The 143,106-nt window shown below is 45.6% G+C and overlaps 2 protein-coding genes and 1 long non-coding RNA gene across 4 annotated transcripts; 1 reads left to right on the top strand and 2 right to left on the bottom strand.

The window, feature by feature from the left end:
- Positions 1–80: 80 nt before the first annotated feature.
- Positions 81–48,409, bottom strand: Blm (BLM RecQ like helicase). Its single transcript, XM_048329537.1, has 22 exons — positions 48,321–48,409; positions 42,322–42,423; positions 39,314–39,993; positions 38,719–38,878; positions 35,320–35,426; positions 30,877–31,009; positions 29,726–30,366; positions 27,839–28,030; positions 26,222–26,340; positions 24,872–24,985; positions 22,756–22,854; positions 22,419–22,567; positions 19,980–20,086; positions 19,063–19,223; positions 17,255–17,450; positions 15,244–15,434; positions 13,935–14,073; positions 11,332–11,531; positions 10,570–10,762; positions 5,894–6,016; positions 4,051–4,261; positions 81–432 (listed from the first exon to the last, which is right to left on the bottom strand). The coding sequence occupies exons 2-22, from the start codon at positions 42,417–42,419 to the stop codon at positions 255–257; spliced, it is 4,191 nt and encodes a 1,396-aa protein (XP_048185494.1). The 5' UTR covers positions 42,420–42,423; positions 48,321–48,409; the 3' UTR covers positions 81–254.
- An 18,030-nt stretch (positions 48,410–66,439) lies between these two features.
- Positions 66,440–141,140, bottom strand: Crtc3 (CREB regulated transcription coactivator 3). Of its 2 annotated transcripts, none has more exons than XM_048368917.1 (15): positions 140,866–141,140; positions 133,411–133,509; positions 103,586–103,705; positions 96,779–96,840; positions 95,083–95,145; positions 91,888–91,988; positions 84,370–84,405; positions 80,841–80,926; positions 79,292–79,341; positions 77,987–78,204; positions 77,159–77,457; positions 72,683–72,862; positions 72,515–72,595; positions 70,477–70,576; positions 66,440–68,913 (listed from the first exon to the last, which is right to left on the bottom strand). In XM_048368917.1, the coding sequence occupies exons 1-15, from the start codon at positions 140,995–140,997 to the stop codon at positions 68,705–68,707; spliced, it is 1,836 nt and encodes a 611-aa protein (XP_048224874.1). In that variant the 5' UTR covers positions 140,998–141,140; the 3' UTR covers positions 66,440–68,704. The 2 variants fall into 2 exon arrangements, with proteins under 2 accessions (XP_048224874.1, XP_048224876.1); XM_048368919.1 differs by having other exon boundaries at positions 66,440–68,910.
- On the top strand, positions 108,643–109,074 carry LOC125368069. The gene is made up of 2 exons (XR_007214208.1): positions 108,643–108,916; positions 108,953–109,074. It is a non-coding gene; the product is annotated as an uncharacterized LOC125368069 (long non-coding RNA).
- Positions 141,141–143,106: the final 1,966 nt, after the last annotated feature.

Below are 143,106 nucleotides of genomic sequence, written 5' to 3'. Positions count from 1 at the left end.
GTGCTGAGGAATTGAACCCACGGCTTCCTGTATACGAGGCAAGCACTCTTGCCACTAGGCCATATTCCCGGCCCCAAAACGTGCTATTTAATAGAAAATCTTTATTTTAAACAATAAGAACTGTCACCCCAAGCATTTATTTACATATTAATTGATATGAGTAAAAATTGTGCGTGCTATGAGATGACTTGCCAGCTTTCTAGGCACAGATGGTCACACGTAGACCAGAGGGAAGGGGTGTGGGCGAGGGGCTGTTAGGAAAGCGCATAAGAGGGTTTGAGGAAGGGTCTATTTTTAGGCTTGGGTGGAGCCATGATCCCCAGTTTTCCACTGGCTCCTGATGTCGCTCGAGAGCCAAGCACGGCCGGACCAGATCCTGCTGCACTGGAGGATTTACTTTTGGAAGACGTCTTTCTGCACGTGGTGGACACCCTAAAATGTGACAGAGAAAAGAAAATGCAGATGGTAAATAAAAACAAGGAGTGCTGTGTCCTTCTAACCTGCCCAGAGCTACCGCCATAGTCTTCCTTGGTCTCATCTGTGCATTTTCTGCCCAGAAACCCCAGGGGAAGACAGGATCTCTGCTAACCTGAAGTAAAGGACCACCACTGCCCACCACACAACTTTGTTCTGAATTTGTCCTTCTGGAATGTTAAGGATTGTTTTCCATGGACCCTCACTCCACTGGCCACCCCTTTTGGGCAGCGCTGAGACGCCTCCTCTGGGGTAACAGCTGAGATCCACATACCTAATCTATTCTGAGCAAATCAAGCAAGTAAGAACACCTTGTTCTGGGACCCCAACCCCCTGGCCAGCATACACTCTGGAACAAATGCATTTGTGCAGGCAGCTTGGCGGGTGAGGAGATAGGGCAGTGCTGGATGCCCTGGGCAGCTGGAGGATAAGCAAGCTCTATCCAGACAAGCTCGGCCCAGGGAAGGCTGCAGATGTGGCTCCCTGGGGAGGCCACATTGCCCCATCCACTGGCGTGTGTCTGGATTATGCTGCCAGCAGCAGGGAACTCACCAGCTCTTCCCTCCCACTTGCTGTGCTTCAACCAGAGAGAGGTCCTGGCCAGGCCTATGGGAGTCCACCCTGCATACCACCTCTCCTGATGACCCTAGCACAGCAGCTCCCCCTAGACCCCCACAACACACAACAACTAGCAGTGACAACAGCAAGGCCACCCCTCCGTCTGCTGGGGGGGGGGGGGTGCTGACTACAGGAATCCCAGCACACAGGCAGGAAGAGTGGGTCGAGGGAGCAATGCAGAACTGGAGTGGTTCTGCAAACATGAAAAACTCTTGCCGGAGGGCAATTTCATCGCAGATCTGCTGGAGATCTGCTAAAGCAGCAGAGAAGCAGCCTGAAATTCCCCATGCTGACTTCCTGCTGAGAAATGAAGCCTGGAGTGAAAACCTGCTGTTTATGTTGATTTACAGAGTCACGGCCTCCATCTTCCTCCCACTCAGAGCCTGGAACACAACTGGCTCATTGTGCATTATCCTGGAGAGGCAAGAAAGGGCAAGGTGGAGAGCTGAGGGCCCTGGCAGTGTTCCTTCACTGACAGGGACTCGCCAGGTGAGCAGGCTGGGGGCTGGAGCACCTCTCAGCCCGCAGGGGAAGCAGGAGCATGGAGCCATTACAAAGAGGCTGATGCAAGGTTGAGAAGTTACCAAGTCAACTGGTTGCAGCCAGTAGGGACTAGGAAAGAATCCCTTCTCAAACGCAGGCTAATTACAACCTACGTGCCAACTGCCACTGGCTTTTGGACAATATGAGTTTTTACTACTTCTTATTAAATTAGGCTCTAAGGTGTTACAGCAAAGTGCTTCATTCTTACAAACAAATGCTGTGAAAATTAAGTAAGGGAGCCAACGGCAATAAATGCTTTCTTCTAGCAAGTAAAACTGACATGAGAAAGCAGGCGCAGATGTGCGTATGCACAGACTTGGTTGGTGACAGAATCCAGGCCAGGCCAGAGCTTCCATGCCAGGCCCCGAGGTTGAACCAGAAGCCATTTGAGGTCTCGGCTCTGGGTGAGCAAGGGAGGAAGCGAGTGATCCCCAAGGAGGAAGAGTAAATGAAAGAAATGAGAAACTGTCCTCACTGGAGAATATCTGCTGGTCACTTGCGCACGCAAACCCACAAAATTAAACTAACCTTTAATAATGCCTTTAACTTCTGTACTCTGGCAGAAGGATTAGCACATAGAAAACATTTGTGTACAGATTTAACAAGAAATGACAATTTGGTAATGCCCTGCCTTCCTTTCTTTTTCCCCATTCAATCTTGTTTGCTTTTTTTTTTTTAATTACCCAGAAAGAAAAGAGGTAGAAAGACTGCAAAGGCAAACACAACAGCTTGCAAAACTTGACTGCAAACTTGTTTCCCTATTTCTAGGCAATTCTGTTACAATCTGAAGTTATTTTGGGGCCACATTCTCCACAAGGATGGGCGGCCCAGCACAGAAGTCAGGAAACAATGTAATTACCAGAAGTAGCTGCTGAGATCTGGCCCTGCTATCTCTGTGCTTCCCTCGTGCACCTCGTGCACAGTGCCCGGCCCAGATCCAGGCCAGCAGGGATAGGGAAGACAAGCCATTGTGCACCTCCCAGAGGCCTGGCCTGGGAGTCCGGGCGTGACTCAAATATAGAGCACCTGTAAGGCCCTGAGTTTAAACCCAACCCCAGTCCAGCCTTCTGTTTCCTGGGCTCTCTCCTCAGCTTCCCTGCCGAGGCTGGGGCTGAGGCTCCCAGAAGGCAGGGACTCACATTCTGCAGGTAGCAAAGTATCTTGAGGAAGTTATCCAAATCCAAAAAACAAAACAAAAAAAAAGAGTAAGGTCAAAATTGGAGATGTTTTGGCAAACCAGACAGAATATTGTAGTCATAGTCAACTTAGGTATAGATTGTATTTTTTGGCAGTGGTAAGGCTTGGTCAGGGTCTCATGCTTTCTAGGCTGTGCTCTATCACTTGAATCATGTCTCCATCCCTGCTTTTTGCTGGTTATTTGGAAATGGAGTCTCATTGACTCTTCTGCCCTGGCTGGCTTCAAATCACCATCCTCTAGATCTTAACCTCCTGAGTAGCCAGGATGAAAGACATGAGCCACTGGTGCCTGGCTTGGTGTATAGTATTTAAAAATCAGAAGCAATTTTTTTTTTTTTTGTCAGTCCTGGGGCTTGAACTCAGGGCCAGGCACTGTCCCTGGCTTCTTTTTGCTCGAGGCTAGCACTCTATCACTTGAGCCACAGTGCCACTTCTGGCTTTTTCTCTTTATTTGGTACTGAGGAATAGAACCTAGGGCTTCATGCATGCTAGGCAAGCACTCTACCACTAAGCCACATTCCCAGCCCAGAAACAATTTTTTTTATAACTGAGAGGCAATATTCAATCATGGTTAACTTTTTGTAGGTAATCTTGCTTTAGTCCCTTTAGCTGATTCAGTAGAGACAGCCCTATTTTTCTGTAGGGGATGTGTATGTGTATTGAGTACAGTAAGTGGTTCCCCTTCTCTGCAGGCAATGTCTAAAACCATGGGGTAACATGCCCATCACAAAATTTAACTTACAAATTAGGCACATCCTGGGTACCAGTGGATCTCACCTGTATTCCTGCCTACTCAGGAGACTGGGATCTGAGGATGGTGATTGGAAGCCGGCTGGGACAGGAAACTCTATGAGAGTCTTATCTTAAATTAGCTACCAAAATGCTGGAAGTAGAGCTGTGGCTTATGTGGTAAACTTCCAGCCTTGGGCAAAGGCTGAAGAAGAGCACTTTAGGCCCTGAATGCAAGCCTCAGGATGGGCATACATATATACAATAACAAATAAACAAATAAATAAATAAAATTAGGCATGGTAAGAAGCTATTAGCAATAACAGTCAGTAATGAAACAATAATTTTTAATAATATACTATAATAAAAATTATGAGTATGGAAAAAATGGCTTTTAATAAATGCTTCAGAGCAAGCCAGAGCAGTTATACACACTATTATCTTTGTCTCCTTTGTATTCCAAGTTACAAATGGTTCTGAAGAACATACCCTCTGGTCTTGAGACCACCGTAGCTCGTTCTTCTCCTCTTGGGCCTCTGGGAGGCTGACGTCTTCTTCCTTTTCCTTTCGTTTCTGGTTTTGTTTGCAAAGTAGTGAGAAGATACAGGCGCCTCGTCATAGTCATCATCGTCCAGCTCCTCCGGGGCACTCCTTCCCGTGCCTCTGCTCCCCGGGCCTCGGCCCAGAGAGCTGTCCTCAGCTACAATGGAGAATGTAGACGGTCACAGGAGAAGCAAGCTGGGCCGGGAGTCTGTGGACTCCGAGATTGGGAGGGACTTGACATTTCTTTTCCATTTCAGAGAGGCCTAGTGTGCTTAACAGCAATTTATTATTAGTGAAAGAGAATAAAAATTAATTCCTTAAAAAATATGTGGTAGACTTTAACTTATGAAGAGAAAGAGCTAGCACATGGGACAGACACTGTGCACAGCCTGTGGTCTGAGGGAATCCGAAAAGTAGAAAATGCTAAATAAATATCAGGTAAGTTTGGTTGTCATTTTAACAACCAATAAAGGAAATGTAAACCATGTTCTCTCATCTTCAAACAATAGCTTCTTAGTAAAGGGGCACCAAAATAATTCTAAACCACATTTTACTCTTCATAAACAAAAACCACTTCTTTGCATAATCGTTGTGAACATTTCACAAACCATGCAGGAAACAAGCCTTGGAAAGGGCGCCCCAGCGGTGTGGATTTCCGTAGGGATTTGCATCCCAAGGCATGAAGCCTAAGCTCTACTTCCTTCAGCAGGTGTGGCCTCTCAGCCCAGGCTCCTGCAGGAGAGCACACAGCATGGGGTGCAGGGCTCGGCAGTCCTCACCCCGTGGCTCTCCTCACCCGGAAAGTAGGGGTGAGGATGAGGAGGTATGGTGACAGGCAGAGCTCTTGGCACAGCGTGTATGCCAGGCCCTGGATACACAAGGTGGATGGCAACCAAGAGTGGACAGCCTGCTAGGCTGTTGCCCCAGGACAGCCCTGTCTCAGGTCAGCAAACGCCCCCTCCAAACCAGTTACTAATACACAACACACGTAAACTTCCTATCAAGATGGCCTAATGTATTCAGAGCATGACTTTTAACGGAATAATATCAAATAAAGGAATTTATGAAAATCTTACTCTTTTAGCACCCGGTTAATAGCTAAAAGCATTGTGAAAAGAGTGTAAAGCATGTACTACCCCAGGCCTCGACTGGAGTGGGCGGCCACTTAACTGGCCAGTCTTCTGGGTCTCACCAGTAATGGCAGGGGAGCGGCTCACTTTTGCTCCTCTTCTGTCTCCTACAATGTAATGCTTGGGTCTTGGTTTTTCTCTTGGTCAGTGCTTTCCAGAGTCCAGGATGGGCCTCCAGCAGCACTGGAAGTGCCCTCCTGGGAGCTGATTCTGTCAGTGACTAACACTAGCATTCCAGTGACGTGTTCCCTTTCAACTCATCTAAACTTTCCTCTCAACTACTACCTTAGATGTGCTTGTTAGAGAACACATTTCTAATGCAGGTAAGGATAGGGGGCCACACAGAGGAAGATGGGGACAGAACGTGATGAGACCCAGGACTCTTGATTCTCTGGGCACTAGCCTGACCACTAGCTGGGCCATAGATCTCCACTTGGGACATGCTCAGTGCCTGGCATCTCTAGGAATCCAAACGCCAGCATCCTCTAGGAGGTGCCTGCCGTACACACTCCTAGGGGCTACTCTTGAGGACTTGAACTTCAACGTGACAAGGTGTAGGGATAAAGAATACTACCTGGAAATCACACTACTCTACCTCAGTGAGATCATCACATAACATTAAAATGCTTTTAGAAAAGACATCTGGCTGAATACTGAACCTGGCAATGTCCACTCAGAGTATTTCTGTAATATCGGGATCATTTCTGCACCATATTTTTCCAGCTTGTCTTCAGTAACACCATCAATTTGAAGCAAAACCTCAGGATCAGAAGATAAAGATTCTGTGCAAGAACATAAAATTAAGAATTTAAATGACCACCTATAGAAAACCATTGAGTTCAGTTTCACTGAGTTCAGCCCATGTCTGTTAAGTACCAACTAACTGCTCAGCACTGGGCATATGGGCCACTTCCCTAAAAGGCAAGCAGCACCATGGAGGTGGCAGATAGGCTCAGAGGCCAATGCCTCTTCCAGGCGGGGCCAGGGAGACGGCCATGGGCACGTGAGCAACTGGAGGGAACCATGGGCTAGGTGCGCGCATGTCGCTCACATCCCGCTGCTAAGACTTGTCCAGCTCTATGACTGCGGTCCTTCCTCTATTCGTTGACAAAAACCCACGCTCTCCTCCACCTCTAACTTTCCCCCTCACTCCAGATGCGCACTTCCCACCCAAGGTGGCAGAACCATGTGTGTCTTCCCTCAATGCTCTCCATGTTGGGAGAAACAAGCAGGCTGGCGCCTTTGGGGCGAGAAGACATCCATCTTGCAGCTGAGGAAGCCTGTCACTTAAAGGCTACTTTGACTGCAGTACAGAAAATGGATGGTAAGAAGGGGAAACTGGGAGCCTGGGGGAGCCATTGCAGGATCAAGTGAGAAGGAGACAGGAGGGGCTAGAGTAAGATCTGAGGCTGGCTCTACAGCACTGACTGATACTGTGGCTTTGGGGAAGGAGTCATAACTCCCATATATCTGTCTGGAGCCAAGAGTAGATTTCTAATCTTTCCAATCTGTGATGCTTGCATTGATCCTATATTTAGAGGAAAAGTGACAGATGGTGACTTAGGGGTCTAAGAGAATATGACACGGGAGAGGTAAGTAGAAATGTAGGCACTGGGCAGAATTTGTATTTCATCTGCAGCGCTGTTAGTTTCAGGAGTTTTGAGAAGATGAAAATGTACCTCAGGTTCACATTTGCAAGTAAGGTAGTCAGTGTGAACGGCCAGTGAGCGGGTGCTGGGGCTCATGGCTGTAATCCACGTTACTTAGGAGGCTGAGATCTGAGGACTGAGGTTCAAAGATAGCCTACATAGGGGCTGGGATTATGGCCTAGTGGTAAAGTGCTCGTCTTGTATACATGAAGCCCTGGGTTCGATTCCTCAGCACCACATATATAGAAAAAGCCAGAAGTGGCGCTATGGCTCAAGTCACTGAGTGCTAGCCTTGAGCAAAAGGAAGCCAGGGACAGTGCTCAGGCCCTGAGTCCAAGGTCCAGGACTGGAAAAAAAAAAAAAAAAAAGATAGCCCACATAGACAAATCTGAGAGACTCTTATCTCCAGCTAACCAGTAAAAAGGCAGAAGTGGTCAGGTGCTGGTGGTTCACATCTGTAATCCTAACTACTTGGGAGGATGAGATCTGAGGATCACAGACCGAAACCAGTCTGGGCAGAAAAGCCCGAGACTTTTATCTCCAATTAATTCCAAAAAGCTATAAATGGAGCTATTATGCTTAAGTGCCCAAAGTGCCAGCTTTGTGCAGGAAAGCTTAGCAAGGGAGTACTCTTGAGACCTCAAGTTCAAGCCCCAGGACTGGCACCCCCTGAAAAAAAAAAGGCTACAGAAAAAAGGAAAAACTTTTTTCCCCCCACAACTGCTGATAGCCAAATGGATACTGTCCTGTGGTTGTCAATACCTGTTTGTGTGGCATCTATCTATCTATCTATCTATCTATCTATCTATCTATCTATCTATCTACTACCTATCTGTCTGTTTGCCTATTTTTTGCCAGCTTCTTTGTGCTAAAGGCTAGCACTCTGAAACTTGAGCCACAGCACCACTTCTGGCCTTTTCTATATATGTGGTGCTGGGGAATTGAACCCAGGGCTTCATGTATATGAGGCAAGCACTCTTGCCACTAGGCCATATCCCAAGCCCCTATCTATTTTTGATGATCATGGGGCTTGAAATTTGGGGCTGGGTTCTAGCCCTGAGCTTCTTTTGCTCAAGGCTAGAGCTCTACCACTTGAGCCACAGTGCCATTTCCAGTTTTTTTTTTTAGTAGTTTATTGGAGGTAAGAGTCTAGTCTCACAGACTTTCCTGCCTGACTGGCTTCAAACCTCAATCCTTAGATCTCTGCCTCCTGAGTAGCTAGGATTACAGGCATGAGGTACCGTTGCCAGGCCTTAGTCACCATTGTTAATTTTGGAGGCCAAAAAAGTAACTGCACTGTTGGTACCGTGACTACCACACAAAATGTCTCCAAAAAGCCTATTGGCTCACACCCATAATCCTAGCTACCATTGAGGCTGAGATCAGGACTGAAGTTCCAGGCCACTTTAGATAAAAAAGCTCACAAGGCCCCATCTTTTTTTTTTTTTTTTTTCTCCTTTTTTTTTCGTGGAGCTTGGGCTTGGGCCTGAGCACTGTTCCTGGCTTCTTTTTGCTCAAGGCTAGCACTCTACCACTTGAGCCACAGCACCACTTCTGGCTTTTTCTGTTTATATGGTACTGAGGAATCGAACCCAGGGCTTCATGCATGCTAGGCAAGCATTCTACAGCTAAACCACATTCCCAGCCCACAAGGCCCCATCTTAATAAACAAAAAGCTAGGCACAGTGGTGTGTGTTGATCACCCCAGGTAAATACAGAGATTATGGTCCAGGCCCATCAGGAGAAAAGGGAAATTCTATTTGAAAAATAACTAAAACAAAGAGGGCTTGCGATATGGTTCAAGTTCTTGAGTTCAAATCCCAGTGCTATCAAAAATTTAAAAATCAGCATTAAAAACTGAACTCAGACAAGCTCTCAAATCTCTCAAACAGAACAATGGGGAATAACTCTGGTAGGAATCAAATGTCATCTTTGAGGAAATGACCACCATCTCTTTTTCTTTTTTTTCTTTTTTCTGCTTTGTGGTCATGGGGCTCAAACTCTGGGCCTGGGCGCTGTCTCTGAACTCTTCTGCTCAAGGCTAGTGTTCTACCACTTTAGCCACAGTGCCACTTCTGGTTTTCTGGTGGTTTATTGGAGATAAGAGTCTCATGGACTTTCCTGCCTGGGCTGGCTTTGAACTGCGATCAACAGCTTTCAGCCTCCTGAGTAGTTAGGATGAAAGGCGTGAGCCACGGTGCCATGTCAGCTGCTTGTTTTTATAAGCAACCCTAAGTGCTAAGGAAAAGATGCCTGGAGCAGATGGAGCAATATTACACTTTTGTCACTGGGAGATAGATGTGCAGCCTCCAGATGACATCTGGGTGCCATCCTGAAAGTGCCACCACTGAGACATAACGGCTTCGGCTGTAATCCTGGCTACAAGAGGCCCTGCCATGTCTCCCGAACCTAGTGTCACACAACAACTTGGGGATCTGAGCCAAGTGATTTGATGCTGGGCTGAGAGTGGAAAAAAGATGAGACTTCCCAGAAGAACACAGAGGTATGCACACCAGTCAGTTATGTGAACAGCTTAATATTCCAGAAACTTTACTGCTGAAATCCCAAGCAGAGCTATCTCGATCCATGGAAATGACACAGATCAGCAAATATTTCTTGAACACACAGCAGTATGCTAGATCCAAATTCAAGAAGCATCTATCTCTTTTCACAGGGAGCTTAGTTCCTCATTGCAATGACATTTGTACATAAATAGCTAAACATTATCAGGCAGGCAAGTACTCAATACAAATAATTGACATCTGGCTTTATAGATTGCAGTTATTCATAGCTTAATGTTCAGCTTTAAAGTATAAAACGAAAATTATTCCACACACAGAAACTGCATCTTAAGACATTATATTTTTATCTCAAGAACCAGTTTAAATGGTTTCTCTTTTTTTTTTTTTCAGTCCAGAGATTAAACTAAAATAATTATCACACACTTATCACGTCAAAGGCCCTTAGCAGCTGGGTGTGGTGCTGTGTCTCTGACCCCAGCCCTCTGAAGGTAGAGGGAGGTGGATCATGAGTTTGAGGTCAGCCTGGGCTGCATAATGGGACCTCTCAAAAGCCAGGAAAACAGGCTGGGAATATGGCTTAGTGGCAAAAGCACTTGCCTCATATATATGAAGCCCTAGGTTCGATTCCTCAACACTACATATATAGAAAACGGCCAGAAGTGGCGCTGTGGCTCAGTGGTAGAGTGCTGGCCTTCAGCAAAAAGAAGCCAGGGCCAGGGCCAGTGCTCAAGCCCTGAGTTAAGGCCCAGGACTGGCCAAAAAAAGAAAAAAAAAAAAACCAGGAAAACAAGCCAGGCACACCAGAGGCTCACACCTGTAATCCCTGTAATCCTAGTTACTTGGGAGGCTGGTGATGGGAGGACCACAGCTCCAGGTCTGAAGAGAAAAGCCAGACCCCATCTCAACTCATAGCTGATTACATATGTATGTGCCTGTGGAGGCTTAAAAGTCCATGAGACTTGGTCTCTTGGGGGGAAAAAGCTAGATGAAGTGGGACAGGCTTGTGATTCCAGCAACAAGATGCCGAAAAGTAGGTGGGTTGTGGTTCAGGTGCCTGCCACTGTGAGAAGCAAGAAAAGAACCAGTGAAGGACAAAAATCTAATTGCTAAGAGACCTCTGACTCGTCACCCTGGCCGTGTGGCAGCAAGAGCACATGTACCTACCTGCAAGCTTCTTGAGTGTGGCTGTGTTAAAGATGTTGAAGTAATGGACACCAAAGACCTTCCCCAGGGACTTGCAGACCTCTGTGAGCTCGCCCAGGCATTTCTTAACCACCTCTTCCCGCTGAGACACTTTGGTCACTAAAGCTTTTTGTTTCTTCAAACTGCTGGAATTTTCTGTTTCCATGAAGTTTACCTAGTGAGAGAAATTGCAGTGGGCACATGCACACCTGTACCCTAGCAAGGCTGTGTTCAGGTGGTATCAGGAGCTGTGCATCCATCTCCTTCTCTTATGGACTCCTCACTCTTTCTAATGAGCAGGAGACTTACTGACCCACTAGGTTCACCGAAGGATGTACAGTACTTGCATTTAGTTAGGCTGGTGGTACTGGGTTCTTGGATTCAGTTTTAAGGTATCTTTCTAGCTGGGTGCCAGTGGCTTGTGCCTGTAAGCCTGGTTACTCAGGAGAGTGAGATCTGAGGGTCCTGGTTGGAAGCCAGTCAGGCAGACAAATATGAGAGACTTTTATCTCCAATTAACCAGCAAAAAGCCAGAAATAGAAGCATGGCTCATATGGTACAGTGTCAGCTTTGAGAAGAAAAGTGCAAGGTTCTGAGTTCAAGCAAAAAAAGATGTCTTTCCAGTTAAGATCAGAGTGTACTCCTCTAAGACAGTATATATATGTTCAGCAATTTAACTCTGCAGTGATAAATTCTGGTCCACGCCTGTGAGACAGTATCAGATGAACATGTGAACTAGCATACCTTTAATTGTCCATTTAGTATGGTTTGGGCTTTAGTCCCAAGCATCACATAGGCGATTGCCTGGTCATTGGCATTGATGTACAAGTCTTCATCCAGTATCTTGTCTAGAATCAGCTTTTTAAAAAGTCTTTCAGCATTGTGTCGTGAATAAGCAGATCCCTTTCCAAATATACCAGATTGAATTTTTGCACTCTTGCTTCCTAATAAGGTACAAGAAGTTAGATGAGTGAGAACAGGTGCACCACCATTTGTAGAGGCTAGAGAGTCACCTACAGGCAGCTTTGGACAAATAAGAAATTATTCTCCAGGACACCTACAGACACGCTGACCTCACTTCCACATAATGAGGGTATCCGAACAGAATTCTAGTTCAGTGGTTTCATGTGCTGTTTCTGATGTTTTTTTGGGGGGTAGAAGGTGGGTGGGAGACTAGGAATTGAATTCCATCCCTCATACATGCTGTTTGTGTTCTGCCCTGAATTACATCTCCAGCCCATGCTTGCTTGTATATTTTCCTCATCCTATTTATTTTTGGTAGTACTGGGATTTGAACTTAGGATGTTGAGCTTACTGGGCAGGCACTGTACCACTTGAGCCATATCCCCAGCAATTCTCATCTTCTTATACCATACCTGATTGAAACCACAGCAAATAAGGTATAGCATTTAAAATGTTACATTTTCAGCTCACAAATATTAGACAATAGAACAATTCTAATAGAGTGAAAAAAATAGTTTTCCATACTGTGTTACGGAGTAATAGTCCATTCTGCACAGAATACACACTGGATGCTTAGCTTTATACCCAAGCTGCTACAAATAGATACACTGTCCTTGAAAGCTATTTCATTGTAATAATCTACTTAAACGAGTCTGGGCTGGTTATTATCATCAGAATTAGAAGTTGGCTTGGTAAGCTTTAATTTTTTTTTTCTTTTGTCATCATGGGGCTTGAACTTGAGGTCTGGGTGTCATGTCATCCCTGAGCTCTTTTGCTTAAAGTTAGCATTCTAGCTTTAACTGGAGATAAGAGTATCACAGCCTCAGGGGCTAGGAATATGGCCTAGTGGTACAGTGCTCGCCTGGTGTACATGAAGCCCTGGGTTCAGTTCCTCAGCACCACATATATAGATAAAAAGCCAGAAGTGGCACTGTGGCTCAAGTGGTAGAGTGCTAGCCTTGAGCAAAAAGAAGCCAGGGACAGTGCTCAGGCCCTGAGTCCATGCCCCAGGACTGGCAACAAAAACAAAACAAATAAACAGAGTATCACAGCCTTTCCTGCAGGCTGGCTTTGAACCGCAATCCTCAGATCTCGGCATCCTGAGTAGCTAGAGTTACAGACATGAACCACTGGCACAAAGCTTTTTTTTCTTTTTGAGACAGGGTGTGTATAGCTGGCCTTAATTCTTGATCCTCCAGCCTCAGTCTCCAGAGTGCTTGCTGGCTTTCTGGTAAACTTTTTCCCTGGAGTGTCTAAGTGCTTTCGTCCATGACGTGGTTACATTACGCAGAGCTGGACGGTGGGTCTTCATGGGCTGCAGGCCAGTGCTGCCATCTGTGTGGCTGCTGATAGTAATCTGGTTTTAGTTCCTGTTTTTTTTTGTTTTCTTCTAAAGCTTTCAGATGTCCTCTGAAGGGGTCCAGAATATACCACGGTAGCATAAAAATTATTTTGACAGAAGGCATTTCAGTACCTGAAATATTTTTATTATTGGCCCCAAAAAGCACTCAGAAGAGCTCACTTGTCAGTGCCCTCCCTGGGAAAAGCAGGGAAAGGCGATCTTCTAAGCAGAGGTGCGAGGTCCCCAGGCCACTCATCCCAACACTGACACACAAGACCTTAGCTCTCATCAGGTCTCCTAAGAGCTTATCTTCCCTTCCTAAAAGTCAACTGTTATCCCCTAAGTTCCACTATCCTTTTTCCATGCTTCTCAGGAGGTAGAGGCTGTGAAGATCCTGGTCCAGGCTCACCCAGGAGACCCCATCTCAAAGTAACTAAAGCAAAAAGGTCTGGGGCATGGCTCAAGTAGTAGAGTGCTTGCTGACATGCACAAAACCCAGTTTCCAAATGCTCACACACATGCGCGTACACACACACACAACAGTGTACAAGTTTTACATTCTAAATGCCCCCTTCTGAGTCACCTTTATTTATGTCCGAATTCCTATACACATTTCTTCTTGTGCTACTCTGTCTTTTGTCAGGTTGATTTGTAAACCCCACCACTGAGTCAAAGAGCGTAGAGAAGAGCTTTTCCTCTTTGTTGTGATTTTTCTTTTAGTAATCTAATATCTCCCAGAAATTTTTTTTTGGTGCCAGTACTCAGGGTCTGGGCACTGTCTCTAGTTTTTGTTGTTTTTTTTTTCCACTCAAGGTTAGCACTTCTGCTACTTGAATCACACTTCTGGCTTTTGGTGTCAGATGGAAATGAGAATCTCAAGGAAGGACTGTTTTGGTTGTTTTTTTTTGGCTCTGGCTGCTTTCAAACTGGAACCCTCAGATCTCAGCCTCCTGAGTAGCTAGGATTATAAGTATAAACCACAAGGGCCCAACTCATTTTTTTTTTAAAGGAGTAAATTCAAATAGTAAGAGAGACAACTTACCCAGGAAAATGTCAACCAGCATGTTCATAGTGAATCTTCCAGAAGGACCCATGCTTCTCATTCCCTGTGATGAACTATGATCTTTAACAAATCTCACAATATTTTTCACATCATCAGTCACATCTCTTGTTTTATAATCCTGTAAGTAAAAAGATTATCTTCTCTATAATTGACACAATGATAGTTGGATTGCCAGAGTTTAATATTAACTGTGATAAACTTAAAATTCATCTGCCGCCTTAAAACCACAACTAAAAACCCAGGGGGTTAGACATGTTTGCTCTAGTCTGAGTTCTAGAATAATCTGTAATTCTACTAAACTTCTGTAACAGTAAAGCAATGCAAACATTAAAATGTAAAACTCAATGTAAGAAACAGTAACCCTTCTGTATACACCGCAATAATGACAATATTAAAAAACAACAACACTGGGGCTGGGAATATGGCCTAGTGGCAAGAGAGCTTCGCCTCGTATACATGAAGCCCTGGGTTCGATTCTCCAGCACCACATATCTAGAAAACAGCCAGAAGTGGCGCTGTGGCTCAAGTGGCAGAGTGCTAGCCTTGAGCAAAAAGGAAGCCAGGGACAGTGCTCAGGCCCTGAGCCCAAGCCCCAGGACTGGCCAAAAAAAAAAACAAAAAACCAACAACACAGAAGAGCATGATGGGTACAGCAAGTACTTAATAACTTGACAGCATCCTCAGGTTGCTTGAAGATGAAGACAAATGCCAGTGAACTGGCTCAGTGGCACAGCAGCGCCTCTAATTCACAACGTTCCCGTCTCAGCCTCCCAAGTGCTCGGACGACACCATTATACCAGGCTCATTATTCTTTGTAGTAAAAGCAAATATACCCTTCCTCAATAAAACTCCAAGTAATTCAAATGATTTCATTTGAAACATAGTACAGATTACTATTGCTCCTGTGAAAATAAGATCTCTAAATATAGACTATACTGGAATTCAGAACATTTCCACCTACCCATGTTGCATCTTTTTGATGTAGTAATGATATTTCTGAACTATCAATCTTATCGTCAGCAGTGCACACAGATAAGCTCAATAGTTTGGATAGATAGAGGACCGGTACATTTCCTTACAGGCTTCTAATTCTAAAGAAAAGATATTCCACAAACAACTTCAAAAAACTTTCCATTACAAACTGCAGTAAGGCGGTTCGCCTTGTCGTCTCTCAAAAGTCACATACCAACTTCTAACTTGTACTTAACGGTTGGTTTTCAATAAAGAGAAGAAAAATATGTGGCCAAGTCTCTTAACTACTAATGCATTTTAAATTTTCTTATTTTACCTTTGTCTTACTGCAGTTGTCACAAGAAACATCTGGGAATTTCTTACAAAAATGAGGGTTAAAGCCATTTTCACCAAAGTAAGCCAAAAGTTGTATTCTCCTGCATTCAGTTATATTTTCGCAGTAATGTACCATGCTATACAAATTATTGAAATGAGTTTCTCTTGTATGACGGTTTCCATCTTTTTCCACTGGAAGAGATAAGAGCATAATAAAATGTATGCACTATATAGGAAACTAGAAAAGAACATAAAGGCAATATTAAGTTTATAGAACTTTTCCCTTTTTGAGAGGGAAAAGGTGGAAAGGAGTCATTGCATGAACAGAGTCCACACAGCACACGTGAGGCTCTGCTCTACTGCAGAGTTGAACACAACAGGCAGTACCTCTGTGTCTACTCTAGGACCATGCAATCAGATTGCTTGCTACTGGCTGTCCTCAAGGTCACAAGAAACAAGGTCACAAGAAGGGCAATCCACGGGGAAGCCATGTCTTTCTGCTCTATGGGACAGAATGGAAATCAGAGGACATGTATAGCTCTCTCCTCAACTCTTCTGGAAGCTTTCCTTGTTTCTGACAGGGTCTTACTTCGTTGGCTAGGCTGGCCTCACACCAGCATCTCCTCAACTCGAGCTCAAGTGACCCTCTGGTTTTAGCCTCTCCAATAGCTGGGCCTAAGGCATGTGCAATGCACCTGATTTTTTCTTTCTTTCTTCCTTTTTTTTTTGGGGGGGGGGGGGGCGGTGAGTTGTGGGGCTTGAACCCAGGGCCTGGGTGCTGTCCCTGAGCTCTTTTGCTCAGGGCTAGAGCTCTACCACTTTGAGCCACAGCTCCACTTCGGACTGTTAATTAATTAAGATAAGAGTATAACAGCTTTTCCTGCCCAGGCTGGCTTTGAACTGTAATCCTTCGATCCTCAGCCTCCTGAGTAGCTACAATTACAGGTGTGAGCCACTGGTGTTGTAGCTCCTTGTTTAAAAAATTTTTTTTTTAAATTTATGCGAGTAATGGAAATTAGCCTTTTCTCTCAAGACTGATACTCTACAGGCACATTTCTTCTGGCTCCTTCCTGGTTATTCGAAAATAAGACTCTCAAATTTATCTGTCTGGACTGGCTTTGAACTGTGATCCTAATATCTCAGCCTCCTGAGTGGTTAGGATTACAGGCATGATGGAGCAGCATCTGGCATGTTTTACTTCTTAAGCGGGACTGAATGTTGATATATGAGGATCCATCATTTTCTCCTTTTTATCTTTGTTTTAAGTATGTATTATATGTAAGGATGCATGAGAAAGCTGGGACTTAGAAGGATACAAAGGGCAAGATTACAAGACATGGTTTGGAAATTGCTTTGCACACATCTATACCATTTGAGTTTACATAACAAGCACATACTACTTATATAGCAAAAGTGAAGTAAAATAAAAATTCCACTCTATGTGAAACCTCTATTTTTCTTCCTTTTTTTTGGTTGGTTGTGGGGCTTGAACTCTGGGCCTGGGTGCTGGCCCTAAGCTCTTCAGCTCAAGGCTAGAGCTCTACCACTTGAGCCACAGCACCATTTCCAGCTTTTTTTTTTTTTTGCCAGTCCTGGGCCTTGGACTCAGGGTCTGAGCACTGTCCCTGGCTTCTTTTTGCTCAAGGCTAGCACTCTGCCACTTGAGCCACAGCACCGCTTCTGGCCTTTTCTATATATGTGATGCTGGGGAATTGATCCCAGGGCTTCATGCATACGAGGCAAGCACTCTTGCCAGTAGGCCACATTCCCAGGCCCATTTCCAGCTTTTTTGAGTTTATTGGAGGTAAGAGTCTCACAGATTTTCCTGCCCGGGCTGGCTTTGAACCTCGATTCTTAGATCTCAGCCTCTTGAGTAGGTACGACTACAAGGGTTATCCACCAGTACCTGGTTTATACTTTCCTTTAATTATATAAGGAAACCAGAACCCTAAGTATTACAATAGCAAGAGTGGATTACTCTCCCAGACAGATGACAGTGGGGCCTGGCTTACTCATTATAAGTCTTTTCAGTCTGGTCACGTCATGATAGGTGTAGAAAAGCAGGCAGTGAGATATTTCTCCATCTCTCCCAGCCCTGCCGGACTCTTGGTAGTAGCCCTCCATAGACTTAGGGAGAGATGCATGAATCACAAATCGCACATCAGGTTTGTCAATGCCCATTCCAAATGCAATTGTCGCGCAGATAACCTGGTGTAAAGTCAAAGCCTGTTAGACGTACAATGCATTTAGAGGAACACATTAGCAACAGACACTTCCCAAAGCTCAGCCTTTCTGTTACTGTAAAATGCATTCCACGCACTATCTCATGACTGCACCTCTGTATCTACCATGACTACAACAGGATTCTCCTATTGATAACTTGCAATTCCGTTAAGACCTGAGATGATAAAGGATTGGCAGGCCCTCTCCTGTGTGGTATTACCATGGGTAGTGGCCAGATTAAGTGCAGTTCCTGACTGGGGGCATTGCTGACATCATGTAGTCACGACCTCGGCTCTGAGGCAATGGAGGTGCAGAGGCATAGCACCTGCTCCAGCGCTCCCGGTGTTTCCGGTAGCAATGGCAGATCACACATTGCTCTTGTTTTTTGTTTTTTTTTTTAAACAACTGATTTCACAGTCAAAGCTTATAAAATCCTAGTTGAAACTAGATAAAAGCCCCAGGAGCTGCTCATGCTAAAAAAAGAAAAGGCCAGGGACCATCCACGTGGGCCCAGATGAATTAGGATTTCAGGAGCTTGACCACTTTCTCTGAGTTGCAAATTTAGGATCTATTTAACCAAGACCAAAATGTTATATGTCAGGCAAAATTACATTATACAAATAAAGCTGCAAGTCTTTTTTTAGCACTTAAAAAAAAACGAATTGCTACTGCAAGAACAGTATTTCAAAAGCAACGGAAGTATCTGGCAAGCAGACTGAGGCTAATGACATGATTTCAGCAGCCGGGGCACCAGCAGCACTGCAAGTACTGGGTCTGTTGATCAACTCAGGGCATGGCGGCGGCCTGCACTTGTCTAAATTTATGGCACTTTAGTCCAAAGGAACTGTTCCAGTCTACTGTGGCTACTTTTGAGGCCCGGGTGCCCACCCACAGCTCTGCAAGTGTGACGTGCAGGCCACCAGCCCCCAGGGCTGGGCAGGCGCCTGGCAGCGAGGAGCAGGCTGTAGGCACCCAGAGATGCCACATGGTGCCAGCTCTTTCCAAAGTTCTTATTTCTTCAACTAGGAGAACTGGCTTTGTTGAACTGTAACTTCACTCTCTTCAGGCAACAATCATTCTTTTGGAGGAAAACAACCAAGTTGTGGGGTTTTGTTTTTTTTTTTGTGCTGTACTGGGGCTTGATCTCAGGGTCTCAACACTCTCACTTGCCTTTTTCATACTTAAGGCTGGAGCTCTACCACTTGAGCCACACCTCCATTTCCAGCTTTTTGGTATTTTTCACATCATCAGTCACTGTATTCTCTCCCATGATTCTGAATACTGTCCTACTTTGCCACATACATTACAGATTCATTTACAATATGTATAACCACCTGTTCAACTACCTTGGTGTTTTCCTTGAGTATACTTAGTACTCTTAGGCCAAATCCCTACTTCCTATTGCTAATAAGTAACATTTTCATTTCCCCCTTCAATTTTTGTCTCTTTTCCCTCTAGTTACTCATTCTATCACTGATTCAGTCCCATTCTGATGCTTATTAGCTCAAGGTAAGGACAATCTGCACTCTCCACATGCGATTTGCCTACGCATTCTATAGGCCTGTTTCTTCTACTTGCTCATGTTTGAGCCTGTCACCTGGCAGCCATCCTGGTTGATCCACTTGTGCTGCACCTCGTCCCTGGCAGAGTCGCTGAGGCCAGCATGGTAAGACAGCGCAGCAAGCCCGTCCTTCTGCAGTGTGTCAGCCATGGTGTCGCACTCCCGCCTGGAAAGGCAGTAGATGATCCCTGAGTCATCTGCCAAGAAACAGGAGCAGCACAGAAAAGTCACTGCAAAACGTAGAAACACAGCAGCCATAAGTACAGCCCAGCATGCTCACAGCACAGGACAAGACACAGCAAGGAGTTGCCAGCCCTGGAAAGAAGACTGGCTCTCCTAAGACCTGACAGCCCCGGGCTGTCACTCCAGTGCCAGGCAGGAAGGCACTCTCTACAAGCTGGGAAGGGTGCGTGACTGAGGGCCATGCATATCTAGAACCTAGGAAATTCCTTTGACAGTTTTCTCCCCAGGAACCTAACCTAGGAGATTAAGTGGTAAAAGGACATACACTATGTTTTTGTTTATTATTTTAAAAATTACAAAGAATTTTAATGGAAAATATAAGGCAGATGATTAAGGCAGGATTGTGTAAAATGCTATGGGGAAATGCTCATGACGTAGAAAATGGTTGCATGGAAAACAGCTCTGAACTTGAGGCTCACTTCAGCTAATATAACTCATGAGCAAACACAAGGGCGAAGGCACTAAACAAAGGGCTGCATTATTCAAACTTTGACAAAAGCCAGAGGAAAGACACTGAATTATAATACAGGTGGTAGGGTTTATTGTTATTTAATCTAATGGGATTTGAGAGAATTGAGTTACAATTCTATAAATAGAATTATATATAAATAACTTAGTTATCATATGCAAAAAGAAAAAGTTGAATATGTAATATTTTATATTCTACTGTGGTATTAAATAAACATAGGTCAACACATGGCCCAACTCACATGGGTGATGCTTTCTGATCCATTCCAGGCAATCAAATGCTACTTTTTTAGGCTTTTTCGGTAATACGTAGTATTTCAGATTGTGCCTGTTAAAGCTCATGCTAAACCTAAATGAAGTGGCAAACATAAAATCAAGTTATTACAAGAAAATACAGTCACTGCTACAGCAAAGAAAACCGCAGTCCTGAAAAAATTCCTGAAATTATTTGGGCTAATTTGAGCATAACCAAACAATGCTGGATTCCATTATATCTTGACTAATGTTGTACTGAATGGTGCCATTGAAAGAAAGTGGTAAACATGGGCTGGGAATATGGCCTAATGGTAGCATGCTTGCCTCATATACATGAAGCCCTGGATTTGATTCCTCAGTACCACATATATAGAAAAAGCCAGAAGTGTTGCTGTGGCTCAAGTGGTAGAGTGCTAGCCTTGAACAAAAAGAAGCCAGGGACAGTGCTCAGGCCCTGAGCCCAAAGCCTTAGGACTGGCAAAAAAAGAAAAAAGAGGTAAACATTAGCCTGGTATGGTGGTACTCACCTGTGATCCCAGCACTCTGGGAAGTGGAGGTAGGAAGATCATGAATTGGGATTCCACCTGAGCTATATGGTGGGGATGTGGCATGAAGCCCTAGTGAGCTCCTTATATTTGGGGATGTGAAATGAGTAAGGTTTTCAAGAAAAGGCAAACATTTCCAGTCCAAGCGTGTCAAACCTGTGCTACTGCAAAGTGCTTTCTGTGAGAGTCTGGAGTCAAGCAGTGCTCAGCTTGTTTTCAGAACTAAGATCATTGCTATATAGTTTATGTGAACTGAAAACAAATTAGAATCTTTTAATGTAAGTAAATCGATTTACTTGGTTGATTGATTTGTCAATGAAGGCTGGCTTCACTAATTAGGTTACATAGCAGTCATTTCCCAGTATTGCAATGAGCTAATATGCAGCCACAAAGTTGACATTTAATAACACATCACCCAATAAAAGCATTTTGTCAAAAAAACATTTGAAGCCAGGCGCTAGTGGCTCATGCCTGTAATCCTAGCTACTGAGGAGGCTGAGATCTGAGTATGATGGTTCAAAGTTAGTCAGGGCAGGAAAGCACATGAAATTCTTATTTGATTTCTCTAACTCTTCCAAATACACTGGGCACAGGGTACAGGGTCCTTGTTGAAAAACATAGTAAGAACACTCATAGTCATTAAATAGTTCCAATAAAGCTTTTAAAGTATATATGAATAACTAAAGCTATTGCTTGTTTTGCTAGTCAAATAGTTTCTAAGTCTTTGCCTCCCACAGAATTTGGAGGATCTAATTGAGATGTCACTGATAGATCATTAAAAATAATTTTTGATGACAGATTATGATGTAATTTTGGCATATACTTCAGAGGAATTCAAATAATTGAGTGTTACTGCTATAATAAAATGCCTTTTACTCCCATTCATGTTTATGTAAGTAACATTTCTCAGTGCTGACTTTTTTGTTTTGTTTTGTTTTTTGCCAGTCCTGGGCCTTGGACTCAGGGCCTGAGCACTGTCCCTGGCTTCTTTTTGCTCAAGGCTAGCACTCTACCACTTGAGCCACAGCACCACTTCTGGCCTTTTCTATATAAGTGGTGCTGGGGAATCCAACCCAGGGCTTCATTTGTACGAGGCAAGCACTCTTGCCACTAGGCCATATTCCCAGCCCCGGGTATGGAATCTTTTAAGGGAGACAAAAATGTCCTAAAATGAGCGGTGGTGATGGTCATACAGTCCTGTGAACAAACCAGAAACAGCTCATAAATAGGTGAGATCTATTGCGTCTTAATACAGCTGCCTAAACCTTTTAAAAAACCACCCAGACTGTAGTACCTGCTTTCTTTATAAAACTGACCACTCCTCGCTGTTTGTCTTTTCACTGGGATATAATATTACATTGCCTTCTGAGCTCCTGCAGTCTGCATCTACATCTCCAGTCACTACTTCTGTTTTTGTATTTGGAACAGAAATTAAATGGCTCTGAAGTGTAAGCCATTACCCCAATACTTGCTAACTACATGACCTTCTATAAGTTAATGTCTTGGTGACTCCCTTTCTTTTTTCTTTTTCTTTCTTCTTCTTTTTTCTTTTTTGCCAGTTCTGGGGCTTGAATTTAGGGCCTGGGTACTGTTCCTGAGATTCTTTTGCTCAAGGCTAACACTTGAGTCATAGCCCCACTTCTGGCTTTTTCTGTATATGTGGTACTGAGGAATCAAACCCATGCTTCATGCATGCTAGGCAAGCACTCTACGCTAAGCCATATTCTCAGCCCCCTCCCTTTCTTTATCTCTCAAATAGGTAAACAGGACACACACTTCCTAAGACTTGTGTGGTGTTTGAGTAAATAAAATGCCATAGGAAGTGCCCAGCACTGTGTGGGCTAGGTGTGGGCTTTAAATACACAAGTGCAGACAACTTACACCTGAGGGCTGAGGATCTTCAGCTGAGTGAGGATATCCTTCTGTACCCTGGGGTTTGCAGTGGCTGTGAGCGCCATCACAGGGACTGAGGGGAACTTCTGGCGAAGCATATTCATTCTTTTGTAATCCTGACGAAAATCATGTCCCCACTAGTAGGAGAAAAACATGGCTTTTCAGTTATCTGGATCTTCCTTATGTCCAAGCCAACACATCCCCTGGGTTAAGAACTACATTACTCTTCAGCAGAGTGGGTCACTCCATGGCAGCATTCCCAGCTCTGAACATACAGATGGGACTGCCAGGATGCACTGACATCCCAAGACAGGAGAGGGCTTACCTGACTAACACAATGTGCTTCATCGATAACGAAACGTGCCAAGAGCTTCCTCTCATACAGATTCTCCAAAGTAGAAATCAGCCTGTTACTTGCACAGACCTAGACCGGCAACACAAGAGATATTCAAACACCTGGCCTCAATGTCTTTGCTGTCTTTAATTTCCATTACACTCTACCTGTATTAAAACTGCCATAGGGGGGCTGGGGCTATGGCCTAGTGGCAAGAGAGCTTGCCTCATATACATGAGGCCCTGGGTTCAATTCCCCAGCACTATATATACAGAAAACGGCCAGAAGTGGCGCTGTGGCTCAAGTGGCAGAGTGCTAACCTTGAGCAAAAAAGCCAGGGACAGTGCCCAGGCCCTGAGTCCAGGGCCCAGGACTGGCCAAAAAAAAAAAAAAAAAAAAAAAACTGCCATAGGAAACAGGTTCTTATCTCAATCTATGAAGAGAATAGTAGAAATAACTGCAAATGGCAAGAGACATGTGAGAATGTTGGTCCTCATTCCACAGTGTACTCCTTAGGTAAGTGATACTAGAATGTTCTTCTGCTTTAACAACATTGGTGACAGGATTAGAGGTGTGCTATGTGCATGTACGCTGTTTGGGGAGAAATAGGCGAGTGCACACAGCTTGCATACAGATGTATGTAATGATACACTTTGTAGCATTGTCCCCAACAGAGTCCAGAAGCAATGAGAGCCAGCAGTAACTAGTGCATCTCCCTCCACTTGACTGGAATGCAGAAGCCAGCCTGACGGTGCGCTCCCTGGCCAAATCTAGGGTATCACAATCCATAGTGAGGATTGATTGTAACCCACTGAATAAATTAAGAATCCATGAGCGCCTATCATATAAATAGGTGGGACAAAAGGCAAAACTCTGGGGCTGGGAATGTGGTTTAGCAGTAGAGTGCTTGCCTTGCATGCATGAAGCTCTGGGTTCCATTCCTCAGTGCCACATAAACAGAAAATGCCAGAAGTGGCACTGTGGTTCAAGTGGTAGAGTGCTAGCCTCAAGCAAAAAGAAACCAGGGACAGTGCTTAGGCCCTGAGTCCAAGCCCCAGGACTGACAAAAGAAAAAAAAAAAGGGCAAAGCTCTTCCATATGGTAAAATACCAACTAAATCAGTTAATCCAAAATGTGGCATCCATCAGAGCGGATGCTCAAACTTGTGGTTAAAGTTAATGTCCAACAGGATATTCACACAGTCTCAGATTTCCCTACAGCAGGATAATAACTAACTACGAAGGTGGAAATGAGAGCTAGTGGCAGCGGGGAGCTCTGGCAGGAACTGCCTTAACCAAGCGATCAGCTGACTGACATCATCAGGAACAGATGAGTCAACACCAAGTGCCTCTTACGAGGAGCATGAGGCCTGTCACTTCTGGGGTGTTTCTGCCAGAGTGAAGGGCATGGACAAAATGAGCGGGGAACAGAAGATATGTGCAAACTGAGGGCAGTGCTCAAAACAACTGGACATCATGCTTCAAAATCTCTTGAGACAAAAGTGACGGAAGTGGGATTTTCTTCTGTTACAAGACATTATTGGGGCAGCCACTGAAATCAGAAGACAGTTCACAGATTAAAAAATAGTACTGGCCAGTGTACCATTCCTGACTTTGACATTTATAGTATGATCATATATGACAATGGCTTTTTAGGAAAGGCATATGAAGTATTTAGGATTAAAAGACTACTACAACGTGTTCTCAATCAAATGTTTCAGCAACAACTACAGAAAAGAATACACAATAAAGCAATTATAGTTTCCTGAGTCAAAATTGTACAGAATTTCTTTTCACCATACTGGACATTAAAAATTATGCCAGAGTTTTGTTTTGTTTGCCAGTCCAGGGGCTTGGACTCAGAGCCTGAGCCCTGTCCCCAAGCTTCTTTGTGCTAAAGACTAGCACTCTGCCACTTGAGCCACAGCGCCACTTGTGGCCATTTTCTATATATGTGGTGCTGAGGAATCGAACCCAGGGCTTCCTGTATACGAGGCAAGCACTCTTGCCACTAGGCCATATTCCCAGCCCTATGCCAGAGTTTTAAAAGCATATGTGCCCTAGTGGCCTGTAATATTAAATTTTAAAATAATGGTATCAATACAAACCTTCTCTGGGGTGACATAGAGAAGTTTAATAATTGGGTCCTTTTTTGACAACTGGAGATAAATACTTGCAGCTTCTGAGTCAGTCTTATCACCGGTTAAGTATGTAGCTGGAATCTAAGTTTAAATGCAATAGACAAATGTTAAATATTCTAAAGGCTATAGATCACATTTTTTTTTAAAAGCATGCTTCTCACTACACTAAATCATCAGTACACATATTTTAGAAAGTCTTTATTAAGTATAACTCAAAATATCCTCTTCAGCTAGGTATGGTGATAGATGTCTATAATACCAGTCAGTACCTAGGAGGTCAAGGTAGGAGAATATAGAGTTAAAGGCCAATCTGAGATACATCAAAACCTTTTATAGATACAAAAAAGCTCTTGTAGTTACTCAGGAGGCTGAGGTCTGGAGGACTGCTGTTTGAAGTGAGCCCAGGCAAAAGCCTGCAAGACTCTATCTCAAAACAAGTATCCAGCAAAGAGCTAGAAGTCTGCCGGGGCTTGGGTGGTAGACCATCAGCCAAACAAGCAAGCCAAGGGAGAGTGCAAGGGCCTACCCCCCACTGGGGGCCCCACTGGGGCCTACCCCAGTGAAGTCTCCCACCCCAAATCCCACAACTACTTTCCATTGTTTACTTCCTTTACTCTTTATATTTGTAAATAAGACAAGCATGTTTAGCACCCAAGAGATTCGGACCTAACACAGAGCTACTTTTTTAGGCAAATGCATCTTGGAGATTTTAGTGCAGTGACCACCAAAGGGCCACAGAGAATGGTGCAGTCTGGGTGGTGACTGTCCCTGCACCATCATTCTTGGAAGATCACCAAGCCAGCTGTCTTGTTGAGGTGCGGAGACTCATAGCCCTGTGCCAATTCTGCTGATGGCGAAATGAAGGATTTAGTAGAATGCAGGCATGATATTTCCTTCGGCTCAGATAGGAGGAAGACAGATGTGTGTGGGCATGCACAGGGGAAGAGACTCATGTTGATCTGGCAGTAGTAAAAACCAATTAAAAGTTCTTACATACACTCATGTTGTCTTCTTTTTGGGGTGTCAGTACTGGGGCCCCGAACTAGTGCCTCATGCTCTTCCTTGGCTTATGTGATGCTCTACCACATTTCCAGCCCCACATTTGGATGGTTATTTTTGGAGATGGAGTCTCTCAGACTTTCTTCCCAAGCATGCTGGGAGCAGCTACTCTCCTGTGCAGGCTAGGCTAGTGTGCTACCACTGAGCCATATCCCCCAAATAACTTATAAATGATTCTGCTAACTCATGAACAACTTAATAAAAATACTATCTACAGTAATGAAGCTGTTTCTATGGTACTTTTATGTTAAAACTCACATCCAAGGAAGTCAGCTTTTGGACTTGATCTACTATTAGTGATCTTAAGGGAGAAATGACAATAGTGACTCCAGGAGAAACACAGGCAGGTAGCTGGTAACACAAGCTTTTACCACCTCCTGAAAGAACAAGGATGAAAAAAATCCATTAGCTTCCATCTTTTTGTTTTGCTTTTGTGTGTGTGTGTGTGTGTGTGTGTGTGTGTGTGTGTGTGTGTGTGTGTGTGTGTGTAATTCTGGGGTCCTGGCTTGTCTTTTTTGCTCTGAGCTAACACTCTCCCACTTGAGCCAAACCTCCATTTCTGGCCAGCAAGTTCAAGAGACCTCATCTATCCAATAGCTGGGCATGGTGATAGGGTATGTGTCATGTCAGCTATACAGAAGTCTGAGCTTAGGTTCCAGGCCAGCCTAGGCTAAAAGTCTGGGAACTCCAGCTCAACAGAAAAAGCCTGTCATAGTGGCATACATCTGTCATTCCAGTTATAATGGGAAGGGTAAATGGGATGACAGTGGGTCCGAGGCAGACTGGGCAAAAACCGAAACCTCATCTCAAAACTAACCAGGGAAAAACAGGCTAAAATGCCTGCCTAGTAAACACAAGGTCCTAAGATCAACCCCTAGTACTGCTGAAAAAGTGAAGTGGAGGAAGCTGAAGGAGGGAGAGAAAGAGAGGGAAAGGAGGGAGGGAGGGAGGGAAGAGGGGAGGCAGGCAGGCAAGAAGGAAAACTGATTTCCATAGAAGGATTCTAGATTGGGTCAGCACTTTGGGTTGAGCTGGGTTTTTTTTGTTTTTTTGGTTTGTTGTAGGGCTTGATTGAACTGTGGACCTGGGTGCTGTTCCTGAGCTCTTCAGCTCAAGGCTAGCACTCTACTACTTGGGCCACAGCGCCACTTCCTGTTTTCTGGTGGTTAATTGGAGATAAGAGTCTCATGGACTTTCCTGACCCAGGCTAGCTTTGGACCGCCATCCTCAGATCTCAGCTTCCTGAGTAGCCAGGATTACAGGCATGGGCTGCTGATGCCCAGCTTTTTTTGGACAGTCCTGAGGCTTGAATTCAGGGCCTGGGCACTGTTTCTGAGTTTCTTTTGCTCAAGGATAGTACTCTACCACTTGAGCCATAGCACCACATCTGGCTTTTTTGTTTATGTGGTACTGAGGAATTGAACCCAGGGCTTCAGGCTAGGAACATGGCTTAGTAGTAGAGTGCTTGCCTAGCATGCACAAAGCCCTGGGTTTGATTCTTCAGTACCATCTAAACAGAAAAAGCTACAAGATGCACTGTGGCTCAAGTGGAAGTGCTAGCCTTGTGCAAAAGAAGCTTAGGGACAGTGCCCAGGCCCTGAGTTCAAGCCCCAGGACTGGCATAAATGAATGAATGAACCCAGGGCTTCATGTATGCTAAGCAAGCACTCTACTACTAAGCCACATTGCCAACCCTGAGCTGGAAATCTTTAAGAGCTATAAACCTTATGTCAACAACCAGAAAGCAGGACGTGAGGTGATAAACTTTCTATGCATGAAAGGTTCAAGGGATCCCTAAACGATAACAATCCTGTGTAGGTGTTCCTTTAACATCTGCCAATGGATTCCTGCCAATTCATATCTAAAAATACGTACCAGTGGGCATTAGGATAAAGCAGTCTTCACCAAGCAGTGCAGCGTTGATTGCCTCTAGCTGATTAGTTCTAAAATTATGCAGGCCAAACTTTTTATGAAAAATCATCATCATTTCTTTTGTATGAGGAAAATCAAGACTTTGGAAGCGTTCATGTTTTGCATTTCTGGTGGTAAAATTCTGCTCCATCTTGTCTATGAAAACAATCAGCGTGAAGATAAATCAGTGTGTTAATACAACACAGGTTAGCACTACAGCCTGTCCCTGCAGAATTAGGGATCAGTCCCTCACAGCACTCTCACTGTTCACGAGGTTCCCCTGCTGACTGGTCCCAAGGCCACCAGAGAGTGTAAGGGTTAAAAATCCAGTTTTTTTGTTGACTATATAGTCCTTTCTTCCTTCTTCAAGACAACTGTGGGTTTTCTACTTGCCTTATTTACTGGTACTTTTTAATTTATTTATCTTTGCAGTGCTGGGATCAAATCCAGGGCCTTTGGCATGCTAGGCAAATACTGTGTCAGCCTCCCCTGCTGATTTAAATTCCCTTTGCTAGCCCCATTTCCCCTGTCCTTTAAGTTTGAGTGTTTTTCAGACTCTTGGGACTACGTTCCTCACAATCTTCTTTGGAATCATTCTGGTCCTTTGATCTCACAACCTGTGTGTGAGGATGCCGGGTTCTCTCGCAACATCCCCTCCGCTCCATCCTGCACTGTCTCCTCTGGTCTCTGAGACATTCCTATCTGAATGCTTTAACAACAGTCAGCTCAAGTTTTAAAATAGCCTCCTCAGCTATTCTCTAAATCCAACTCTGCCTCCTGACTCCCCTATTTCTGTGAATGGTGTCACAGGTTTCCCCCCCCACTAGCTCTGAGACCTCAGTCTCCTGCACTTTACCTCTCACCATCCCCCCACCCCCCATCCCTGCCGACTCTGCAGCCTCAGTGTGGTTAACACTGGCTCCGAACACGAGGTACTCACACCCGCTCTGGCAGCTACTCTCACTCTAACACTCAACTGTCTCAAAGATAATTACAGACAGCAAGTATGACACGCACGAACATGACACCAAAATAAATCCATTAATGGCTATTCTAAAGGTCAACAGCATAACTGTAAGAACTATCTCCGAGGTATTAAGTCATCAATGACAAAAATAGGAGTGCTGTCCTTCATAAAAGTTTGTGCATGTACACTGTTTCAGTAAAAAACCACCTACTGTTAACTTTATGGGCTGATGTAAGGTTTTAAAATTAGTTTTGGCTACACTGGAACCTTCTTCTGTAGCTCCTCTCAGAACTCCTCATTACACTGGGAGCTCCAGTGGGATCTTGTAGTGTTACCAGAAGCCACGCAGAGCACGGTCCACAGTGAGCACCCAGAGAGGAAGAGTCTAGGCCCAAAGGAATAATTTGATTGCTTTAAGAAACTTGACTTCACAACCTCAGACTGCCCTACAGTTTAATATTTCAAGACACATGTCTCTATAATCATTTCTCATAAATCCAGAATTAAAAAAATAAGACACACTTTCAGCTCAAACATTCATCTTTCTTTTCATCTTGAAACCATTAAAAACTTGTCTTCGTGAGCTTCATTGTTTTAGGGACTAAAAATGTTCATCTAAAGGCAAAGCACACTTGTAATGATTTTGGCGCTTTACTACAATAGGTTATAATTACACATTTTATAAAACTACAGCTGCTGCAGAGACAAAAGAGCAACTTGCTTTTGAAATTGTGATTTGTAATTCATATTATCAGTACAAATTTGCATAAAACAATGTGGTTTTCAGGCAATGATGACTTGCTGTGCTTTTTCTTATACAATTTCTATTTTGGACAGTTTTGTTTTCCTATAATATTTAAGTATTCAATTTATTTTAAACTTACCAGTGTAATTCTGAACTGACTCTGAGTTTTTCCTCTGAGCAGTGAAGACCGCTGGAAGGCAGTCTGTTTTGGCTGATAGGGATTTAATTGGCCCACCTTCCCTGATAGGAGGGAAGACAGCCGTGGAAGGCTTGCTGGCTGGCAAATTCTGCATGATATTTTCCCAGTCATCATCATCATCAAAGTCATCTATGTCAAAGTTATCAATATCACACGAAGTCTGAGTTTCTCTTGCTAAGTTATCCCCCAAAGCGGAGTGCTTATTCAGATCTTTCACAGCGGTGCTTGTAAGAGCATTTCCCGGGAAGTAAGAGCTTTCATTTCTTCTCTCTCCGCTTGGTGTTTCCGCCCAGTTGCTACTTACAAAGGAGTTCTGTGAAGGGGAACTGAATGATGACCTTTCAAAAAGCTTCTTGGTGGCAGCTGACAGTCCTGTCTTTCCCAGAGTGGTGGACAGTAAACTTTCCCCAGAGCACAGAGAATTCGAGGGAAGATATGGAAACTTTAACTCTGCAGAACTCTTCACAGGGCAGGAATCACCCTCCACAGTGACACCAAGTGAACCAGGCCTACATCTCCACACACAACTGAGGAGACTTACGTCCTTCCCATTAAACTCTACCTTGGCTAGGAGTTTCTTTCTGAAGAGAAAAAAGGAAGAATTTAAGTCTTTTGCTATGAACGATCTTCACTTCTTAAGCCAAATGGAAATTGTAGTGATCTATCTTCTACTTTCCCAGTCTCTAACATCTTTTTTTTTTTTTTTTTTGCCAGTCCTGGGCCTTGGACTCAGGGCCTGAGCACTGTCCCTGGCTTCTTCCCGTTCAAGGCTAGCACTCTGCCACTTGAGCCACAGCGCCGCTTCTGGCCGTTTTCTGTGTATGTGGTGCTGGGGAATCGAACCTAGGGCCTCGTGTATCCGAGGCAGGCACTCTTGCCACTAGGCTATATCCCCAGCCCTCTAACATCTTAATATAAACCTAAAGGAATGGTTTGAAAGGTAAATAAAACGTAAATGTAAAAAAAAAAACTGATGAAATTATCCTTATGCAATTTCTGGTCCAGAAAACCTGGACGTGTTGCCTGCTTATTTCTGGACTCAGTGGTGGAGCTACAATCAGACCTACGATAGAAGGGAAAGATCTTGATACCTCTCATCCCGCAGCTGGAGCAGCTCATCCCCACAATGCAAAGCCGTCAGTTCATCCACACGGATAGCATCCACCACCCTGCAGATGCGCTCCATCACCTGAATAAGCTGCTGCTGGAGATGGTTTTGTCTGGCTGTAAAGCAATAGTAAATAAAAAAGCAAGGGGATCACTCCCAGGGCTTAAAGCATGCACCCTACCACTGAGTTATATTCCCAAACTTTCTTTGCTAAGCTTAAAATAAAAACCCAAACCATGCAACTAAGAAACAGAATTTCAAAGTTGATGTTTTAAAGATGAAGGAAAGGGCTGGGGATATGGCCTAGTGGCAAGAGAGCTTGCCTCATATACATGAGGCCCTGGGTTCAATTCCCCAGCACCACATATACAGAAAACGGCCAGAAGTGGTGCTGTGGCTCAAGTAGCAGAGTGCTAGCCTTGAGCAAAAGGAAGCCAGGGACAGTGCTCAGGCCCTGAGATCAAGGCCCAGGACTGGCCAAAAAACAAACAAACAATAAAGATGAAGGAAAGAAGGCAAATGGTGTAGGGCAGCAATGGAAGTCTGCTCAGGTGGGCTGCGGGGGAACCAGTGTTCTCAGGGGACAAGGAGAGAAAGAAGGGGAAGGAAACATTCAGAGAAGGAACAGCCAGTTGGATGGTTTGAAGGGCAGGAGGGTGTGGGAGAGAGGACAGAGCACTGTGAGCAGGACCACAGAGAACATGGACGGGAGAATGCCCAGGCAAGCTCCCATGGAGAGCACAGGAAGTCGGGATGAGGGACGGGGCACAGGGGCACTGGGCTCCTATCACTTCTGTGTTCTATGAAGGAGATTGAATGTCAGAATGGAAAGGACTGAGCAACAGGGGCCTGAAGGAACTGGATGCCAGGCAGGCAAGGAGGTCTAAGGAGGAGCCAGACAGCCAGAAGAGCTTGGGTTTCCCTGCCAGACGGAGTACACACACCTCAGACTACAAATGAGATCTGATGACACACAAGACATCTAGCAAATGGGAGTGGAAGGAAAGTGAAGTCAAGTACTGTTCTCATTAAAAAAAGAAAACAACAACAAAAAACCCCAAAACTGTAAATTACTGCCCCAAACTACAAGCTAGTCATCTTGATGTCAAATCAAGGCAGAGTTCTAGAACATGTTATCAAATGGCTGCTTTGTGAGCTCTAAAAAGAGGAAACGATTATAAAGTTAGGAGGAGTTCATCAAAACAGAACTGCCTCTGTTAATGTATTTCCTTTCCGGAAATTTTAGTAGCCCCACAGATAACAAGAGCTACCATTTATTGAAGGATTATGGCAAACTTCATAACGTGACAGCTACTCAGAAACGGAGATACTAGTGTCTTCATACAAGACTGAGAGCTGGGTATGATGGTATATGCTTGTGATCCCAGCACTCAGGAGAACACCCAACCAACCCTATGGCCCAAAGAAGTTTAGCATGAGTAGGGAGAGAAGGGCTCTATTCCAGAGCAGGGTCACTCATCCCTTCTTGCTGTTTCTGACCTTGACCTCTTTGGAGTCCTAAACCTGAGTCTTTTTATCTCAGTGGAGAAGTTTCCCATTGGCAGATTGGTAAGTGGGTGAAGATGTAGTGATGAGTGAGGGATATCAGCCTAGAAAAAGGCCTCCAATGACATTCTGCCAGACCCCTGGGTCAGGACCGTCTCCTCAGTAACACATAATGATGTGGGGTGGACAGTGCAGGGTTATCAGGGTGAGCTCCAGAGCCAAGATCAGGGGCCTGGAACCCCAAGTCTGATTGTTACCATCTCAGTCTGTGGCCAGGGGACGTTATTTTGTTTTCCTGTGCCTTCATTTCCTGACTTCTAAGATAGAGCATAGAAGCCTTAGGGGCTGGCATAAGGACTCAGTGACTTTACTGTAGGGCACTTAGAAGAGGGCCAAGAGCCGGGCATTGTGGTGTCATCTATAATTCTGGCCACATAGGAAGCAGAGAGCCAGAGGCTGGAAATCTGAAGCCACCCCAGAAGCCTACCAAATTCCATCTCGTAGACTGGACATGTGGCTGCTAAAGTGGCAGTCAGCTAAGCAAACAAGCCTTAGGAGCATAAGGCCTAGAGTTCAAACCCTAATGCAGGGGGGAAAAAAGAGGGGGAGAGGAGGCCAGACATAAAGTATTTCAGAAACATCTCCAGCTATATATTCAGGGACCAAAATACAGAGGAAATTTGAGACAAACATATAAAGGTCAAAAATTGACCTCTCAGTGGAATACAATAGCTCAAAAACTATGTATGTACGTTCATATAAGACCACTGTCGACATATTGTCTAATATCGACATTACATTGAAAGCCCTAGGCAAATTTTCTTCAGCGTAGGCCACGTGGCTACTGTATATGTTCTTGGTACATTGTGTATTGTATATATGTCTGCCTGACCTAGGGAAGGGAAAGAAAAACAGGGTGTAAGATATCACAAGAAATGTACACACTGCCCTACTATGTAACTGTACCCTTTTTGCACAACGCCTTGTCAAAAAATTTGTGTTTAATTAATAAATAAATTACCAAAAAAAAACCCTCCCCCCAAAAAAAAAGAAATTTGAGGAGACAGAAACAACACGGGCAGTACATGCAGACACATGAGCACATGTGCCATAAGCTCAGCATCTGCTCTGTATAACTAATGTAAGCTAATAAGTTAAAAAAAAAAAAGCATAGCAGCTGTCAAACAGAACAGGAGGACTTACAGAAATATTAATAAATGAGCTCTTGGAAATTGACTTGATAAAAAAGATATATTCTACAGAAGTTAACTCCTCCAAAGAAAGTAGAAAAGTAGAAAAGGCACCAGTGGCTCATGTCTGTAACCCTAGCTACTCAGGAGGCTGAGATCTGAGGATCTTAGTTCAAAGCCAGACTAGGCAGGAAAGTCTGTGAGACTCTTACCTCCAATTAACCTCCAATTAACTTCCAGAAAACTGGAAGTGGTGCCATGGCTCAAGTGGTAGAGTGCTAGCATTGAGGTGAATAGCTCAGGGACAGCACCCAGGCCCCAGAGTTCAAACCCCATGAATGACAAAAGAAAACACCAAAAAAAAAAAAACAAAAACAAGAAATGTACTTATTATCTGATTTATAAAACTGTAGCCATCCTGTACATCATCTTTATAACACTTTTTTTTTTGTTTTGGCAGTCCTGGATCTTATACTCTGGGCCTAAGCACTGTCCCTGGCTTCTTTTTGCTCAAGGCTAGTACTCTGCCACAGCACCACTTCCAGCTTTTTCTGTGTATGTGGTGCTGAGGAATCGATCCCAGGGCTTCATGCATGCTAGGCAAGCACTCTACCACTAGGTCGTATTCCCAGCCCTCAAATTTTATTTTATTTTTTTTAGGTAGAAAAGCAAGAGCTAGAAGATACATAGGTGATTAATAGAGGTCTAATGTCCAAACAATACAATTTCCAGGAAGAAAAATGAAACTATTCCCAGAAAAAATTTCAAACAAAAGCACAAACATTTCTAGACTGATGGTGCTCCAGAAAGTAGGAATCATGGGGTGGAAAAGGGGGACTGCTGTTTGTCAGAGTTGTACAGAATTACTGAATCATTTATACTATATATTTAACAGAAAACAAAGAAAATGATTCTGAAACAAGAGCTGGGGATATGGCTTGGTGTTAGAGCACCTACCTGGCATGCACAAGGCCCTGGGTGTGATTCTAGCACTGGGGGGGGGGGGGGGGGGCGGGGGCGGGAGGGGGAAACGAAGGAAAGAAAGGAACGATAGAAAACAAACAAGCAAAAATTATTAAGCTTTGGGGCTGGGAATATGGCCTAGGGGTAAAGTGCTTGCCTCGTATACATGAAGCCCAGGGTTCAATTCCTCAGCACCACATATATAGAAAAAGCTGGAAGTGGCGCTGTGGCTCAAGTGGTAGAGTGCTAGCCATGAGCAAAAAGAAGCCAGGGACAGTGCTCAGGCCCTGAGTTCAAGCCCCAGGATGGAAAAACAAAAACAAAAATTACTAAGCTTTAAATGGCCATCTACACCTGACCCAGAGTATACACAAAAGAGATCCAGGAGGATGAAAGTATCTAGAAATTAAGAGTTGAAAGGCCTAAAACTATTTAGCCTGAGACTAGGGAGAAAACTAGGAGTTTTGCATTTACCTCACAAGGACTGAATTTACAGAGAGGCCAATTCTGGCTCAACATGTGATGTGCGTTTCCAAAAGCCATACTTCCAAGGCAGAATGAACCTGGTTGGAATCATGGGTTTCTGAGCTGTTCATACAAATGCTGGCCAACCAATGTACAGTGATGGTTTTATACCAGAATGAAAGACACAGTACATTCACCATTTTACACTTCACAGCCATAGGATGAAACTACATAGGCTGGAAATAAGTAGCTGAAACGATGTGGAATGTCTAATACCACAATTATATAGCACATGTCTGTACCGTCACAGTCTGAACTGGTTTCCGGATCAGGCTCCTGCCCAGCAATCTTCTCTGGTTTTGATGAAAGATCTTTTTCCTGGTCAGAGGCATCAAAATCCTTTAATACACTACCCCAAAGGAAAAAAAAGTTAAAATGAATCATGCAGTAGGCTAGACCAAATAAGTACATACTTCCCCCAAACACTACGATTGGTCAGATGATATGTAAGAAGTGCATGTTTTCTTATCTCCTTTTTCATTCTCAGGTGTCCAACTTCTGGTCCCAAGAGACCAAGTGCATCTTTTTTTTTGTTGTTGTTGTTGTTGTTGGTTGTGGGGCTTGAACTCTGGGCCTGGGTGCTGTCCCTGAGCTCTTCAGCTCAAGGATAGCTCTCTACCACTTGAGCCACAGTGCCACTCTGGTTTTCTGGTGATTAATTGGAGATAAGAGTCTCACAGTTTTTTCCTGCTCGGGCTGGCTTTCACCTGTGATCCTCCAATCTTAACCTCCTGAGTAGCTAAGGTTACAGGTGTGAGCCACTAGCACCCGGCTCCAAGTGCATCTTTTAGAAACACAGACTCCCATCACACAGCGCAACTCACAGGCCCTGCACTGTCTAGTTTAGGAGGTTGCCTCTGCTCCCCCCTTAATTTGGAAAGCCTGCCATCCTAGGCTCTTTGCACACAGATGACACCTGTTCTTATAGGCCCAACCCAAATGTAACCCAAGTTGCAACTCAAATTCTCCAGAATGTGGTTACTAGGAGCTCTTTCTGAGGTTCCAAACCACTTTATCTGGACTTTCTGTATTACCTCAGCATATATTTTATTTTTTCTGAACTTAAGAAGGTTGTGCAAGGCGCTTACAATGTAAGTTGTCCAAGTGTTCAGTATTTTGAACTAGTCATTCTTCTCTCATGTTCCGCATCTTGTTTGTTCCCTCTTCACATTTCCCACTCCCTTATCACATATAAACACCAAGCGTTCTGACCACTTCCCTTATCACATGTGCACACTGAGAATTCGATTTCCTTTATCACACATGTAGTACACCAAGTGTTCTGACCACTTCCTTTATCACATGTATACTGAGTGTCCTAACTAGATCCCCTGTTCCCCTTTCCATTCCTCCACCCACCCCACTACATGACCTATCAGTAAGTATTGTGTGTGTAGTTAACTCATAACAGATTATACAAAATTATGCTAGAAACATGGTCAATCTGGGATTGCTGTTGTTAGCTCAAGTGGTAGACAGCCTACTTAGCAAGGGTGAGGCCCTGAGTTCAAACTCTGATACCGCCAAACAAACAAAATGAACAGTCAAATAACTAATCCATGTTAATCTGTTCCAATATTAAAAAGTGCTTAAAAAGTAACAGACGGAGCCAGGCATTGGTAGCTCACATCTATAATTCTAACTACTCAGGAGGCTGAGAGCTCAGAATCATGGTTTGAAGCAAATACGGGCAGGAAAGTCAGTAAGACTCTTCTCTTCCCATCATAACAAAAACAGCCTGGTATTGGTATAAAAACAGACCTGAAGACCAATAGAAAAGAAGACCCAGAAATAAAGCCACACTCTTACAGTCAGCTGATATTCGACAAAAGAGCTAAAGACATACAATGGAAAAAGCATAGCCTCTTCAACTACTGGTGCTGGGAAAACTGGGCAGCCATATGTAGAAAACTCAAAGTACACCCAAGCCTATCACCATGCACCAAGATCAACTCAAAATGGATCAAGGACCTCAACATCAGACCTGAATCCTTGAAACTACTGAAGGACAGAGTAGGAAAGACGCTAGAAAGTATAGGCACAGGAAGGAACTTCCTGAATAAAGTCCCAGGGACACAACAGATAGGAGAGAGTCTCGACAAATGGGACTATTACAAAATAAAAAGTTTCTGCACAGCTAAAGACATAGCCACCAAACTAGAAAGACAGCCAACCATATGGGAAAGGATCTTTACCAGCACAGCAACAGACAAAGGCCTAATATCCGTCATCTACAGAGAACTCAAAAAACTAACCCCCTCCAAGCCCAGTAAACAATTATTAAATGGGCAAAGGAGCTAAAGAGAGACTTCACAAGAGAAGAGATAAAAATGGCAAAGAAACATATGAGGAAATGTTTAACATCCCTGGCAGTAAAGGAAATGCAAATAAAAACAACCCTGAGATACCTCCTCACTCCAGTTAGAATGGCCTATACTCTGAACCCAGGCAACAACAAATGCTGGAGGGGATGCGGGGAAAGAGGAACCCTTCTCCACTGTTGGTGGGAGTGCAATTAGTACAACCACTTTGGAGAACAGTATGGAGGTTTCTCAAAAATCTCAATATAGACCTACCCTATGACCCAGCCATACCACTCCTAGGCATCTATCCTGAACAGCAAAATCCAAGATATCAAAAAGACATCTGCACTCCCATGTTTATCGCTGCACAATTCACAATAGCCAAAATATGTAAACAACCCAGATGCCCCTCTACAGATGAATGGATCCAAAAAATGTGGTACCTATACACAATGGAATACTACATAGTGATTAGAAATGATGAAATATTGGTATTCGCAGGGAAATGGTCAGAACTTGAACAAATAATGTTGAGTGAGACAAGCCTAGAACACAGAAAACAAAGGGGCATGATCTCCTTGATATATGACTGTTAAGGTGAGGGAAGGGGGAGACAGTAGAGACCAGGTCTGCGAAACAAAAAACTTCTTGTCAAATGGTATTTCCCACAGGTTTGGGTCAGTGACCTTGCATTATATAACTAAAACCAAACAACCACTAAACATAAAAAGGTCTAAAATAGACCTCTCAGTGGATCACAATAGCTCAAAAGCTATGTATGTATGATCATATAGGTCAAGGATAAGCAAACTCTATTGTTGACGTTATATTTAAAGTTCTAGGTGAATTTCCTTTGGTGTATGCCACGTGGCTACTGTATATGTTTATGGTACACTGTGTATTGTATATATGCCTACCTGATCTAGGGAAGGGAAAGAAAAATGAGGGTGTAAGATATCACAAGAAATGTACACACTGTCCTATTATGTAACTGTACCCCTTTTGCACAACACCTTGTCAACAAAATTTAACTAATAAAAAAAAAAACTCTTCAATTACAGGCCCTGAGTTCAAGCTCCAGGACACACACACACACACACACACACACACACACACACACACACACACACACACACCTTCCAGAGAAATAATACTGCATAGGTGAGGTCCATTACCTAAGATAACCACACACACACACACACACACACACACACACACACACACACACACACACACACACACACACACACCTTCCAGAGAAATAATACTGCATAGGTGAGGTCCATTACCTAAGATAACCTAGAAACAAACAAGAGGGTTTATGAGGTATTACTTTACCTAAGGCATTTAGAAGAAGAAGCAGCAGAAGAAATACTCTCTTCTTCTGGAGACGGTGGGACAAAATCTATATCATTGTCATCGTCAAGCTCAATACATGGGGCCTGCCGGGCAGAAGGTAGCTCAGCCTCTTCCACAAGCTGCTTCCTGTCCCTGCTACCTAAAGAGACACAGTGGATAGCTTAAGTCACTGTAGTAATTAATGACACAGAAGAGATGTGAACATGTGGGAGAAAGCACTTGGTAAATCACAGCCTCATGCGAGTGCCTTGGGGTGCCTGGGAAGGATGCATGGGGAGTGACAGCCCTCCAAGCCCAGTGGGTTAAGACTGGTGGAAGACTGTGAGGGGGGTTCTGTGTGGCCCCCGTAGGGGGTGGGCCTAAGGTAATAGCTATGGTCATCCCAGGCAGAAAAGTCCATGAGACTCTGTCTCCAATTAACCAGCAAAAAGCAGGGTTGGAGCAATGGCTTAAGTGCTAAAAGGCCAGCCGAGCAAGCAAGTTTAGCAAGCATGAGGCTTTGAATTCAAAAGCTGGTACCAGAAAAAAAATGCTTTCCACATACGAAAATGAAGAGTGATTTTTTTTTTTTTACCTCGTTCATCCTCCAAATGAGTTTCTGAAGAGCAACTCTGTGGAGAGTCTTTATTTAAAAGCACATCAGAAGTAGAGTCTTCATCAATGCAAATCACAGCACTGCAGAAGCATTCGGAGTCGTCCTTCTGTTCCTTAGTTAAATCAACGGAAGAAGTCAAATCAACCTGTACTGTATTTGCTTTAAGAGGTGATGCTTTCACAAAGTTTCGCTTGCCCTGTCTGGGTTTCTGAGCAGTGCTCACTTTGCCGAGGAGACTTCGGGCTGGGGTCGTAAATGCTTTTGAAGTGGAGGATGTATCGAAGTCATCCAGGTCATCCCAGTTTCTAGGGGAGCGGGAAGAGTCCAGGGAGGAACTGAAATCTAACTTCTTGAAAGTAGCGTCTTGGGGGATCTTCACAGCAGGTGTGTTCTGGCTGGTAGAGAGAACGTCCTGCGGTGTCTGCAACAAATCCACTGACAGTGGTTTTGTGCCAGTTCCCTGGGTCTGCTGTACTGCTGGAGCATTTTTAAAGCCACTGATCCCCACCTGCGGCCTGGGAGTACAGGGCAGAGGCTGGCTGAAGGAAAAGACCTTGGACACATTCACATCTTTGTCACTCAACACTGGGGTTTTTGCTACTGACACATTTGTCATAGATGCATCGCTGTCTGATGTCTTCTTCTTGAAAGTAAAGCCTCTGAAGAAGAAGGGGGAGACTGAATTGAGATGAATTCATTTCTTTTCTTCCTTGCTTCCTTTCTTTCTTTTTGCCAGTCATGGAGTTTGAACTCAGGGCCTGAGCACTGACCCTGGCTTCCTTTTGCTCAAGGCCAGCACTCTACCACTTGAGCCACAGCGTCACTTCTGGCTTTTCCTGTTTATGTGGTGCTGAGGAATCGAACCTACAGCTTCATGCATGCAAGGCAAGCACTCTACCACTAAGCCATATACCCAGCCCAAATTCATTTCTTTTTGTTACTAGGGACTGAACCCAGAGCCTAGAGAGTGCTAAACAACCATTCTACCACTAAACTCTAACCTCAGCCCCTCACTGGGCTCATTTTAACAAACCTACTCACTCAACAAAACTCTATTCATTGTTGTTGGGTTTTTTTTCCCCTAGTTGTGGGGCTTGAACTCAAGGCATGGGTACTATCCCTGAGCCTCTTTTGCTCAAGGCTAGTGCTCTACCACTTGAGCCATAGCACCATTTCCAGTTTTTTCTGTGTATGTGGTTCTGTGGAATCAAACCTAGGGCTTCATGCATGTTGGCAAGCACTCTACCACTAAGCCACATTCCCAGCCCTCTGTTCATTTTTGTGGTTTGTTTTTATTACTACAAATGGACCAAGAATCTACCTCCCTCTGTGATTTTAAATTTTTCACGTAACTTAAACTAAGGTTATGTGGTATGCTCTGATCCTTCCCGCTCAGAGGCTAACTTATTCCATTTGGAGAGTTCATGCTCCATCTCAGGCTGGTGGTATTAATTAACGGCACCTCCAGAACAGGAGGCCAGAATACCTCAACAGCGGCTACTTTTTGCGACCCTGATAAAAAAAAATTTAAGGGAAAAGAGTTAAAAACTGTTAGAAGCTCTGGGCCCTGCAGGGCCAATAATGAAGGCAGAGTCCTGGCTTGCTGCTGTTTTAATGGTAGGAAGGTCAGTAAAGACTTCGAAGCCTCACGCCCAAACTGTCTGCAACCCACTAAGGACACAGCATGTAATAGAAATTAGTACTAGGAACTGATGCTCCCTATATACACTATTTCACAAAGGATATAAAATTAAAATGTAATATATAACTAATATATTGTTTGCCTGAACGTGTAAGAAAATTGGTTGCTCATTTATTCAACAAACCCCTTCTTTTTCAAACTGTAGCACCTGTGCTTGAACTCAGATCTTATCTTGGACTATGCCTTAACCCCTTTAGCAGGGTCTCATGTCTTTTGTTTTTGCGCCTGGGGCCAACCTCAAACCACAATCATCCTAGCTTTGCCTCCCCAAGCTTGTGTCACCATACCCAGCTTGTTGGTAGATATGTGGGGGAGGTCCTCACTAACATTTTGGTCAGGCTGGTCTTGAACCTTGATCCTTCAGATCCTAGCTAATTCAACCTTTTTCTTTTTATTTTGGTCATCTGGGACTTGAACTCTGGGCCTGGGTGCCGTCCCTGAGCTCTTCAGCTCAAGACTAGCACTCTTATCACTTGAGCCACAGCCCCACTTCCTGTTTTCTGGTGGTTAATTGGAGATAAAGAGTTTCACAGGGGTTGGGAATATGGCCTACTGGTAAAGTGCTCGTTTCGTATACATGAAGCCCTGGGTTCGATTCCTCAGCACCACATACACAGAAAAAGCTGGAAGTGGCACTGTGGCTCAAGTGGTAGGGTGCTAGCCTTGAGCAAAAAGAAGCCAGGGACAGTCCTCAGGCCCTGAGTTCAAGCCCCAGGACTGGCAAAAAAAAAAAAAAAAAGTTGGCACAGCTTGGTGCTTGTGGTTAGCTACTCAGAAGGCTGACATCCAAGGATTGTGGTTCAAAGCCAGCTTGGGCAGGAGACTCTTTTCTCCAATTAATCACCAGAAAACAAGAAGTGGCACTGTGGCTCAAGTGGTGAGTGCTAGCCTTGAGCACAAAAGCTCAAGGACACTGCCCAGGCCTGAGGTTCAAGCCCCAGGATCAGCACACACACAAAAAGGTTTATTTACTACTTGGAGTAAATACTGTGTGCCAGGAATTATGCAAAGGTCTAAACAATTACCAGATGCTCTAAAATGTGCTCTGTCATTAATTTGCAAAGTGGAAAAAAAAAATCACTGAACCTCTCAGCTTCTTTCTCATCTGTACAATGAAAGAGTTGCTGAGGCAGAGAATTTAGAGTTCCAGGCCAGCCTAGGCTACATGGCAAGTTCAAGGCCATCCTGAACTACATAGCAAGATCCTATCTCAAAATAAACAAGAGAGCTTATCTACATGATGCATTGAGTTTGTGGCTATAAGTGAAGCAACCAATATACTTACGCAGGTTTCGGTTTGAAAAGACTGAATGTATTATTCAGTTTTCTGGCCGAGTGACGCTCCAGCTGTTCCTGTAGATTGTTTAAAGGAACTGCAGCCATGACCCTAAAACACAAGGGGGAAATATCTGGCGTTAGGTACTCTGCATCACAATATTTATCAGGGACGTTGGAAGGCCTTGATTAAAACAGGCAATGTTACAACTGTGCCCAAAATAAGGAGATATTTTCCCCCTCTTTTCTACCAACAGATTGTTTTTGATAGTCACACGTGGTGCTGTTTGAAATAAATAATCTTTAACTGGAAGCTCACATGAATAACACAATAACACAGGCTCCTTCTTCCTCAGCATCTCTCTTGCTCACATGTTCTACCCTCAATCCTTCACCCCTCAGTGTTTAAAAATCAAAAAATGTCTTTTCCACGAGGGGTAAGTATATTAAAAATAGAGGCAAAAGAATTGGCACGAGCCCATTTCAACAACAACAAAAAGAGCTGGGGGCGGGGGTGGTACTCCTGTAATTCCAGCTACCTGGGAACCAAAGGTAGGGAGGACCAAGGTGGGAGGCCAGCACTAGGCAAAGCACAACACCCTACCTGACAAATAAAGCAGGAAAGGGCTGGAGCTGTGCTCTATGGTTGACAACCTGCCTAATTCAAACCTGGTACTGGAAAAAAGACAGAGAAATAAAAAATAAAAAATAAAAAACCAAGGTGTGGGGAAAGCACTACTGCTTTCTTGGGTTTTTTGTTTGTTTGTTTTTGTCAGTCATGGGGCTTGAACCTGGGGCCTGGGAGCTTTCCCTGAGTTCTTTTGCTCAAGGCTAGTGCTCCACCACTTTGAACCACAGCATCACTTCCAGTTTTCTGATGGTTAATTGGAGATAAGAGTCTCACAAGCTTTTTGCCCAGGCTGGCTTTGAATCCCCTGGGTCTCCTGAGTAGCTAGGATTATAGGCATGAGCCACCAGCTCCCGGCTGCTTTCTTGTTTTTACTCTTATACTGGCAATTCTGACCAGTGAAGAAAATAAAAGAATTCTAGAAGAGATGAGATTATCATTACATGCAGACAGCTTGATTACATACCAACACAAGCCAAAGAAAATGAGTCATAACAATAGGGAATTAAAACTTCAGGAAAATGAAACAAAAGATAAACACAGGGCTGGGGATATAGCCTAGTGGCAAGAGTGCCTGCCTCGGATACACGAGGCCCTAGGTTCAATTCCCCAGCACCACATATACAGAAAATGGCCAGAAGTGGCGCTGTGGCTCAAGTGGCAGAGTGCTAGCCTTGAGCGGGAAGAAGCAAGGGACAGTGCTCAGGCCCTGAGTCCAAGGCCCAGGACTGGCAAAAAAAAAAAAAAAAAGATAAACACAGATTCTCAAAAGTGAAACATACTCTCCTGTAGTAGTAATAGCCAACTGGGAAATACAATTTGTGTTTATGTGTGTGACAGTCCTGGGGCTTGAACTCTGAGCCTTGGGTGCTTTCCTTGAGCTTTTGCACTCGAGGCTAGTGCTCCACCACTTGAGCCACAGCTCCACTTCTGGCTTTTTGCTAGTTAACTGGAGATAATAGTCTCATAGACTTCACTGCCTGGGCTGGGTTTAAACCGCCATCCTCGTATCTCAGCTTCCTGAGGAGCTTGGATTACAGGTGTGAGCCATGGGCACCAGGCAGAAATACAATTTTAAAAAGGCATGCATTTAGCAAATGCAACAAAACCTAAGGAAGGACAGACGTAAACTGACCTAAAGAAACCAATGATTACTGGGAGAAATAAAAAAAAAGACTTGGACAATGAACCATTTCATATTCTCCAAGGAAAGGTCTGACATTATAAAGATAACAGCTCTTCAATAATTAATTGAGAAAGTAACAAAATTACAATTAAAACACCATGAGAATATTTGCCAAAACTATTTGGGGAGAGGGGGGCTGGGAATATGGCTTAGTGGCAAGAGTGCTTGCCTCATATACATGAAGCCCTGGGTTCAATTCCTCAGCACCACATATATAGAAAATGGCCGGAAGTGGTGCTGTGGCTCAAGTGGCAGAGTGCTAGCCTTGAGCAAAAAGAAGCCAGGGACAGTGCTCAGGCCCTGAGTCCAAGCCCCAGGACTGGCAAAAAATAAAATAAAATAAAAAACCACAAAACTATTTGGGGTGTGAACTCTGAGTCTTGCACTTGCTAAGCAAGGGCTCTACCACTAAAATTAATTTGACAAAATCTGAGACAAGAGGAGGATACTGCATTCACCCTAGAACATAATCATATTAAATGTAATATTACATGTAATACCTTGCATAATGCACACTGAAGGGAAACCTGAGCACAGGGAAAGGAAGCAGTATCCACACATTCTTGGGCATGAGCAAGGAGTGGACTCGGGGCCAGCGGGACACACTGTGGGCTCTGCCTGTGTGTGAAGGTAAGGTTTTTACCCTTGCCACATTCTGTTCACCACAGCCAATGAGTTACGGTGGAGACTGGCCCACAAAGCCCAAAATATGTACTATCTACTCTTTTCCACAACAGTTTATTCACCATTGTTGCTAGATAAACCACAGAATGCTTAAGTGCATCAATTCTCTGGGAAGGTAAAGATTCTCAGGCCATAATCTCAATGATGCTGGTACCCCAGAGGGGTCACTTCTGTTCTGAGGACATGTTGGATCCTGGAACACCCCTGGTGGTAGACTTGCAAAGTCAAAGTTAGCACCACCTGGGGAGTGGTCCCCTCCAACCAGCAATCCAAAGAACTAGGTCTGTGGGGAAGAGTAAATCAAAACCAGAGCCATCTCCACGCCCCAGATCCAGTATGGAGCACAGGAGATGCTGCAGCCACAAGCCCAGACAACTTCCCGGATCAATCTTCATCACCCGTGTAGTTAAAAGCAAACAAAAACACCTTCAAGCTACAAGTCTATATATAAAAGTGAGCCTGGGTCCAAAGCACTTGGCAGGCATAAAGCCCTCTAGGAAGGAATGCACCTTTGTTCTCGGGCCTTTTATTACAACTGACATCTTTCAGGACCCTGCCTAACAATCCAGTCAGAAGCACATGGAAATGAGGATACTGCCCAGCAAGATTAGATATAGATACACACAAGAGACTCATGCCTATCTCCTAGCTACTCAGGAGGCTGAGATCTGAGGATCATGGTTCAAAAGCCTGCTGGAGCAGGAAAGTCTGTGAGACTTTTATCTCTAATTAACTACCAGAAAACCAGAAGTGGCACCTTGGCTCAAGGTGGCAGAGCACTAGCCTTGAGCAAAAGAACTCAGGGACCAAGACTAGGACCTGACGTTAAGCCCATGACTGACAAAAAAAAGGGGGGGGTGGAATATGGCCTAGTGGTAGAGTGCTTGCTTCACATACTTGAAGCCCTGGGTTCCATTCCTCAGCACCACATATATAGAAAAGGCCAGAGCTGGGGATATGGCCTAGTGGCAAGAGTGCTAGCCTTGAGCAAAAAGAAGCCAGGGACAGTGCTCAGGCCCTGAGTCCAAGCCCCAGGACTGGCCAAAAAAAAAAAAAAAGAAAAAGCCAGTGGTGGCGCTGTGGTTCAAGTGATAGAGTACTAGCCGTGAGCAAAAAGAAGGCCCCATTTCCGGGTTTGAGACGCCGCTGGGCCTCAGCCCAAGACTGGACGGGATGGGACTGACAGACGCTCACAGGAGCCCCACAAGAGCCTGGAACCCAGAAGTGGGCAAGAGGGTGGACGCTCGGATGGACGCTGGCGAAGGACGCTTGTCTAGCATGCTTGAAGCCCTGGTTTCGATTCCTCAGCACCACATACACCGAAAAAGCCGGAAGTGGCGCTGTGGCTCCAGGGGCAGAGTGCTAGCCTTGAGCAAAAAGAAGCCAGGGACAGTGCCTAGACCCTGAGTCAAAGCCCCAGGACTGGCAGAAAACAAAAAAACAAAAAACAAAGAACAATGAACCAGATCTTGGAAGGCAAGTAGAACATCCCAGACAGGGCTGTTTGTGCTCAGGCAGGGGGACAGCATGTGTGTGAGGTCAAAGAACTCCATGTCACACTACACTTAGAGTTTACCCCACAGGCAATGGAAGATCCTTGGAAGGCAAGGGGCAGTAAGTTGCCAGGATTATTTTGCAACTACTTTAGCCCGGTGCTGTGTTGTCCTTTCTTCCTTTGAGATTAAATAAAAGATACATAAAGAATGCCAGTCAACCAAGTGAGAAACCTGAAGGGCAATCTCAGTATTTCTCAAAACAAAACCCCTATACCACACAGAAAACTGAATGACACTCATGTACCTACCAACAAACCCAAAAAGTTACATTCTGTCTATGTCTTTTCTCTTTTTTTGGTACTGGGGTTTGAACTTAGGGCCTCACCCTTGTTTAGCTAACATCCTACTCCTTGAGCCATGCCTCCAGCCCAGCTTTTTGCTAGCTTTTTTAAAGGTGGAGTTTTGATGACTTTTCTGCCTGGGCTGTACTCTGGATCTCATCTTCTTAAATACTATACGCATGAGCCACTGATGCCAACTCTGCCCCTTTTGTGTGCCAGTCCTGCTATGGTCTGTCTTGTTTATTGTATGGGTCCTGGAGCTTGAACTCAGGGCCTGGGTGCTGTCCCTGAGAGTTCTGCTCAAGGCTAGTGCTCTACCACTTGAGCCATAGCTCTACTTCCAGCTTCTTTGGTGGTTCGTGGTTAACTGGAGATTGAGAGTCTCGCTGTCTTTCCTGTTCCAGCTGGCTTTGAACCAAGATCCTCAGATCTCAAACTCCAGAGCAGCTAAGATTATAGGCATGAGCCAGACATCTTTAAGAGTTGGCTTCTTCATGAGAAAACTGAAGGCAACAGCTACCTCTGTGGGTTAGTTACGACTGTAAATTCTGTGTATAAGGTTCTTATCACAGTGACTGGGGAACAATTGAGTGAAGACCTAGAAGCTTCATACTCTTTGTGTATGTATGTGGTGGGTCTTTTGTTCTTTGGCCAGTCCTAGGGCTTGGACTCCGGGCCTGAGCATTGTCCCTGGTTTCTTTTTGCTCAAGGCTAGCAATCTACCACTTGAACCATAGCGCCACTTCTGGCTTTTTCTGTGTATGTGGTGCTGAGGAATGGAACCCAGGGCTTCATGCATGCTAGGCAAGCACCCTAGGGCTAAGCCACATTCACAGCCCCATGTAGTGGGTCATGAAGTCAGGGCTTCAGGCTTTTTTTCCATTCAAGGCTGATGCTCTTAACACTTGAGTCACACCTCCTCTTTGGGCTTTTTACTAGCTATTTGGAGATAGGAGTCTCTAGGACTTCTCTCAGCCTCCTAGGGTAGCTAGGATTGCAGGTATGAGCTACTAGCGCCCGAATTTCATTGCCTCTTAGTAAATGTTGTTACTTCTGACAGAGTAGAACCCCAGCAAAGGAAAGGTTGACCAGCTGACCATTTCCTATGCTCCAGACCTTTGGCCTCTCTTCTCCATCTCGGCGGGGCCGGGACATTTGCGGGCCGGGACACAGTAGCAGCAGGTGCTGCACGGCGGGTGCCTGCTCCAGCTCACCCTTAGGTGAAAGGTGGGCAGGTGAGGAGAAGGGCCTGGCATGTGAGATGCTGAGCTAGGAGGCAGCTCCCGCTTGCAAGTTCCGTTACAGCATTTAAAGCTTCATCTCTACCAAATGCTCATGAGCGCGGTGCAACCTTAGTTTCGGCTGTGGGTTGTCCGCGCGTGCAAAGCGGACAATCGGTGCGCTGGCCGGAGCCTAAGCAGCCCTGTGTGTTAGCCAAGCCCCGGCTGCCAGGCCGCGAGCGCCCGCGACACACCCTTTCGGGGCTGGGCAGGCACCGGGCCAGGCACCGACAACACGGACTGGACTCTTAACGGCGTAGTTCCGCCTCAGTTTCCCCGTCGGAAGCGCAGTGTTTCCACTCTCCGCACACAGAAGGCCTCACAGGCCTAGGCCTACGGGCCGGCTTTTGGAGGAGCCGCTGCGAAGTCAGCGGTTGCGTGCGGCCGCACTCACCTGTCATCTCACGCCTCCCTGCGGGACCCGGAGGACCCAGCACGGCGGAACCAGAATCCAAACTCCCCGCGCCGCCACCGCCTCTCCGGCGCCGCGCGCCAGCTCACTTCGCGCGCACCACAAGTTGGAAGGTCCTGATTGGCTGTGTCCAGAGAGCTCTCACCAATACGGTGTCTCCTATCATTTACTCCCGCCTCCCAAGCGCTGTTGGGGCGGAGCCCCGTACGCGGCTGGGAGGGTCACGTAGCTTCCCAGTGGCCAATCAGAGTGCGGGAGCGGACGTCAGGTGACTGTGGTCCAACCTCCCAGCTTCCGGTAATGGCTGGGGACGTCGTTGTGAGTGTGTTTCTCGCTTTTGGTATAGACTCTGCAGTGAGTCGCTCGCCCGGAACCTGGACCGTGGCGGGACTGAGGACTACTGGCGTTCGGCCGGCCGGGACTCACAGTTCCCACGTTCGGCCCGGGCTTCTGTGCCCTCCCCGCTCCGCCCACCTTAGCGGCACGGCCCCCTTCCCGCCTGGACTGCGCCTGGCGCCCGCCTCGGGAATCGTGGCTGGGAAATGAAGGGAAAGCCACAGGCTACGCGGTCCGCGTGGCGGGGTCTTTCAGCCAGTGCTGCCACCGCAGTGCGGGCCCCGTGATGCCACGTCTTTTCTTCCTCCTTCTTCCCATCCTGTCTTCCTTCCAGCCCGCAAACTGGGTGAATGCTAATTGGTGCAGCTATTCTGGGAAACTCTGGAGGTTTCTAAATAAGTTATAAATAGTACCATATGGCCCAGCAATACCTCTTCTGGCATTTGCCCAAAGGAAATGAAATCACCTTAAAGCCGCCTGCATTACCAGGTTCCTGGTTGTATTCATCAAAGCCAAGATAAGAAATCAGACGAAGGAATGAATAAAAGAAACGGTGGCGTGTGTATATAATAGAATATTAGTCAGTCCTAAAAAAAGAACCACGCTTTTCCATTGCCACAATAGACTTTATGCTTCGTGAAATAAGTCAGACACGGAGAAATACTCCCATGATCTCACGTGTATTTCACATACAGAGACAAAAGGAAGAGCGAGATGTAGGTCAGCTTCAAAGCAGATGTGTTGGATGGAGAAGTCCAGAAATCTCATGTAGAACAGGAGCATTGTAGGAAAGAAAGTTCTGCACATTGTATACACGTAAGAGGAATAGGTTCCAGTTGCTGTTAAAGGAAAAAGGTGTAATTAGAATGGTTACATCGATTTGCTTCCCTTATACTGAATATATCACCAAACATATACCATAAACATAACCAAAAAATATTTTAATGACTTAGCTCAGTGGTTCATATCTATCACCCAGCTACTCAGGAGGTAGATCTGAAGGATGAAAGTTGAAAGCCAGCCTAGGTAAAGGTGGGAAGACTCCATTTCAACAAATAAGGTGACACACTTCTGTCATCCCAAACCTTGTTGCCATTTCCCTGTCCCACCCATCTTTGATTTATTGTAGTTTTTACTCTCACTGACAGATTTGGAAGGAAAGAACCTAATGTGTGTGTTCAATCTGCACTCAGCCCAGAGCTCACTCCTGTACTCCCTAATTGTAAAAAATGATTTAAGTAACATTTCCTGGAAACTGTTCTTATGCAGTCTGTCAGCAGCCTTCCCTCCCCTTGTTAAAAGGCCTCAAAAGAGGCTTCTCTTTTGTTATTTCAGAAGAGGTTTCTTAATTTCCCTTTCTTCTGTGTCCTTAAGGTCCATGAATCTGCTATAATAAATCATCGTTATGCCTGTCTGAAGCCCATTACTTGGACATGATGTATCAGAAAAGAGAGCTTGCTTGCTTGCTTGTGGGGATATAACTGTCCTTGGGGACCTGTCTCCCCAAGATTGCACAAATGCATACCTTCTTGGACATGTCTGGCCTTGGCTGACAGTAAATATTAAGACATGCTCCAAATACAAAACCTCTATTACATCTAACCCAAGATAACAATGTTAAATAATTACCTTGGCCTTAAAACCTAAAAGGCTTGTTTCTTCCCTTAAACAAGTCCTGGCAGCCTCAGCTTGACACATCGACAATGGCAGTGAGTGCTGCCCTTTTTCTTACCGCTAAAACAACTTGCCCATGCTTTAGAAACACAGAGCAACAGAGCAGCCTCCTTCCTGTAACAGTTCTGTGTCAGAGCAGGCCAGCTCTCAAGGTGGACCCTGGCCATCCCAACGGGGCCAGTGCGCTCAGCTCACCAAATATCATTATGGATCTCTCCAAGTAGGAAAATCTAATATTTTCATCATTTCAAGTGCACTTCTAAAGCCATCTTTTTTTCTTTTCTTGTTGGTACTGGGGGTTGGGTCTCTCTGCTGGCCTCAGGCCTGAGGTAGAAGGATGTTCCTCTTTCATGACCGGTGCTCTGCTGTCATCTGCTTTCACACACATTAAAAAAAAAACACACACACACAAAAAAAAACGGACCCAATGAGTCTGTCAGGATTTTCACGGGTCCCAACTGTAATTTTTGATTGTTCACATTTATGGGAAAACAGTGGGCACACATAGATCTAGGAACCCTGTGGGATCATGACCTTTCTGTGCCTAACAGGGGTCTGGCTTCTTAGATATGACCACCAAACGAAAGGTCTGTGAAAGAAAGAACAACATAACTGGGTGCTGGTGGCTCAGACCTGTAATTAGCTGTTAAAGAGGCTGAAATCTAAGGGTCACAGTTTAAAGTCAGCTTAGACAGGAAAGTCTGTGAAATTCCTGTCTTCAATTAACTACCTTAAAAAAAATGGTTGAGAGCTGGGAATATGGCCTAGTGGTAAAGTGCTCACCTTGTATACAAGAAGCCCTGGGTTCGAGTCCTCAGCAGTACACATATAGAAAAAAAGCCAGAAGTGGTGGTGGGGCTTAAGTGGCAGAGTGCTAGCCTTGAGCAAAAAGAAGCCAGGGACAGTGCTCAGGCCCTGAGTCCATGCCCCAGGACTGGCAACAAAAACAAAACAAATAAACAAAAAAAAATGGTGGAATACTAGCCTTGAGCAATAAAAGCTCAGGGAGAGCAGGGTACTGGGGGATCACACCTGTAATCCTAGCTACTCAGGAGGCTGAGATGACAGGATCCCAATTCAAAGCCTTCAAAGCCAGCACAGGCAGGAAAGCCCATGAGACTCTTATCCCCAATTAACCTCCAGAAAATGGGAAGTGGTACTGTGGCTCAAGGTGGTAGAGCACTACTAGCCTTGAGCAAAAAGAGCCCAGGCCCTGAGTTCAAGCCCAAGGACAAAAAAAAAAAGAAGAAAAAGCTCAGAGGTAGTTTTCCAGGCCCTGAGTTCAAGCCTCAGGACCAACATGCACGTGTGCACGTGTGCGCGCACGCGTGCACACACACACACACACACACACCGTTCACCAAAAAATTACATAAATAAAAAGGCAGGTTCACAGATGTATACCAACATCACCATATCCAAAATATACCATCATCCTTGCTAGTGGGTTTTTTGTTTTTGTTTTTGCCAGTCCTGGGCCTTCAACTCAGGGCCTGAGCACTGTTCCTGGCTTCTTTTTTTTTTTGCTCAAGGCTAGCAGTCTGGCACTTGAGCCACAGCGCCACTTCTCGCCGTTTTCTATATATGTGGTGCTGAGGAATAGAACCCAGGACTTCGTGTATATGAGGCAAGCACTCTTGCCACTAAGCCATATTCCCAGCCCCTTGCTAGTGGTTTTACATGATGGCTCATACTTATAATCTCGGTGATTGAGAGAAACATGGTTTGGGCAAAATGTCAACAAGAACCCATCTCAGCAATAAGGCAGGCATAGCAGCATGTATGTGTCAGCTTACTCATACAGGAGGGTATAAGTAGAACTGTGTTCTGGGATCATCCCCAGGGGAAAATTTGTGACCCTATCTGAAAAATACCTAAAGCATAAAGGGCCAGGGCATGGCTCAGGTGGTAGAGTGCATGCCTAGCAAGGGCAAGGCTGTGTGTTTGCACCTGGTATCACAGAAACCAAGCAGTTACATGCTCAGATGAGAAGACTTTCGCATGGCAAGAAAGAAGGATGGTAATTCATTCAGACAGAAGAGGATCACTGTAGACTCAGAAAGAATGGCAGAGAAATCACAAAATGAGGTTTTCCCACGTTTTTCACTGGCTTCAGTTAGTTGTACAGGGGCTTTTATTTTGACATGCCATAGGCACCCAATGTACATCTCTCCCACACCTGCCATTCTCCCTCACCCCCCCCCCCGCCCTCTTCCCACACCAATCTCAGCAAGCTGCATTGTTCCATTTCCACAGGTACTGAGGGAATTCACCCCCCTCCACTCCCTCCGTTCACCTTGCCCTCTCCCCCAAGGACCCATACTCTGCACACATAGGAATGTAAAGCAGGTCCCATCCAGGATATGGATACAAATGGGATTTAGAAAAGGAAACTACACACAAATCAGTCTCATGATGTTTTCAAACTTTTAGTGATGTCAAATGCGGAAAAAGAACAGGGAGAAAAAAAATTACTAAGATATCTATCTACTGATTTATCTACCTACCTACCTACTATGGTTTTTTTGTTTGGTTTTTTTGTTTTGGCCAGATATGGGGCTTGAACTCATGGCTTGGGCACTGCCCCTGAGCCTTTCTGTGCTTGAAACTAGTGCTGTATCACTTGAGCCACAGCACCACTTCCAGCTTTTTCTGTTTATGTGGTACTGAGGAATCAAACCCAGGGCTTCATGCATGCTAGACAAGCACTCTACCACTAGGCCATATTGCCAGCCCCTAAGTAATACAATTTTTAAAACTGAAAAAAAAAATAAAGGAAATTGGCTAAGATGTGTGCAGAGGCCAAATTCACACAGCCTGAGGCTGTCTGTTGGCCTCACTGACCAGTGTAATGGACATCACTGTCAAAAAGAGGGTGTCTTGGAAAATAAATGGCCCCTTGCACAGGAGTCACATATGAAATGACATCTAGCAAATGAGCACTGAGTGTCTTAGTGAGGTTCCGAGTCTTCCTGGAGCCGACACCAGGGGCTGCACTTGGCCCACAGACCCTTCTGCTGTCTCTGCTCTGTGGGCCTCTACCTCCCTCCCTGCTCTATGTTCCTTTCGTTGGTGGTGGTGATGGAAATGGGGCTTGAACTCCAAGCTTGAGAACTGTCCCTGAGCTCCTTTTGCTCAAGGCTAGGGCACCACAGCACCACTTCCAGATTTTTCTGAGTAGTTTATTCAAAAGTCTCAAAGCCTTTTCTGCCTGGGCTGGCTTTGAACCACCATCCTCAGATCTCAGCCTCCTGAGTAGCTCGGATGACAGGTGTGAGCCACTGGTGCCCAGCCCCTATGTTCTTTCTTATTTCTTTACTTTTGGTGCTAAGGACCAAATGCAAGGCCTTCTGTACTACATCCTATTTCTTTTTTGTGTGTGTACAGTGTGCTGGTATTGGACTTAAACTCAGGGACTTGCTCCCTTGCTTAGTGTTTTCACTCAAGGCTGGTATTTTAAGAGTCTCTTAGACTTTTCTGCCCAAGCTGGCTTCCAACCATGATCCTCAGATGTCAGCCTTCTGAGTAGCTAGGATAGCAGGCATGAGCCAGCGGCACCTGGCTGTGACTTTCTTTAGAGATTCACCTTTGGACTACTAGAGCTATTTGGATTTTTTTTTTTTTTTTTTTTTTTTGGCCAGTCCTGGGCCTTGGACTCAGGGCCTGAGCACCGTCCCTGGCTTCTTCCCGCTCAAGGCTAGCACTCTGCCACTTGAGCCACAGCGCCGCTTCTGGCTGTTTTCTGTATATGTGGTGCTGGGGAATCGAACCTAGGGCCTTGTGTATCCGAGGCAGGCACTCTTGCCACTAGGCTATATCCCCAGCCCTACTAGAGCTATTTGCATACCAGCCAACAGGGGAAAGTTCCCAGCCTGGGCATTCGCCTGCCCTCCCTCCCCACGTGCATGGGCACCGGCTGGAGCAGGGGAGATAAGCCCAGCTCCCTTGTTTGAAGTGGGACAAGTGTAATACACCCTTCAGAGTGCCTCTCCACACCAGGCCACGGTTGAGTCTTGGCCAACACCAACCACACCTTTGCTTGGCTTTCCCTCTTCCCTCCCTCCGTCCCCATTCTTCTCATGGTTTCTCCAGGGAGCTCTTCCTTAATGAATCATTTGCACATAGCTCCTGCTTCAATATTTGCTTTCAGGAATCCAGCCTAAGAAACCTACCATTCCAGATAGGCGACGCCTCTGTGCACAGCCTGAAGGTGGGCTACGCATCAGCGCTTACCAGAAACAACGTTGCTGGATCTATGCTCAAATGGTCTTGGCTTTGAGGCCATTACTGCGAAACACTTCTAATTGGGGGAGTGTCAAGGCAATTCTTCCCCTGAGAGAAGAGAATCAAAACCAAGGACAAAATAGGTGCTTCCCTGGGTGCCAATGGCTCACAACTGTCATCCTAGCTACTCAAGTGGCTGAGATCTGAGGATTGTGGTTCAAAGCCAGCCCAGGCAGGAAAGTCCATGAGACTTATCTCAAATTAACCACCAGAAAACTAGAAATGGTGCTGTGGCTCAAGTGGTAGAGCACTAACCTTGAACAAAAGAGCTCAGGGACAGTGCCCAGGCCCTGAGTTCAAGCCCTACCAGAGAGAGAGAGAGAGTGGGGGGGGGAGAGAGAGAGAGAGAGAGAGAGAGAGAGAGAGAGAGAGAGAGAGAGAGAGAGAGAACTCTTGGGTGCTGGTGTCTCATGCCTGTTGTCCTGGTTACTCCAGGAGACTGAGATCTGACAATCATGGTTTAAAGCCAGGCCAGGCAGGAAAGTCCCAGAGATTCTTATCTCTGATGAACCACCAAAAAGTCATAAGCAGAACTGTGGCTTAAGGGATAGACCATAGAGGTGAGTGAAAAGCTAAGGGACAGTGCCCAGGCTCTGAGTTTAAGTTCCAATACTGGCATCAAAGAAAAAGGAAAAAAATGTGATTAATTGAAGACAGCAAAGGAGCACTAAGAACAAAAACTAGGTGGGAAAAAAATAGAAAAGAAATTGCAGGATGACAGATTTAAACCCAGTCATATCAGTCATTGCATTAAATATGAATGGATTAAACACTTTAGTTAAAAGGCAGAGTATAGCAATGGATTAAAATGACCCAAATTGCTTGCTTTTTAAGTGACTCATTTGAAAGTAAGAAATGTTATGCAGAAAATATTTATAATAAGGGGCTGGGAATGTGGCTTAGTGGTAGAGTGCTTGCCTAGCATGCATGAAGCCCTGGGTTAGATTCCTCAGTACCACATGAACAGAAAAGGCCAGAAGTGGGCACTGTGGCTCAAGAGGTAGAGTGCTAGCAAAAAAGCTCAGGGGCAGTGCCCAGGCCCCCAGTTCAAACCCTAGAACTGGCAAAAAAAAAAAAAAAAAAAAAACAGGAGAGAACAAATAGGAAAACTAGTTTGGCTATCTCAGTATCAAATAAAGTCCGTTAGATAAGGCACAGAACCAGATAAAGATAAGTTGGAAATTTCACTCTGCTACAAGAGACAGTTAATCAAAACTTGATGATCTTAAATGTGTACCCCTATTATCTGTATTTGTTTTCTAAGGTTACTGTAACTAAGTGACAAAGTTATTAGGTGGCCTTATGCAAAGAAATTCGGTTCTCACAGTTCTGGAGTTTAGAGATTTCAAGACCATGGAATTTTCAGGGTCAATTCCTTCTGAAAGCTGTCTTCTCTCTGGGTCTTCAGATCATCTTCCCTCTTTTAATGCCTGTCCAAATTTCTTCTTCTTTTATTTCCCCTTCACCCTTTATCCTTCTTCCAAAATAATTTCAACAAGTTTCATTGCTGTTTTCATAGTTGAAAACAATCTACTTCAACCATATTCATCCTCTTTTATCCTCCTTGCTAGCATAAACCCCTCCTGCTTCATACCCCCTCCCAGCCTGTTTCTCTTTCAAAATTTCAAATTTCCTGTGTGTGTGTGTGTGTGCGTGTGTCCTGGGGCATGAACTCAGGGCCTGGGTGCTGTCCCCTGAGCATTGTTGCTCAAGGCTAATACACTACCACTTGAGCCACAGCTCCATTTTTGGCTTTTCTTTTGTTGGTTAATTGGAGATAAGGGTCTCAGGGACTTTCCTGACCTGGCTTCAACCTTTGATCCTCAGATCTCAGCTTCCTGAGTAGCTAGCATTACAGGTATGAGCCATACACACCTAGCCCAAAGTTCCTCTTCTTATAAGGATGCCAAGAACACTGGACAGAGCCTAACCTATTTATTTTAAATCACATACCTCTGTATAGACCCTATCAGCAGACACTGTTACAGAGTTTAGAATATGTGAATTTTGTGAGAGGCCACAATTCAGTCCTTAGCAGTATGGAGCTTCAAAATGCTTAGGGAAAAGAGGCTGTAGGGTGTAGCTCAGTGGCAGAACGCTTGCCTACCCCACAGAATGGCCTGAATCCAATGCCTAGCACTGAAAAAAACACAAAACAAAGCATGAGGCAAAAATGAGCAGAATTAAAGAGAGAACTAGACAAATCTACAGTCATATTTGGAGACTTTGGCATCTGTCAGTAATTGGTAGACCAAGAAAACAAAAATGACTAAGGACAGAGAAGACTTGAATAATATAATGAAGCAAATAAGCCTACCTGGCACTTATATAACTACTCTATGCCCAATAACCGAAGAATGCTTTTTCTTTAAGAATACATGGAACATTCCAATGATAGACTCATATGTTGGATGACAAGAGAAAAAGAAATATTAAGAAGATGACACAGCTTGTGTTCTTTAACCATCATAGTTATATTTAAAATAACACAAGGAAATCTGGAAAAGACCCAAGCATTTGGAAGTGAAGTGACATATTGCTAAATAATTCATGATTCAAAGGGGAAAAAATCCCACTGGGCATGGTGGTGCACACCTGTAATCCAGTCCTCGGGAGGTTTGAGCAGGATAAGGAAGTTCAAGGTCCTGCTTCGTGACAGGATAAATTCCTCTTGCAGATCTACCTTTAACACTAGGTCAAGCCCATTTTTTCCCTTACAGTATGGTGGAGGAAGAGGATGGCATTTTTCAGGTGTTTTCACCCAGACTTTGTGGATGGAAGCGAGACTCTTGTTGCACTGGTGTCAGAAACCAGGTGAAAAGCCGCCCTTTGTTCTAAAAGCCAACAGCTGCTCAGAGACAAGCAGACAGAACCATTACTCACTGTGCAGAAATTCTCAGTGTATACACACACACACATGCACACACAGTTTCTCTCTTCTCTCTCTCTCTCTCACACACACACATATGGTTAGAAGAACAAAGAAAAGGAACAAAAAGAAAAATAATTCATTGATATTATTCACATCAGGGCCCTGCAACTTGCCTCATGTCTCCCGATTTCCTGCAAGATAGCAGTGTCTGAGCAACTCTCTCAAAGCAGCAAGTCAGAAGATGAGACTGTAGAGGAACCCTAACCAATGAATCGTGCTGGGCTGATAACAGGGAGAAAAAGAAACAGAGAGTCTTTCTTCTTCAGATTATTATTATTATGAAGATGATTGAGGCAAGGCCTCACTTCCTCTTCCAGGCTGGACTTGGGGTAATTTTCACCGTGAAGGCGTTTCTTACGCTGCTCTCAGCACGAGGAAGCCCGGCTCATCTGCCCACTCCGCTGGGGTGAACCATGCAGCCTGAGGTGGGAGGGAATTAGGAGGGGAAGCCTGCAGTTTGGGGTGCAGAGCCCGGCCTGCCCAACTCCATTTAGCTTGCCTCAGAGCTTGCTGCAACTTGACTAGCTAGCTCATCAAAGCTCTCTGTTTAATTTCAGTGTCCTTTCAACAAAAACATTTTCTAATGTCTTCTTCTACCATCTGCTGTGTGTGTAGAACATGGGGAACAGGTTATTCCTGGGGAGGCCCTGGCTCAGAACTGACCTCAACTTCCAGCTCCTGAAGAGCGTGGGTCTGCAGAGAGCCCACAAAGATGGAGTGGATTTCTTGCAGGAAGCCTTGTGCTGTGGAGTAGAAGCGTCCTGTGCTCCCCACACCACCTAGTGGGGGCACCTGGAGAACTCCAAGGGCATCCTGGGGGCGGTGCAGGGGTGTCTGACTCACACCTAGATGTCTACCGTGGAGGCAGAGGCTGAGGTTGCCTCCCATCCAGTTTTGTGGGGTGGCTGGGGGCTGCAGGGGTGAGGGAGAGCATTCCCAGGCACCCTTCCTCCGGGGTGTTGGGGTGATGTCTGTGTTTGGAACTGGGAGGCCGAGTAAGTTACAGAGAAAAGAAGGTGACTTCACTCACGGTCCTGGAGCTCCAGGCTTTGAATCAGGATCCTCAGAGCTCAGCCTCCTGAGTAGCTAGGATGTGAGCCACCAGCATACCTGGCCCAAAGCCGCTTCTTTTTTTTTTTTTTGCCAGTCCTGGGCCTTGGACTCAGGGCCTGAGCACTGTCCCTGGCTTCTTCCCGCTCAAGGCTAGCACTCTCTGCCTCTTGAGCCACAGCGCCGCTTCTGGCCGTTTTCTGTATATGTGGTGCTGGGGAATCGAACCTAGGGCCTCGGGTATACCGAGGCAGGCACTCTTGCCACTAGGCTATATCCCCAGCCCCCCAAAGCCGCTTCTTAACCTCGTGAATGTCCTTCTGCAAGGGCAGGCCCCTGTTTGAGTTCCAGTTGTGTAGGAAGGAAAGAATCCTGTTTGTTCTTATGATTCATATTGGTGGCTCAGGGGTGATGCTGAATTGTTCATAACAACTCACTCAGCATCTGGTATGAATCAAAAAGGACTTTCTCTTGGTAACAGTAAAAGGACGGATTTTAAGCAAGGCTACCATTAAAATGAAGCCTGGGGGTTGGGTGGGCACCGGGCTTTGCGAGATCCTGGGGACCCGAGTCGGCCCAGGCAGATGCTGCTCCTCAGCAGTTAGTGCCGAGCCCCGTGGGGCTGCAGGTCAGGGGCCTCGCTCACCACGCGTCCTTGGGGAGCAGCGCGGAGGCCCATGGTGGTCTCTAGAGGCACTTGTGAGCGTGACACCCCCACAGCCAGCCAGAAAGTCCTCCGTGGGGTCCCAGAAGACACTGTGGTTCTTCATGAGTCATGGAGCTATGAAGGGGACATCGGTGGATTGTCATGAAGCATTGGGCAACGACTGGAGACGTTTCCGGTGGCCACAGAGCAAGGGCATGTGCAAGCTGGAGCTGGCTCTCCGCTGTGCTCACGATGCCCCCAGCCAACAACAGTCCGGCTCCCATGTCAACACACTCAAATCCAAACTGACCCCAGCTCCCCAGTGACCTGGTGGTTGTCAGGCCCTTAGATCTGGTGAACATACGAGAAATCACATGATGCTTCTGCTTACAAAGAGAGTGCATGTTGCCGAAATCTAGGTCCCTGGATACCGGGGTTCTTTAGGGGTGGCTGCCCCATGCCTGGCACAGATGAACCTGGAGGGCATAGGGTATGTGGGTTCACATGACAGGACACAGGAGCCAGTAGGAAGTAGCTAGCTGTAGTCCCAGCCACTTGGGAGGGTGAGATCTGAGGAGCAGAGTTGGAAGCCAGCAGGGGCCGAAAAGTCTGGGAAACTTTTGTTATTGTTGGTTGTGGGGCTTGAACTAGGCCTGGGCACTGTCCCTGAGCTCTTCAGCTCAAGTCTACCACTTTGAGACACAGCACCACTTCCGGTTTTCTTGAACTGTAATCCTTAGACCTCAGCCTCCTGAATAGCTAGGATTACAGGGGCAAGCCACCAGCACCCAGCCTCTGTGAAATTCTTATCTCCAATGAAGTAGCAAAAAAAGTCAGAAGTGGAGGCATGACTCAAGTGGTAGAGTGCCAACCTGAGTGGAAAAAAAAGGAAGCAAGAATGTAAGGCCCCGAGTTCAAGCCTGAGTACTGGCACTAACACCACACACACACACACACACACACACACACACACACACACACAACCATAACACTTGCTTTGTTATTTGAGCTACCCCATTTGTGACTCTTGTAATCTCAGTCTGAGGGGGTTACTATACCATGGCACACCACCTGCATCAAGAACAAAGGGAGGAAAAAAAGAACAAGAAAAGGAGGAGACTGTTTTAAGAGAAAGCCACCCGTGGTGGGAGCTCAGCCAGCTGAGCTGCAGTGGGCACTGGCGGCCGGTGCCCAGCAAGGCATGGGAGGACAGTGCTAGTGGACAGTCTGGAGGGCAGGCAGCGACGTCCAGTCCCCCTCCAGGCTGGCTTAGACAGATTGCAAGAAGATATTTGATCAATTTAGAGCTATAGTTAAATGTCAACCAACAGCCTCTCCCCCATCTGTCCCCAAGGAAGTGCTCCAAGATGTCCCAACAATGCCATGGGCTTTCGTTTGATTTTCCCTGTCCAAATGTGCGGCTGGTGGGCAGAGCCCATGTGAGCACTGACTTGTTAGGAAAAACTAGCCCACACTCTGCAACGGAGGGGTGCCGTGGCCCTGCCTCTGGGAGCAGGCCCAGCCCAGCCCAGGCATTAGAGGCAGCCCCTCCTCACCCTGGCCAGGCCTTCCATCTGGGAGTGGGGGCTGTGGCTTGCAAGGTGAGCTCTCGGCATGACATTGTCCCACACAAAGCCAACTTCTTCACTGAGGTCTGAAGCCAACGAAGGGGGAGAGAAAGCAGTCAAAAACCCAATGCATGTCCTACAAAATGAAGAAAAGTGAGGGAAGGGGGAGACTGGGAAGGACGGGTGAGAAGGTTGAAGGGATGACATTGACCAAGATCCCCTGGACTCATGAACTGCTTTGTCGAATGGCAACTCCTTAAAGATTTTGTTTCGTCAGTAATGGGGCTTGAACTGAAGGCCTGAGCTCTTTTGCTTAAGGCTAGCACTCTGCCAGTTTGAGCCACAGCGCCACTTTCAGTTTTTTGGTGGTTCCTTGGAGATAAAAGAGTCCCACAGACTTTCCTGCCGTACTGGCTTCAGATTGTGATCCTCAGATCTCAGTCTCTGAGTAGCAAGGATTACAGGTGTGAGGCATGAGCACGTGGCTTTTCTCCTTCGTCTTCTTCCTCCTCGCCACCCTTCTTTTGAAATGGGATCTTGCTATGTAGGATAGTATAGTCCAGGCTGGCCTGGAACTCACAATCCTCATGCCTCAAGTTGGGATTGCAGCCCTATTATGTGTAATGGTTCTATGAACTATCATTTACTGCCCACCACCCAGCCCCCAGCAGCCCGCTGCCCTCTCACTTCCTTGGTCCCTCAGAGACCAGGAGGGAGTCTCAGAGACAGCCAAGGAAGCGCTCTGCTCCCGGAGCCATCTTGCACACGTGCAAGCTTTTTAATACAAAACCTTGGCCACATCAAATCAAGTAAACTGCATATTTTGATTAGACTCTTCTGGGGCCAAGTTTTTTTCTATATAGTCTCCCAGCAATGTCAGGCATGGTGTGTAATTATAGTATCTGTAAATTAGGAAGAGACTGTGAGGGCGCTAATGCAGCCTGTTGGGCGTGGACAGACACCGTCAGCTTGCATCATGAAGGACAGGGAGATATGGTTTCCATTTAGTTCTGTCTTGTGAGACTGTGAACACAATAGCTGCCTGTTAGGCCTTCCTGGTTGGGGGTTATGAAATCTGCCAGGGGGGCACAAGAGAGCTGTGTGCCCGCTCTGCTCCGGAGACTACCAGGAACATCTCTTTGGGGGAGGGGGGGATTTCTAACAACAACAAAAAAAGAGTCTTTGGCAGTTAAAATAAAAAGCAACTTTATTTTTCAGACTTTGATCAGTTTTAGGTTTTCAGCAAGATAAAGAGGAAGCAAAGCCAGGGCCCTCTGTGCCTAGGCCCCCCTGCCCGCATGCTGACAGCGGCGCACGCCTGAGGCCCCACTGCCCTGCCGAGAGCAGACACCGAGGCTCGTCCTAGGAGGGCAGAGAACTACAGTGTAGTGATGGGACCAAGCCTCATGCGCCAGTGCTGAACAAAGCATGTCTGCACTAGAGTTGGAGAGTGGGGACACAGGGACAGGTGGTAGGTGTGGATACCAGGGAGAGAGACAGAGACAGAGAGGAGAGCCAACGACAGACAAAGGCATAGACTGCGGAGGGCAGAGGGACCTCTCCCCAGGCTGTAAGGAAGAGCCACCTTGACACATCAGACCGTCCCCTCTGCTTCCCCCCCCCCCCCCGGGGAGAATCCTATCTCTGGCATCTGCACACTTGGGGGAAGTCGCCTGCCAGGGCTGGGCCACGGGAGCCAGGCTGTTCTCTGTGTCTGTTAGGGTTACTGAGTTTTTCCCTCCTTGGAGGTCAGGAGGGGCGCTCAAGTGTTTCCCAGAGGGGCTAGGAATGGGGTCATCAGTCAGGATGATCAAATGTGCTAAGTACTTCCCTTTCTGGGACCCTGGGGGTCTCTGTGCCCCCAATCATGAAGTCAGTGCTGCTGTAGGGATGACAAAGAGACTGGGTTTTAATTTTTGTCCTGAAGTTATACAAAGCGCTGCCTGCTTCCTTCCTCAGTGTGGTAACTGGCCAGCAGCCGTGGGGTGAATAAAACCCACTCAGGAAGGGGCAACCCATCCTGAAGGGCCAGGCCAGGCACAGGGAACCCACACAAGACCTGAGAGAAACAATGGTGGGAAGGAGGGTCTCAGGACAGGAAGTAAACAATGCAAATCTTGGTGATGTGAAAACACAAGCTCGCACTAGGGGAGGGGAAGGAGGTGGGAAGCGGCTGTCAGTTCATTTCCTTACCCGGAACCGCAGGTCGTGAGAGATACTGGATGCCAGGTGAGCTGCGAGCACAAACCCACCAGCCACTCCCTAGCTTTCTGTCCTTCAGAGAAGTCAGAAGTCTGAGAAGCAGCCAAACTATTCATGGCATGGAGGTTTCTTTTTGTTCTGTTCAATTTAAATACTTTTTCTAAAGAGCATCTTTTGTACGAGCCCATTTTTGGAAAAATTTCCAGCCGCCTACCTGTCCTCTTCTCCGAGGATGGGCGTAGACACTTGTCTTCATTGACGTCCTTGGGTGTCATGATGGTTTCTGGGGTGCTTGCTTGGTTTTCTAAACCACTTAGAAAATTTTCAAATGAGTACAGGTTATTTTTTGTGTTTTGTTTTTCTTTTTGTGCTGGTCCTGGGGCTTGAACTCCGGGCCAGGGAACTGTTCCTGAGCTTTTCAAGGCTAAGTGCTCTTCCACTTGAACCACAGCTCCACTTCTGGCTTTTTTGGTAGTTCAGTGAAAATAAAGGGTCTCACAGTCTTTTCTGCCTGGGCTGGCTTTGAACCATGATCCTCAGACCTCAGCCTCCTGATTAGCTAGGATGACAGGTAGGAGCCACTGCTACCTTGTTTATTTTTCATAAAAGCAAAACATGTATCTTCCCCCGGCATTGGGGATTGAATTCAGGGACTTGTGAATACTAGGGAGGTGCTTCACCATTGAGTTCCAGCCCCAATCCAGTAAAGCCTTTTTTGTAAAAATTAAAAACTGTTTCTGGGGCCTGGGAATATGGCCTAGCGGTAGAGTGCTTGCCTCGTATACACAAAGCCCTGGGTTCAATTCCTCAGCACCATAGATATAGAAAGGCCAGAAGTGGCGCTGTGGCTCAAGTGGCAGAATACTAGCCTTGAGCACAAAGAATCCAGGGACAGTGCTCAGGCTCTGAGTTCAAGCCCCAGGACTGGCAAAAAAAAAAAATTGTGTTTCTGGCTAGGTGTTAAAGGTTCACCGTAATCCTAGCTACTCAGGAAGCTGAGATCTAAGGATTACAGTTTGAAGGCAGACTGGGAAAAACAAATCCATGAGACTCATCTCCAACGAACTGGCAAAAGTTAGAAATGAAAGTGTGGCTCAAGTAGTAGAGTCCTAGCTTTGAGGGAAAAATAAAAGGCAAGGAAGAGTGCGAGGCTCTAAGTTTAAGCCCCAGTACTAAAAAAGTTCAGGGAAGAGAAAAAACAGGTGCTCCTCTGCCAGCCCCCCCCCCCCCCCCCGCCCAGAGGCGTTGTGGCTGGGTCAGGCCCTTCCTCTGTGGGGCCAGGGGTTCGGTTCATTTCTGTGCTCAGCGGTGGAGGAGCGAGTCTAGCAGATGCCTCCGGATGATGCAGTTTCAAGCCCACAGGGCTCAGGCTGTGTCTCCACTGTCTGGTCTGGTGGACATCCTGGCCCGTTCCCTCATATGCTCCCGCAGGACATCATCCTCGCTCGGCCTCACTTTCCGCTTGCTGGGAGGGGTGTGTGTCATGAAGGGTCTCATGAAGGGTCTGCCAGTCCAAGGTGGCTACTCACAGCCTCTGGGGTAGGATCAGACTAACAACACTGCTGCCAACCAAGCCCAAAGGCTGAGGCCCAGGTGGCTCTGTCTGGCTGATCTCAGGTCCAGAGAGCCACTCTTATAGCAGGGCTCCATCTAGTGCTCACATGGGAACACAGCCACACGCAGCAGCTACTGCAAATCATTGCAAGCAGGATAGGACTCATTAAACAAGCAGGACCAAAACAAGATTTAAAACACTCCTCTTAGTGTATGTTTGATATTTCAATAACACTAAATATTAATGTATACTGCCTTTGAAAGAATAACAGATTCATGCAGCAAGTAACAGTCAAAAACAGGATACTGGGGGTTTACTGCGGGCTTACAATAAATGTACTAATAGGCATGGTCCCAGCCCCAAGTCCCAGATCCCTCAGGAGTGGGGAAGGGCAAGGGCAGCAAAGATGAACACACCACCCAAGGGTCTGTGAAGGCCAGCAAAGGGATGAGGTGGAGTGTGTGATGAGCCTGAGTTGACAGGCAGGCTGGGGCCGTGAAGGGAGGCTCACCAGTGTGCAGGGCTGGGCTGGTGGCCTGGGGCAGGTGATAGAAAGCTAGGCCAGGACACACATGGGAGATGGGGGCTTGTGTGCTGGAAAAGTCTTACTGGAGCCTAGGAGAGGCTTCAAAGAAAGGGGCCAGAGGGCTTCAGTGTAGAGTCAAGCTTGGCAGGCTGAGGACCAGCACTGGATTTGGCAATGCTAGAAGAGGGAGTTGTAAGCTGTGGCTAGTGGCTGTCAACCATCCTCCTTAGAAGGCTGAGACCTGAGGATCCTAGTTCAAAGCCAGCCCGGGCAGGAAAGTCTGTAAGACTCTTATCTCTAATAAACCATCAAAGGGGCTGGGAATATGGCCTAGTGGTAAAGTGCTCGCCTCATATACATGAAGCCCTGGGTTCCTCAGCACCACATATATAGAAAAAGCCAGAAGTAGCGCCGTGGCCCAAGTGGTAGAGTGCTAGCCTTGAGCAAAAAGAAGCTCAGGGACAGTACCCAGGTCCTGGAGTTCAAGCCCCTTCCATGCCCTAGAGCTGACATGCATATCTACGTGTGTGCACGTGCAACACACCCACAGACCAAAGGCAGCCTCCCATTCACTCATTACTTGAGGCAGAAGAAAAACGCCAAAAGCATATACAACCATATTGTGCTGCTTTTAATTACGAAAGATGTAAAATGATGTATTATAAAACTTGGAAGCTACTTTATACAAATTCCAATCTTTAAATATTGTTTAACAAGGGGACCTGGGAGTTAGGACACTGGCAGGAAGTTTATTAGCTGTTGTGACGGTCCCATTTGAGAAGCGACGGAACTGCGCTCAGAACCACCTGTGCATAAATCAGAAGGGCCATCGAGAGTCAGCATGGAAAGCAAGTTCAAATCCAAGGATGGATTCAAACACACCACATTGCAGCTTAGGGAATATACAGTAGATTTGGAGAAATGAAACAGGGCAAAGGAGGGTAAAGGATGTTCCTCTGGATAGGATGAAGATGATTGTCACCTAACACCCTCCGTCCTAAAATCCACGCCCATGTGAAAAGGAAAACGGGACAGGGGTTTTAGCTCTATGCTGTTTGACTGTTAGTAACTGAATGGAGTCTGACGTCTGGTTACAAAAGTACTGGAAAATAGTGTTTTGTTTTTTGTTTTGTTTTGTTTTTGCCAGTCCTGGGGCTTGGACTCAGGGCCTGAGCACTGTCCCTGGCTTCTTTTTGCTCAAGGCTAGCACTCTGCCACTTGAGCCACAGCGCCACTTCTGGCCATTTTCTGTATATGTGGTGCTGGGGAATCGAACCCAGGGCCTCATGTATATGAGGCAGGCACTCTTGCCACTAGGCCATATCCCCAGCCCGGAAAATAGTGTTTTGGAAGCCTAGCTATTTCCAGTGCCAAGGACCAGGAGAGCTTGGTCACGGCAGGGGCTGAATGCAGGTTCACAGGGGCACGTCCTGCGGGGTTGGGTGGCTGTCCACACAAGGTGGGCTGTGTCACGTTCAGATTACTGGACCCAAGGGCACTGTCTTCTGCACTTCCACCTCCACCGGCAGGGGGCCCCCAGCGCAATCATCTCCATATGAAGGCACTATGTAAAGGTGGGTTATGCAGGGACCCCCTTTCTTCAAAAATACAACTCCTATACCAGCACAATTCCCTGAAAGGTGAGATTCAACTTCAGGGGAGCCTTTGAGAAGAGTTGGCTTCCCATGGTACTCTGGGGTGCTGGATGGTATTAAAGCCCTGAAAGGCCCTTTTCCTTTAGAACACCACTCCCTGTGAGCTCTCAAGCATGGAGCTCAGAAGGTCTCATTGGGAATGAGGGCAGCAGGCAAGGGTTCTAGTTTCATTGTCTAACTCCGCAGGAGCCTGGGGCAAACAGAACAGGAATGCTTGGGTTCCCAGGTGATCCCGTAAGAGGAGGGTGGAGAAATGGGGGGCGCTGTGGGGAGGATGAAGCTGTGATAAGCCTCCTCTTGTAAGGCACAGGAGTGGCGGCTTCCTCCCCGTGGCCCAGAACCAGCAGCAATGCTGTGGCATCTCTGGGAAGGACAACGCCATCGAGGCAAAGGTCCAGCTTCTCACCCCTCCTTTAGCATGCTCCCAGCTTTCTCCTCCACCTTTCACACCTGCTCCTCCTCAGTGGTCGTCACTATTTCTCCGGCTTAATCAGTGGTGGAATCGGCTAAGGTCTAACTAGGGCTTACTACTCAATCATTTACCTTCAATTTCTTCCACCTCAAAGCCTGAATCTCTGAAGCTGTTTGGAGCAAGACATGGATCTGGGGAAGACCTTTGAGGTGAAGGCTGTGCTTTGCTCAGCCATTCTGGTTGCCCTCAGAAGACAACTTCCACCACCTGCTACAGCACACAACCCGAATGGGTGCCTAGACAGGTCACCTAATGTTAAAAGCATATCGAAGTGCATACATAAGGTAGCCAAAGGCACAAGTATTAGAGAAAGTAAAACTGAGGTGTGGCAGGAAAGGAGTTTGCTATAGATTAGACTGCCTCCTAACATGGCAGGTTTGTTCACGCATTTGTTCATTCATTCGCTCACACATGCATGAATGCATTGGACAAGCAGTTACACAGCACTTGTTCTGGGCCAGGCACCTGTTAGGTACTAGGGGCTCGGTGAGGAGGAAGGCACAGTCCCTGTAGGCCAGGGGCTTCCAGTCCAATGAGACTGTCAAATGCCTGACCCACAAGGACACTGCCCTGCAGAGGCCAGGGGGGCTCGGCTCGGCGCTTGGGTCTCACAGGACCTTGGGCAGCTCCCTCCAGTTGGTTGGGAGGGAGGGAGGCAGGAAGGAGGAGGCGTGTGCTTCTCCAGAGTTTAAGACACCTTCAGTTGCCTCTTCTTCCTCAGCCTTCAAGGAGCACCGTTCTTTTCAGGCTTGTCTGTTCCTGGGGGGCTTTTTTCAGTGACTGAATAAAGTCTTCCTTTCCTCCTGTACAAAGGACAAGTGTACTGAAGCAGCAGAAGAGAGATTACAAACCAGGAGGAAACAAACGAGCACGCAGCTTGCCTGACTTGAGCCTGTCCTTGGACTCAGGGTCAAACATCTTTGTATTTTACTTAAGGCACGTAAGGGGCCATGGCTGTTGGCTGAGGCTTCGGTATGTCCACCAGCAAAGGTGCCTCGCCTATGGGTGCCATGGTGAAGGCATCATGGTGTCCAGGTACCGTTGCCTGAAAATGAGCCACCTTCGCCAGCCTTCCCCCCCGGCTGCATCTTCAGTGTCGACAGATCAGTGGTTCTGAGCACTACATGCTGCTAAAGAGGCCTCCTCTACCAGTATTTTCTGCATTTACACATCGACCGGCTGGATGACCAACAGAAAGATGGAAAGGTCAGGGGAAGGAGCGTCTGGCTCATCAGAAGCTCATAAGCAGCCTGCCTACCACAGTAGCTTGTGCTGCAGGTCTGAGAGGCAGGATGGAGCTTTGTGTATAGGAAAGGTGATGGTGCCTGAGATGGAACCTGAGCTAAAAGCCTAGTGCCTGGGCTTGGATCCTTCCACGCAGAGATAACTAATGTCCAGGTTTACTGGCTCCATTCTCTTCCCATCTGCTTTGGCTGTTTCAAAACTTCTGTCCTGTTGCATTCTGCTCACAGTCGGTCAGCTCGAAATGTCTCTTCCACAGAGGGGTCAAGCAGGCCCATGCTGGAGTCACTCAACATGTTGAGTCCATCCAGGCTCAGGGGTTCAATTTGGAGCTCCTCTTCCAATGGAAATGAAGTGTCCACATTCAGGCTGACCTCAGGCATGCCTGCCAGGGCACTGCTGAGATCTTTGAACAGGCTGGCATTTGAGTCTTCTGAAAGGACAGAGTGATTAGGAGGGGTGAGTATGGGGGTTCAGGCTACGAAGAGAACAACTAATAGCAATGCCCTAAGGAGCGAACTTCTATGTTCCAGCACAATAGCTCCCGCAGATGGACCATCCCCAGGCTCACAGTTCTTGCCCTGGAATCAATATTGTTTGTTTTTCTTTTCAGTACTGGAGTTTGGACTCAGGGTTTTGTGCTTGCTAGGAAGGCAATCTACCACTTGAGCCACACACCCAGATCTTTTGTGCTTTACTTTAAACAGGGTCTTATGTTTTTCTGAGGATGGCTTTGGACTTTCTCTGCTTTCCTTTCTATGGCTCATGCTGTGGTTTTCCTGCTCTCAGCCTCCTGAGACTGTAGGTATAAGCCATTTTTTATTTTTTATTTTGCCAGTCCTGGGGCTTGAACTCAGGGTCTGGGCTCTGTCCCTGAGCCTCTATGTGCTCAAGGCTAGAATTCTACCACTTGAGCCATAGCACCATTTCCAGATTTTTCTGAGTAGTTTATTTGAGATAAGAGACTCATGGATTTTCTTGCCCAGGATGGATTTGAGCTGTGATCCTTAGATCTCAGCTTCCTGAGTAGCTAGGATTACAAGTATGAGGCACCAGGGGCTGGGAGTATGGCCTAGTGGCAAGAATGCCTGCCTCCTATACATGAGGCCCTGGGTTCAATTCCCCAGCACCACATATACAGAAAATGGCCAGAAATGGCTCAAGTGGCAGAGTGCTAGCCTTGAGCAAAAAGAAGCCAGGGACAGTGCTCAGGCCCTGAGTCCAAGCCCCAGGACTGTCCAAAAAAAAAAAACAAACCAATATGAGGCACCAGTGCCTGGCATGACTAATATTCTTGACAGTCAGTTCCCAAATTCCCAACTTTTGCAGATTTTCTCTCCTGAAATGATGGTTAATCAGGGAATATGGCCTAGTGGTAGAGTGCTTGCCTCATATACATGAAGCCCTGGGTTCAATTCCTCAGCACCACAGATATAGAAAAAAGCCGGAAGTGGTGCTATGGCTCAAGGGGTAGAGTGCTAGCCCTGAGCAAAAAGAAGCCAGGGATAGTGCTCAGGCCCTGAGTTCAAGCCCCAGGACTGGCAAAAAAAAGCCAAAAAACAAAAAACTGAAATGATGGTTAAGAAACCAAGACTAAATATTTCACAAGAGTTTTGACTCCCAGGCCCTTTGCTCTCTGTCTTGTGGTCTCCAGAGCTGAAGTGGCCATGAATAGCTCACATCTGTAATCTAAGCTACTTCAGAGGCTGAGATTAAGAGGCTAGCAGTTTGGGGACAGCCTGAGCATATATGTGAGATCCTTTCTCACCTAAAAGCTGAGTGTGGTAGTGTGCATATACCTGTCATTCCAGCTACAGTGGGAAGAGAAAAATAGGATTGTGGTTTAGGTGTACACTTGAGCAGAAAGGCACTAGTTCAAAAAGGCACTACTTTGTGTGACACCTTGTACAAAGGATAGTCATGGGAAGTGACCTCCTTTCTGTAAAGTCCGGGGAAGATGAAGCCTGTGAGGCAGCAGAGGGGTGGCCGCACTCACCTGTCAGGACTGTGTTCTGGAAGTTCCCACAGTTGGAATACAAGTTTGGTCTCAGATGCAACGAATCCTGTGGTTCTCGGGCGTCTTGCTGCAGGGGTACCTGGGAGCACAGCAATCATATGTAAGAAGCAAGTCTGCTTCTGAGAGAGCAGGCCAGACAAGCAAGCTACCCCCAGAGCCCTTCTGCCAGGACACCAGGTGCGCTGTGGAGGTGATAATGTAGGCAGAATAGTCCTCACAGGAAGGTGGATGGAGGTGAAGGAGGGGATCCTGGGGCCCGCAGAGTGGGTAGGGGGCAGTCACTATGTGACCCCCAGGGACACCAGTGGTCACATGCGCAGTCTCCTCAGCCTCTCCAAGGCCTTTGCCAACCACCACCGGTGGGAACCCTGAGACTCGGGTTGTCACCAAGGGAGGGGTGGGCCCTTTCCTCGATGGTTTCTGGAAAATGCATGAGAGTTCCGTTTCACCCTCCTCAGGCTGGTGCCACACTGTGAGAATGCCTCCAAGGGGACCAGTCAGACCAGGGACTGCTCTAGGTGCCTTTCCTCAAACCCAGTTTCCAATAGCCTTAAAAAAATGTCTCAAAGGGGCTGGGAATATGGCCTAGTGGCAAGAGTGCTTGCCTCGTATACATGAGGCCCTGGGTTCGATTCCTCAGCACCACATATGCAGAAAATGGCCAGAAGTGGTGCTGTGGCTCAAGTGGCAGAGTGCTAGCCTTGAGCCAAAAAGAAGCCAGGGACAGTGCTCAGGCCCTGAGTTCACGGCCTAGGACTAGCCAAAAAAAAAAAGTCTCAAAGCCAGGCACTGGTGGCTCACGCCTGTAATACTAGCTTCTCACGCGGCTGAGAGATCTGAGGATCATGGTTTGAAGCCAGCCTAAGTAAAAAAGTCTGCAAGACTCTTATCTCCAATAAACTACTGAGAAAAAGCCAGAAGTGGAGCTGTGGCTCAAGTGGTAGAGGGCTAGCCTTGGGCAAAAAGAAACTCAGAGACAGTGCTCAGGCCCTGAGTTCAAGCCCCAAGGGGGAAAAAGAAGGTCTCAGAGCTAGTGCTGGTGGCTCATGCCTACCAGCTTATACTCAGGAGGCTGAGATCTGAGGATCACAGTTTGAAGTCATTTCAGGTAGGAAAGTCTGTGAAAAAACTACTCAGAGAAAGCTGGAAGTGGTGCTGTGGCTCAAGTGGCAGGGAGCTAGCCTGAGAAAAACAATCTCAGGGACAATGCCTAGGCCCTGAGTTCAAGCCCCAGAAGTGGCACCAAAACAAACAAAACAAAACAAAACAGGAGTTTCCATCACTTTTTTTGGTCAAACATTGAGTCTCGCCCAGACTGAAAAGGAGCATGGAGAGGTAGCACTGGGGTGTGGCTCAGTGCTACAGTACCTCTTTGGCTGTGGGAGGATCTGATCCCCAGCACTGTACAAAAATTAAAATCAAAAGCACCAAGAAATAAAAAGCCCAAGAACCAGGGAGGTGAGGAGTTCTGTGAGGCTTTATCATGATCTACTTGAGAATTTATTAAAGTTCTGGGAGCCACTTAACCTTCCTTTACTCTTTAGTCCATCTTGAACCTGAATATCCTAAAATCTAAGAGTATTGAAAATGGTCAGTGCTAGAAACAGAAAAACAAAATGAAATAGCATGCAAATGCCTTAGGGAAGATGGTCCGTCTCCTTCCCCCCCACCCCCTCCCACAAAGTCCCAGCCTGGACCAAGCTGTCCCAGGAGGCCACACACTGCTGACCATGCCACTCGGCCTGTGGGCACAATGCTGTGCCTCCTCCTAACTGTGCTGCTGGGGCTGGCACGGCCTTCCCTGAGCCTTAGTCCTTTCCAGTACTGATAGTTCTCCTACCATGGGCTCCTCTACAAAGGCCTGGCCCTAAAGAGGCAGCCAGGCCAGCACTGGGCCACAGAGCACAGTTGATACTGGGAAGTCAGTGCTTCACCTAGCTGGTGGCGTTTACACAGGGAAGAGCCTAAATGGTGCAGTTTTATGGCAAGGAAGGGGAGGGCTGGGCTGATTACGCACCTGTTGAGGGAAGGCTGGGCCTGACTGGATGGACTGTGGGTCAAAGCCTACATCTGGGAAGAAGTTGGTCAAAGACGAGCCCTTCAGGGGACAAAGAGGTGACCATTTAGCTTGGAATTCTGAGCCAAATAAGCCTTCTTTCTGACTGATGTTCCAGGAGGGACTCACCTGGGATGGAAGAAGCTGGAAGTCTGTCTGAGGCAGGGACTGCTGAGCAGAGGGATCCTGGGGGCAGGGCTGCTGCAGGAGTGGCTGGGGCAGCTCCTGGGGCGTGGGGTAAGGAGGCGGGGGGGACACCTGGGCTTCTGTGGGCAGGAAGGAAAGTGGACTTCGCTCTGAGGACACCATCTGTAAAACAAGCAACAGAAGCCTGAGGCTTTCCTCACCTCTGTATTCCATGCCCAGGTTGTGGACAGGCCTGTTTCTGCCCCAATACATCTCCAATATCACTTTCTCTAAAAGCATTCCCCTTCAATGACCTTCCTACTGTCTTTAAAAAAAAATCTAAACAAGAATATCACCTTTTCTCTCTTTGTTTTCTCAGTGAAAATTATGCTCTGTTTTGTTTGTAAAGCCACGACTCCTAGTTAGGTATGGAAGATTGAAAAAGGCACTGAGCTGAGCTGTTGCCACATCTGCACTAAAACAAGACACTAAAAGATTAAATAGCAGTTAACATTAATAAACCACTTCAACATAATAACAGGAGGAGGAGAGGGTGATGGGAGCCGAGAAAGCCAAATGCTAAGCTGGCAGAGGTGATATGCTTTGCACTTCTGGAGTCTCTAATGGGCTCTGGAGTGGTAACAGCAGGCAATAGGGTGACTGGTCAAAGCTTGGGGGGGCGGGTAGGGTCCCTAACACCTGACTCTTGCCAGGAGATGGGAGCCTGGCCTCTGGAGATGGTAAATAAAAGTAAAGTAAGGGTCACTGGAGCCTAGATAGGGAGGAAGATTTGTTATATTGTGTTCTCTTACTTTTATGCAACTTGGAAAATTCTATCATTTAAAAAAAAAAAACCCAAGGCTTGGAATGTGGCTTAGTGGTAGAGAGCTTGCCTACTAGCATGCATGAAGCCCTGGGTTCCATTCCTCAGTACCACATACACAGAAAAAAGCTGTGGCTCAAGTGGTAGAGTGCTAGCCTTGAGCAAAAGAAGCTCAGGAACAGTACCCAGGCCCTGAGTTCAAGCCCCAGGACTGGCCAAAAAACAAACAAACAAAAAACCCAGGCATTGGTGGTTCATGCCTATAATCCTAGCTATTCAGGAAGCTGAGATCTGAGGGTCACAGTTTAAAGACAGCTTAGGCAGGAAAGTCCTTAGGACTCTTATCTCTTAAACTACCAAAGAGCTGGAAACAGTGATAGCTCAAATGGCAGAACACTAGCCTTGAGCAAAAAGAGAAAAAGCTAAGGGACAGTGTCAAGGCTCTGAGTCCAAACCCCAACAGAGGCATAGAAACAAAACTAAAACCAAAACCTGTACAAACCTGAAAAAAACTACAACTAAGAAGCTCAGTGAGATGAAAGTTGATATGGAGTCCATGGAACAGGTAATGAAGCTATAAAAAAAAGGAACATTCAGAAACAAAAAGAAAGGTTTGTGTGACTCTATCACAAAAGAAAAATGTGGGTACAGTGTCTGCCATGCCAAGCTACAGCAGGAAGTGTAAACAGGAGGATCACAGTACAGGCCAGTGTGGGCAAAAAGGGAGACTCTATAAAAAAACCACTACAGCAGGGCTGGGAATGTGGCTTTGAGGTAGAGTGCTTACCTAGCATGCATAAAGCCCTGAGTTCAATTCCTCAGCACCACATAAATAGAAAAAGCTGGAAGTAGTGCTGTGGCTCAAGTGGTAGAGTGCTAGCACCTTGAGCAAAAAGAAGCCAGGGGCAGTGCTCAGGCCCTGAGTTCAAGCCCCAGGACTGGCAAAAATAAAAACTCAAAACCAGCACAGCAAACAAAGCTGGAGGTGCAGCTCAAGTGATCATGTGCCTATCTATCAAATGTGCTGAGTTCAAATCTAGTTAGGCAAAAAAATAAGTAAATAAAGCAGCAAAAGAAAAAAGAGATAGGAGAAAACAGGGGTATTAGGAGAGAAATTGGTGATGTTGAACATTCATACGCCAGAAATTACAGAAGAAACAGAGAAAATAGGGGCTGGGGATATGGCCTAGTGGCAAGAGAGCTTGCCTCGTATACATAAGGCCCTGGGTTCGATTCCCCAGCACCACATATACAGAAAATGGCCAGAAGTGGCGCTGTGGCTCAAGTGGCAGAGTGCTAGCCTTGAGCAAAAGGAAGCCAGGGACAGTGCTCAGGCCCTGAGTCCAAGGCCCAGGACTGGCCAAAAAAAAAAAAGAAACAGAGAAAATAGAAGGAAGAAAACTAGGGAAGAAATACTTAAGGGAAATTTCTCATAAGTGGCAGATTTAAATTTGCAGACTGAAGAACCAGCATACATCCAGACTCAGGCCACTCCAACTTATCCCACCAGTTTCAGAATGGTGGGAACAAAACAAAATCCTAGATTTCAACTGAAGAAAGAAGATTTCAATCAAAGTACTAAGACCAAGAATGCATTAGATTTCCCAACAACTCGAGGAACTAAAAGGCAATAGATCAATAGATCAAAAATTCCAGAGGAAAAAGTTTTCAAATGTCAAGTTCTCTAGCCAAATTATTAATTAACTGGCAGGCAGAATAACAACATTTTCAAGTCATGCAAAGCTGGGCACAAGTGGCTCACACCTGTAATCCTAATCACTCAGGAGACTGAGCTCTGAGAATCCAAGTTCAAAGCTAGTCCAGGCTGAAAAGTTTGTGAGACTCTTATCCCCCCAAATTAACTAGCAAAAAACTGGACCTGGAAGTTTGGCTCAAGTGGAAGAGTATTTGCCTTGGGAGGAGGAGAGCCAAGCAAGAGCAGGAAGCCTTGAGTTCAAGATCCAATACTGGCACAAAAAGAAAAGAAAAGCCATGTAAAGTCACACCACCCTTCTTTTTATAAAGCTAACAGAGGGTTTGTTTTCAAATGTATTGAGAGCCAGCCAACACCAGGATTGGGCTGACTTAGTAATGCACACACAGATCAACAGCAGCAGAACAGTAAGACATTTCCTAACTCTGAAGAACAGCCTCATCTGTTAGTTCATAGTATATGAAATGGATCAACTCTGACAAAATGATAAAAACTGTAGAAACACTGAGGGCTGAGAAATGTTCTAACCAAAGTTACCGTAAGTGAGGAGGGCGGGTGGGAAGAGTGTGTGTGGAGGGTGAAAGGTGAGGGAGTGCTGAGGAGAGCTAAATCCTGATTTCCTTGGAAGGATAACATTGGATAACGACCAAATGTAGTAGAAGAAAACAAGCATAAAATACACACTGACACAAAGAAAAGGGATGGAATAGGAGAACAGTTAACTCTAGGAAGCAAAAACGGAAGGTGAGGAAACTATTATCTCATAATCTAAAGGGTTGTGCATGAATAATAGTTTTTTTTCTTAAGGAATCTGAACATTAAATAATAAAAAAAAGACACAGAAAGAGGGCATTCTCTATCTAGATAAGTCTTCTTAAAATGTGTTTAGAAGGCAAGAATACTTTCATATGCCATAAAACGGTCTTGCAAAATAAAACCAAAGGCAATCCAAAACCAAAAAAAGACTCACAAAACCAATTATGCAACTCCTCTCCACCTCCCCTAGAGGGAAGCCACACAGTCAAGGTCCCTGAGCAGGGATGGGGAGTGTGACTAACAAGACCTAACTCCCTCCCGCCTAGCAAGCCAGGACTCATTACGGGAAGTGTCTAGTAGTACATGATGTTATGATGTACCTAGGGTGTGACCAATAGGTTAAAAATATATTCATAGATGATTATGGTAAGGAGAACCACCCTTAAGTGTTTAGAATAAAAACATAGTCAACAAGTTAAAATGCACTTTCAACTTCTGTAATTCTAAGTAAGCGTGTGACTTTGACATGTGTCCTCCTTCTTCCCTACCTTCCATCTTTCCCCCTCACTCTACCACTTGAGCCACAGCACCACTTCCGGCTTTTTCTGTGTATGTGATACTGAGGAATTGAACCCCGGGTTTCGTGCATGCTAGGCAAGCACTCTACCAGTAGGTCAAACTCCTGGCCCCTGTTAGTCCTTTTATAGCGCTATAATCCTCGTTATAGTATGTTATGAACAATAGACGCATTGCTTCTCAAATCTACTGTGGTAATTAGACAAGAAAGCTAATGGACTATCAAAGCTTCAGAAAGGTACTAAACTTTTTGTTTTTTGGCTCTCTCCTGTGGCTTAATGTGAATAGAGTCAACAGTTAATTTTCCACATAAGTTCTGAAATTGTAACCTAGTTTCCTTCACTATCTTAGACAAATCTGCACTGTGTTCTCCATGTCCTACAATTGGAAACTGTTCAATATTTGCTTAAGAGTAGTAAACCCAGCAAGTCTGCCATTAGACAATCAATCCTTTCTGTATTACTCACACCTCTTTTTGCTCTCACATCAGGTGTAACAGAAATGACTCCACTAACCATCGCCACGTTTGCTGTAACAGACCTAATCCAAAATAACCCCAAAAGAAGGGCCAGTCTAGATTCTGTGTCCACCTCTTCACTCCTTTTATTACCTGGGAGGCAGGATACGGGTTCAGCGGGCTGGTTGAAGAGAGCTGCCTGCTGAAACCTGGATGTGCTTCGGGGCCAGGAGAGAGCGTGAGGGGGCTGACGGGGGGCTGCCGGCGCCGAGAGGGGCCGCTCAGGTTTGTGGTGGGAAGAGAGGGGTTGCTAAGGGAAAAGAGGCGGAGTGAGGGGTGGAGAGCAGATGTATTGGGGGCAGATGTCTGTGGGTGGCTGCTCAGGGGCGAGGACAGGGTGATTTTACTGAGCGTGGCCTGGATTGAGGGGTTACTCCGAGAACTCTGGAGACCTGAAAGATAACATATTCACAAGTTACCCGCTATAGTTTCAGATGAAATCTCTTGTTTTCCAACGAGTAAAGAAAACATCCTACTCATATGGGATTACACAGCGAGAGAGAAGATACCAAGCATCCAGCACAAGCAAATGACAGTTACTGTTTCCAAGAGGAACTAGATGATCTAAGCAAGGGTGAGCACGATATAAGTAAGCAAGGGCAAGCTCACTACCACCACGCCACACTTCTCAGCTCCATTCCAGGGAAAGGAGCCTAGGGCTGTGGAGCCCTCAATACATCTGTCCCAGGCTCACTGCCTGAATCCTCTGCTGCCTTTAAACAGTCTTAGCCAGAGCTGTGGCTCTCAGGCAGCTATTAATACCCTTAGCATTCCAGGGAGTCAGAGGAATGGCTGCCCCAAGTCCCACCACAGGGTTCTTCTTTGTTCTGACAAAACATGAAGTCTCATGGACATCGGGAGTACACAGTCTTCACCACTGGGGGACAGAGTCAAGGCCCCTGGTACACAGGGGATACTCACCGGAGGAGCTTCTTATTCCCAGGTGGGTCATTGCTGCTGGGAGGTTGCCCACACTGTTCCCTACACTCATGCTACCAAAGAGGTGCTCACTGGTGTCCAGGGAGGCCGGTAGAGGCGCGGAGTAGTGGAGGTTGGTTAGATCTGGCAATGACCCTCCAGTGTTCAAGGTCCCCAGAAAGGGGGAGAGGCCTACATTTTGACCATTGTGTGGGAAAACACTGGAAGAAAGCAAGGTAAACATCACCTTCCGCAGGGCATTTGGCTTTTAGGAAATAGACATACATGATGCTTCTTGCTTTCCTTCCCCTTTTTAATTTTAATTTTTTTTTGGTGCTGGTATAAGGGCTTGAACTCGAGGCCTTGGTGCTGTCCCTTCGAGCTTTTTCACTCAAGGCTAGCTCCAATTTGGCTTTTGGCTGGTTAAATGGAGATAAGAGTCTTATGGCGTTTTCTGCCCAGATTGGCTTTGAATTGCAGTTCTCAGATCTCAGCCTCCTGAGCAGCTGGGATTAAAGTGTGACTATTTTTCTTATCAAAGAGAGAATTTATCTCTCCCTTCTCTGAGAACTTGGATTGCTGGCTTAACATCTCCAAATACAACCTCCTTCCCTATTAAATTAGATCTATACTAACTTCATAGTAACGTTTTCAAGATCAGATTAGGTTATGGACACAAAGGTACTTGGTCAATTATAAGTCATTATATAAACGGTGAGGCACAACTTTATATATACACACACACACAGAGTTCTTTGGTGGGTTTCTAAATCCACTACCTTGTCCCACAGACACTGTAAAATAGGAGTTTGTACCAGGCCAGATCATGTATTTTCTCATTCTAGAGAATTTTTTTTTTTTTTTTTTGATCCTGGGATTGGAATCCTGGGCCTTGTACTTCTAGGCAGGAACTTCCCCACTTGAGCCATGTTCCCAACTTGGGTCCCATTTTCTTTCTTTTAAAAAAATCCTTAAAGCCTGGTGCTGGTGGCTCATGCCTATAATCCTAGCTATCTCAGGATGCTGAGATCTGAGGATTGTGTTCGTTGAAAGCCAGCCCGGGCAGCAAAGTCCGTGAAACTCCTATCTCCAATTAGCCACCAGAAAACCAGAAGTGGTGCTGTGGCTCAAGTGGTAGAGCACTAGCCTTCAGCTGAAGAGCTCAGGGACAGTGCCCAGGCCCAGAGTTCAAGCCTTATCATGACCGGAAAAAAAAACAAAAAACACTTTAAGTAGTTGTACAAAAGGTTAAAAAAAAAAAAGGAAATTTCTGTCAGGAGAAACTTGGGCAGGATAACCGTCACTTACTTGCTGCCTCCGACATCACAGGATCGAGGGCGCCCTGACAAGGACTGAACCTGGAAAGAGACAAATAAAGCTGGACTGAGTTTGTGGGAGGCCAAATTCAATGTTCAGGAAAGGTCTTCCGGGATGTCTTGGGGCTGCATTGAGTGCGGGAGAGGCCACGCATGCCAACAGCACCTATATCTACACAGCAGCCAAGTATACCTGACTAAGCTTTTTAAATTCTTAAGTTTCTAGCCATAAGGGATACAACACACACACACACACACACACACACACACACACGCACGCACGCATACATAGGACGTTTTTTGGGGGGTGGTACTGGTTTGAACTCAGGACTCTACCTTTTAGCTAAGCACTCTACCACTTGAGTCACACGTCAAACACCCTCCCCCCCCTCTTGTTTTGGTCGGTCGTGGAGCTTCAACTCTGGGTGTGGGCGCTGTCCCTGAGCTCTTCAGCTCAAGGCTAGCACTCTACCATGTGAACCACAGCTCCATTTCCAGTTTTCTGGTGGTTAACTGGAGATAGAGACACATAGGCTTTCCTGCCCAGACTGGTCTTGAACCGAATCCTCAGATCTCAGACTCCCAAGTAGCTAGGATTACAAACGTGAGCCAACGACGCCCTTTGTTCTTTGAGACTGGGTCAAACTCTGTAGCTAAAGCTGGCCTCAAACACAATCCTCCTACCTTAGCAGGATTTCTTGGATTATAGAAGTGTACCATGACACTCACATACTTTTTAAATTTGATGCCTTTTACTTATATTGTAAATTATTTCCCTCAAAAAGGCCAGTGTTCTACATATATTGCTTTTAAATAAACATCCTTTTCCCAACTGACCTGAGAGGAAAAGAAGAAATAAAGCAAAACAAGGTAAAGAAAGAGGAAAGAGATATCAAATAAAATAAGTAATTCAACCAGAATATAAGCTTGTGTGGGGAGAGTACAAATCCCCAAGGACTGGGAGATGAAATGCTATTCCAAATGGAGCCTAAGAGCAGGACAGTCTGACACTTCATCTCAACCAATGGCTGAGTGCAGTAGCAGGTGCCTGTCATCCCAGCTATAGGACAGGCACAAATGGGAGGACTGCTGTCCATGCCAGCCTACGTATAAAGCAAAACCCGCTTACAAAAATAACCAATACAGCTAGGCACTCAGCAGACTGAGATCTTGAGAATAAGGGTTTGGAGACAGTAAGGGCAGAAAAGACCAAGAGACTTCATCTACAATTAACCAGTAAAAAAAAATCTGGGTCAGAGATGACTCAAATGGTATAGCACCAGCCACACAAGAAAGCTGAGGGAGTACAAAGCACTGGGTTCAAACCCTAGCACTGCAAATAATAGTAATAGTAATGATGATAATGATGGACCAATGCAAAAAGGGAATGAGGGTATGGCTCAAGTGATAGACTAGCAGGCACAAGGTCCAAAGTTCAAACACCACTACAAACAAAAACAAAACAAGCCCAAACAAACAACCCAGTGGCTTCTGCCATGCTCCCCAGTGATGGAGAGCAGAGCGGAGTGCTGTTCACCCACCTCCTTGGTCTCCCACAGCTGTTTCGGCAGTGGCTTTGGAACAGCTAACAGATTTTCTTCTTTCAAAGGACCAGGGAAAGACAGCACTAGAGGAGAAAAAGCAGCATTCACTACATTAGAAGGCAGCCATCCCACCTTTGGCCAAACAATCTTGGCTTAACAAAAAAACAAAAAAAACCCAACACATGTTTCTTTAGCCAACATTTATTATCTATGTAGAAGGAAGAAAGTGGGACAGCACTGTGGGTTAGGATGAGTCAAACACAGACTCCATCTTGATGAGGATAACACATGAACAACCATCTTCAAAAGACAAAGTCCCAGATGCCTGGGTCCCACAGGTATACTGCAGCCGCAGGGCAGAGCAGCAAGAATCCCAGGAGGCTCTGGACCCCCTTTACTGACAGAAAGTGTACCCCAAGAGTGGATAAGCAGAGGTTTAGAGGAAAACTGGGCAACTACCAAGTAGATCAGCCCTTCCGCTGAGAGTGAGAGCTAGGCAAGGGGAACTGGTCAGAAATGAGGAAGGCTGAGGTTAGGTAGGGAGGGCCCTGCAGGCTTGGGAAAGGGTGAGGATGCAATGAAGGGAAGTGGGGTGAGCACATAAGGGCTCCTGGCAATGGGCACAGGATGGACAGATACCCATGGGTAAGGCCAGCAGCTGCAGCATCCCGAGAAGGCTCCCTTCCCTGGAGACCCATCTGCCTTACAGCCTTCACATCTGTTATCCCAGTGAACACGAGACTACCAAGCCACCAAACACAGACAGACCACAGACAAGGGAATGCAGGAGGGATGTCAGCAAGAGGACACAGCCTCACACACTGGCGAATGCTCAGGCTATCACACCACTACAGTCCAACCGTCACAGGACAGACAACAGACTTAAAATAGAAACCACAATTTCAGACTAAGTCCTAAGAAAAAGGCTTGGAAGGCAAAGTATAAAAGTCCTTTATCTTTTTTTTTTTCTTTTGCCAGTCCTGGGTTTTGAACTTAGGACCTGAGCACAGTCCCTGGCTTCTTTTTCCTCAAGGCAAGCACTCTGCCACTTGAGCCACAGTGACACTTCTGGCCATTTTCTATATATGTGGTGCTGAGAAATCGAACCCAGGGGTTCATGTATGCAAGGCAAGCACTCTTGCCACTAGGCCACATTCCCAGGCCTAAAATTCCTTTATCTTTTACTTAATAAACTTGGGCTATAACTTCACCTGCAGAGACCTAGAAGGAATTCAGTGTGGACAGGGGAAAAGGTCTCTGAGGATACTATAGGAGTAGTGATGAGTGTCAGTCTCAACACCATCCTAACAAATGTTAACTTGTGCTAAAACAGTGCAGACTCCCAGGGATCTTGATCCTGATATTCAAAATGACTTTTCTCCTTGGCAGTGCTGGGGATGGGACCCAGAGGCTTCTGAAAGCTACCAAGGGGCTACATCCTCAACCCAAAGCACTTAGAGCTTAGTATGTCAATTGTCTTTAACTGACTTTCTTTTCTTCCAACATTGCTTTGTCTAAACACTAATAAGCTGCCTCAGAAATGTAAACTCCACAAGAGGAGGGCCTTTATTTGCTGTTGGGGGACATGCAGAGCTTGTAGCTACTTCAAAGCTGGAGGAAAGAACAAGAGAGCAAGAACAGAAAGGTGTTCTGAAAGGTACTGTGGGCTGCGCTGGCATTGTGGCTGTGACTTTTCTTTTTTTTTTGGCCAGTCTTGGGCTTGGACTCAGGGCCTGAACACTGTCCCTGGCTTCTTTTGCTCAAGGCTAGCACTCTGCCACTTGAGCCACAAGGCCACTTCTGGCCGTTTTCTCTATATGTGGTGCTGGGGAATCGAACCCAGGGCTTCAGGTATACGAGGTAAGCACTGTTGCCACTAGGCCATATTCCCAGCCCCAGACTGCGACTTTTCAAGAGGCTGGCTCCAGCAGTGTGGCTGGAATGGGCTCCATTGTCTGGACAGAAATTATTTTCTTTGAGTTCATTGTCTTTAGTTTCTTTTCATATGTAGGTTTGTTAGAAATTCTCTAAATAGTTTGTTGGGAAAACAGAAATGACCTTGAAGCTATTCCCTTATTTCTGTCCTAATGGATGTCATTTACTTTTTATTTCTTTATTGAGATTAAGTAACTACATAAATTTCACAGTACACATTTTAATCTTCACAATGATGAACAACATCATTCTAGTCTACAAAGCTTATGAACTCTACGAACATTAACAATAAAACTATTTCTTCCAGACCAGGTGATATGCACATTTCTTTCCTTTTGTTTCGTATCATCTGTTCCCTTTCTCCCTCATTTCTTCCCTTCTATCACTGCCCTTGAGTTGCTTAGTTACTTTCATCAAATGTCATTTACTTTTATTTTTGCTGATCTTGGGGCTTGAACTCAGAACCTAGGTACTATCTCCGAGCTTTTTTTGTTCAAGGATGATGCTCTACCATTTGACCCACAGGTCTACTTCTGAGTGTTTGGTTAACTGGAGATAAGAGTCTCATAGTCTTTCTTGCCTGGGCTGGCTTTGAACAGCAATCCTAAAATCTCCTCAGATTCCCAAGTAGCTAGGTGTGAGCCACCTCTCCCTGGCAGGATGTTTATAGATGATTCAACTTTCTTCTTTTCTGGTTCTGGAGCTTGAACTCAGGGCCTGAGGTGCTGACCTAGAGCTTTTTGGCTCAAAGCTGGTGCTCTACCACTCGAGCCACAGGTCTATTTCCAGCTTTTTGGTGGTTAACTAGAGATAAGAGTCTCATGGACTTTCTTGCCCAGGCTGGTTTTGAACCACAGTTCTCGGATATCAGCCCTCTCAATAGCTAGGATTACAGGTGTGAGACACTGGTACCCGACCTGTTTTAACTTTTCTAATTATAATGCCAAACTTGGCTTGATCAGAAGAGGAGTGTGTTTATATAAGACGCTCACTTATCATATTCCTCTAGAGTCTTGTCTCTGTCACAGAAACCTAATTTAGCTCTTCCGTTTCAGATTACAAAAATTAAATTTCATCTTACAAAGATTTAGGAAAAAGAAAATGATGTCTGGTACTGAATAAATGAACTGTGTTATAACCTCATTTGTCAAAAGCCTTGTCATTTTGACAGATCTCCAATATTCTTTTAATCAGCTTTACACAATTCAGCATCCTCTATAAAATGTATAATTCCATTTTGCAAAAGAAAGTTTATTTTCCTTGCACTGTTTATTTAAATTTCAATTACTGACTCACTAAGACTTTCTCTCCTCTAAAGATATTGTACTAATTGCCTAAATGATGTATTCATGTGGTTACAATTTTTGCTCTTCTGCATGTGGCTGCAGGACTGTGGAGCCTGGGTAACAAGGGATCTTTGTCATCTAGTCACACATTTCCTTTTTCATGGCTTTGATCATGAGGAGCCTTAACTTTTTAGAGCATCTCTGAAAGGCACTGCAATCAGCAGTCAGTTGTCAGCCTTTGTCAACAGAGGCACTGCCCACAAGGGGCAGCGGCCCATCACCACAGGAAGGAACCCGATCCATACCTTCCCCATGGCTGTCACGCTCTCCATCACAGAAACCTAAGGAGGAAGAAGAGAACACGTTCATGCGCAGCCTTCATTTTCATTTACTCATGCTGATGTAAAATATAATTTTAAGGGTTAAGGCAATTTTAACACATCCAAGTTCATTCAAGGTGCATTAGCACTTATACTAAATACAAACGCAGTTATTGTGAGTCTACAGTTGGTATCTTTCTACTTTTCCTTTAGAATTGTCTTAGTCTTACATTTTTGGAGGAAGGTCAGGAAATGGGAGAGAAGCGTCCCAAACTAACCTTGAATCTTCTTACTGCCTCTGTCCTGAGAGAAGAAACCCCCGGGTTTTTTTTTTTTCAAAGCTTGAGCATGAGCCTCTACTCAAATCACAAAGCAAAAATGTGTATCTTGAATCTGTCTTTTGAATCCTTTGCCCTGGGGGAGGGCAGGTAATTGAGTCACTGCTCACACTTACTTTGAGTGTGCAGGGACAAATCACAGCTCTGTGAAGGATGTGGTCATATGCAATTCCAACAGTCAAGTCACTTAAAAAAAAATGCATCTGGGGCTGGGAATATGGCCTAGTGGCAAGAGTGCTTGCCTCATATACATGAAGCCCTGGGTTCGATTCCCCAGCACCACATATATCGAAAAGGCCAGAAGTCGTACTGTGGCTCAAGTGGCGAAGTGCTAGCCTTGGGCAAAAAAAATCCAGGGACAGTGCTCAGGCTCTGAGTCCAAGCCCAAGGACTGGCAAAAAAAACAAAAAACAAAAAAAAAATGCATCTAGAGTCTATAAGTCAGGTTTTTTTTTTTTTTTTTTTTTTTTTTTTTTTTTTTTTGCCAGTCGTGGGGCTTGAACTCAGGGCCTGGGTACTGTCCCTGAGCTTGTTTTTCTCAAGGCTAGTAATACTCTACCACTTGAGCCACAGAGCCACTTCTGGCCTTTTCTGTTTTTGAGGAATCGAACCCAGGGCTTCATGCATGTTAGGTGAGCACTCTACCACTAAGCCACATTCCCAGCCCCTAAGTCAGTTTTAAAGGTGTACTCAATAGCTATTCACAAAGTTTAAAAAAAAAAATCTGTCTGAATCCACAAAGTATGCTGTAGATGATGAAGTACAACATTTGCTATGCCTTTAAACTAGAACCGAAGAGTTGGGTCAAGAACATAATAGCTAATCATTTCCCCACAGCCATCAATTATACCAAATGAGTCTTTGGCACAGAATCAGAACAAAAATTTAAACCTAAGTCTTTAATTACAGCACATTTACAGTTTAGATAAGTTTCTGGGTAAGGTCAACTCTTAAATGAACCTGATTAGTCTATAAAACTTAAATAAAACATTTAACAACCACTCATTCAACAAATATTTACTAAGTTCCTGCACTAAGCGTTGGGGGGAGGGGGGCTTGTCAGGTGATATAGCTTGCATATAAGAAGGCAGATAGAAGGTAGAACATCTTAGTGGGACTTGAGGGCAGAGACAGCACCAAGAAGTCATAAATGAATCACAGTCACAGAGACAGTTTCTCCCAGGCTCACAGAGAAGATCTAAGCAATGACTGAAACTTAATTTTAGTGCACATAAAGACTGCTAGGCGGATGGGAATGTAGCTTAGTGATAGAGTGCTTGCCTAGCATGCATGAAGCCCTGGGTTCGATCCCTCAGTACCACATAAACAGAAAAAGCTGGAAGTGGCGCTGTGGCTCAAGTGGTAGAGTGCTAGGCTTGAGCAAAAGAAGCTCAGGGACAGTGCCCAGGTCCTGAGTTCAAGCCCCAGGACTGGCAAAAAAAAAGACTGCTAGTCAAGCATGTTACAATGCTGGTTCCTTTGCCCAGGACTCAAAGATGGTGAGTCAGAGGTGTTAGAAACAAGGAATTGACATCTTTAATGATCTGCTGTGGGAGATGGTCCTTGGCCCACTCTTTTTAGAAACTTGCACCAGCCGCCTGCTTGCTCAATTGTGATCTTACATGGTATTAAAAGGCTGTGAGGTGTGGTTCTGTGGTCAGTAACATGAAGAGTAGAGGAAAAGAAGCTTCTCATTCAAAGTTTGGCCTATAGAAAAAGGGCAAGAACCTGACCATTGTGATTACTAACACGTGATTATCCTATTAAAAGTAGAAAACTTTTATGCAGGCAGTAATCTACTATGGTAGATTGCAGTATTTTGTCACCATGAGGCTTAATGACTAAGGCAGTCTCCGGAGAGTCACCTGAGGGCTACATCATGAGCCCAAGAGGTCCAAGAGGCCAGCAGACTCCCAGGAAATTGCCCATAGGGTTGCCCTCTGTGTCACACCTATAGTCACCTGAGGACTACATCACGAGACTGCCCGTGAGGCCCGCAGACTCCCAGCCCACAAGGCTGCCCTCCGTGTCACACGGGAACGGATGGCAGGCTTTGGACACCGGGAAGATGACCACACAGCCAGCATTTTATGTCATGATCTCATGCAGCCCTCCCGGCAGCTCTACTAATCATGCTCAGATTATACTGCTGGTTTCAGGCAGTGAGCCTTCAGAAAGCCCAAGTCCCTAACAAGTCTGCAGTAGTACTGGGAGGGAGAAATGGAAGTAAGGTTGAAGGGAAGGCCCAGGTGCAAGTCTAGGAGGCAGAGGATAAGAACAGAGGTGGGCAGGGGAGGAAGAAAGGAAGGAAGAGGAGGGTATGTCTGGCAGGGGTAGGAAATACAGGCCAATATGGGAGGTGTGGGAGAGAGGCCAGACTAAAGGCATCTGCTAGTAGTCTGGATGAGGTAAGGAATGGAAGGCTGGGGTTAGCACCTTCTGGAGACAGCTGTTTGCAGAGTGAGGGATGGACTAAGGCCTGGAGGCAGCATCAAGGAAGAAGTACCAGGTAGAAAACAACACCACACAGGTCAGGCAAGAACAAAGGAAGGCATTGGTAGTGAGGGCAGAAAACAAGAGCCAGAGGGATGGGAAGGTGGCTTAAGTGGTAGAATGTTTGCCTAGAATCCATGAAGCCCTGGGTTCGATTCCTCAATACCACATAAATAGAAAAGGCCAGATATGGTGCTGTGGCTCAAGTGGTAGAGTGGCTAGCCTTGAGCAAAAGAAGCTTAGGGACAGTTCTCAGGCTCTGAGTTCAAGCCCTAGGATTGGTAAGCGCTAGGTCTGGGAATGTGGCTTATCAGTAGAGTGCTTGCCTAGCATGCATGAGGCCCTGGGTTTGATTCCTCAGTACCACATAAACAGAAAAAGCTGGAAGTGGCCCTGTGGCTCAAGAGATTGAGTGCTAACCTTGAGCAAAAAGAAGCCAGGGACAGTGCCTGAGTCCAAGTCTCAGGACTGGCAAAAACAAAACAAAACACAAGAGGCAGATCTGGGAGACTGTAGGGACAGAAGGAACAGATGGCAGCTACCATGTAGGTGAGGGGCAGGGGCAAGAAATTACATGTAACTCTTGGGCATTTCATACACTAACGTGGACAGAGGATGGTAGCAGCTGTAACAAAATAGCATATAATCAAAATAGTCAAGCTTGGATCTTTTACTACTAGATAAAAAAAAAATACTACAGGACACAGCTATAAATAAAAAGGAACAAGTTGTGACTGGATATCTAGAAATGGAGAAAATTAATTTGCACCAGCCCCTCAGGGACAGGACATGGGAGACCGAGACTGTCTCTTTTTCAGGAAACCGCACAGCCTCATCACAAAGGCTGACCCAACTAAGTGCATCAGAGACCATGCTCCTTCCACATGCCCCATGCCTGGAAAGTCTAAGACAGCTCTTTGCATGCTCTTGACTTGAAGTAGAGAAGGAAAGGGGTAGATACTTTCTCATTTGGCTTTTTGTGCATGAATGGCACTCAGGGCTACCATTTGAGCCATACCCCCAGTCCAAGTTGTTTTTTTGCTGGTTAATTGAAGAGTTTTGAAGACCATTCTCCTTGGACTGGCTTTGAACCTTGACCTTCAGATTTTAGCTTCCTGAGTGGGTAGGATTCCAGGTGTGAACCACCAGCTCCTGACTAAAGGGAAGATCCTTAATCAGTGTACCCTAACATACACCCTTTAGAAATGTAGCCTTTCGGGCTGGGATATGGCCTAGTGGTAAGAGTGCTTGCCCTGTACGCATGAAGCCCTGGGTTCGATTCCCCAGCACCACATATATCGAAAAGGCCAGAAGTGGCACTGTGGCTCAAGTGGCAGAGTGCTAGCCTTGAGCAAAAAGAAGCCAGGGACAGTGCTCAGGCCCTGAGTTCAAGCCCCAGGACTGGCAAAAAAAAAAAAAAAATGTAGCCTTTCTACCCTGGGCCCTCCTGGCAAGGTGCCTTTTGCCCTCTATAGGCCTGAGATGCTTGTGCCAGGCATCAGATGTCAGCAACAGGGTTATCTGCACCTTAAGTCTTGGCCTTCTTGATGCAGGTCAAATCTTGTTTTTCTTTTCTGTTTATGTTGTACTGAGGAATTGAACCCAGGGCTTCATGCATGCTAGGCAAGTACTCTATCACTGAGCTACATTTCCAGCCCTGCAGGTCAAATGTTATTGCCATCTGAAAGGTCACTGCAGTAGAAAGCATGTCCTATTCCCCAAAGGGCAAAATAGTGCTAGCTAGCACCTACAGCTCTAGTTATAAAGACAAGGCACAATCTCTGCCTTTATCCCCTAACTGCCCTGAGTGAGGGGGGGCTGCTCCACCCATGTCAGGAGACGTTGTTAGGAGACAGCACCACGTGTGAGCAGGCCAGGTGTTGCAAAAAGGGCTTGTGCTTACCACACTGCATGTATGCAAACTGGTCATTCAACTGCACAGGTAGACAGGGAAATGGTCAGCATATCTCTTCATAGAAGAGCTAAATTTTTGGTTGTATCAAAGCTTATTTCTGTCATTTACAATTGCATATCATTTATGCCCAATTGTCATGCCTAATTTCCATTTTGAAAATTAGTAGCTATGTGTATTAAACTAATGGCTTTATTTTCTGAGGACACAACTCCGCTCATGAATATATCAGAGTTTACACTGGTGGAGGCTGCCCCCAGCTCCCCACAACAAACTCAGAAGGATTCCCAGGAAAGGAACACTTACTGCTGCTTCTACTATAGAACCTGTTCTGGGCTTCAATTATATTTTCCCATCACTTTTAAATCTTTATTTGGTTGGTCCTATAAAAGGAAACACCTTTTTGTGAAACTAGTTGATATTTTTAAAATCCAAAAGGAAAGAAAATGAAAAAGAAAACTTTAATGAAGTACAGGAGGAAAATATATAAAACAATTTAAAATAGCTCCTACCAGCAACTATAATTCCCCAGAAATAATTCCCATCCTTGGAGACTGGAATAACATTTTAAACACACTGGCTTTCCCATGTAAACACACCCATATTTGGACGTGTTTCTGAGTTCAGAGATACTTGTAGGAGCAGGCGCAGTTGAGCCGTCCAAGCTGGAGGCTGGGCCCCCTCCATGGCTGTAAGATATTGTGGCCTGGCCATTTCTACCAGTGGATCTAAGGAGAGACCCACAAGCCTTTCCCATCACACAGGAAGCTGGCTCCTGACTTCCTGCCCTCATGGCTCTGGGCTCTGCCTCCTGGTTTCACTCACCCTCATACCTATGTGCCTCACGGCTTCCCTCAGAGGCTACTACATCACTCTCAGGGTAAATACTTCAGTTCAGGCAATCTCTTTCTTTCATTACTTTCTCCTCTCTTTGCACACAAGCCTGGAACACTCACCTAAGTTACCTAAGGCCTTCCATTGTCCACAGCCTGCCTCAGGAGAGTGTAGAGGCCAGGTATAGGCACTCTGGGGTAGATCTGCCAGCTGCTTGGCTCCTGGGGCAGGACGAAGAAAACCTTGTGCCTACTGGTGCCCTGGTTACAGCTTCTGCTTTTTCAGCCTTTGTTTCTGTCTCTTCTGACTTCCCTCACACTTGTGCAGTGACCCAAAGCTAATTCCAGTAGTCCTGCCAGCTTTGCTCTTTACTCCCATGTGTGGAAAGGAACCTTGGGGCTCTGTCCCCACCCACAAGCAACATGGTGTAAATGAACAGAATCTCCTCCGGACTGCAATGACAGAACACATGCAGCAGCCACAATCCCATGCCTCCTCCTATGTGCAAGGAAGGAAGGTGGGAAGAGCTCTCTCTGGAAGGAAGACAACTAACCTTGGAGTAGCCCAAAAAGAAAAAAAAAAAAATGGAAAAAGAAAAAGGCAGAAAGGCTGGTGTCTTGGCCAAAGATGACTTGTTTTTAATGCTCCTCTCAGACTCAATCTGCATATGGAAGGGGTAGTTCAGGCTGTGTTTGAGTTCTGGGCTGTGTCTGAGTCAGCTTGGGCAGGGCAGGCTGGAGGTCGGCTTTGTCCACCAGAGCCACTGCAAGACTGCTCTGCTCTGGTACCTCTGTGCCAGGCACTGTGGCGGTGCTGGTGAGAACAAGACTCTCAAGATGCTGCCTTCAGGTGCTCCAGAGGGAGAGAAGGAGCACAGAGAAGCATGTCTACACAAAGAGGCAGGGAAGCGCTGCAGGTATGTCAGACCCCTGAATGGAGGAGCTCTGGGGTGCTAGAGCAGTTAGGACGAGGGAGGGAGGTTATGGAGGCTCTACAGAAATGCTGACGGGAGCTGGGCTCACAGATACAGAGGATGGCTGGGGTGGGTCAGGGAGGACTTGACAGAGGCAGCAGTGAAGCAGGACGGAAGGAAATTGACCCCTATGTAGCTCACATGGTAACCTGAGGAAGCTGGAAAGAAAGGGAAGCAGAGTCCAGATAGAGATCAGGGAGAGCTGTGGGATTCCACACCGAGAGATGGAGACTCATCCTTTTTGAGGTGGGCTCCCTGAAGATTTTCATCAGCAGACTGGCTCACCATGGGTGCAGATGGCATGAGAGGATGTGCGTTTGCCTTTTGCCCATTCTTGGCATTTCTCCCCTGAGCTCCCTCTGGCCCAAGGGAAGCAGTGGCTTAACTGAGCAGCAAAACGGAGAGTAGGGAGCCAGGTGAGGCTCTCTTTTCCTATGTTCTCCCTTTTACCTCCTGCTGCCCAAGCTCTCCTTCATGGAGGCCCCCACACCAGTAGTGCTGGCCACTGGGGGGATCAGCCTCTGGGGTTCAGTTATAATGGAGTCCCAGGCCCACAGAGGAAGCCCTTCCCTGTCAATACCACAGAGAACCCTCAGGAAGCCCAAAGTAGAACTAGATGGGAAGCTATCAGGCTGGAATTAGAGATAGTTAAGTCACTGTAAAAGTCATATAACAGTCCATGAGCACCTAGTAGAGAGCAAGTGATGAGGGGGAAGAGGAAGCTCAAGGGAAAGGGATGCCCATGGAGGGAGAGTTTGCCCACAGGGGAGAGGAGAGTTTGCTAGGAAGAGGAGCACCCACCTTCACTGCTGTACTTCCCCTGCAGGAGGAGCTCATGTCAGCAGACCACAAACCACAAGTGCATGCACCACATGAGCTTTTTTCTCTGGGCTCCCCCTCTCCCTTGGACAGAGGGAGAAAATGGACACTGTTAGCAGGGGTCTGGGTCTTACCCATGTATGGGGCAGGCCAGGTGGACTGGCACCCTCCTCCATAGGGGTCCTGGGGCTTGGTGCTCAGAGCACTTGTGTGAAGAGCAGAGTCAGAATTGGTCCTGAGGAGGGAGAGAATCCAGCTGAAAATCCATTTTTTTCTTGGTAAAATCAGTATTAATTGCTGAGTATTCCCAACAGGAAAAAGGTAAGAATATTGACTTATAATCATCCATGGAATGAAGGAACAGACCTGCCTGCAGTGTCTTGTATCAGTCATAGCTACATCCAAGAGATTTTTTTTTTTGTGGTACTAGAATTTGAACTTATGATTTTATTCTTACTAGGCAGGGCCTCTACCACTTGAGCATTTGAGCCATGCCCACCCACCCCCCCCCCCCCCCGCCCAGTACCTTTTGCTTTCATTATTTTTATTTGTTTTTTGTTTTTGTTGCCAGTCCTGGGGCATGGACTCAGGGCCTGAGCACTGTCCCTGGCTTCTTTTTGCTCAAGGCTAGCACTCTGCCACTTGAGCCACAGCACCACTTCTGGCTTTTTTCTATATATGTGGTGCTGAGGAATTGAACCCAGGGCTTCATGTATACGAGGCGAGCACTTTACCACTAGGCCATATTCCCAGCCCTGCTTTCATTATTTTTGAGATATAATCTTGCACTCTTTGCCAAGGGGCCAGGTTTTGTTTTTTTTTTCTCATTTGTGGGGCTTGAACTCAGGGCCTGGGTGCTGTCCCTGAGCTCTTGTTCAAGGCTAGGGCTCTACCACTTTGAGCCACAGTGCCATTTCTGGTTTTCTGGTGGTTAACTGGAGATAAGAGTCTCACAGACTTTTCTGCCCAGGCTGGCTTTGAACAATGATCCTCAGATATCAGCCTCCTAAGGAGCTAGGATTACAGGTGTGAGCTCCTATCTTTGCCTGCTATGTAGCTAGGATGAATGATGTGTACCACCATGCCTGGCTTATTTGTTGAAATGAGATCTCACTAACTATTTGCCTAATCTCTGGTTCCCAAATAGCTGGGACTGTCAGTGTGAGCCACCAGACCCAGCTTTGAACCTGATTTCTAATATTAATAGGTGAATGTCAATAGGTATACTCACATAAAGAAATGCTCTTTGAGGGCTTTGAAGTTTTTTTTAAGAATGTCAAGCAGTCCTAACACAAGAAATTTGAGAAGCACTGATCAGTAGCAAATTTCTCAAACTCTCCCAGCCAGTTCTAGTTTACAAACAGCCTCAGATCCAGGAGACATTTATGTATTTCATTCAAGGGTCAAACTGTCATAAAAATGGCATGTGAGCTGGGTGATGGCAATCATACCTGTAATCCTAGCTACTTGAGAAGCTGAGAATGGAAGGTTAGCAGTTTGAGGCCAGCCTGGGCAGAAAAGTTCAAGAGACACTTCAACTGGGTACAGTGGTACACAATTGTAATCTGGAGCTACGTGGTAGGTTAAGATTGGGAGGAATGACGTTCCAGCCAGCCTGGACATGAAGTCTGCGAGACTCCATCTCAAAGGAGGGAAGCTCAGCATGGTGATGCACACCTGTCATTCCAGCAACAGGTAGACTATGGTCTAGCATGGCCCTAGCAAGCAGTAAGACCTTTTCTCAAAAATAATCAGTGAAGGTCTGGGAATGTGGCTTAGCAGTAGAGTGCTTGCCTAGCATACATGAAATCCTGGGTTCGATTCCTCAGCACCATAAACAAAAAAAGCTAGAAGTGGCGATGTGGCTCAAGAGGTAGAATGCTAGCCTTGAGCAAAAAGAAGCCAGGGACAGTGCTCAGACCCTGGGTCCAAGTCCAAGGACTGGCAAAAAAACAAAAATAGTCAGTGAAAAAGCAGGACTTGGGGTCATCAGCATTAGAGTGGGAGACTAGCAAGTGGGAAGCAGAGCTCAAACACAAGTACCACTAAAAAGGGCATCTTAGCAAGTTCAAGGAGGTCTAGAACGCTTCTCTGTGGTTCATCCCAGCTGAACATCTCATGTGACTAAGCTATATGGTCTCATATGAGAGAAAAAGCCAAGGGAAGAACCTGGGAAATGCAGCAGGAAGAACATAGCCCTGCAAGCAGTAGAGTCTGAGAGTCTGAGTTAACTGCCAACTCTTCTACAGATGCAAAGAAACTCAAGAGCATGTCAATCAATTGGAAAAAAAATGTAAATACAGACTGAGTATTTGATCATGTTAAGGAATTGCTGTTAATTTTATGCCACATAATAATGACAATGCAGTTATTTTATATTGTTTTGGTGCCAGTACTGAGACTTGAACTCAAGGACTAGGCACTGTCCCTTAACTTTTTCACTCAAGATTGGTGCTTAGTCTACCACTTGAGTCACAGCTCCACTTGGAGCTTTTATGGTGGCAAATTGTAGAGTCTCACATACTTTCCTTCCCAGGCTGGCTTTGGACTGTAATCCTCAGATCTCAGCCTCCTCTGTAGCTAGGATGACAAGGCATGAACCCCTGGCGCATGTTTGTGGTTATTTTTTTTTCAGGTTCTCACAACCTTGTACTGTGGTCATGGATTGGGGTACAAGCTGAGGGGCAAAGAAGTGAGACTGCAGAATGCCAGTGAAGACTGAACCACACCTTGAGACTGGCACAAGGACCCTCTTACAACCTCTCTCCTCTGTGTATGTTTAAAACTTTGCACTATTATCAGGACTTTATTTTATATTTTTGAGATAGGGTCTCACTATGTAACCCAGGACAGTCTGAATTCATGATCCCTGTCTCAGCTTCTCCAGTATTGAGATTACAGACATGTCACCAAACCTAATTTAGGCTTGTTTTATTTTTTTAAGTCCTAGTGCCTTCACATATTAACTTGAGCAGGTCATTTAGCCTCTTAAAACATCATGGTACTGACTGGTTTGGTGTACTGGCAGGATTGAAAAAAATGACTGAGGGTGACACTCCTGGAGTGTGGCCCCATCTGATATGTACTGAACACTTACGCTCCTCATGTACTAGCTTATTTAATCCGTGCAACCACCCCATGAGAAGTACAATTAGCACCACTGTTCAGATGAGAAGACTGAGATATGACTGCACACTGTCTTCCCCACACTCAATAAAAACCAGTATTTAACATTTCATACAAACACAATAGACATAAACACACTTGGAAGCCAGGTAATAGGTGATCCCCACCTTAAAAATCTTTGAGGAAACAAACAGCCCTGGTACCTGTTAAGAGCCGATGTCAGCCTGAATCCAGGATGCTTTTCTTCTTTCCAAGGAGGCTGCTGCCTTTAAAACCCAGGACATCATGAAAGGGAAAGAAATTTAATCCACAAGTGTGAAGGAGAACCACAGCAGGATCTGAGAGTAGCTCCTGTGCTCACCCACCACAGAGCATGAGAGTGAGCTAACATGCCCAGGCCTCCCCCATTTTGCTCATTTCTCACTGGAGTAAAACAAGGCCAGACTGAGTGACCTCTCAGTGCCTGGGAGCTTGGACTCCAGGGCAGCTTCTGAAAACTCACGGAACAGGATTGGCTAGCTGGACACACACAGGGTTAATATAAGGCAAATGAGCATCTCTGAGACCTGTCAAATCAAGAATGCCTCTCTAGGGGTATACGTATAAAGCCCTTATTACTCTGTTGGCACAGCTTACTGCTTGCCACCTACTTTGGGGGTGGGCATAGGAGGCATGCTGCCATTCAGATATGGATGGCCATGGAGAGGGATATAATGGTTAGGTACCCAGATTGTGAAAATATTAATTACTGCTCAAGAATGCACAAGACACTTTTTCTTGTATACAGAAAAGACCAATATCAGTTTGGAGATCTACCTTTTCTCACTCAAAATATAATCTTGGATTATTTATTCTACAGATTTGAATCTGAGGATACAGGAAGATAGTTGATTAGGCCACAGTTTCCATCTTTCTTAAAAAGAAAATAATCCATAGTACATTCTGTGGTAAGTACTGATACTGGCTCAGAGAATAGATGGAGAAGCCTCTACCCAGAGCAAACTTGTTTTTGACATGCACGTTTCCAATGCCTCCTCCATCTGACTTGGAGATCTCAATGCTCCACACAATAGATGCAGCGGGCTTTTTGGTTACTTTTATAATCAGTCACTGTCTAGGCTGGGGACAAAAATATTAAGACCCTAAGCCAAATATACTGCACAAATGATCATTTTGGGAGTTGTTCATTCTTTTCAGGAACTTACTAACACAGCCCAAAAAAAAAGCAGCTTATTTACCACACCTCAAATGCAAGAATACTGCCAGGCACTGGTGGCTCGTGCCTGTAACCCTAGCCACTCAGGAGGCTCAGATTGGAGGACTATGGTTCAAAGCCAGCCTGAGCAGGTAAGTCTGTGACACTTTTTTTTTTTTATTTTTATTGTCAAACTGATATACAGAGCGGTTACAGTTTCATATGTTAGACATTGTATATATTTCTTGTACTGTTTGTTACCTCCTCCCTCATTGCCCCCTCCCCCCTCCTCCTGTGACACTCTTATTGTCAATTAAGCACACAAAAAAGCAGGAAGTAAAGCTGTGGCTCAAGCGGTAAAGCGCTATAGTCTTGAGCAAAAGAACTCAGGGATGGGGCACAGGCTCTGAGTTCAAGCCCCAGGACTGGCACCAAATAAAACAACAACAACAAAAATTCTAGTATAACAGTTTTCATATAGGTTTCTATTTAAAGTATGAATACCTAGAATTACTTTAATAATTATAATTGTGTACTTGCTTATAAGCTCATGATTATGCACAGAAAACTATAACTATACAAGAAAACAAGATTCTATGTTATATTAACATTAAAAAAAAATAACACTCAAGGCACAGCAGATAAAGTGAAAATACCTAAAGAAAATAACCTTTTAAAGTACTTTCTCAATAAAGCTTGCTTACCTTGGCCAACTCTCATCCAGAGCCTGGGAAGAGTAACTGGCTCCAGATGCACTACCATCAAAGTAGAAATTTTAGTAAAGGAAAGATATGGTGAATGGGAGATTGAAGCAGAACGTGGAGCTTGGCTCTTATCTTTATGTCTGTACCTGGCAGCCTTCCTCTTCTCAGCATCTCAGAACACGCTACCTCTCCCCCCCACACTCCCAATCATCCAACCAGTCTTCCTCCCAAAATTCATGTGGACTGTGCTTTTTTTCATTTTATTGCCTGTCTAGTAGCTGTTGTTTTCAAGAACTGCCTCCACTACCCTGACCTGGCAAGGCTGCCATTCTCTGTGGAAGAGCCTGACTCAGGGGAGGGACTCAGGCCCAGTTACTTCAGTCATGCTATGTTGTCCCCTGGAAGTAATGATTGGTTCAGGGCTGGACTCACGACCCAAACAAAATCAAGGGAGGAGAGTGTCCCTAGCGGGTGACAAGTCCAGGCTATTTGAGTCTGGGTGGCTCCTGCTGGAGAAAGTTTGTCTGCATGTGAAGTCAATACAGAAGCAGCACCACAGAAAGCCACTTCCAGTGATACAGCCAATAAATTTCACTTTTCCTTCTGAGGTTGAAGCAAGAGGCCCGCAAGTTCGAGGCCTGACTGGACAACTTAGTGAGACCTTGTCTCAAAATTAAAAAAAAAATGCTGGGGATGTCTCTCAATGGTAGAGTGCTTACCTAACATGTGCAAAGGCCTCGACTCAACCCCCAGAACTGTAGCATTGTCAAAGCCTCATGGAGTCTGGCATGCTTGGGAGCACATTCCAGATGCAAGAAGAGAGGGAGAAGTGGCACTACTCACCCAGAACTCAGTATGGCTATTTCCATTAACTTATTTGCACCTGTGGGATTGTCTATTTTGTTTTTTGGCAGTACTGGATTTTGAACTCAGGGCCTTATGCCTGTTAAATACTCTATTATTTGAGCTATGGCCCCAGCCATCTTTTACTTTAGTTGTTTTTCAGGTTGGGTCCTGTTTTTTGTCTGGATTCAGCCTCAGACCAAGATCCTCCTACCTCTGTCTCTCATATAGCTGGAATGACAGGTGCTCACCACCATGCTTGGTTTGTTGACTAAGAGAGGGTCTTGCCTGTGCTGGTCTCAAATTGTGATTCTCTCCATCTCTGCCTCCCAATGATTGGGATTATAGGTGTAAGCCATTGATCCTGGCTCCAATGGGAATTCTTTTTTTCCTTCTGTGAGTCCTAGAGCTTGAACTCAGGGCCTGAGCACTGTCCCTGGCTTCTTTTTGCTCAAAACTAACACTCTATCATTTGAGCCACAGTGCCACTTCTGGCCTTTTCTGTTTATGTGGTGCTGAGGAATCGAACCCAGGGCTTCATGTATATGAGGTAAACACTCTTGCCACTAGGGCATATTCCCAGTCCCTCCCATGGGATTTCTTAGGCCATTTTTAGTCATATTATCCTCCTACTAAAAAAAGTCTCCAATGGCCCTCTTCAGACTGAAAAACACAATCAAACTTTATTGGCTTATTCACTCAGCACAGCACAACTGGCTGCAAAGAGCTGTCTGCCCTCCAACTGTCTGTCCTTTCCCTTCCTAAGTCCCTGTGGTCAGTAGGGGAAACTCAATCCTTCAACAAGGGAATCCCAACTTCTCAGACCTGAGGAGCCTAGCAGAAGCAGCTCTTCCTCCCTCCTCTCCAGAGGATGGGGAGCAGCTCTTCCTTCTGTTGGTAAGACAAGACATCTGTTGGCCATTTACCAGTAGTGTGTGAAGTGACCGAACCAGAGGTGCTCAAAGCAAGTTCTGCCCTGTTGCTTATTTGGTGCTGCCTGACTTAGCAGAGTGAGCAGGACTGGGGCACTTCCCTTGGCTTTCTGTCTTCACACGTAAGTGTAGCAGGCAGGGATCCGGAAGTGCCTTTGGGAGGTAGCCCAGCTGTCCATTTTCTCCTCTGTCCTGGAACTCTGTGTTCTGCCCAGGAACAGGTTATGGGCAGCCTGTGACCTTCCAGGCAGCTGGCTGGTAAAGAGATGCCTCTGCTTAATAGAACCCAGCTGCCAAGATGGATTCCAGGGTCAGATTTCATGTACAAAACTGGTCACGATTTGGTGCCTTCCATGTTTTTACTGTCACTCTACTTTCTCTTGCCCCTGACATCTGTGTCTCTCTAGAATATATCTTAAAGCAGAGCTGGGAGGGAGGCATGAATAAGATCTTCTGAATATTATTTACACCTTCCTGTTTCCAAAGCAAATAAGTTGCTTGTGGAATTTGGAAGTCAGAACAATTTTCCCTTTAAAGTCTGAAGACCAGCACTTCCTTGTCTCTTAAGATATGGGTATCCAGTGAAATCAGTTTTTGTGATCATATGTATTTTGGACATTCTGGGTTAAAGACAGCAAGTTTCTAGTTCTAACCTGTAATCCTAGCTACTTGAGAGGCAGAGATGGAAGATTGTAGTTCTAGGCCACCATGGACATTAAAAAAGAAAAAGAAAAAGTTCATGAGCCTTCATGTTAAATAGTGGCCAGGAGTAGTGGTGCATGCCTGTTCTCCCAGCAACAGGGAGCCAGGGGAAGTACAATGGCCAGCACTTGAGCAAAGTGCTTGTCATGAGCACCAAAACACAAGTAGGAGGCTTGCAGCTCAGGCTGGCCTGGGCATAAAGCAATGCCCTACCTCAAAAATAAGCAATGGGAAAAGGGGCTGAGAGCATGGCTCAAATAAGTAGAATACTATCTAGAAAGGCCCTGAGATCAAGTTCCAGTACTGTTAAAAAAAAAAAAAGGAAGTTTAAGTACAGAAATCCTCTGAGCCCAACTATGCACTGTGAAACTACAAGAAGAATTTCCTCAAGCTTACTATCTATAGGACTGCTTGTGTTGGCAAATGCTCAATTTTGTTAAGAAACTTCCTAAATATTGGTTTATTTCTTGTCAAAAAAACATCTCTTTTATAAGATGGTGTGCTCTATCATTCTTTAAGGTGTCCTCTTCTTTTTTACACGTCTGGGAAAATATTTCATTTACTATCCACTTATAGAAGTAGTTCAGGAACTCAACAAGATGGTGTTTGGGATATAGTGTGTTGGTTGCCCTCCACAAGGAACAAGAGCTGCTAAAGGTGCAGGAGCTATGAAAAAGGTCCGTAAGTTTCCGCTCTGATCTCCCCTGCCCAGGCCCCTAGCTACGAACAGCCCTGGTGGGCCGCCTTCTCCTTGCCTGTGGGGGCCCAGCTATGGCAGGGCTTGGTCTTATGGTAGCAATGCATGCTAACAACACAGCCCACTGTCCTGGCCTTCTCTGCGGTCCAACTGCCTGCTACAGAAGGAATCTCCTGTTCCAGAGCCGTGTGCCTGTGGCTGCCCACTGTAGAAGGAATCTCCTGTGCCAGGGCCCTGCTGTCTGTGGCTGCCCACTGTGGGAGGAAGCTGAGTACTTGTAGAACAATGTTCATTTTATTTGTGATCACTGTAACCCTGGGCTGAACCCTTCTCTAGGCCAGTCTGCCCATCCTAAAATAACATCCAAGCCAAGAAACAACTAAGTAAGAGAATTCTGAACACATTTTTGTTTGTTCTGACAAAGATTTCACTAAAAAGGTAATAGACAAATGAGAAAGGCAGCAATTTTAAGTAAATTCTTTTATAACTAAGGGAGTGTACACCACAAAAGAAAAGGCCTCAGTCCTGTCCCTCCAGGTTCTGGATAAATGAAAGCTTTCCGTGTAAAATCATCCTGCTTTGATTCTGACTTGGAGCAAGGTCTCTTGACTTCTCGAAAGAAAGCTGCTGCATCATTAGTGGGTACCCCTAGGCTACAGAACTTTCTCTGCCTCAGCAGCTGTCCAGTCCCAGGACCCCAATTAGGGGCTTAGCAGGAGACCACAGAAACCCACTCATGATCAGTGAATCAGCTGGTGCTCTGGTGAATGGTTGGAACTGTGTGTTGGTTTTTGCTTCTCCTTCATTTAGGTGCTGACAACTCTCACCAGATGACTCAGACCAGGTACCCTAGATCGCAGTACCCCGAAAGAGTACAATGCTGTCTCCTCTCTGGGCCTCCACACAGCCCCTTCTCTCTGCTAGACATGCCTTTCCCAGTGCTTGCTCTCTTACATATGCCCAAACCACTTTCCTTAACTGTCTTGGCTGAGACTCTAAGCTCCAGACAGTGGGTGCTACCTCTCACCCTTCACTAGATCCCAAGTCTAGGGCAGGGCCTGGCACAGAAAAGGGAGTCCTTGAATACCTGCTGAGTAACTCCACACGTCTTCCCTCACTGCTCTTATTTCTCCTTCCCTCCAGTCTTCTCACTTCCCTCAGGATGGGCTCCAGCTGTCCCTCCCAGCTCACCAGCTCCTGACGGGCTCGCCACATAGTGCTGTGATGGCCTGCTAGCTGAGCTGCTTTTCCATAGACTGCACCAACTTGAGGACAAGGACTGAAGTATGCCAACTGTTAAGTTTATAAAGTGGCACCTACCAGGAGGTATTTCACAAATCACTTCCAGTGATTCTCCTCTTTCTCTTTTCTTCAATTCCTTCATATTCTATTCCTTTGGTTAATGAAGCTACATAATGTATTTAAACTATATTGCTTCAAAAAGTATCTAAGGTAGCCATATATATGTAATAAAATGTGCAATAGAGGGCCTGGGAGTGTGGCTTAGTGGTAAAGTGCTTGCCTAGCATGCATAAAGCTCAGGATTCAATTCCTCAGCACCGTATAAACAGAAAAAGCCAGAAGTGGCACTATGGCTCAAGTGGTAGAGTGCTAGCCTTGAGCAAAAAAGAAGCCAGGGACAGTGCTCAGGTCCCGAGCTCAAGATCCAGGACTGGCAAAAAAAAAAAAAAAATGTGTAACAGATAGAAAATGTACCAACAGGATAAAAGAGGAAATTGAGAAAATAAGATATATTCTTTTTTTTTTTTTTTTTTTGGTCGTGTCATGGGGCTGGAACTCTGGGCCTGGGTGCTGCCCTGAGCTCTTCAGCTCAAGGCTAGCACTCTACCACTTGAGCCACAGCGCCACTTCTGGTTTTCTGGTGGTTAACTGAGATAAGAATCTCATCAGGACTTTCTGTGCTAGCTTTGAACTATGATCCTCAGATCTTAGCCTCCTGAGTAGTTAGGATTACAGGCATGAGCCACTGGAAGCCAACAGAATTTTTATTTGAAAACAAAACCAAAAACTTTGTGTGTATGTGAGACATTAGGGATCAATCCCAGGGGCTTATACATGCTAGACAAGTACTTGACTACAGAGCTGTACTCCCAGCAAAGAAATCTCTTTTTTAAAAGTTTGTTTGTGGTGCTAGGCCTTGGGAATGCAAGGCAAGTGTCTATCACTAAGCTACATCCCAGCTCCTGTATTTTTAAATCAAGCAAGAAAGCTTTCTACTTGGACTTCATACCACTGAGACGACTGTTGGGTACACTACTCCTGTGCATGTGCGTATGAACCGAACCACCTTGACCTTGGCTACCTCTGTGCTGTGCCAGTACCCACACCATCCACACAACCAGAAAAGCTGCTCCAAGTCCTATTCCCTTCACTGCCTCTGCTAATAGCTGGTAACTAGAGTGCCTTTGTGGAAGGTGGTGTGTCTGGGATAGGTAAGCAGGAGAACGTTCTTTGAGTCATTATCCTTGTCTCCAAACAGATTAAAACCCAAAGGAGCTGGAGGGCAAGCATCACCGGGGCGCCCCCTACAGCTCCTCAAAGGAGTCAAGATGTACATGGTCCTCCTCACTGCCCAACAGAAGCTGGGTGGGCAGGAGCCCCAGCTGGGCAGACAGCAGGACCCAGGTTGAGCCAAGGCTCTTCTAGCCATGCCAGTGGAATTCTGGACAAGCTGCCTTGATGCTGTTTTCTCGTGGGAAAATGGGGGTTAAAAAAATAAAGCACTCAGTGAGCTCTGAGGACTCCATGACATAAACTGCTCAGACAGTGCTGGCATGGGTAGGTGCTTGGTAAACAGGAGCACCCTCCCCCACTTCCTGGTTTCTAGGCTTCTAAAGCCAGTTCTACCATCACTGCCAGGAATTTAGCTCTGGCAGGACTCATTCTGCCTTGCTCCTTCCTCCAGCCCTGGCCTGTGTGCAGAGGCCCTGCAGGCACGCGTGTCTGTGCTCTCGCAGGCATCCCGCTCAGCTGTGCTTGTTGAAGCTGCAGCAGAGCTGCGCTACTCACCAGGCACCACCACCCTGCTTCTCTCCCCTAATGAGAACTGGCTAAGGAAAACTGTCAGGCAGATTGCCCATCTCCTGTTCTTTACTGCTACTTAGCAACACAGAGTCTGGTGTCATGTGTAAGAATTTCCCTACATACCAAGTTTATATTTCAGTGGTCATTTATTGAGTTTGAAACTCTTAAGTAGAAAACCATCTGAGATTCCTTCTTTGTGTTCCAAAAGCAGGTCAGCAGGTCAACTGAAATGCAAATAAACCCTAAGTCTATCTTCACTTTTGCTAGGCAGACTGAATTTCTTTAACTCAATTCTAAGTCAGCCTTAATTGCCAATTTTTGAAGCATATGCTAAGAATGCCTAGTAATGGGCATAGATCCCATGCTGTTTCATTCAGTTGTGTTATTATCTGAATGTTATCAGCACTTTCATAGGCACCTACAATGGTCTTCCCAAATCTTACTATAGAGATTTTTTTTTTTTCTTTTACTGCCTCAATGCACATAAGATGAAGATTTAGAAACCTTGGAGAAATCTGAGAAGATACATCCTGAGAATCTTCCCAACATTTCAAAACCCACACTCCCCTGGGCCAGTGAAAAGGATATCTGCCGCCCCAGCTTGTCCCCAGACCTTCGGTGGAGGGGATGGAAGCGGTTCCGAGCTGGCCTCTCCACCAACCCGTGATGCCGAGTTCCTCGAACAGTGTCAGCTTGATGAAATGATGGCTGTGGAGAGAAGGAAAGAAGAGTTGGCCTCTGACCATGAGATCACTGCTGACCCTCAAGAACAACTGATAACAGATGAAGAGGAGTTTGTAACTGTACTATTGCCTAGCAGTATGCCTTGAGCTGAAGCAAAATAATGCAGCTTGTTCTGTTTTATAATTACAGAATAAATTTAAAATAGTCATGAGTGTGTGAATGTGAAAGCAGAAGAATGATATAAAAGTTGGCACAGGGCTGGGAATACGGCCTAGTGGCAAGAGTCCTTGCTTCGTAAACATGAAGCTCTAGGCTCGATTCCTCCGCGCCGTGGCTCATGTGGCAGAGTGCTAGCCTTGAGCAAAAAGAAGCCAGGGACAGTGCTCAGACCCTGAGTCCAAGCCCCAGGACTGGCAAAAAAAAAAAAAAGTTGGCGCAACTGGGTGCTTGTGGTTAGCTACTCAGAAGACGAACATCCAAGGATTGTGGTTCAAGGCCAGCTTGGGCAGGAAAATCCGTGAGACTCTTATCTCCAATTAATCACCAGAAAACCGAAAGTGGCACTGTGGCTCAAGTGGTAGAGTGCTAGCCTTGAGCACAAAAGCTCAAGGACAATGCCCAGGCACTGAGTTCAAGTCCGTGAGACTCTTATCTCCAATTAATCACCAGAAAACCAAAAGTGGCACTGTGGCTCAAGTGGTAGAGTGCTAGCCTTGAGCACAAAAGCTCAAGGACAATGCCCAGGCACTGAGTTCAAGTCCACACTAACAATAACTACAAAAGGTTGTACAATTAGGAAGTGGAAACTAGAGGACTCTGGACTCCCCAAACTTGGAAATTCACTTGAATATAAAAGAGAAGTATTTGCAGGCTGGGTGCCAGCAGCTAACACCTGTACTAGCTACTCAGGAGGCTGAGACCCGAGGATCACGGTTCCGAGCCAGCCCGGGAAGGAAAGTCTGTGAGACTCTTATTTCCAATTAACCACCAGAAGGGCTGGGATATAGCTCAGTGGCAAAGTGCTTGCCTAGCAAGCTCAATGTCCTGGGTTCAATCCCCAGGACTTAAAAAAAAAAAGACAAAAGAAATACAGTTCAAACAAACAATTAACCACCAGAAAGCCAGAAGTGGCTCTGTGGCTCAAACTTATTGAGCTAGCCTTAAGTGGAAAAAGCTCAGAGATGGCTCCCAGGCCCTGAGTTCAAGCCCCAGGACTGGCAAAAAAAAAAAAAAAAGGTACAAGTAAATTGACATGCTTATTTGCTCTACATACATCTTTGACTGGATTCATAGTGTTTAAAATTTCAGATTGGAGGTTTCTAGGGGCCATATTGGTCTCTGTTCCACACTGAGGGGCTGCTCTCTGTTGGTGAGACACTTAGAGCAAGAATAAATAAAAAATAAATATTAACTAAGCAAGTAAGACAGATACAGTTCATTCCTATAATCCTAGCTGCTAGAAAGCTGAGATGGGAGGATTCAGGTTCAAAGACATCTGGGTAGAAAGGTCTGTGAGATTCTATCTTCAATTATAACCAGCAAAAAGTCAGACTAGAGATGAGAAGACCGGCTGGCGGTGTGTCTGGCTCAGGTGGTAGAGTGCCAGCTGTGAGGGAGAGCCATAGGCCTTGAATTCAAGCCTGAGTGCTGGCAAAAGAAAACAAATTTATGCATGTAATTAAAGAAGTCAAACAAAACAAAAGATAGAGAATTTCATAAACAAATTATAAAATCATAAGAAAATGTGTCTGGGAAGAATAAAATAATCTGAGATGTTTAGTTATAAATAATAGCACATGGTAATTCTAAATAAAGCATATCGGGTTAAAAAAAAATCTTACATCCTGTTTTTTATTTAAAGGAGCATATGGTACTTTTCCCCATCTGGTTTCTTGCTCATGGAGACACACATACAGTGTCCAGTTCTGCTGGATTCACACGGCCACAGGTCAGCCAGGCCAGTGAGGCAGCATCACCCGGGGCCTTCCAGCCATTCCCAGATCCTCTCAACATGGGAATGGACTAGATTCCCAGCAGGCCACTCCTGTTTCACAAAGCCAACTTCTGTAGGTTCCTCTTCAGGATGAGATGTGGTTTCTGTTCATGCATTCACATCTCTTGAGGGCAGAGGCCCAGGGCTGGGAATATGGCCTAGTGGTAAAGTGCTCACCTCGTAAACATGAAGCCCTGGGTTCCATTCCTCAGCACCACATATATAGAAAAAGCCAGAAGTGGTGCTGTGACTTAAGTGGCAGAGTGCTAGCCTTGAGCAAAAAGAAGCCAGGGACAGTGCTCAGGCCCTGAGTACAAGCCCCAGGACTGGCAAAAAACCAAAACAAAACAGAGAGCAGAGGACCAGATAAGAGAAGTTGCTACCGGGCACTGGTGGCTTATACCTGTCAGCTACTCGGGAGGCTGAGATCTGAGGATCGAGGTTCAAAGTCAACCTGGGCAGGAAAAGCCATGAGACTCTTATCTCTGGTAAGCTTCTCAGAAAAAGCCAGAAATAGTGCTGTGGCTAGCCTTGAGCACAAAGAAACTCAAGGACAGAGCTCAGGCTTTGAGTTCAAACCCCAGGACAGGAAAAGAAGAGGGGAAGAGGAGAGGCAGGGGGAGGTTCTCAGAAGGCTGAGATCTGAGGATCCCAGTTTGGCAGCCCAGTAAGAAAAGCCCACAAGACTCTATCTGTAAAATACCTAGCAAAAAAGGATTAAAATATGGTGCAAGTGGTAAAGCACAAGCATGAATGGGAAAAGCCAATCAAGAGCTTAAGGTCCTGAGTTCAAGCACCAATTTGACACAAAAAGAAAAGGAAAAATATGATCCTGCCCTGCCTGGCTGTAAACCATCATCCAAAGATCGCAAGCCTAGGATTACAGGTATGAACCTGGCCCTGGGCATAATTTATTCTCTCTTGAAAATAGCCTCCTCCTGGCTCCTGTGACTCCACAGTCTTACCTTTTCCTCTTTTGTCTCTGGGTACTTTTTTTTTTTTTTTTTTTTGGCCAGTCCTGGGCCTTTAACTCAGGGCCTGAGCACTGTCCCTGGCTTCTTTTTGCTCAAGGCTAGCACTCTGCCACTTGAGCAACAGCGCCACCTCTGGCCGTTTTCTATATATGTGGTGCTGGGGAATCGAACCCAAGGCTTCATGTATTCAAGGCAAGCACTCTTGCCACTAGGCCATCTTCCCAGCCCTCTGGGTACTTTTTATTGGGACAGAATCTTGTATGTAGCCCGGGCCTCAAACTCACTGCTCTGTAGCCCCCCTCCCTTTTGAGGGCTGGGCTTTCAGACATGCAACCCCATGCCTGACTTCTTCTGGATTTCTATGCAGACACCTGAGCATCTGGACCTTCCTCTAAATGCTGGGATTCTAGGCTCTATCACACAACCTTGTGTCTGTAGCCCAAATCTCTCCAGAGCTGTGGACTACGCATCAACAGCCCACTGGACAACTGCTATAGGACTGCCTGCAGGCTTTCAAATCCCACACCTTGGGCTGCGAATATGGCTAGTGGTAAAGTGCTTGCCTCAAATCCCACACCTTTAGAAGTCAGTGTGCCATCCTCTGACCCATTGTTTTGAATCTCTGGGAATGGCACCTCCCAAGTGCCCCCAGGAGATTTCAGGTTACCCCTGAACACTTGTTGCTCCTCCATCTGGGTCATTGGCAGAGTCTGGTCATTCCGACCTCCAAATAGCCCTCAAACCTAAGAACCTCTCCCCTGGGCAGCAGAACAGCCTTGTAACTAGTCTTGTTGTCTCTATTGAGTTTATGCCAAGTTAGCTTCACACTGTAGTCAGAATAACCTTCTAAAACACAAGTCCCATCCCATTATACAGTTTCATAAACCCATTAAGGGCAAGATTTTTTAAAAAAGACCATAACAAGTCAATTTTAAAATTCATCTGGAAAAACAAACATAGAAAAACAGCCTGGAAATCAATGAAAAGCAGTTTCCTCCACTAGATCCTGGACACTTAATAGAAAGCTCTAATGGTTCACTGGAACAGTGTGAGACTGCTACATGAATCAGAGATCAACAAAAGGGAACAGGAAATTTCAAAATACAATCAGTATAGAGGTGTTTTATGTTAGCAGAGAAAAGGTGATACTTCAATAAACAGTGCTCAGACAACTGCAAATGCAAAAGAAAAAAAACAAAAACACCTAAGCCTGATCCACACTCTGTATCTTCTATCAGCCTAAGTTCCTAATGAGCCCACAGGAGCTAGGTGCTGGTACACACCTGTAATCCCAGCACTCAAGAGGCTGTGGCAGGAGGATCTCACATTCAAGATCATACTGGGCTACAGAGCAAGAAAGGTCTCAAAAGTATTTATAAAACAAAACTTGAAAGAAACCCAATTTCTTGTCTTTTCTAGGTTCTGAAGGTTTCATCGGCATTCCATTAATCTTCCCTAACTAAAAAAGTAAACTGTACTTACTTGCTATTAAAAAAATTAAAGTCAACTTGGCAAACTAGGAAAATATTTACAACTCATATCACAGACAAGTAGCCTTTTTTCTAATATTTAAGAAGCTCCTCGGGGCTGGGAATGTGGCCTAGTGGTAAAGTGCTCGCCTCGTATACATAAAGCCCTGGGTTCGATTCCTCAGCACCACATATATAGAAAAAGCCGGAAGTGGCGCTGTGGCTCAAGAGGTAGAGTGCTAGCCTTGAGCAAAAAGAAGCCAGGAATAGTGCTCAGGCCCTGAGTCCATGCCCCAGGACTGACAACAAAAACAAAACATATAAACAAAATCTTGGCTTTAAAAAAAAAAAGAAGCTCCTCTTATATAGCTATAACCTCTCTGGTATATTGTCTTTATAATACAAAATTTTTTTTTTAAAAAAGAAGCTCCTAAAAAAGCAGTAAGATCAACCACCCAAAAGAACTAAGGGCAAAAGACACGAAGAAAATATTCAGAGTAAAGACGGTACAAATGATTCAGAACACAGGAAAAATGCACAGCTCACTCATAAAGAAATACAGATTTAAACTACACACATATGCCATTTTTCATATCTGAGGTTCACAAAGATGACAAAGTCTGACAAGACCCTGGGGAAGATGTGGGCAAATAGGCACTGCAAGCCAGAGCAGTAAAGATGTAAGATGGTACAACATGGACCACATAAAGTCAGTGCTCCAGCATTCTCATTCTAGATATGCTTCCTGCAGATTCCTGTATGTGTAAAAAGCCTGTGTGTATATGTTCACTGCAGCCAAGTTAGTATGCATATATACGTGTGCATTTGTAAGTAGAAAATGAACTGAATAGATTGTGGCAAATTCATCTAGTAGAAGACTTTGTCCTCATTTTTAAAAAAAAGAAAGATAATGGTGCTTTTTATAATCTGACATAGAAAGACCTGCACAATACATTATAAAAAAAATAGTAAGGTACAAGAGCATGTATAGTTCCCTACTTTGTTGGGTACGAGCATGGGATGATGGACTGTGTATTCTGTGTTTTGGCTCCTACCATCCCCAGAGCAATACTGACACAGGAAGTGTGGCCACAATGGCTGTCTGCAGGAAGTGAACTGGGTGGCGAGGACACAATGATAGGGACATTTTGGACTGCTTACCTTTAACTTCTATCACATGAATGTACATTTATTCCTATTCACAAAAGGTATCACTACAATTAAAATCAGAAACTGCATTGTAAAGCTACAGTAAGGCATAGACATAGAACACAACCCAGAAAACAGAAGTGCCTTATAAAAGATAAATTATTCAAAAATCAAGATTCTAGTTGGCCACAGAGAAGGTGAAGATCTGAGAAATCTGAAAGTGATGAAGTCCAGGACACACACATAGAAACTGAAACAGCATCTATGGTAAGATCAACATGTGACTCATAACAGAGTGGAAAACTCCCAAACAAACCCAGAGAAGATATTTGCAGCACACATGGGAGGCTGCAGCAGAGAGAAGCAAAGGTGTTCGGTATATTCTGCCTCCTGGTGTTCATACCTTTGTTGTTATAACCCCTGCCCTGGAGTGTTGGCAGGGCCTGCAAGTTGCTCCTAACCAACAGGTGAGTCATTGGCGATGGAGTGTCACTCCCATGACTGTGACACAGTGATGGTGCTTGTCAGCAGAGGCACTAGAAAGACTCCTCACAGACTGGCGTTGCAGAAAGAAGTGCATGAAGTAAATAAACGGTCAAGTGAAAAGAGCCACATGGCACAGAAGTGTGGGTACCTGAAGGTGCTGAGAGAACCTCAGTAGCAAAGATTCCTAGCCAAACGCAGTGTTACACACCTTAAATCCCAGCTACCCAGGAGGTAAAAACTATTAAACAAAACTAGCTAGTTGTGGTGGCACATGCCTATGATCCCAGCTATGCCAAGGCATAGAAAGTAAGGTCATAATTGGAGGTCAGCCCCAGACAAAATGTGACACACTCTAGCTAAGAATAAATGAAGCAAAATAATGATAATGGTAAAATAGTAATTATTAATAATAATAATAAAGCTGGACTTTGGTAGAGCACCAGCCATGGAAGCACGGATCCTGAGAACCATCAGAAAAGAAGGGAGGGAGGGAAAGAGGGAAGGAGGAAGGAAAGGAAAAGGTCTTACACACCAATAAAAGCTTAAAAAACTCAATAAAAAAATGAGCAACAGATTTACACACACAGTCAACAAAACAGGAAATACAAACACCCACAGAAATATACAAGAATATTCAATCTGTCTTGTATGTTACATTCCCAGCAATTTAAAATAGTGCCAGATACACAAGGGTCACACAGCTTTATTTGCTGTATGAATTTCACTCATAATTGTAAAAACACTAATTTAAATAATAAGATTTCTTTTGAGACAGTCTTACTATGTAACCCAGGCTGACTTTGAACTGGTCATGGCAGAACATGCTTGTAATTTGAGTTACTTAGGCGCTAAAAATCAAGAGGATCAGGGGCTGGGGATATGGCATAGTGGCAAGAGTGCCTGCCTTATATACATGAGGCCCTGGGTTCGATTCCCCAGCACCACATATATAGAAAATGGCCAGAAGTGGAGCTGTGGCTCAAGTGGCAGAGTGCTAGCCTTGAGCAAAAAGAAGCCAGGGACAGTGCTCAGGCCCTGAGTCCAAGCCCCAGGACTGGCAAAAAAAAAAAAAAAAAATCAAGAGGATCAAAGTCCAAGGCCAGTATGAGCAAAAAGTGAGACCTCATCTCAACCAACAATCTGGATATGATGATGTATGCCTATAATCTCATCTACATGGGACATATAAATAGGAGGATAGAACTCTAAAGCTGACCTCAGAAAAAAAATGCAAGACCTTATCCAAAAAATACAAGGTAAAGTTCTTATTAAGAAAGGAAAGTCCTGGGGCTGGGAATCTGGCTTAGTGGTAGAGTTCAATTCCTCAGTACCACATAAATAGAAAAAGCTGGAAGAGGCGCTGTGTCTCAAGTGGTAGAGCGCTAGCTTTGAACAAAAGAAGCATAGAGACAGTGTCCAGGCCCTGAGTTCAAGCCCCAGGACTGGCAAAGAAAGAAGAAACGAAAAAAAAAGTCAAGTCCTTCCTACCATTCCTACTTTACCCTCTCACCCATCTCACCTCACATCCTGCACTCAAGTCTGCATTCTGTCTACCAAGCTTTCAGCTCCTCAAGCAGGAGCCTCACTTCTCCTGCCTCCAAGCAAGGGGCCTCTATGGCTTTCTTGCTCAAGATCTGGAGACTCCTGCCCCACCTTCCCTTCTCAGCCTCCAGACACTCTTCCTCTAGGAAGCCTCCGGGCTTCCCGAGGCACAGCGGGAGGAGCAGTGATCCCACTCTGTCCCCCACAAAAGGTACTGTGGGAGCAAAGGTGTCCTGCAGCCCCTCAGCCTGAACCTCTCATGTCATCACACTCTTGCGCTGCACTTTCCTCACTACTGATTACTTGAATTCTTATACCATCACTATAGAAATAATCTTGTTATAATAATTTTGTTTAGCTTCTAAAGATTTTTCTTTCCCCCAAATAACCATTATTTGGGATTACTAGGAGAGCTACAAGGGCAGTGATGGAAGGTGTAGCTTCCTGATGAAACTATTAGGGATTCTTTGAGATGTTTCCACTGTAGTGGGCTGAGGAAGAGGAGGTCAGGGCCAGGAGTACACTGGCATAGCACCTGCCCAGTATGCAGGGGGCTCTGGTTTCAGCCCCAGTCCCACAAAGAATGAATGACATGGAAGTGGCTTCATCCCTTCCCTGCTGAGCTGCTGAGAAGCTCTGGAGCAGCTGTACCCTGCCTGCGCCCTCACCACTCAGCCCCAGCTCCCATCATGCTCCTGAGTTGCCTGGATTCTGAGCATGTACTACCATGCCCAGTTCAAGGTCAGCCTGGGTTACACAGTGGGACTGTCTGCAGCAGATGGGCACTCTGTGTTATTCAATGCTCGACATCTGTGATAAAAGGTTGCTAGAGACACTGTGTGCTGGCAGTGGTGAGAATTTCATACAATCCCAGAATCACCAGTGCACACAATTTTTTTTTTTTACCAGTCCTAGGGTTTGAACTCAAAGCTTAGGCATTGTCCCTGAGTTTCTTTTGCTCAAGGTTAGCACTCTGCTACTTGAGCTACAGCGCCACTTCTGCCTTTTTCTGTTTATATGGTACTGAGGAATCAAAACCAGGACTTCGTGCATACTAGGCAAGCACTCTACCACTAAGCCACATTCCCAGCCCCAGTGCATATAATTTTGTTCACCATGAAAACATTTTTTTGAGGGGGGGTTCAACTCAGGGCCTGGGCACGACCCCTGGGCTTGTTTTGCTCAAGACTAGCACTCTACCACTTGAGCCACAGCTCCAGTTCTGGTTTTCTCGTGGTTAATTAGAGATAAGAGTCTCCCAGGTTGGTTTCAAACCATGATCCTCTGGATCTCAGCCTCCTGAGTAGCTACAACTAGAGGCATGAGCCACCAGCACCTGGCTCACTTGGAAAAGTTTTTGCTTAACATAGTAATACACTGCTCTTTCTATATAGATGTAGAGGCAATTGCAGTCTCAAATTTAAGCTGTACTGTGGTGATGTGTCATACTGAAGTTAATTATTTGCTATAATAAATTATGCTGCAAATTAACAGGCAAAAATTCTCCTATATTGATTGTTCTCTGATAGAGTCCCCAAAGGAGAATCCAGCAAGGATTATGAATATCTTAACACTCCTCGTACTCACAAGAAGCATAGTTCTTGTCAGGCGCCAGTAGCTCACGCTTGTAATCCTAGCTACTTAGGAGGCTGAGATGTGAGGATCACAGTTCAAAGCCAGCCTGGGCTGGAACATTCATGAGACTCTTATCTCCAATTAACCACCAGAAAACCAGAAGTGGCATTGTGGCTCAAAGTGGCAGAGTCCTAGCCTTGAGCGTAAGAGCTCAAGGACAGCTTCCAGAGTTCAAACCCCTTAACAGACCAAAAAAAAAAAGCATCGTTCTCAACTGCTTTCAAAAAGATAGATACCTGGGCTGGGGATATGGCCTAGTGGCAAGAGTGCCTGCCTCATATACATGAGGCCCTGGGTTCGATTCCCCAGCACCACATATACAGAAAATGGCCAGAAGTGGCGCTGTGGCTCAAGTGGCAGAGTGCTAGCCTTGAGCAAAAAAGAAGCCAAGGACAGTGCTCAGGCCCTGAGTTCACGGCCTAGGACTGGCAAAAAAAAAAAAAAAAAAAAAAAGATAGATACCTGTTTATAACATCTGTAACAATGTATAGAAGAGCAAATGCTACTACCATCACCAGCGTTATTAACATTTTTCCCTAACTACATGGTAAAAAGGCTAAATTATTACAGTGATAATAGGTAATTAACCTTCCCGGCAGGTTAATTCTTACACTATTAACAACTTCCCTGGCTTAGTGCCAGACACTTCAGGCCTGTCTCATGCAGTCCTCATCACAAGGCTGTGAAGTGCCTCTAGCACTGATCCATCTTACAGATGAGGAGGCTGAAGATGGAAAAGCCCTGCAAGTCTCCTGATGGCGGACATACACTGAACCCAAATGTCTAACTTCCGAGTCCTGCCTAGGATATGTCCCTGTTTAACCCAGATCATAGTTCAGTGACCATAAACACAATCCCCAAAGTTTCTTTGCTAGTTTAGTTTGCTTTTTCCTGATTTTTCTGTCCATGGAAACAAATCCCAAAGAGTCAAAGGTGGCTTGGAAGTTGGGGTTTCTAAGATAAGGTTGTGAAAGGGGCTTAAGACGGAGTTTGTAGTAAGGAGTTTATGTAGATCTGAGTGAAGAGAGGAAGTGCTTGCTAACCTAGATTTGACCCCTAGTCAAGCTGGAAGGGGAGAAGGGAAGAAGGGAGAAAGGAAGAAAGGAAGGGTGGGATGCAGCGAGGGAGGGAGAGAGAGAGAGAGAGAGAGAGAGAGAGAGAGAGAGGGAGGGAGGGAGAGGTTAAGAATCCAAAACTGCATGGACTTGACTTTTGTGTGTGAAGGCAATAGCAGCTAGGACCAGCCCTAATGATGTCATAGCATTGACAAATGAAGAAATCAGGAAATAGTTTCTTTTTTTTCTGAGGCGAGCACTTTACCACTAGGCCATATTCCCAGCCGAGTTTCTTTTTTTTTTCTACAAGAAATAGTCTGGTTGAATTTCCTCAACAGGTTTCAACTTCTGCATTCAAAGAAAATAGTTCCGTTTCAGTAACCTAACAAAAGAACAAAGGAAATAAACTGGAAAAAGGATGGCTGACCATTGGCTGTTACAAGCACTAACTTCAGAATCAAACACCCCAGACTTGAAACGTCACTCAGTCCTTCCTCATCTCCATTGATCTCTACAGGGAAATGGAGGACTGAGCACTAGGGGCAAACATTGAGCAAGTGAGTCTGCAGTGAGGGAGGCTTCGGGCAGTGGTGGAGACAGAAATGGTAGTAGCAGGAAATACTAAGAAGGGTAGACCTGTTTGAAAGAGAAGCAGAGGAAACCAAGTGGAAAGGAGCTCAAAGGATGAGAGCAGACTTGAGGAGAGCAGACCTTGGCCTCGCCTTACTAGTGGAGAGCCTGGAGGCCGCTGCCCGCCTGCCTCACTGTCAGCTTTCTGACATGACAGTGCTCTTGGACTCTACAGCTCTGACCTGTTCTATGTTAGAAAGGAGGTGAGAAAGTGTGAAGAGGGGGTAAATTTCATCAGAGTTCAAGTGTACATGGATGAGGATGCCACAATAAACCCCTTTGTACAATTAATATATGCTAATATTCTTGAAAAACATGTTGGGGGGGGCTGGGAATATGACTTAGTGGTAGAATGCTTGCCTTGCAGGCATGAAGCCCTGGGTTCGATTCCTCAGTACCACATAAAAAAAGCCAGAAGTGGTGCTGTGGCTCAAGTGGTAGAGTGCTAGCCTTGAGCAAAAAGAAGCCAGGGACAGTGCTCAGGCCCTGAGTCCCAGGACTGGCAAAAAACAAAAAACAAAAAAAAACAACCCAAAAAACCCTCAAACATGTCTGGGCCAAATTAGAGTCACAGTTACTGGCAGAAAATCAATCCAGGTTAAGCCCGCTCCTCTGAATAGCCTCCCCTGATTCATCTTCAGTCACACTTGAACCTGTAAGCTGCTTCAAAACTTCGGAAAGGTTTTCCTTTGAATTAGCATGTAATGATTGTACATTAAAACTTTTAAGTGATAGTCATCAATTCATTAGCTCTAAATGAACCTCATTAAAAAGTGTGAACAGGCACAGACTGGTAGCTGTGTCTTGAGCAACCTCTGAAAGATTGGCAGTGAGTGGGAGATGTGGGGAAGAGATAATCGGCTGGTAGTACCCTAACTCAGTGCCGTCTCACTGACACACAGGCTGGCTGGCCCTACCTGCTGTTGGCTCCTCCTGCTGTCCTCTCCTCAGTCCTCAATGTCTGTCCTCCTTCTCAAGGACCTTCTCACTTACCTCCTCAGCTTTTGGATCTTGCTTGCCCCTCCAAGGTGTAGTTTATTGACCTCTTCTTCCATCCAAGCTCTGACCTTTCCTTGAAACCACCTGCCCCTGAACCTCGGCCCAGAGGACAGCAAGGAGTGCTCCAAGAAGCCAAGGGAAGAAGCAATTGCTCAGGATGAACGAGGGACTAACTAACAGCCTTCTTGAGCAGCTCAGGGAGAGAATAAACAGTGAGTCACCTGTGAACAGTGGAATAAGCTAAGAGCGAGAACCATGACCTAGACATCTCAAGTGTTCAGAAAAAGGCTTCTCTCCAGACTGAGATAAAAATACTTCTCTTAACCAAAAAACAGACTGGCTTCATGTGTCTGTGCTAACTATAAGCAAAGGCTAGGAAAGGTAACCAGGGTCAGAAGCTGACACTGTCATTGGCCACCTGTGTGACCGCTGGCATGTCACTCACTGAGCATCCGTGAAAATGAGGATGACAGTGCCCACATAGTGTGCACAGGGCACAGTTCAAGAGCACAGTGTCTGTGTTCCTCCCTCACCACTGCTATACTCGTGCCAAAGGCTGGGCTGTAGCTCACTGGTGGAGCATCTGCTTTGCATGACCAGGCCCTGGATCCATCTCCAGCACCAAAGCAAACATAAAACCAATTCCTACCTAATTGTGTGTGGGGAACTATTTTTCCCTTGCACTCAAGACAACTGGCAGAAAAGATGGTGGTTACTGTGGTAAGTGCCTCCAAAGAAGTTTCCATGACTAGTTGGGAAGAAGTGCTACCTACAGTGACAGCCAAGGTTGGGGGACAGAAGAGAACTAAGGCATGTGCTATTGGTTGTCAGTGGAGTTCTGAAGAGCAGCTTGCATTCTGACTCCAGGAACATCCTATTAGTTATAAGCAATAACTCTAGTTTCATTTTAGAGGGTTGGTTTTTTTGTTGTTGTTAGTTTGTTTTTGTTTTGGCTAGTCCTGGGACTTAAACTCAGGCCTGGGCACTGTCCCTGAGCTTCTTTTGCTCAAGACTAGAACTTTACCACTTTAGTCACAGCATCACTTCTGGCTTTTTCTGTTTATGTGGTGCTGAGGAATCGAAGCCAGGGCTTCATGAGTGCTAGGCAAGCACTCTACCACTAAGCCACATTCCCAGCCCCCATTTTAAAGTTTAAAGTAGCTGTGTGCTAGTGGCTCATTCCTATAATCCCAGCTACTCAGAAGGCTGAGATCTGAGGATTATGGTTTGAAGCCAGCCTGGGTAGGAAAATCTGCTCCGTGAGACTCTTATCTCCAATAAACTACTCAGAAAAAGCTGGAAGTAGTGCTGTGGCTCAAGTGGAAGAACACAAGCCTTGAGCTTTAGAAGCTCAGGAACAGTGTGCCCAAGCCCACAGTTCAAGCCCCAGGACTTTAGTCAGACGTTTAGTTAGACGTTTAGTCAGAGATAGAACTATTTTAAATGCTAAGCCCCTCCTCCCTCTCTTTTACTACCTGGCAGTCAGAACCTGAATTCAAAGATGGAGGTAAGAGGATCACTTCATAGTAATATGACCTCACAGGGAACCAAGACGCAAGATAACCTGGAAACCCAGCTTCCATCCTGGTCCTAGCTCTGCCTGCCCAGAGTGTCTGCTCTCTTCCTTTCCTAGAACTGCACTGAGTCAGAGCATTAATATACAGCCTGGCTGGCCCCAACACAGGTTAACTAAGACTTCAGTAAAAGCATCTGTATCCAGCCACTGAAGAATTACTAAAATGTAACCATCCTAAACCCAGGCATGGTGGTGTACACCTGTAATCTATAAGTAGAAGGCAGAGGCAAAAATAATCTCAAATTCAAAGTCAGCTTGAGCTACACAGTGATACTGTCTTTAAAAGGGGGAGGGGCTAGGTGCTGGTGTTTCACACCTGTAATCCTAACTTCTCAGGAGGTTGAGATTTGAGAATCATGGTTCAAAGCCATCCTGGACAGAAAAGTCCACGAGACTCTTATGTCCAAATAATCACCAGAAAATTAGAAGAGCTGTGGCTCCAAGTGGTAGAGCACTAACCTTGAGCAGAAAAAGCTCAGGGACAGTGCACAGGCCCTGAATTCAAGCTCCACAACCCCACCAACGAGAGAGAGAGGGAGAGAGAGGAATGAGAAGGAAGAGGAGAGGAGGAAGATAAGCAGCAGCTTTATTTTATGTAGTTATTTATTTATTTTGTGTGCCAGGTCCTGGGGCTTGAACTCAGGACCTGGGCTCTGTCCCTGAGCTTCTCTGGGCTCAAGGCTAGCACTCTACCACTTGAGCCACAGCACCACTTCTAGCTTTTTCTGTTTATGTGGTATTGAGGAATCGAACCCAGGGCTTCATGCATGCTAGGCAAGCACTCTACCATTAAGCCACATTCCCAGTCCCAGAAGCAGCTTTAAATACGCAGCAAAAGCTTACTTCCCAACCCTACCCAGGGTGCCTGCATATAAAGAGAAGAAATACTAGAAGACTGAGAACCAGCCTCCAGTGCTTCACTCAACGGAAGAGTTCAAAAAGAGCTCTCCAATACCCACTGAGCATCAACTCAGTATGGGTCATTATTGAGAGAATGTATATGCATTAACTAATTTAATCCCCATGCATTCTTTCAGGTATTCTTGGCAAGCTCAGCTTACAGAAAAATGAGCTGAGGAGTAGAGACTAAGGGTCTTGTCTAAGGTCCTGTGCAGTAAACAAGCAGCTCTTATAAGGACAGTATTCTGGAGCAGTGAGCATGGGAGTACTATTAAGGACAGTACTCTGGAGTACTGAGCATGAGAATTGTATTAACGACAATATTCTGGAGTACTAAGCAGGAGAATGGTATTGACTTCCTGCATCAAATGAGATAAAGACATGAAGAGACAGAATGAAGTTATTTTTTCAGGAAAATGACCTAGGTGCATGTGACTGAGAGTCCCACTTTGCTGAACCCTCAAGTAGCTTACAGGACATTTCTTGTGTGAGACACCTGCAAAAATCAGACCAGGGCCAGAGCGGGGAGTCACAGGAGCACTGGTGACTTGCTCAAAGGCACTGCATTTCCTGTTCAGATTCAAACCAGACCTGAGTGGAGTGGATGGCATGTGGAGGCCACACTCATTCCCTAGAACTGTAACACCAGACCTCCGAGGGCTTTAGAGCTAGTTGGTGGTTTGATAGGAGATCACATGGCTTCCGAAGCTCTGAGCATATGGAGTCTGATCAACTTCTGAGGCTGCCTTTGGAGTTCACCGCACAGGGGACATCTGAAGTACTCACCATCTGCCCTATTCATGCTGCACATGAAGGAGGGTGGAGTAAGTCAAAAGCAAACAGCCCACAGGGAAGACAACGTATGCCTGATAGCTTGGAGCCTAGCCCATACATTCCAGAACTCTTTGGAAATTTCTGATTCTTTGGCCAAAGTCTGAGAAGTAAGAAAACATTCTCTTTCAAGAATCTGCTAAAACTGAAGCTGAACACCACCATCACTCACATAACTGGCGTCAGCTGAATGGATGCTCCACAGATTCTAGCCCTCAATAAAATGCCTGCTGAATTAATAAATTTATATTCTCACTGACTGGATCACAATTGCTAATACTGGACCTCTTAACTATATGAATAAAATTAATGCCAAAAACAGCATCAAACAACAGATGACAGAGAGGGAAAATATTTGTAAGACAGGGCTGGGAATATGGCCTAGTAATAAAGTGCTTGCCTTGCATACATCAGTCCTGTGTTTGATTCCTCAGTACCACATAAACAGAAAAAGCCAGAAGTGGCGCTGTGGCTCAAGTGGTAGAGTGCTAGCCTTGAGCAAAAAGTAGCCAGGGACAGTGCTCAGGCTCTGAGTTCAATCCCCAGGACTGGCAAAAAAAAAAAAGAATTTGTAAAATTCTTAAACATATTTGTAAGACAGCATGTATTTTTTCATCCAAAGAACTCTTACAACTTTAACTTTGCCCAGAAAACTGGCAATGGCTATAAACAAGCAATCCCTACAAGAATAAGCTAAATGGCATAGATAGATAGACAGACAGAAAGACACATACATACACATATGCGCGCATGTGAAAAAAAAAACCCTCAACCCTGTCAACAAACAAGGAAAACATAAATGAAAACAAAAATGTTCATGATCTCAGGCAATCCTTGCAACAACCTAACAGGCAGAATTGTGGTCCATACTTTATGACTGAGTAAAGCATGGAGAGATGCTAAATTAATAACTGTCCAAGCTGAGATCTTAACACAGATCTATCTAATAGCTTATTTACGTCCAGTATAGTTCTACCATGCTGCTTCATCAGAATATTCTGTGGTGGCTTAGATCCTCCAGGGCAAGTCATTTAACCTTTATGACTTAGTTGTTCATTTTTAAAATGGAAATCACAAAAGACCACTGAGAATTCAGAAATACACTTAAAATGTCTGGAACAGTATTATCCTATGTCTCTCTCTCTCTCTCTCTCTCTCTCTCTCTCTCTCTCTCTCTCTCTCTCTCTCTCTCTCTCTCTCTCTCTTCTCTCCATGTCTTCCTCTTCATCCTGAGGATCACCACAGGGCAGTCAGATTCTGTGTAAGTAGAGGCAAAAATTTCCCAAGGGTTCATATCTGAGGGTTCAGATGTGGACATAAGAATGAGAAGAAGGTTTGGACCTGAGGAAATGTAAGAACAGAGCTATCGGGCTGTGGCCTAGTGGTAAAGTGCTTGCCTCATATACATGAAGCCCTGGGTTCGATTCCTCAGCACCACATATATACAAAAAGCCAGAAGTAGCGCTGTGGATCAAGTGGCAGAGTGCTAGCCTTGAGTAAAAAGAAGCCAGGGGCAGTGCTCAGGCCCTGAGTTCAAGCCTCAAGACTGGTAAAAAAACAAAACAAAGAACAGAGCTGTCACTTGCTGAGATAGAAGGAGGCTTCCTGACTGTGTGGGCACTGCTGGATAATGAGAAACTGAAGGGGCTCCAGAACCCCACCTAAAAGGCCAATCAGAGGCTGACATTAGGAAACTGTGTTAGTCACTGGAGTTGAAGGCAGGTCTCCAGTCCCGGGGTGGGGGGGGGGGGGTAGCAAGGAGAAGGAATGAGAAAGAGGGAGGGGAGGGAGGGAGATAAAAATGAGGCACAGAGAATCAAACCAAAACAGGTTACCATGGGACTTCAGCACTAGGGGATCAGACAAGAATCCAGTTATCAGAGCAGTGGCACAAGGCCAACAATGATGACTGAGGCCAAATTACAGGGTGCAGCACCTGAGTCCCTCAGCCTCAGGCTGGGATCAAGATGGACGGGAGGCTTGCTAGGGGTCACATGGCCCAGAAGCCTAGGGAAGAAGCCACAACAAAAGCCAGAAGCCATCTAGACCTGACCCCACTCACACTCACATCCACACAGACGGCATCAGGGTAATGCTGGTCCTGACATCACAGATGGGTTGTATGCCCTGAATATATCTCGGTATGAAAGGCCCAGACACACAAACACAGGAGGCCCTCCAAGGGCAATAGTATTTTGTATATAACTGAGACCTTCAGGGTGGAAAAGAGCAGTTCGCCAGGGACTGAAAAAGAAAAGCAAGAAATGTTCTGGAGACCAGAACATTCTCCCTTCAGCAGAGCGAGGGAAACAATCCCCAGGGGAACAGTTCAAGTAGTACAAGAGGGAGAAGCTGCTCTTATATTAATACTGTGGGCTAGCAGGGTAAGTGGTTTTCTCAAAAGCAAACATTAAGTGGAGATACTAAGATAAATCTGTAATTGATCATCATACCCTATAGCCTTAGTTTTTATTTTAAAGAAAACTTTTGTTAACATGCCAGGTGTTGGTGGCTCACATCTATAAACCTAGCTGTAATCTCAAAAGGCTGAGATCTGAGGATGGTGGTTTGAAGCCAGCTGGAGCAGGAAAGGCCCTGAGACTCTTATCTGCAATTAAGCACCAAAAAAAGCCAGAAATGGAGGTTCAAGTGGTAGAATGCTAGCCTTGAGCACAAAAGCTCAGGAACAGTGCCCATGCTTTGAGTTCAACCCCCAGGACTGGCAAAAAAAAACAAAAACAAAAAAACCCACAATATAAAACAAAGACCTTTTTTTGTGTCATTTTAGCACCTTATGGTATATCTTTTCAAAGAAGTCACTGGGTTTATACAATGAATAAACTTCCCAGGAGAAATTCTCATCTTTCCTATCTTTTCTGAAATAAAGTCTATAAATTAAGATATATGACTCAGTCTTTTTCCTCCCTTAAGCGCTGATATCTCAGTTGGATGCCAGTGGCTCGTGTCTATAATCCTAGCCACTCAAAAGGCTGAGATCCAGCTGGGAAGAAAAACCTGCTGGACTCCATCTTCAAAATAATAACTAGCAAAAAGCAGGGCTGGAAGCATGTCTCAAGTGGTAAAACACCAGCCTAGTGAGCATGAGGCACTAAATTCAAATTTCAGCACCACTAAACACAACATGAGTGAGAAAGTGAGAGTCAGAGACAGAGAGAGACTGTGTACATGGGGGGGAGGGAGGGAGGGAGGGGAGGGGAGGGGGGAGAGAGGGAGGGAGGGAGGGAGGGAGGGAGGGAGGGAGGGAGGGGAGGGGAAGGAGGGAGATATCTCGTTATTCTGTCTAGGCTAATCTTGAACTCCTCTGACCTCATCCTGTCAAACTGCTGGGACTACAGGTGTCTACTAACATAGCGAGCTACACTCTTTTCATTTTTTTTTCTTTTTGGTAGGGGGAAGAGTATTGGGGTTTAAACTAAGGGCCTCAAACTTGCTAGGCAGGTATTCTACCACTTGAGCCATACTTCTAGTACTCTATGTCTCAGCACTTTTTGAGATGGGCCAGCCTGAACTATGATCCTCCTATTTATGTTTCCCACATAGCTGAGATGAGGTCTTGAAAACTTTTTGCCCACACTGGCCTTGAACCTCCCTATTTTGGCCTCCTATAGCTGGAATGATAGGCATGAGCCATGCTGACCAGGTAAAACTGTTTTGTGGTTCTTTTTTGCTAGTCTTGGGGCTTGAACTTAGGACCTGGGCTCTGTTCTTGAGCCTCTCTGTTTTTGTTTTTGTTTTTTTGGCCAGTCCTGGGCCTTGGACTCAGGGCCTGAGCACTGTCCCTGGCTTCTTCCCGCTCAAGGCTAACACTCTGCCACCTGAGCCACAGTGCCCCTTCTGGCCGTTTTACATATATGTGGTGCTGGGGAATCGAACCGGGAGCTTCATGTGTAGGAGGCAAGCACTCTTGCCACTAGGCCATATTCCCAGCCCTGTTCTTGAGCCTCTCTGTGCTCAGGGCTAGTGCTCTACCACTTGAGGCACAGCGCCCCTTCCAGCTTTTTCTGTTTATGTGGTACTGAAGAATTGAACCCAGGGCCTCACTCATGCTAGGCAAGCCCCCTACCACTAAGCCACATTCCCAGCCCAACAATTGTCCTTTAAAGCACTGCTGGGAATGACATTAAGCTATATGGGTATCTCAAGCGCATGTCACCCCAAGCCTCCGCTACGTGGACAGTTGGGAGCATGAGGAAGGCAGAGGGAAAAGGGCCATATTCCAGTTGCTTAATGCTCTTGCTCAAGTTCTCATGGACACAGATGTTCCTAATTCAGTGTGTGAGGCCAACCTTCTCTCCCTCCTTCAGCAATTTCAAACAAAGGCTTCCATCCAGACTACTAGAGATTCATGAGTTGTCTACTCTCCTCCCCCATTCTTGTACGACTTTTATTCAGCACATATGGTTAGATTAAAAGTGGGGGGAAAGCACAATTCAAATTTGTATTAAAAATACAACAATCATATTCTTGGTCACAGTTCCTATTTTGGGACAGATGCACATTCCAAACCTATTAAGTAACCCACTAACTTTCTGTGCTTCTCCCAATTTCCTCAGGCAAATGAGAAGAAGCAAAAATCAAAGGCAAAGCAGCTAACAACCAAACACAGAGGTACAACAAATCACAGTTGCAACGTGTGTATGTTTAGAAGGTTTTGGACGCCTACGCAGAATTTAGAGATAAGGTCAGAAAATGTTATTGTCTAGAAAAAAAAAAGTAAGACACACCATAAAATAATATGTGTAATCAGTGGAAATATCTGGAAATAACTCATGTTAAAATGTAAAACTGATCTTCTAAATCGAGTTAAGAAACCTTAGGTCACTGCCCTATCTCATTCTATCTAATAGCATCTGGGTAGAAGACTCTTGTTTCAGGGCTAGCAGAGAGCATGCTGGACCCAAGCGCAGGACTAGCTAAGGTTTACAATCTTGGGAACAAAATTCCCTCTCACTTTTAAGTTCTGAGCAGATTATTCTGCCAGAAAAGCTACAAACTATGACAAATGGATGCATATGAACAGAATTTAGTAACTGGCTTGGGAAGACTGAGTTTATCTTTACGCTCTAGTCCTCAAGCCCTTGGTCAAGAACTCCACACTTCTCATGAGCTCTGTTTATTCTATAATTGCTAATATCATCCCTATTCTAGATACCGAAAAAACAAAAGCAACAACCCAGGCTTAGAGGGGCTAAGGAAATGTCCCAAAGTCTAGATCAAAGGAGTAGTGATGTCATCAATGTGTGTGTGACCCGGGATGGCACCCAGAGGAAGAGAGGCTGCAGGCGAGCCACTGCCAAAGCACCAGGAGACAAAAGTACCAGGTAAAGAGGCACTCAGGAAACCAGAGAATCCCAAGATGAGCCTAGAGACACAGAAGTTCTAAAGACCATGAGGTGACACAGAAGCTACACTGAGGTCTCCATAGAATCTGATCTGGGACTCAAGACTGAGCCACTCTGGGATAGTCTGAGATTCCAAGGCACTTGTGGCTCGAAGCACAGTATCTCTTCTAGAGAAAGGGGCAGTGGCTGCATACAGGCTGCTTAGGCCTTCAACTCTGGCAGCAAGCTGTGTGTGGCTGTAACCTTCTAACCTACTCATTTCCACACTTCCTATGCCTAACCACAGAAGGTACCCAAGGAACATTTGCTGAATTTCCTTCTTTGGAAAGAAACACAAAGTAGTTAACTCCTCTTTCAGGGAAGAGGGGCAGAGCAGAGAGCCTTCAAAGGGTCATCTTGTTCACTAGTTTTTGGAGGGGGTCCAAAATGGCCCTGCCATGCCATTTATAAACAGTGTGACATTTTGCCTGCCGGACTTGACTTTACTAGTGTTGTTGTTTGAAATGCACACACTTGAGAGTGGTTAGGTGGAGACTTAGAACATTTGGGGATAACTTTAATCAGAAATCTGATTGGCTGAAAAAGGAAGGGAGAGGACCACAGTGCACGTATGGGGGGCATAGGTTCACTGCTCAGCAAAGCTCGGTCCTGTACACGGCCACTAGCCATATGCTGACATTAAGCACTTGAGATGCAACTATGCAAATGTGAAATTGAAATTCTACTTGTAATTATTCTCTCCTCCCTTGTCTAGCTACACCTTCAGCTGCTGCATGTAGTCCTAAGGATATCAAGTTAGACAGCCACCTATGACCAGGGTGGGGGTGTGGCCAACCAGGGTGGCCATGGGGGGCAGGGCTGAGAAGAGCACTGCAGAAAGGAGGCAGGACTCTGTAATTACAAACTTCTACTGGAAAGCTGCTCCTAAGCACTATTGTATTGGTGTACAGCTAGCTTCTGCATAGTACTTCAGTTTCCAAAGACTTGCAGATAACCCTCCCAAGTAACTGTCATCCTCTCATAACAATTAGAAGAGGTTTAGAGATATGACTCAGAGAGGAGGGAGTAATGTGGTATCAATCAGCAAAGCTGACCAGAGAGCCAGGAACCTCATCTAGAGAACCAGGAGCCTCATCTAGTGAGCAATAGTCTCATCTCCACTGTAAGCATTGACCTACTTGGAGTTTACTTCAGTGGTATTAGGAGCGCTCTTTCACCTGTGGGCAAGAGTGTTCATGCTGCTTCCTGTTTCTTCTCCCCTTTCCTAGACTCCCACTTCCAAGGAGGAGAACAGAGACCTAGGGGCTCTAGAGGTTAGCGTCCTTAAAGGTGTTCTACTTTGTGCAGGCTGCTATGCGATCACTTTGAAATTCAAAACTGCAAACATACATGAGCAAATATATATGAGGACTAGATTTTTTCCATGAGGACATAGAGATCTCTAAGTCATCTTGAAGTTTAATGGGACAGTGACAAGTCAAAAGATACGTCAAACGACTCCCATTCTACCTGTGGGATGCGTGCCAAGTTCCTAAAACACTTTCTGCAGTTTTCCTTCAGATATATTTCACATACTCAGAAATCTTGGTAGAAAAAGAAAAAGAGCTGAGGGTGGGGGTTAGTGGTAGACAGCCTGCCTAGCAGGTATCAGGCTCTGAAATCCCAGTACTGAAAAGCAGAAGGAAAAAAAAGTTGAAAAAGACAAGGAAATTTATTGATTGATTGATTGATTGATTGTCATGGGGCTTGAAATGAGGACCTGCGCACTATCCTTGAGCTCTTTTGCTCAAAACTAGATAGTTTTCTAATGGTTAATTGGAGATAAGAGTATCACTGGTTTTCCTATCCAGGCTGGCTTCAAACTGAGACACTCAGATTTCAGCCTCCTAAGCAGCTAGGATTACAGGCATGAGCCACCAGTGCCTGGCTGGGAAATAATTTTTAATATTTAGTACAAACAAATGTAAATCATCCTAGGACAAAAATTCTTAACATGCATTTGAAACTTTCAAAATAAAAAGTATACTTCTAAACAAGTGAATGAGAATATGTAAAAACTGCAAGTTTTACTGTTGGCAACTTGCTGTTATGTCATTTCATCATATAAAAATCAAATAATGCTATGACAATTAGAAAATAAATATGTTAACCCACAGGGAACATGTGGAGAACACATGTAGGGTACTTGCTTCAGCACCACATACACTAGCATGGCTCCTATTCAAGGATGACACACAAATTCATAAAGCATTCCTTACTATTTCTAAAGAGAAGACCTGAACCTTGAAAACTACTACAGAAAAACACAGAGAAAATCCTTGAAGTTACAGGCAAAGCTAACACTTTTCCAAATAGGACTCCAAATTTGCTCAGGAAGTAAGAGTAAAAGTCAACAAATGAGATTGCATCAAATTTAAAGGCTTCTACACAGCAAAGGAAACAAGTACTGGAATTAAAAGACAGCCCAGAGAATGAAAGAAAATCTTGCCAGCTATCCATCAACAAAAATCTCTCTGTGTGTCTCTGTGTCTGTCTCTGTCTCTGTGTCTGTCTCTGTCTGTCTCTTTCTCTGTCTGTCTGTCTGTCTGTCTCTCTCTCTCTCTACACACACACACACACACACACACACACACACACACGGCTCCAAAAATTAAACATAAAAAGAATAACCCAGAGCCAGGCACCAATGGCTCATACCTGTAATCCTAGCTACTCAGGAAGCTGAGATCTGAGGATCATGGTTTGAAACCAGCCTAGGAGGAAAGACCATAAGATTCTTATCTCCAGTACAAAAAAAGTCAAGTGAAGCTATGGTTCAAATGGTAAAGCACTAGACTTGAGCACAAAAGCAAAAGGATAGCTCCCAGGCCCTGAGTTCAAACCCCAGAACTCACACACCCACACACAAAAAAAAGAACAACCCAATTAGTAGGCAAATGAATTGTACACACAAGACTTAAAAGAGGTACAAATGTCCAATAAATACATGACAAAATGTTCAACATTCTTAACCATAGGAAATGCAAATAAATACCACACTGAAGAAGGCAAGGGTATGATTCTAGTAACTCAGGAAGCTGAGACCTAGAGGTTCGAGGCTCAAGGCTACCTAAGCAGAAAAAATCTAATCAAGCATCAAAAAGCTGGACTGCAACTGTGGTTCAAGAAGTAGAGCACCAGCCAAGAAGGGGAAAGCTGAGCAAAAGCTCCAAGTCCTAAGTTCAGGTCCTGGCCTAAATTCTAATCTCCCCCTAGTCACAATGATGGTAATCATCAAGAAAATAAGAACAGCGGCCGCCAGTGGCTCACGTCTGTAATCCTAGCTACTGAAGAGGCTGAGATCTGAGGATCACAGTTCAAAGCCAGCTGGGACAAGAAAGTCTGTGAGACTCTTAGCTCCAATTAACCACCTGAAAACCAGAAGTGGCACTGTGGCTCAAGTAATAGAGCACTACCCTTGAGCTGTAGAGCTCAGTGACAGAGCCCAGATCCAGAGTTCAAGGTCCATGACTGACCAAAAAAAAAAAATGCTGGTGGGAATATGGGGGTAAAAAAGGTGAGACTATATTAGTGTAGCCATTATGGAAATTAGTATAGAAGTGGCTCAAAACAATACCTAGAACTATCTTACGACCTCACAATGCTATTTTTTGGCATCTATCTGGGCACATACTAGAACATAAAGTGGCATACTGTGTGTATCACAGCACTGCTCATCACAGATGAATGATAGAACCAACCTGGTGCTGTCAGAAAGAAAATGTGAAATATATGTATGTATTATTCAGCCATAAAAAAGAATGATATTGCGCTAGGAATGTAGCTTAGTGCTGGAGTGCTTGCCTACCATGTATGAAGCCCTGGGTTTGATTCCTCAGTACTATATAAACAGAAAAGGCCAGAAGTGGTGCTGTGGCTCAAGTGGTAGAGTGCTAGCCTTGAGCAAAAGAAGCTCAGGGACAGTGCCCAGGCTCTGAGTTCAAGCCCCAGGACTGGCCAAAAAAAAAAAAAAAAAAAAGAAGAAGAAGAAGAAGAATGATGTTATGCCATTTCCAGGAAAATGGATGGAAATGGAAATTACCACGTCAATGAAATAAGCCAGACTGAGAAAGACAAAAACATTGAGTATAGTCTTTCATATGCAGAATGCAGACCTAAAAAAAATAGAATGACATGAATCTAAATGGGAGTGGGGGTGGGAATTAGTGTGGGGAGGAGGTAGAAAAATAAAAGGAGAGAATATGAAAAAAGTGCATCACATGCATGTACAAAACATGCTAAAATTATTTAAAGGTGGAAGAGTCATAGAGGGACCAATTTGACCTAAGTATATGTATGAAAATATCCCAATGAAATCCTTTGTACAACTAATATATGTTAACAAAAGAGGGAAAATAATCAATGTAGAGAATTTAGTGAGGCCTCAGGCACACGGCATAGGCTCAGTTGGCGGTGGCTATCAGTATTAGCATTCTGAGGCAAATACTGCCACCTAGGCTTTCCATTAGTTTGAATTTAACTGATATTTCATTTGTCAATCTTTGTTTTCAGAACCTCATGAAAATTTGAAAGGAAATACAGTAAAGAAATCCACTAGAAGCCAAAGATTTGATCTTGCCAGATCGATTCACATCTGTAATGGCAGTACCCAAGAGGCAAAGCAGGTGGATCTCAAATGTGAGGCCAGCCTGGGATGCATAGGGAGATTCTTAACAAAACAAGACTTGATTGTTGTACTGGCTCTCTCTTTCTATACAAAGTCTAGCTTCATCACCCCCATGTGTGTTGGCAGTGGCCTCAGGAAAGTCACCCTGCTAGAACTGGCCACCAAGCCTTCCTGCAGTGCAACAGTGCAGCAGTGGCTTCCTCCTTTGGCCACAGGACTATTTGCTAAATGAGGCAGAAGCTTGTAAACCTTCAGTTGCAAACAAAATGATTCAATTTTGTTAAAATGTAGAAGAGATATAAAAAGTACAATTGGGGGCTGGGGATATAGCCTAGTGGCAAGAGTACCCGCCTCGGATACACGAGGCCCTAGGTTCGATTCCCCAGCACCACATATGCAGAAAACGGCCAGAAGCGGCGCTGTGGCTCAAGTGGCAGAGTGCTAGCCTTGAGCGGGAAGAAGCCAGGGACAGTGCTCAGGCCCTGAGTCCAAGGCCCAGGACTGGCCAAAAAAAAAAAAAAAAAAAAAAGTACAATTGGGCCAGGTGCCGGTGTAATCCTGTAATCCTAGCTACTCAGGAGGTTGAGATCTGAGGATCATGGTTCAAAGCCAGCCTAGGCAGGAAAGTCCATGAGACTCTTATCTCCAATGGACAATCAGAAAACCAGAAGAGACACTGTGGCTCAAAGTAGTAGAACACTAACCTTGAGCTGAAAAGCTCAGGGACAGCGCCCAGGCCCAAAGTTCAAGCCCCACGATCGACCAAAAAGAAAAAAAAAGTACAATTGGTTTTTGGTGACATAACTAGAAAGGATTAGGCAGGAAACGCTACAACTATAGCCAGAGAGCCCCACACTGAGAGGAGCCCTCTGTTCTCTCTAAGGCTGCCTGAGAATCAGGACACACAGCCTAAAAGACAGCTGTTACTCAGAATGAAACACACTAGTAGAGGATTTTCCTTCCTCAAACCAAAGAGGATGCTCTGGTTCTCAAAGAAGACAGCGCCTACTTCTTCCCTGCTGCCTTCACTGTACCTGCAACAACTAACAGGCATGAAGAGACAAAGGACTCCTTCCTTAGACACAAGAGCTAGGCTCTGCTGACACTGTGCTTTCTGAAAGACTTCCAGAAGCAGAATTTCTGTTGTTGGAAGCCAAGTTTGTGGCTACTGGCATGGGAAACAAATGGCACCTTAGATGGATCTCAAAGGCGATAACTTAAACGAAAGAACCCAGAGACCACATCCTCTTCATCACAGGGAGCTGGGGAAAGACAGAGCTATACATCCCCACTGTGGGTCCATAGCAGTGGCTTCCTAAGATTCAGTGGGGATAGAAGGACATGGGACACTCTGGGCTTATTGAACTGCTCTGTGTCTTGATTGTGCTGGGGATGATAGCACAGAGTTGTAGACTTAAAAGAAGTAAATCATAGACATAAATTATACCTCCAAAAAGGTTACTTAGAAAAACCTGAACTCCAGGATTCCTTTTTTATATCAGCTTTTTAAGAATGTATCTGTCTGGAAGAGCACTCCTGCTGGCTGAATGAGGGATTATGAGAACATCAAAATAAAAGTAACTCCCAGATCACAGCCTGTTGAATACAAGAAGAAGCCATAAAATCATACAGAGAGAGAGAGAAAGAGAGAGAGAGAGAGAGAGAGAGAGAGAGAGAGAGAGAGAGAGAGAGAGAGAGAGATATATATAAATTGAAAGTTTAGTGAAGACTGGAATAAGGCACCTCCTTGCAAAATATGTATTCACAACAGGGAAAGAGCCTGACTGACAAACCTTGTGGCAAAAGCCAGGACAGATGGAAACCACCAACCCAGTTGGTACAATAGCAGCACCATTTGCTGTTCCTGCCAAAGACACACAATCTGAACCTGACCATAAAGATACACAGAAAAATCCCAACCGAAGGGGGCCTCAAGTGTAGCTTTGTCTTAGAACACTTGCAGCATGTGCAAAGAGCAAGGTTCCATCCCAAGCACCAGGTAAATTTAAAACAACACTAAAACTCTAACAGAGCAATATTCTAAAAAATAGTCTAAGCTGGTGCCAGGGGCTCATGCCTGCAATCCTAGCTACTAAGAAGGCTGAGATATGAGGATTGAGATTCAAAGGCAACCTGGGCAGAAAAGTCCCCATGAGACTCTTATCTACAATTAACCATTCAAAAACCAGAAGTGCGGGATGAGCATATGGCCTAGTGGTACAGTGCTTGCCTCGTATACATGAAGCCCTGGGTTAAATTCCTCAGTTCCACATATATAGAAAAAGCCAGAAGTGGCTCTGTGGCTCACGTGGTAGAGTACTACTAGCCTTGAGCAAAAAGAAGCCAGGGTCAGTGTTCAGGGCCCTGAGTCCAAGCCCCACAATTGACCAAAAAGAAAAAAGGCCTATAACTATTCAAAAGTCACAAGGTCAGTATGGTGTAGTGGCCTGTAATCCTACCTACTTGGGAGGCAGAGTTCTGGGATCACAGTGTGAGGCCAACCTAAGCATTAAAGTTTGACATTCCATCTCAACCAATGGTTGGGTGTCATGGTGCAGGCATTATCCTAGCTGCAGGGCAAGCAGCTGGACATGGTGGCACATAGCTGTCATCCCAGTGACATGTGGAAACACAAGGCAGACGGACCACAGCCCACATCTACCTGGGCAAAAAGTAAGACCCTACCTCAAAAATAACCGCAGGGGCTGGGAATGTGGCCTAGTGGCAAGAGTGCTTGCCTCGTATACATGAAGCCCTAGGTTTGATTCCCCAGCACCACATATATGGAAAACGGCCAGAAGTGGCGCTGTGGAAGTGGCGCTGTGACTCAAATGGGAGCCTTAACCAAAGAAGCTCAGGGACAGTACCTAGGCCCTGAGTTCAAGCACCAAGACTGGGGGGGGGGGGGGGGAAGGTAGCAAGACAAATTATTTTTCATAAAAGTGAAAAATAATTATTTTGGCCAGGTGTGGTAGTTCATATGTGTAATCCTCAGTATTTGGGAAGTAGAGTTTGAAAGGACTTCAGTTTGAGTCCAACTTGGGATCTCATATCAACTAAAATCTGGGAATGGTAGTGTATGCCTGTGATCTGAGCCAGAAAGAAGGTACGGGCAAGGAAGTTTAGGTCCAAATATAGTCCTGGATCAAAGTGTGAGACCCCTGGGGCTGGGAATATGGCCTAGTGGCAAGAGTGCTTGCCTCGTATACATGAGGCCCTGGGTTCGATTCCTCAGCACCACATATACAGAAAATGGCCAGAAGTGGCGCTGTAGCTCAAGTGGTAGAGTGCTAGCCTTGAGCAAAAAAGAATCCAGGGACAGTGCTCAGGCCCTGAGTTCACGGCACAGGACTGCCCCCCCCCCCAGAAAAAGTGTGAGACCCTAGCTGAAAATAATGAAAGCAAAAAGAATTGGGGACTCAGCTCAAGTGGCAGAGCACCTGCCTAGCAAGTTCAAGGCCCTGAGTTCAAACTCCAGTACTTCCTTCTCCAGACCAAAAATATCTGGCAAATGTGAGGCCCTGAGTTAAACCCTCAGGATCAACAAAGATACAAACAAAAGGGAAAGTAAAATGCAGTGCCACTTAAGAGAGTCCTAATCCATAATGCTTAAAACCAGAAGTGTCTCCGATTTTTCATATTTCAGAAAATAAACTTAATGGGGTGTGAAAATCTAAAATTCAAAATACTCTAAAATATCTCAGATATCATCAAAAAAGTAACCCACTTTTGGCAACAAAGAAAGACGACCATGCTTTTACACTGAAGAGGTATTCAGGTATCTCATCTTCACACCCAATCTTAACTTGTTTAATTAGAAGGACAGGCTCCTAAATCTTCACAGTCTAGAATATGCACAGCAGTGTCAGATCCCATTGTGTGAAACAAGATTCTTCATTGTTCTGTGTAAAGCTCTTGAGGTCAATGATTGAAGCACCCTACCCAAAGCAACAAGACACTTTGAGCCTTAGTCTGCAGGCACTGTCTAGTGAAGTAGCTGTAGTCTCCAGTAGCCAGTGAATTACAGTTAAGCTCAGATTGTGATATGCTGCCAATGTGAAATACATACAGATTTCAAAGACTTAATGATAAGACAGTATGTGAAGTACCTCAACACTCTGCTGTGTGTTGATTACAGGTTGAAATGATGCTTAGTATTTACTGAATTAAATAATTATTCAAATTATCTAAATAACATTAAAATTAATTCCACCCATGTGTTTTTCTTTAGTGTAGGTACTAGAAAATCCTATGTAGTATTATGTTGCTTTTTCTTTTTGCCCCAGGGCTGAGGATGGCCCCCGGTCTGTCTGCACGCTAGCACAACTCCCATCCTGTCTGAACTGGGCCGAGCGGCCTTTGACCTTTGGGGAAGCACATTACTTTCACTGCAGACACTGGTGGACCAGTGAACCGTACCTGGATAATCTCTACCCATCTCTGCCCACCCAGATGAGGTACCTGAAACTCTGATGTGTTGCTCCGCAGCTGGTTCACGTTGGGCAGGGAGCCTCCATGGTACTGTGTGAGGCGCAGTTGCTGGAGCTTTTGAAACTGTACCTGAAGGAAAAGCAACATTGGAAATTCAGAGACCACAGCAGCTTTTAGAGTGAAAGTCTTTGGCTTTAACTTCTCTACTGATTCAGGTTTCTGGTGTTTTCTGGGTTTTGGCCACTTCTACTTTTTGGAACTCAGACATGTTCCAATATCTCCCATGTCTTGACAGTCAGGAACTCCTGTAAGTTCTTTGAGTATGTGTAGGTGTGTGTGCAGTCACCTTTAACAATCAGAGAGGCGGGCACCAGTGGCTCATGCTTGTAATCCTAGGTACTCAGGAGGTTGAGATCTGAGGATGGGGGTTTGAAGCCAGCCAGGGCAGGAAAGTTCATGAGACTCTTATCTCCAATTAAACATCAGAAAACCAGAAGCAGTGCTGTGACTCAAAGTGGTAGAGCACTAACGTTGAGTGAAAAAGCTCAGGGACAGTCAAGCCCCACCAAAAAAAAAAGTCAAATAGATACAAAACAGGGATGTGTGTAATGAAATCCCATCCATTAACCCCCTACCCCACTGAAGGAGATCCCAGATGTGACAGGATCTCCAAAAGATAAGTCCATTAGGGGTACCTAAAACCTCTGGTGTCTTTATCCTTCAGTTACACACAGTATTAGATTTCTCAAACATTCTACACAAGGAGACAACTATAATATGTTAATCAAAACCCAGATCTCAGAGTCAAACATGAGAAGGAGGACATAGTGAGTTTCTTCCACCTATGAGCTCATTTGTAAGAATAAAGTCTGGCCAGGAGCAATGGCTCATACCTGTAATCTCAGCTACTAGGGGTGAAAGAGGGCAGAGATCGAAAGGATCAAAATCTGAAGTCAATCTGGACAAAAAAACTAGCAAGATGATATTTCAACCAATGAGCCAGGTAGGTGGCACTGATGATCCCAGATACAGAGAAGCCACAGGTAGGTCTGTAGCCCTGTGCAAAAAGCAAGACCCGCCCTGAGTAAATGAAAGCAGAAAAGACTGGGAGTATGGCTCAAATGGTAGAGCACTTGCCTTGCAACTGTGAGGCAGTGATTTCAAAAAGTCCAGTTGGTAAAACAAACAAAAAAACAAAAAACTGAATAATATGGTCTCCCAGCTTTCTACTTTAACAATCCAAAACCACTTACTAGAAGTTCTTGATGCTCTGTCCTTGAAATTCTCTAGACAAAATTCTCAACCAGCCAGGCACTGGTGACTCAGACTATAATCCAAGCTATTCAGGAGGCTGAGATCTAAAGACTGTGGTTTGAAGCTAGCCCAGGTAGGAAAGTCAGTAAAACTCATATCTCCAACTAACCACCAAAGACCTAGAAGTGGAGCTGTAGCTCAAATAGTAGAGTGCTAGCTTTGAGCAAAAAAGCTCAGGAAGGGGCTGGGAATATGGCCTAGTGGCAAGAGTACCTGCCTCGTATACATGAGGCCCTGGGTTCAATTCCCCAGTACCACATATACAGAAAACGGCCAGAAGTGGCGTTGTGGCTCAAGTGGCAGAGTGCTAGCCTTGAGCAAAAAAAAGAAGCCGGGGACAGTGCTCAGGCCCTGAGTCCAAGCCCCAGCACTGGCCAAAAAAAAAAAACAAAAGCTCAGGAACAGCAACCAGGCTGAGTTCAAACGCTAGGAGCTATGTACACACATGTGCACACAACACACACACACCTCAACCATGTTGTCTAAAGCTTTTGATTCTTTCTTCAAATATCAATCATCTATTTATCTGAATACATAGAAATGTAACTGTAAGTTAGGTACTAGGCCAGGCACAGGCTTACTGAGAGGATTACTTGCTAAAACTCCTGACTCCAAAGAATCTCCCAAAGGCTTCAACCCTGACCTAGAAGCATTGACACTAGAATCAAACAGCTCTCTCCTGCCTAGGGAACCAACTTTAATGGAGCTGCAGGCCCTTGCACAGCACTGTAACTGTTCTCTCTCCCGAGGGGCTGTTTCCAAAGCCTCGGAGACAGTGGATTTAGAGCCAGAAGACCTGTCTTTGTACGCTGGAGCTTGAGTGCGGGTGGTTCAATTATTACTGTGTCTCTTTCACAAAGGATTAAGAAAGAAAAGAGGATGGTGATGTGTAAACTGTAAAGTTCTAGACAAGTTCTCAAGCTATTATTTCTGTGAATATTCTCAACTACTCCTAAAAACTTCCAATTTTTAAGAAAAATTTTCCTCTGTTGAAATTTGGAACAAGTGAACTAGATAGAAATGATATCTTCATGTTCATGAATGATGAATACGAGGAACAAAACATGATTAAAGCACAAGTCTCAGCTTGGTAGCCTAGAGAGTTCTGATTTATTCAATATTTTAAATTTTAATTTCAAAAATTGGGAGACTGGGCTGGGAATATGGCCTAGTGGTAGAGTGCTTGCCTCGTATACATGAAGCCCTGTGTTCGATTCCTCAGCACCACATATATAGAAAAAGCCAGAAGTGGCACTGTGGCTCAAGTGGGAGAGTGTTAGCCTTGAGCAAAAAGAAGCCAGAGACAGTGCTCAAGCCCCAGGACTGGCAAAAAATAAAAAATGAGAAACTACATAAAAATCTAGATTTGTAACTTCTCTGAAAGATCTTAAAACACAAAAATCACATTCTTGTACTGAACAATGGATAGAGCTGAGAAATGGCTGCCCTTAGGCAGGGTTTGCTCAATCCTCACTATACCTTATAATCCTCAACTAGGACCTAGGATTATCTGCTATTTTTTTGTCATTTTATTCTTGGCTTCTCCACTCATTTTCCTAATCTGCCTCATTCTGTAAATTAAGTTAGCAATCTTTGCCTAACTACACATTTTGGTGCAATTTCCTTTAAATTAACACCTCTGTGAAATGAAATGGAAGCTTTACTAATTCTTTCTTAGAAGAGTCTCAAAATAGTTAATATACTTCCAATAAGATCCCAAGGGCCCTGTGAAGAGCTCAGTGGCTGAGCATGTACTTGGTGTGCAATGAAGCCCAGGGTTCAATTGCCAGCACCAAATGAAAACAAAAACAAAACCAAATCCAGCTGTTCTTTTTAATGGAAATTGATAAGATTATTCTAAAATTTATGGATGTCCAAATGACCCAGAAGATTTAAAGTGATTTTTTTGAAGGGCTGAGTTGGTAGAATGAAGTTAACAATTTGGCGACTTTTAAAAAAGCTGTAGTAAGCCAGACAGTGGTGTTGTCCAAGAGAAATCTAGGGCTAGGGCTCAGTGGTAGTATGCCCAGCATATGTGAGTCCTTGTATTCTTAGCCTGGATGGGAGAGGCAGCTATAGATTAGTGGAACAGAAAAGACAACCCAAAAATAGACCCATGCATACATGACCACCACTGTCATAACCATCAGTGAAGTCTTCAATAAATGCTGTTGTATATCTTCCCTGGGCAATCTGAGTATTCAGCATCCAGATTTAAATTCCAGTTCATATTTGAGTTTTAATATTTAGCCCACATCTACTCCTGCAGTTGCTAAGCAGATGCTCTACTACTTGAGCCACATCCCTAGATCTTCTCTCTCTCTCTCTCTCTCTCTCTCTCTCTCTCTCTCTCTCTCTCTCTCTCTCTCTCTCTCTGTTGGTCATGGGGCTTGAATTCAGGGCCTGGGAACTGTCCCTGAGGTTTTTTTTGCTCAAGGCTAGTGCTCTGGCACTTTGAACCACAGCTCTACTTCCAGTTTTCCGGTGGTTACTTGGAGATGAGCCTCATGGTCTTTCCTGCCCAGGCTGGTTTTGAACTACCATCCTCTGATTTCAGCCCCGAGTAGCTAGGATTACAGGCATGATGAGCCAGCAGTGCCCGGGTTTGTCTCACTTTGCCACCCCCACCCCCCACCCCGGGGTTTGCTTCAAACTGAGATTAGCTGGGAAATGTGTGCCACACATTTGGATTGTTGGTTGAGATGGAGCCTTGCTAACTTTTGGCCCCAGCTGACCATGACCCTCCTGATCTCTATCTTACATGTGTAGTAACAGTGGCCAACTCAACCCTTCAGGTTTGAGCTTCTCCTAGAGCCTCACTATACTACAATTTATCTGTTGATTATTTTCTAACTATCCAAACCAAATTAATTCTCCAGATTGAAGCAAAGAAACTACAATTTATCTGTTGATTATTTTCCAACTATCCAAACCAAATTAACTCTCCAGATTGAAGCAAAGAGTTAGCCTATGCTTTCTCAACATGAGTTGTCCTACATAGAGAAACATCTGGAACAAGTGTCCAACCTATGGTTTCCATCTACTCCATCTGCACATCAGCATGTCTAACTTATACCTCCCAACCCAGCATCCTGGGTATGCACAGATTTCGCCAAAATCACCAACAGCCTCCAAATGACATCACCAGGAGACACATCCTGTCACATGAGACCACTGCATGTGACCTCACCAAAGAACATATCCTGTCACATCAAACCACTGCACCTGATTTCACCAAAGGATGCATCCTGTCACATGAGACCACTGTACATGACCTCACCAGAGAATATATCCTGTCACGAGACCACTGCATGAGACCTCACCAAACTGTACTTGACCTCACCAAAGAACATGCCCTGTCATATGAGACCACTGCATGAGACCTCACCAAAGAACATACCCTGTCACATGAGACCACTGAACATGACCTCACTGAAGGATGCATCCTGTCACATGAGACAGGACCAGCAGCACTGCTTCATACCCACTCCTGTTCACAGCAATGGTCCATGCTTTTCTACGGGCTCGGGTGCTCTTCAGTCTTCCCTGTCTCCTCCTCTTCCTCTACCTCCCTTTTCCATGCAAGCCCCCTGGAGCTTACAAAGCAGTCAGAAGGCCAGAACCCAGTTATGAACCAGACACACTTTCCTCCAGCTGGGACCTCTGGAAACACACAGACATGTTTGGAAAGCTAAGTCTTCTCTATGATAAGGGTTTTTATTTTGTCATTTCTTTATGAAAATAACCCTGGAAGTTTTCAAATAAGCTGCCGGGGATGTGGCTCAAGCAGGAGAGCACCTGTCTAGAAAGTGCAAAGCTCTGAGTTCAAAGCACAGAAATGCTAAATTTTAAATATTATTAGCAAAGTTGTAATCTTCATGTTTATAAACACAGTGCAGCCAAGTCAGACTAATAGTGATTGGCCAAGGAGTAAACAAGCAGAATTAACATGCAATGATTTCCTGTGCCAGCTGAAAGGCTGACATAACTTTATAGTGATCAGAATCGTGACTGGATTATCATTTGAGCATCAATTGATTAAAATTGCTAATTAACATATTCACTGATAGCCTTGATTAGGTAAGCAAAAAAGCATTTGCCATATTAAATAAAAGTAGATTTGAATTTATTACATTTGTAATTTTGAATGTACACATACATGCTTTGGTTCATGATTGAATCAGTCATAAGCAAAGGACTACATATATAGACTTGAGTAAATAATCAAACTAAGTGAACTAAAGATCTGTAAAATATTGGCTTTAATAGAGCCTGAGCCAGGTGTGTAGAGTGTGTCTATAATCCTAGCACTGGGGAGGCTGCAGCAGCACAATTTCAAGTTTACACCTGTCATCTCAGCTACATAGGAAACATAAATAGGAAACATAAATTGCTGTCCAGACCAACCTGGACAAAAAGTGAGACTCTACTTGAGAAATAAATAAGGCAAAAAGGAATGGAGATGTGTCTCAAGAGTGCCTGCCTATCATGAAACCCTGAATTCAACCCTCAGTACAATAATAATAATAGTCTGTATACTTTCTAGAACCTCATGTGTGAGGGATATTTTAAAGGGATTCATTCATAAGTTCTGTGAGGGATTGAATTCTAGTTATATACAAATACACAGTGCATATAATTGTACATAAAATGTATGCTCCTAAAGTAGAAAGTTAGGATGGAGATCAGAAATAATATCTGCAGTCTATGGGATTCTGGAAATCATGAATGCCTTTTCTTCAAGTGTTGGCAAACTTTTGTTATAAGCCACAGGATATTTTAGTTTTTGGGGACCACAGAGGGAGAAAAAATTGTATGTGTCTAAACAAGACCATCAGATTTCAGCATTCACCCATCCATCTCTTTCCATGTCCTGAGCCCTCAGGCTCATCTCTCAGCCTAACCAAGGTCACCTATGTAAACACCTGTGATGGCAGACTGCTAACCAGAGAAGATGGGCTGGACTCCAGAAGAAAATTCCTGAAATCCTCAGCCCAGTCTGTCTGCCTATCTATCTATCTATCTATCTATCTATCTATCTATCTATCTATCTATCTATTACTTCTTGTGGGGTGACCTATGATCTATAACCCCCATGGGGATTTCTATGAACTCCTATATATCATCTTCTCTCATCTATGATCATTCTATCTTCTGTATTCATGTACCTTCTGTATCTATCATCTTTTCCTAGTGTAGATAGTAAACATGGAAAACATTAGTTTCTCCTTAACATCTCTAAAACACTAAACATGACGCATCGCTTCTGAGTGCGGGACTTTGGCTGGGGTGGGCTGTTAGCAATCTACGGTTCCCCCTCCATTTGAGAGGGAAAACCACCTCCCAGTTCCGGCTTGAACTATAAGAACTCTGGCCTAGTGTCCAAGCCTCCCAACTTTTAATATAAATAATTAAGTAGATTTAGATTGTGAAAAAAAAATCAAAACAGACTCCCAATTAACGAACTCTGGCTGCATCATCAACAATCTTTCCCACACACGACAATGACAAAAAGCATAGGGTGTGTGAGGTGTGCGGACTGGAGGGGCGGAGGACCGCCGGATTGTACCAGGTTTGACTCTCCGGCTGGGCCCCCGGCTCTCGGGTTGACCACCCCCCACCTGGCACCACGGCTCTCGGGTTGGCTCCCCCGCTACACTCCAACTCTTAGGTCTCCCTCCCCTGCGTTCCCCAATTTTCTTTCGAGGTCAGCGTCCCATCCCCAGGCCCGCGCGCCCGGCTCCACGGCGCCCCATCCTCCGCAGGTGCCCGGCTGGGGCCGCGCAGCAGTGACAGGACCCGGCTCCCCCCGCCCCCCCGCCCTCCGCGGTCTCCCCGGGAGAGCCAGGCGCTCTGCCGGCGGGTGCGCGCGGCCCGGGCCTCCCGCGGCCGAGTCCCCGAGGGCAGGCGGCCTCGGAGCGGCCTCTCCGCGCGCGCGGTGGGCGGCTTCCTCCCCAGCGCCGCCGCGGCCTCGGCCTCCGCCCGCCCGCCCGCCCGCAGCGCCGCCCCGCCAGGCCGCTCGCTCCGCTCCGCTTTCCCGCGCCCGATGACCCCGCCTCGCGGCGGTCCCGCGACCTCTCACCCCCCCGCGACCTCTTACCCCCCCCCCGGCGACCTCTCACCCACGCGACCTCTCACCCCGACCCCGCTCGGCCGCCCCCCGGGCCTCACCCGTGACAGGGTGAGGTCGGTCATGAGCTGCTCGAAGGCCCGCGTCTCCTCGGCCTGCCGCTGCGTGTGCAGCGCGATCTTCTCGCTGAACTTGCGCGGGTTGGCGCTGCCTGAGCCTGGCGACGCGGCCATGACGGGCCGGGCGCGAGCAGCAGCAGAGGCGGCAAGCGCGGGGCCCGCCCGCCCGCCCGACCCAGGCCGCCCAAGCCGCTGCCCCAAGATTGCCGTCCGGCTCCACCGGCTGAGGAGCCGCCGCGGCCCCACCGGGAGCGCGCCGAGGGCCCCGCCCCGCGCTGGCCACGCCCACTCCGGTGACCACGCCCCGCGCCGCTAGTCCACGCCCATCTCCCTCGAAGCCCCGCCCTCGCCCCGGCGCCGCCAAGCCGGGCCTCCAGTAACCAACTCGGACGCCAACTATGAGCCTGACCTCCAACTCCCCAACCGGGCCTCCAGCAGGGTAGCTTCCATCTCAGGCTGGCCTGGCCTTCAGCAGCTCAGCCTCTAGTCCTGAGCCCTGCCTCCAACCACGCAGATTCCACGGCCTGAACCCGGCCCAGCCTCTGGCAACTCTGAGCTCTGGCCCCAGCAGGAAGACCTCTATCCCTCGGCTGGATCTCTAGCCCTAAGATGGGCCTCCAACCACAAGGCCAGCCTCCAGCTGCCTGACCTCCAGTTCTGATCCCTGCAGAGCTTCCAACTCCAAGCCTCCAACCCTGAGTTCAGCCACCAGCTAGGCTCACACTGGCAGACAAATCTGAGAGACTTTTACCCAGCAAAATGCTGGAAGTGGAGGTGTGGCTCAAGTGGTAGAATACCAAACAGGAGCACCTCCGTAAGGCCTTGAGTTCCAGCCCCAGTATAGGCAAAAAGGAGGAAAGAAAGAAGGGGAGGGAGGGAGGGAGGGAGAGAAAGCCATTGTAGAATAAGTGCCCCCTGGTTGATCAGGGCTCTCCTTGTGCCTCCTCCCCCACGGTTTCAGGATAGGAGGTCAGCTGTCTGTGGTGATACAGGAGTTTGGCTCTGTTTGGTCCAGGGGCATGTGAGATTCTCTTCTCCTAGGTTTTCAGTGTAATTACCTGATCACCGTGCAGTTATACTGCTTGCCTTCGGGAAATCATTATATATGTATTATATATTATATGTAAATACTTCATTATAAACCCTGTATAGTACAGTTCCATTTTGGTACAAATTCTGGGGAGGAGTGACAAGTTTCTTTTGTTGTAGCTTTGCTCAGATTTCTCTCAGCTCATCACCAATGTCAGACAGAGCTGGGAGTGACAACAGTGGTGGCTGTGAAATGAGAGTTCTCCAAGGAAGCCTGCTAGGTTTCCAGAGAGCTGCTCTGGGCCTAGAGTCTGCCCTGCTTCTTCTTCCCTCCTCTCCCCTGTATCTCCAGCCTTCTGACTTGGGCATCCTCCATCCTGGGGCAAGGGCATGCATAAGGGGGAATATCTCTGAGATTTTTGCCCCCTCACGAGGGTGCTAGAGGGCTAAGAGCCATTCTCTTCCTTGGAAGCCTATGCAGTTAGCAGTGTGGTGCTGGCTTCAGTTTGTCACTGGGAGACCTTCACATTCTGTTCCTTGTCTTTGCAGGTGACCCCGCCACTTGCTTTGTTTTTCTCCCATTCTCTGAAGGCTCAGTGATCTGCTAGGTCAGGGTCACGTGTGGTTGTGGTGCTGGTACGAGGCCGGTGTGGGTCTTTGGGTCTTTTGTTGTTGTTTGGTGGGGCAATGGGGGGGGGGGCGGGTGTGCAGACCAGAAACTCCCAGCCTGTTTTCTGCCACAGTGACTTAGGTGTCTTTTTTTTTTTTTAACCAGTCCTGGGACTTGAACTCAGGGCCTGAGCACTGTCCCTGGCTTTTTTTTTTTTTTTTTTGCTCAAGGCTAGCACTCTACTACTTGAGCCACAGCACTACTTGTGGCTCTTTCTGTGTATGTGGTACTGAAGAATCGAACCCAGGGCTTCATGTATGCAAGGTAAATACTCTACCACTAGGCCATATTCCCAGCCCCGACTTAGGTGTTTTTAAAAGTATGCTTTTTCCCCTCATAGATTTTCCTCCAACTTCTGGTGACCCCTCACTCTCCTTCAACTTCTAATTAAGATAGATGTTAAATATCTATAGGGTTCATGTTTCTAGAAATAAAATGAGTTTTCTGTTTGTCTGTTGTTTGGGGCAGTACGGGGCATTGAACTCAGGACTCACACTAGGCAGAAGCTCTACCTTTTAAGACCT

This window comes from Perognathus longimembris, chromosome 20, assembly GCF_023159225.1.
Source record: "Perognathus longimembris pacificus isolate PPM17 chromosome 20, ASM2315922v1, whole genome shotgun sequence".
Classification (NCBI taxonomy): Eukaryota; Metazoa; Chordata; class Mammalia; order Rodentia; family Heteromyidae; genus Perognathus; species Perognathus longimembris.
Note: the sequence above shows the minus strand (reverse complement) of the source record. Positions and strands in the feature narration are given on the sequence as shown.

Excerpts from the sequence above, each read along its gene's own strand:
- Blm (XM_048329537.1), bottom strand. The coding sequence starts at position 42,419 with ATGGCTGCAGTTCCTTTAAACAATCTACAGGAACAGCTGGAGCGTCAC. Across the intron at positions 38,879-39,313 it reads TCATTTGGAGGATGAACGAG|GTAGCAGGGACAGGAAGCAG; the intron begins GTAAAAAAAAAA and ends GTGTCTCTTTAG. Across the intron at positions 30,367-30,876 it reads CTCCAGCTGCGGGATGAGAG|AAAGAAACTCCTAGCCAAGG; the intron begins GTATCAAGATCT and ends TTTTCTCTTCAG.
- Crtc3 (XM_048368917.1), bottom strand. The coding sequence starts at position 140,997 with ATGGCCGCGTCGCCAGGCTCAGGCAGCGCCAACCCGCGCAAGTTCAGC. Across the intron at positions 95,146-96,778 it reads CTGGATGAGAGTTGGCCAAG|GCAGCAGCCTCCTTGGAAAG; the intron begins GTAAGCAAGCTT and ends TGGGTTTTAAAG. Across the intron at positions 72,863-77,158 it reads ACCCGTATCCTGCCTCCCAG|ATGGTGTCCTCAGAGCGAAG; the intron begins GTAATAAAAGGA and ends CTTGTTTTACAG.